Source organism: Ochotona curzoniae, unplaced genomic scaffold (assembly GCF_017591425.1).
Source record: "Ochotona curzoniae isolate NIBS_2020 unplaced genomic scaffold, NIBS_Ocur_1.0 patch71, whole genome shotgun sequence".
Lineage (NCBI taxonomy): Eukaryota > Metazoa > Chordata > Mammalia > Lagomorpha > Ochotonidae > Ochotona > Ochotona curzoniae.
In genome coordinates, this window is record NW_024467052.1 from 202,600 (window position 1) to 346,147 (window position 143,548).

Here is a 143,548-nt window from a genome sequence, read left to right on the forward strand (position 1 = left end):
AAAGGATGTTCCAGGGGGTCCAATATCATGACTCAATGGCTAAATCCTCACCTTGCAAACACCTGGAGCCCATGTGGGTACCAGTTTGTGTCCTGGCTGCTTCACTTGCCATCCAGCTCCTGCTTGTCGCCTGGGAAGGCGGTGGAGCATGGCCCAAAGCCTTTAGTCTGCACCTGCCTGGGAGACCCAGAAAAAGCTCCTAGATTTGTATCAGTTCAGCTCTGGCTGTTGTGGCCATTTGGGGAGTGAACCAGCAGATGGAAGATCTTTCTCTCTGTCTCTTTGTAAATCTGATTTGCCTTTTTAATAAAAAAAATTTTTTTTTATTTTTTTTTTTAAAGATTTATTTTTTATTATTTTTTCATTGGAAAGGCGGATATACAGAGAGGAGAGACAGAGAGGAAGATCTTCCGTCCGATGATTCACTCCCCAAGTGAGCGCAACGGGCCGATACTATGCCGATCCGAAGCCAGGAGCCTCTTCCGGGTCTCCCACGCGGGTGCAGGGTCCCAAAGCTTTGGGCCGTCCTCGACTGCTTTCCCAGGCCACAGGCAGGGAGCTGGAAGGGAAGCGGGGCTGCCGGGATTAGAACAGGCGCCCATATGGGATCCAGGGCGTGCGAGGTGAGGACCCCCAACCACTTGCGCCACCGCGCCGGGCCCAATAAAAAAATTTTTAATCTTTTTTTTTTAAAGGATGTTCTAGAAAAGACTTCCACACTGAACTCTGAAGAGGCTAGACTACCACAGACAAGAAAAGCTTAAAGAGACTCACTGGGTTTAGACTTTCGCACATACAAGGACATCTATTATAAGTAGAAGTCCTCTGCTCTCCCACACTCAACATCTTAGACACTCCCTTAATTCTTGCTACAAAAGTTGTAGCAAATTATTTTTCAGAGACCAACATTTCTTTAGGAATTCACCCTGGGCCACTGTCTCCTTCATCCTGGATAAATAAAGCTTTCCTAGGAGGAATCCCCACTTGAGGCTGCCTATGTGGTGACACCAAAGTGAATAGACCCTCTGTTCTGTTCACATCATCTCTTCGCGGCCTTTGCCCACTTTGAGCTGGGTGGTTTCAGATTACTACTGAATCATAGAACTCTTTTTATTTCCTAGATACAAGTTCCTTACAATATAAGGGTCTTTCAAGTATCTTTTCTCATTTTATGGGTGTATTTTTGGATACTTTTCTTTAAAATTTAATAGCTTCAAATTTTGCTAAAATTCAGTTTAACTCTTTTTCCTTTTGCTGTCTGTGCTTGGATGTCTTAGAAGCCATTGCCTAATCCAAGGTTACATGAACTCGAGATCTAACACTTAATGATCTATTTTCAGTTAATTTGTGTATATACTGTGTAGTCTCTAAATTCATTCTTTGATATGTGGATATCCTTTCTGATTTTTTTCCCTTTACACATTCAAAATATATTTATTTTATTCATTTGGAAGAGATGTTCCATTTACTGATTTCACTCCCCAAATGAGCAAAACAGCCAGGGTGGACCAGGATCCTGGAATTCAACCGAGGTCTTCCAAGCAGGTAACAGGATTCCAGCACTTGAGCCATCATGTGCTGCTGCCCAAGGTGTGCACTGGAACAAGGAATTGGGTCAGCAGAGCCCAGGACTTGAACCCAGGCACTCTAGTATGAGATATAAGCATCCAAGATGGGTCTCAGCCACTGCACCAGATGCCTGCCTCTGCTGTTTTCAGTACCAGCCGCCTGCCTTAGATGTTTCTGCAGAGGCTGTGACATGGTTTATACAACTCTGAGCCTCTGTTTGCCCTGCTTGCTACCGTACGTGTGTGAGTGTGTGTGAACATTCCACGTTTTCGTGAAAGTTCAGAACACTTCTCAAGTTTGTTCTGACGTGTGTACTTAAATCAGAAGTGAAAATGAGGAGATTCCAATGTGGCTTTCTATACCACGTTTCTGTAACTAAAGCCATAAATGCCCGGCGTGCCTGCCTTTCCCAGTTTGCAGTAGATCGCACTGTCAGAGTTCTTCCTTCAGGCTGTGTGAAAACAGCCCCATTCCCAGCAATTCTTTCAGTTCTCAGGTTGCTAGTCATTGCCAGTCATTGCCTTGCTACTTACAGTGACAGCTATTACTAGGGTTTAAAAAGGGGGGAAAGAAAGTGGCTGTGCAACCTTCCTTTCCTCACTTGAGCCGCAGCCCTCTGTATCTGCCAGCTCAGCAGGCAGGTGAAAGCGAGAATTCATTACATTTCCCTCGGCTGGCCTCATGTTGCATTTTGAAGCATCTCTACCCCACATCCACACTCAAACAAACCTTCTCCTCTTTTCTCCTACTGCCAACTTTTCTCCTCTCAAACTCTGTGCTTCCGCTTTCTAAGAAGCCCTCAGAAATCCCCTTTTAAAGCACAAAGAGAAACGGCTGAAGTGGACCTGGGGATTAGCGAGTCCAAGCACTGCGTCTGACGGAGGATCTGTGAGGCATCACTGGGTCTGAGTCGAAGTTCAGCGCTTGGAACCTTATTTGGCTATTGCTGCTTTCAAAGCTCCAGCCGTTCTTCCAAACACTGGAGTTCTCGGCTACTTTTCAACATGATGTAAGTACCACAAGTACTTACATTGTCTTAGAGGTTGCGGGGGGGAGGGGGGCCTTGTAGATAAAAGTAAACGTTAGAATATACTAGAACTCTTGGGTGGAAGGAAACATTTAAGAAATGCACTCGAAGGTCTCACTTGATGAACTAGGGGGAAAAAATGCCAGTTTCATAGATTTGAGTCCGACTCCCCTTTCATCTTCAAAGCCAGCAAAAGTTTGAAACTACCTCCTAATCTCAATCTCCCCCCAGTAATATACGAGCGAGGGGCTGCCTTCCCCGACTTTGGACATTGCTCCAACAGAAACTGCTGCCATTTGAAAGCCAGGGAGATCTGTGCTGGAGCCGTATTCCAAGCATTTCCCATGTCAAGAAATGGGGCAGCTATTCACAGTGTTAGAGTTCTGCCCCCTCTCCGTCACAGAAGCGGGTTAAGGCTGTCACGGGGGTCAGAGCGGCAGGTGCCGTGGCTGCAGGTGCCGTGGCTGCAGGTGCCGTGGCTGCAGGTTGTTCGCAAAGTGATCCTCGCTGATGAGGAAAGAACTAGAAAGTAGACACGGAATGTTCCAGAGGGTGCCTGAGCCCAGACCGCTTCAACCACGGTGTCTGGAGGAAAGGGGACCTTCAGAAAGCACCCATGTATTTTGAGTCCTATAAGGCGTGCCGGAGCTCAGGTATTCATATGCCGTTCACAGCACCTTTGCTACGTCGGCCCCACCCCTCCACATGCCCCGGAATGTCCTTTGGTGAGTGTTGTGCCACTGCTCGTTTTTGCTGTCTCACAGTGATGCTTCCTTATCCATGTCCTGAAGTCTTTTGAGCAGAAGGTGGGAGAAATGAAAATGTGACTCTTAAAAGTGAGGCTTTCCTTCTGAAGATGTTCTTGTGGGATGGGCAGACCGCGGACAGTACTGTTGACCTGACAGATAGCGGTACAATTTCCATTTCCTCGGTGCCAGGGTGTTTGTGAATTTCCACACTACTAAACACAGAAAGAACCCCCCTAACGGCCTGGCCAAGGGCACAGGTGTGGCTTTCGCCACGGACCCCTGTAAATGCACACAGCGATGAGGCGATGCTGAGTGCAGTTCTGGGTGGTGACCAGACTCCAGGTGGCAGATGCGATGGTGCAATTCACAGAAAACAGGGACTCCAAGAACCCCGAGGTCGCAGCTTCTGGACATCAGCTGTATTTCTCCCGCTGCCCCCTGCCGCCCCAGGTATAATTCACTCTAGATTTTTACTGTTGCACAGAGTGCTTTTTTTTTTTCTTTTAACCCCAGAAAGGCATTTTCCATTTTACTAAAAATATTTTCCTGTTTCTTTTTTTTTAAAGATTTATTTTAATTTTTATTGGCAAGGTGGATATACAGAGAGGAGAGACAGAGAGCAAGATCTTCCATCCGATGATTCACTCCCCAAGTGAGCGCAACGGCCGGTGCTATGCCGATCCGAAGCCAGGAGCCTCTTCTGGGTCTCCCATGCAGGTGCAGGGTCCCAAAGCTTTGGGCCGTCCTCGACTGCTTTCCCGGGTCACAGGCAGGGAGCTGGAAGGGAAGCGGGGCTGCCGGGATAGAACCGGTGCCCATATGGGATCCAGGGCGTGCAAGGTGAGGACCTTAACCACTTGTGCCACCGCACCGGGCCCACCTGTTTGTATTTTTCAACACGATGTACAGAAACAGTTTCTCCTCTCTGGGTATCTGAAGGCATCCATTTCTCCATGAGGACGAGCTGTAACTCGAGTGGTTTCCCTGTTTCTCTGGTGCCAAACCTCTGGTATCTGACTAAACATCGCTGCGTTGGCTCCTTTATGGGTTCCAGGCCTCTGTGGAGCCTTGACCGTCCTTGCCCAGATGTGTTGATGAGCAAAACGGTTTTTTTTTTTTTTTTTGACTTGGCTTTTGTTCTGCCTGGTGGGTTTCCCCCTTGGGACTTGGTAAACTGGGATCTGGCGTCTCTTCTGAGCTTTCCGACCGGTATATTCTGAGCAGGGCACTGGCCCGGGAGGCAGTCTGGCCGGGTTTGTTGGTGAGGAGTGCCCTTGGGAGCGGGGAGCGGGACGGTGGGAGTCCAGGCAGCAAGAGGAAGGCGCTCGCCCACCCCTCAACAGTGTGACCCCGGTTCCGCCTGGCCAGCCCGGCTCCTTGGGAGGTGCAGCGAGGCACGAGTGCACGCAGATCGGACAGGCCCGGGATGCGGTTTCGGGGAGCGTCCTGCCTCGCCCGCTGCTCGCTCCCGGGCTCGGGCTGCCGAAGGGGTGAAGGCCTCGGAAAAGCCCCCTGCGCCCCCTCGGATCCCGTCGGGACCGCGACGTGCGCGCCTCGCCCCCCGGCCCCGCGTCTTCGCTTATTGTCGCGGGACGTTCACGGAGCCGGCTTGGGTGCTCACTTTAAAAAGTTTTCAAAGTCTCCCGACTCCTCTGCGCCGGCTCTCGGGCCACGGCGCCCCCTCGCCACCCCAGGACTTCGGGGAGCTCTGAGGAGGCAGCGGGAGGCCTTGGTTCCCCAAACCGGCCGCCCCGGGCATCCCTCGCGGCCGCTGCCCGGCGCCGAGCCCCCTTCCTCCCGCGGGCCGCCGGCGGCCGGAGGCGCGCCCCGCACTCCCCCTCCTCAGGACCCGCCGCCGAGAGCCCGGATGTTGGATTCCATCCCTGCGCCGGGTCCTTCTCTTCCATAAAAGGGCAGCGCTCGGCGGGGCTGAGATTGCCGCCGCCGCCACCGCAGGCGCCCCTCGCCGCTCCGCCTCCAGCCGGGACCCGGCGGCCCCCGCCTCGGGGAGGGCGCAGGAGAGGCCGGCCCGCCGGCTGTGCCCCCCTCCGGGCCGCTGCGCGGGGCGGGAGGAGCCGGAGGCGGCCGGGCCCAGCCCAAAGCGCAGGGGCGGAGCGCGCAGAGCGAGGCGGGGGGCCGCGGATCCGGGACTCCATTAGTGGGTCCGGCCGGGAGGCTGAGCTGAGTGGGCTGAGGGAGCGGGCCGCGGCCGCCGACGCCCCGCCAGACGCCGCCCCCCGCGCCTGTGGCCGGCGAACCCCGGGGCCGGGGAGCGCGAGGAGCGCGCGGTGAGGCGGGGGGCCGGGGCTGCCTTCCGAAGGGGAGCGCGGGTCGGGGCCGGGGAAGGTGCGGAGCCCGCGGGCGGCGTCTTCCCCGGGCGGCCGGGCGGCGGGCAGGTGACGCCCGCCGAGGTCCGCTAGGCGAGGGCGCTGCGGGCCGGGGCGGCTGAGCGTGCTTCGCAGCCCTCCCGAGTGGCCACGGAGAGGCTCCCCGCGCCCCCGACCTTCCCTCCTCCCCCGGGGACCAGCACGGTGGGCTCTGCCTTTCCTTTGGGGTGTAGGGGGCGGGGGGCGAGTGACGCCTAACGAGAGCCATTTCCTCCGCGCGCGCAGGAAGGAGCTATGGCTCTGGACGGGATAAGGATGCCAGATGGCTGCTACGCGGACGGGACGTGGGAGCTGAGCGTCCACGTGACGGACCTGAACCGGGATGTCACCCTCAGAGTGACCGGAGAGGTGCATATCGGAGGGGTGATGCTCAAGTTGGTGGAAAAGCTGGGTGAGTAGCTTCCCGCGGGGGCGTCGGGGGAGCGACTGGCGGGGTGGGGGAGGGGTGCGGCGGAGGAGGGAGGGAGAGAGGGGGAGGGGAGGGGCCGGTGTGGAAATGTTGGCGCCCCGTGGATGCTTAAAAACACGCACACGCGCACAGACGCGCACACAGCGTGGCGTCGGTCAGTATTGAAGCGACGCCGCTCCCTGGGCGTTTTGTTCCGCTGACTCTGAATTTTCGGGACGTGGTGCTTCAGCCCCCCTAAGTTAAGAGACTTCATTGCGTAGTTAGGAGTGGGGGCGGGGAGCTCCTTAATTTGCTTTCACCGACTTCACGTGCTAAGAGAAGTGGGCCGGGTCTGCAGGGCCGGGGTCCCGCGCGTGGGGCCTCGCCGCCCGCGGCTGTGCGCGTCGAATAGGCGGCCAGACAAAATCCACTTGAGAAAGCTGTCCCCCGGGCCGGCGTCGCTGGGAGGTGGCCCCTCCGCCTGGGCTGGGGCGGCGGCCTGCAAACTTGGAATCCCTACCCGGTGCTCCAGACCGAACTATTCCGAGCATTTGGTTTTACATTAACAAGCCAATGAAAGAACTGTTAAAAAGCCGCTAGGACACTGATGCGGAATTGACGGCCTTCCACCCTGGGTTGCGTGTTGGGCCGCGGTTTTAAGTAACGGGGCTTGTGACAGCATGCAGCTGCAGACAACCTTAGCCGCACGTTTTGTCGTGAATGAAACCGTTTTCAGCTGGAAGCCCCAACGCTCTCGACGGGGTTGTCATCAGAGGTTGGGGAAAGCTGTCTTCGTGCGCGCGAAATCCGTACCTTGGGCGTATAATGCACTTGGGCTAAGGCGGCGCGTTGCCTTGTCTTGAGTTGGTTTTTCGGTTTGAGTTTTGTTGTTGTCGGCTTGTTTTCTGGCCTTTTTTTTTTTTTTTTTAAAGTCACGCTGCGAAAGTATAGAGAAGCGTGTATTGATGAGGGAATGTGTTTCTTAGCTGCGGAATCTTGGATCCTTACCGTATAAACGTACAGAATTAGCGCCGTGGTGCAGTTGGCAAAATCAGGCAGGCTTCGCTGGGAGGGCCTGCCCTGTACCTTCTCAGAAATGTCCTTTCTGCCGTACAAAGTAGCCTCTGTTAGGGCTGCAGGCCTGGGGAGCTCGCCAGCCCCGCCCCCTTCCCAGGTACCCTTTCACTAGCAGACTTTTGCTGTGCTGTTTGTTTAACCAGTTTGCTATCTGTGAGTTAACCATTTTTTTTTTTATATAAGATCTCAGTAAATGAATTACTCTTTGCAAAATATTTAACTGTTTTTGCTTGGCCCTGGTATGGGATTATATAAGAACGAAAATATCAAATACAATGAATTGTTGCTACATTCTTTGAGAAGTGTTTGTCAGAGATTGCCTTCCGGGTGGTAAGTGGCCCTTAGTAATACATAGGGTTCAGTGAGGAGATATTTTTTTATGTTGTACAAATGCTGTTGAGCCCAGTGTGAAAGCCTAGTGGCTAAATCCTCACCTTCCATGTGCGAGGATCCCATAGGGGTGGCAGAACCAGCCACCCCACTTCCCATCGAGCTCACTGCTTGTGGCCTGGGAAAGCAGTTGAGGATGGTCCAAAGCCTTGGGACCCTGCACCTGCGTGGGAGACCCGGAAGAAACTCCTGGCTTTGAATTGGCTCAGCTCTAGCCATTTTGGCCAGTTGGAGAGTGAACTAATAGACGGAAGATCTTTCTCTGTCTCTCCTTCTTTCTGTAAATCTGACTTTCCAATGAAAATAAATAAAAACAAAACAAAAAATAAAAAGCTGCTGAAGGTGACTGAGACAGCTTATAGTTCTCGAAAGCCAGGCTTGAGCTAATGAATAAATAATGGTCTCTACTGTATTTTTGTTGCATTGATTGGAACCATTTATTACAGAATTGCAGTCATAAATAGAACTGTGGAGAATAAACTATTTGCCATCCGAATTGATGTCCATTTGGAGTGCTGCTTGTCTCACTGTCTCCGTGCTGGTGTCCCTTGCAGTTCTGCAGAGAGCGGTTGCAGGGTGGGAGTGCATTGCTCGAGGAAGCCTCGCCTCGCCTCGCGTGGGCTTCGTCCCTCCTCAGTCTCCACTTCCAGTGGGGCCTCCTGGCTTTGCTATTCGGTTACCCTAGAGTTAAATCATTTCTTGTTCCTGATTTTCACAGTGAGGTATTTTGAATGATAAGCTGTTGTGTTACTGTTACTGTTGTGTTACTATTTACTGGCAAGTAAATAGAGGAGAAATTCAAGAAGGCGGCATTTAAAACTCCACGAATCGGGAAATTCGGACTAGAAAAGAACTCCTGATTTTTTTTTTTTTAAAGTTGCCTAGAAATCAGAGACTCAAGCTGTGTCGGCGAAGGTGGTTAGGGTGACTGGATGGCTGTATGTCTGTGGTGGCTGACAGCTTGCAGGGTTCAGATAAGTGGAGATCTCCTCGGGACTGGGATGGTGCAGGCGCGTCTCAGGGTTGCCGTGATGCCGACTTGGCAGTCCCGCTGCTGCGGTAGGGCTGCGGGCACCCTCCCCTGTGTGCTGCCACCTGCCCGCCCCAGTGCTCCTCGGCCTTGCCCGAGGCTGGCGGAATGCTGAAGGCGTGGAGTTTGGAGGCTGTCTGCCCATTGCGGGAAAGTGGCAGTAGTTACTTCCCTGGAGTTGCTGGGTCCCAGCCTGAGCCCTCCCCTTGACACTGGTTCAGCTTTGTGTGCAGGTGTGCAAGTTTCTGGAAGGATGCTTCCGGGCCTCCGTTAGTCCTGGGAAAGCCTGGATCAGGTGTATGGCACGGTGGTGCAGTCTGGCTGCCAAGTGTCAGCCGTGCTGTCAGGCTGTAGTGTTCACCCCTGATGGGGACGTTTTAATTAAGCAAGGTGAAATGTCAGTGCTTCCTTGGTTTGTCAGCAGTATCTTAATTGGAGTTTATAAAGAATATATTTTACTAAGGTCCTGAACACATGCCTGAAGTTTATGATTTTAATTCAGAAATCTTAGACTAATTTAAATCACTGCGTAAAAAGCATTTTATAATATATATACATTTTTCTGAAGAGAAAGAGTAAGATTTATTTTTAAAGGCACAGTTATGGAGAGAAGGGGAGAAATGAATGATCTTCCATTTGCTGGTTCACTCCACAAATGGCCACAAAGGCCCAGACTGAAGCCAGAAGCTTCTTCCAGGTCTCCCATGTGGGAACAAGTGCCCAAGTGTGTAAGCCATCTGCTGCTTTCCCAGGTGTGTCAGAAGGGAGCTGGAAGTGGAACAGCTAGGACGTGAACTGCCCCGTATGGGATGCCGATGCTACAGGCAGTGCTTAATGCACTATGCTACAGGCTGGTCATGATGTATTAGTTAATCTTCTTAAAGAAAGGAGAGTATGCCTTGAAGTGAGCTTGTGGGAATTACGTCCTAATGTGCCTGTCTTCTCTGCATCTGTGACTCGGAGTAGGCTGGTAGCAGTCTCCCCATTGACCCCCTCGTGCTTATAGCTCAACCCTTAGTTCAGTCCTCAAGTAGCCACAGTGGCTGGGGCTAGGCCAGACTCAACCAGGAGTCTGGAACTCCCTGTGGAGGCCCTCCTGTGAATGTCCTGTGGATATGGGAGCCCATTCTGCTGTTTTTCCAGGTATAAAAGCTGGGAGCTGGTTTGGAGCTGGGACAGGTGTGGCTTTGAACCATGGGCGTTGTAGCGGGCAGCAGTGCCGGCCCCAGGGTCCAGTTTTGTGATGGGGAATTGTACTCCTCAGGCGTGTGGGTGTGGTTCAGTAGGTTAGACTGCTACTTTGGATCCGCACGTCCTGTCCAGTCTGAGAGACAGCTGGTGTTGCCTGGTGGTGGCTCAGTTCCTGCCACCCATGGTAACGGCCTGGATGACCAGGCCAGCCCTGGCAGTCACAGGCATCCCCTCCCTGCTGTGGTCTACCTTTCAAAACATTTGAGCAAGGAGGAGCTTAGTGAGAACTACCTTGTGTTCCCATCCCCCATGCAAGAAGGAAAATAGCAGTCATCCCGCCCTTCCCTTGCACGCACGCGCGCACACACACACACACACACACACACACACACACACTCTCTGCTGCACTGCAATAGAGAGCTGTTGAAGTATTGTTTCCATGAGATTTCTGAAACGCAGCGTACCAATGAGTGGATGATACTATTCCAGGGATTTGAAAAATGTTTCAACTCTGAGGATCTCGGCATTGAGACCTCTGCTTCGTGCGTTTTATAAGAGCATGTTTTTAACTCATTTATAAACGACACAGGAATGATATCTAATAGTTTCTTGGTACATGAATGTGGCTTTAGAAAAAACCATTTGTTTGCAGCATTTTAATTTAAATTATCTTACTAAAATAAAAACACTAATGCCATGGTATGCTTCTAAATGGCCTCCTTGAGGTAAATAGTCTGTTAGAAGGGTATGTTTATTTGGAAGACAAGGGAGACAAATCTGGTAGCTGGTACCTCCTGCAAGTGGCTGCAGCAGCTGGGGCTGCGTCAGGCTGGAGCCGGGAGCTCCGTCTGAATCGCCCACGTGGCTGAGCGGCTCGGTTACCTGGACACCATTTGCCGCTTGCTCTTGCTCATCAGTAGGAAGCGCGGTCAGAGCCAGAAGAGCCGAGACTCAAATTGGGATGCTTATGTCTGGTGTGGCAGTTTAACCAGTTGCTGTGCAATGCCAGTTCCAATAGTCTTTTATAAAAATGTCTGCTTTCTTGTACCGAAAAGGCAAAGTGACAGATCTGAGACCCCCTGGTTCTTGGATGCCCACAGCTGCCAGGGGCAGGCTGGGCTGAAGCCAGAAGCCTCGGACTGCCGCTGGGTGTCCCACATGGTCGGCTGCTGCCCTAGCAGTTGAGCCATCATTGGCTTCCTCCCTTCCTTTCTTCCCTTCGCTTCCATTGGCAGGAAGATGGATCCAAAGGGGAGGAATCAAACTGTCATTCTGATTTGGGATGTGGGCACCGCAAGCAGCTGTGTTAAGTACCGTGCCTTCACAGTTTTCCTTCCTGGCTGAGAAGCAGGCGTGCTGTTGAGTGTGGTTTGATCCATAAGGAGCATTTCCAGGTTTTGGAGGTAAGTTTAAGACCACCGTGAATATTTAAGTGCACATTTTGCTTTCTCTTGGGTACTTGGCGTAGGGAGAGGCAAGGCTGTCTGCATTCCTTTGTTGTTGGCTGTTCTATGAAGTGTTGGAATCCTGTAACTTTGATTTGAACTTCTCTAACGTTGAATGATATTGGGGAGCTTTTCATGTGTTTATCTGCTATCTTTCTGAGTCATGGTTTGATCCGTTCCATAAGAGCATTCCCAAGTTTTGGAGATAAGCTTAAGACCACCATGAATATTTAAGTGCACATTTTGCTTTCTCTTGGGTACTTGCGTAGGGAGCGAGCTTGCTGGACCGTGTCCTCAGGGTTGAAGCTACAGAGGAGACCAGTGCGCCAGGCACACGGCACTTGGCATTGCTCTCAGCGTTGGGTGGCAGTCCTTGTTGCCCCAGTCCTCCCTCCCTCCTGACACTGCATTCCTTTGTTGTTGGCTGTTTAACGTTGGCTGTTCTGTGGAGTGTTGGAATCCTGTGACTTTGATTTGAACTTCTCTAACGATGAATGATATTGGGTAGCTTTTCATGTGTTTATCTGCTATCTTACTGAGTCATACTTTAACTTAAAAATATGTAAAGTTTTTGATAAGATTAATTGTAATTTCATATCTGTGTAATAATGTTTTCAGTATGCTTAATAGAACATTCTGGGTAATGAATACAGCGCCTATAAAGTTCCCATGTTATTGATTGTAGATGAAGTTGTCTATTGGATAAGTGTTTTTCTGCTTATGTTTCTTAATGCAGTTCCTGGGTTCAGATTTAAGGATTTCACTAAATAAGGATTTGCTATTAAAACATTACTTGACTAAAGGAAATTAATGCTGTTGCCAGCGTTAAATTTCATGCAGAGTAATGACAAGTAGGAAGCACAAACTAAGGGCAGGACACCATGGCAGCCGTGGCTTCCCCATGGGCTGGCCGTGTCACTGATGCTGTGTGCAGGGATCTCCATGGTCCTTGGTTGTGGGGTTATGCTTCAGATCTAGTTGACACACACAATGCTCAGAATAGCCCTTCTAAATGGTGTGAGGAGGAGCAGCAGCAGCAGTGCAGTCTAGACAGGTTTAATGGTTTGTGAATTTTCCACTAGTACTGAGCTACAGGAGTAATAGTATTTATGAAAAACAGAATGTCCTTTATAAAGTGAAGCCCAATAGTGCTGTTTTATTCTGTACCAAATTAGGAATGTGTTTTAACTCCCTGTGCTTACCTTATTGTTAGTAATACTACAAATTTTATTCAGTGGGTTCACCCGTTCAGTGTGCTGGTTTAAGTCCTGCTTGGTCCACTTCCAGTCCAGCTCCTTATTTGCCTGGAAAAGCAATGGACAGTAATACTGCTGGCTGACCGCTCGGGCCTCTGTCAGCCATGTGGAAGGCAGGCTGGAGTTCCTGCTCTGGCCTTTGGCCTGGCCCAGGGCTGGCTGTCGGGAGCATGCAGGGAGTGAACCAGCACATGGAAGATCTGTCCGGTTTCCATCAGTCTTTTTTACTCTGCTTATTAAGTAAGTATATTTTTGTGTGAGTGTGAAGATGCTTTAGAAGCAGTGGATTTAATGCTTAAGTATATATGGTGGGGTGTTCAAAAAATTCAGGTAAATTATTTTGTAAGATGACATAACATTCATAGGTAGTTTTTCTGGCACCATTTTTTTTTGTTTGTTTTCGTTTTTTTATTTTAGGATTTACATATTTGTATTGGAAAGGTAGATTTACAGAGAGAAGGAGAGACGGAGAGAAAGATCTTCCATTTGCCAGTTCACTCCCCAAATGACCACAACGGCTGAGGCTGAGCTGATCCGAAGCCAGGAGCCAGGAGCTTCTTCTGGGTCTCCCACATGGGAGCAGGGTCCCAAGGCTTTGGACCATCCTCCACTGCTTTCCCAGGACATGAGCTGGATGGGAAGTGGGGCAGCCAAGACACGAACTAGTTAGTACCCATATGGGATGGTGGCACTTGCAGGCAGAGGATTAGCTAATTGAGCCTTTGCACTGGCCCACCAAAATTATTTAAAAATTTTGTTTTTTGTTAACTTTTTTTTTTAAAGATTTATTTTATTTTTATTGGAAAGGCAGATATACAGAAAGGAGAGACAGAGAGGAAGATCTTCCGTCCGATGATCCGATGATTCACTCCCCAAGTGACCGCGACGGCCGATGCTATACCAATCAGAAGCCAGGAGCCTCTTCTGGGTCTCCCACGTGGGTGCAGGGTCCCAAAGCTTTGGGCCGTCCTTGACTGCCTTCCCAGGCCACAGGCAGGGAGCTGGAAGGGAAGCGGGGCTGCTGGGATTAGAACCGGTGCCCATATGGGATCCCGGGCGTGCAAGGTGAGGACTTGTTAACTTTTTAAAAAAGGATTTATTTGATTTATTTGAAAGACTGCATTTTAGAGAAACAGGGAAAGAGAATGCTTATCTGCTGGGTCACTGACCACTCCAGCCACAGCTGGGTCAGATTGAAGCCAGGAGCTTCATTGGATCTCCCAAATGGTTTTAGGGACATAACACTAGGGCCGTTTTCCACTGCTTTCCGGGTTCATTAGCTGGGAGCTGGATCTGAAGTGGAGCAGTCAGGATTTGAGCCAGTGCCCCTGTAGGATGCCGGCCTCACAGATAGTGGCTTGCATCGCTAAGCTGCAATGCTGGCCTCTCCACAAATTTTTAATGTGCTTTCATATTAAGTTACTAACTGATAAAACAATATTTCTATATTATGTTTCAGTTAGATAATGCCGTTAGTAGGTAAGTTAGTCTAAGATGTAGCCCCTTATACATGACCTTGGAGAAGTTTTCACCTCCCCTGATGGTTTAGTCTTAACCTTTTTTGCAGTTAGGATATTAACTAAGTATAATATTAAAAAGCTCAACAGAGTCTCTGGTAATTAGTACAGTGAGTACACCAACAGGTCAATTAAATGGTATCTACACTTATCCTTCAGACACTTTGTAAGCCTAAGACAAAAATTTGGATTGGAACTTTAAGTATTCTAATTGTAACGTTTAACTGGCAACCCTATATTTCTTAATCTCTTGTTGAAAGTCTTTTGGAGACTTTTCCTGCCATTGAATTCTGTTGAATGGTTTTGAAGTCTCTGAATTATATCTAAGACCAGATTGAATGGGTTTGGATAGTAGATTAGCTGTATAAAAATTTGATAAGTTTTCTAACATCTCTGCAACTTTTGTTTCTTTGCATGGGGATAATAATGTGTATAGAGGTTGGTGGTGGTTTGAGAATTAAATAATGGGTCTGTGAAGAACGCACTAAGAATGCTTGTCAGCGTGGAGCGATTCCAGCAGCTGTTTATCGCGGATCCTATGGGATTTGAGACATCTCACTCTTAAATATCTCACCTTAGGAGTTTGGGGAATGCAAAGAGGAAGCTTAGAGTGAAACAGCATTCATATGTGCGCATGCCTGCAAAAGGATGATCCTGTGTCCTCAGGCTCTCTTTTTGATAGATTATAGAAGTAGTGAGGCCTGTGGAAATGAGAGGCACATGAACTTGACCTCAGGAGCAGTGGCAGCAGTGAACACTCCAGAGCCCAGTGTTAGAGGTCTAGTCTGTCACTGTGAACAGTTTGGTAGCAACAAAATGAGAACAGGGGATTGCTGGGTTGATAGTCTGCTTGAGAATGTGATGTAATTGGCACTTGAATATGGAAGATGATAAAAATTTAGAAGCATGAGCAATAGATGGCTGTATTTGAAGAAGACCAAGTTGAAAAGTTGGGAAGAAAGATTTCTAGGTTGGAGAGTGCAGTGTTCATGGTATATTATAGATAAGTTTGAAGCTGTAGGGGATAAACTTAGAAAAAATTCTTAAATATACTTTAAAAAAAGATTTATTTATGTTTAATTAATTCATTTTTAATGGAAAGGGGGATATACAGGGAGCAGGAGAGACAGAGAGGAAGATCTTCCATCCAATGATTCACTCCCCAAGTGGCCGCAACAGCTGGAGCTGCAGGGTTCCAAGGCTTTGAGCTGTCTTTGACTGTTTTTCTGGTCCTGAGCAGGGAGCTTGATGGGAAGTGGAGCTGCCAGGATTAGAACCGGCACCCATATTGGATGCCAGCACATGCAAGGAGAGGACTTTAGCCACTATGTTATCACGCAAGGCCCAACTTACTTACTTTTATTGGAAAGTCATATACACAGAGAGGAGGAGAGGCAGAGAGGAAGATCAGTTGGCTGGTTCACTCCCCTAGTAGCCAAAATGGCCAGAGCTGAGCCTCTTTGGAGCAAGGAGCTTCCTCCAGGTCTGCCATGCGAGTGCAGGGTCCCAAGGCTTTTGTTGTCCTCCATTGCTTTCCTAAGCCAAAAGCAGAGAGCTGGATGGGAAGTGGGGCTCCTGGGATTGGAAGCAGCACCCACAAGGGATCCTGGCATGTTTAAGGCAAGGACTTTAGCCACTAGGCTACAGTGCTGAGCCCTCTTAATGATTCATTATTCTTTCATTCAGTCATCTGCATAAAAGGCAGGGTGTCCAGTGCGGGAGAGAGACAAAGAGAAGTCGTTTCCTTAAATTGATTCTGTTAGATGATGACCACCGCCCGCCCGCCCGCCCGCTGGTGGAATAATATCAGCAAGTTGTTCAGAGTTGTGATGGAAGCTTTATTGGAAAATCCGCTCCTGGGCCCTCTTCGCGCAGAGGGGAAGGAAGAGGGAAGCAAAAAGGGCACATAAGATACGTGTGGAGGAGTTTTATACCCCTCTAGACACGTGGGCGGGCAAAGGGGCTGTCTGTGTCCCAACTATGTAAGGAATGTCCATTCAGGTGTGCCATTGGCCAACTGGAATCCCGCCAGGTCGGTGATGTAACTGGCTCCTGTGGCCCCTCCTGTTCCAGGCTGAAGCCTGGGAGACATGCCGGGCTTGTCTGGGAGACATGCCTGGGAGACATCTCCTGTGCCCTAGGTAGCCGTCAGTCTCATGCCCCAAATGCCGGTAAAGCCAGGGATAGGGCAGGCTGAAGGTAGGAAACTGACTCTCTTTGTCTTCCTTGTAGGAGGCAGGGGCCCAAGGACTTGAGCCATCATCTGTTCCTTTAGGGTGCCTTAGCAGGGAGCTGGATTGGAAGTGGAGGTGCCAAAATTCAAGTGTGTTATCAGAAATGCCTGGTGGGTTCTTTCCTCAGTTTAGTATAGAAGTAAAAAGCCAGGCATCTGTTGCAAAAGGAAAAGTTTATTTGCAAAAGGACCAGGTGAGCAGTGAAGGGAATAGCAAGGGGAAGCACCTCTGGAGAGAAAGCTGGGAGGTGGGGTGCCTCTCGAAAGGGGAGGGAGAGAGAGACACCAAAGGTTTGAGGAAGGGTCTTGGGATTTTAAGCATTCCCTGACCCCTCCTTGTTGGGCGGGGAACCTACAGGTAAGATGTTCCCCATTGGTGGTCTCTTAATCAGTTAGGAAATGGGTGGGCAATGCTGGTGCTGCCCACCTGAAGGTGTGGCCAAGACCTCAGCAGGCCTGGATGGTCTCAACGTGGGACTCAAACTGTCATACTGCCTGGGAATGCAGGTGTCTCCTGCCACTAAGGCTGCCTCTTGGTGTTTTCAGTGAGAATGTGCTGAATGGCAGGGACTGGACATGACGTATCCCCGAGGTGAACAAAATGGACTCATTTTTGACTGAATTTACCAGCTCTTCATTACTGTAAGAAAATGCCTAAAACAGGCCACCAGTGAAGGAAAGGGACATTTTCCTTACACTTTTTGAGGTGTAAGTCCAAATGGTATGGCACAGGCTTTGACAATAGCCCTCCTTGGCTGCCGTGAACACGTCGAGGTGAGAGCTTGTATGTGTTTGTGGTCCTTCTCCTTTGCCCCATAGAGCCATCAGGATCCAGCCATGGGGCATCATTCTGCAAATCTGATCTAATTACCCAAAGCCCCATCCTTAAACACCAAATGGCTACGTCCTTCTCTCTTTAGGGCCATGAACGAAAGACTTTGGGACTAAACTCCACCAGGACCATAGCGTTCACTCACATTCAACTTGCAGTCCTAGCAAAGGGTAATCTTTTAAAGTAGCAATTACTTGTGATGTTTTACAAAAATGAAGAATTAAAACCAAGGACAAGTGAAATTGTAGCAAAAAAAAAAATGAAATACTGTAAATGAAATTTGAATTAATCGTAAGTGGAATTTTCAAACAAAAGCCCATCATGGGAATATGGCTTTCCTTGCCTTTAGAGGGACACTGTAAATGCAGCCAAGGAATTTAGTGAAGGTGAACTTGACCTAAATGAGGAAAATTGTGTGGCAAAAAGGATGAAGATGTTCCAGAGGAAGTGGTGTTTCTAAATTGGATATTAAAGTAGCTCTCAGAGGCGTATTATAACATTCAGAGTGCACTGGGTAACATCTTGAAAGTTGATCTACACTTAGAAAGAATGACTTCGCCAGGGCGTAAACAGACCTTGCTTCCCATAGATTATATTATATAGGACAGAGGCATACATTATTTAAGATACTCTCAATAAGTTTTTACAGACACTTCTCACTGTTTTTAATTTTTAAATTATGGTCAGTTTACCGACAGTTTGAGTGTGTCCCCATTTCTATCAGTGCGCTTATAATCTATGGAGAGTGCTGACATTTTGTGCATACCTGTGGGACAGTTAGTTTTCAGTGAATTGTGAGGAGGCTTTACATGTTCCCTTGCACTGTAGCTTTTTTTCTTTTTTTCTTGATTCCATGTGCCAGACTCTGGCTCTGCCTTTTAGATACAGAATGAATACAATAATTCAAGACCCGTCATCTGATAGGAAAGGTGGTTGCATAGAACTGAATAATGTGTGGCTTTTTCTTTTAGCGTGCTAGGGGTGTGCTTAGCTGCTTCAGGAAGAGGGCCAGTGGATTCAGAGGTGATCATGCTTGAGCTGGGTCTTCTGTTGGGTTTTGTCGAAGTGATAAAGGGAGAAAGGAAAGGTGCCCGAGCACAGAGACCAGAGACACCAATTTGCATCATCAGCAGTTTGCATTCTGGGCCTTGAATCAGTGGGTAGAAGGTTTCTCTCTGTGTCTTTTTAAAATATGTCAAAATAAGTCAACGTTTAAAAAATTTTTGGCTTTACACATTAATATATGTGCTCCTCAGCTATGTAGATAGTTAAACCATATCTTTTCAGATTTTATGGTCTGTGGTTACCATTACAAATCAGAGACATACTTAATATAAATATTCCTCTTTATTTTTTCTCTGAATGAATGTTAAGTGGTGTTTGTGTGGTGTTGGCCAGCTCGTGGGCAGGGCCCTTCCTCCTGGGAGCAGCGCTTCCCAGGGTCAGGTCCTGCAGCGTCAGGTGACACAGACAGCTCATGTTCTGAGTGAGTGTTGAATGGGTGGGCTTCTTGCTAATGGGTGCCAGGGCATTCTAAGATGTGAACAGAATGGATCCTCTGGGACAGTGGCCAGGGCTATCCACCTGTGCCTTGGTGTGTGGGAGGGCTTTTGTCTGATGCTAGTATTTAGAGATGGGCGAGGATCAGGCTTTAAGGATGGAGCCGCCATGGCTCTCGGAGGCTCCGCCAGAAGAGGCACGCAGTCCGGAGACGCACACCCTGTCAGGAGGTGCTGTGGCCCCAAGAACCCCTCACCAGGACCTTGTGCTTCCAGAACCGAGCCAGAGTAACTCGGGTCACCTACCTTGGGTATATCCTTATGGTAATAAAAAGTTGCCCAATAGAATACATGGAGGGTAAATTCTGTTATATGTTAATAAATTGATATTCTCATACAGAGGATAGTATCAGAATAGAAATGGTAGTGTTCTTTTCACTTGAAAGGCAGAGTTACAGAGGAACTTTCCCTCCTCTGGTTTGCTCCCCACATGGCCTCTTTGACTGTAATTGGGATCATCTGAGGTCAGGCACTGGAGCCTTCTCTGGATCTGCTACGTGGATGCAGGGGCACGAGGACCTGAGCCATCCTCCGCTGCCTTCGCGGCCGCTAGCAGGGAGCTGCAAGGGAAGTGGAGCAGCTGGAACATGAACCAGCACCCACATGGGATGCCAGTGCTGCAGGCGGAGGCTGGACCTAGGGCACCAAGGCGCCAGCCTGAGAAACGATAGCTGGATGGATTATTTCAGTCTAGCCCTGGAGACCCAAAGGAAGTGGCTGTGTCTCACAGTAGCAATCTGTGCCTGAGGGCAGAGCCTCGACACCCAAAACCGGTTTCTACACCAGGCTTGTCATGCTGCCCGGCTGCTTAGCGGACGGACCAGTTAGATATGTGTGAGAGCTGGCTTCTGTGGTGTCACCTCTGCCTCTGACAAGACTGAACATCCTGGTTCCTTTATCCTTAGGAACAATTCCAACTTGATTGGTTTTTAATGTGAATATTCACTTTTTAAAAAAAGATTTATTTGCTTTTAATTGGAAAGTTAGATTTACAGGGGAAAGACAAACTAAGTATAGTAAAATGGGTGATTTTGAAATTATAATTTGTTAGATTTCTTTCTAGAATTTTTCCGTTGGCTGTATTTCTTTTCCTTGAGGAATGCCTGCGATCTGTGTCACTGTAGTCTTCTGTGTCAGGTCATTTGGCTCAGGGCTTTTTTTGTTTTCTTTTAAAATTTATCTTATTTATTTTTATTGCCAAGCCAGATAAACAGTGGGAAAGAGACAGTGAGGAAGATCTTCCGTCCATTGATTTGCTCTCCAAGTGACTACAACAGCCAGAGCTGAGCTGAACCAAAGCCAGGAGCCAGGAGTCTCTTCCGGGTCTCCCACGCAGGTGCAGGGTTGCACGGCTTTGGGCCGTCCTCCATTGTTTCCCCCGGCCACAAGCAGGGAGCTGGGTGGGAAGTGGGGCTGCCAGGATTAGAGTCAGAGTCTGTATGGGATCCCGGCACAGCAAGGTGAGGACTTCAATGCTAGGCTACCACACTGGGCCATTTTTCTTAAGATATACTCATTAATTTGAAAGATAATATAATAGAAGGGGGAGCTTACTCCTCCGGCTTACTCCTTAAATGACCATTAGAGCTGGAGCTAGGCCGATCAGGAGTCAGGAGCTTTTTCTGGGTTTCCCATGTGGGTGCAGAGGCCCAAGCACTTGGCCCATCCTCTGCTGCTTTCCCAGACGCATTAGCAGGGAGCTGGGGGGAGTGGGGCAACCGAGACCTAAACCAGCAACTGTAAAGATGCAGGTGCAGTTGCTTTACAGTGTGCTCCCTCCCCAAGAGCCCCGGGCTTATTTAGCCCACAGTACTGAAGGTTGCAGGACTGAGCACCAGTCTCACAGGGCTCCGGTGAGGACCCCATGCTGCCCTTGACAGGAGTCTGTGCAGCTGGAACTGAAACCAGGACCATCTGGGATGCTGGTGCTGTTGCACAGCCCGGCAGGTACTAATCAAACAAAGGGAAGGAGCACTGTAGTCTTGACATTGTGGTGTCTCTCAACTCTCTCTTATGGCTGGGTGACCCTGCAAGACTTGATATTTCTAGTGTTTTAGCCCTTTTTGTATGTCCAGCTCATCTTTAGCAAATTCATGCAAAATGGAATTAAAAGTTAAAATTTTTTTTTTGATTAGTAAGGTTTTAGGAATACTTGTATGGTTTGTTTCATAATGCTTTTTCTTTCTTTTTGTTAAAGACTTATTTGTTGTTATTGAAAAGGTAGATTTACAGGGAGAAGGAGAGAGAGAAAGATCTTCAATCTGCTAGTTCACTCCCCATGTGGCCACAAAGGCCAGAACTGAGCAGATCAGAAGCCAAGAACATGTTCTGGCTCTCCCATATGGGTTCAAGTTTCCAAGGCTTTGTGCCATTCTTTGTTGCTTTCCCAGGCCATAAGCAAGGAGCCAGATGGGAAGTGGAGCAGCTGGGACACGAACTGGTGCCCATATGGGGTGCCAGCACATGAAGGTGAAGAATTAGTCAATTGAGCCATTGCATCAGCCCTGTTTTAATATTCATTTTCCACGAACTTCCTGAAAACCTGTGGTATTGCTCATAAATACCTCTGTTGTTCCCTATTAGAGCTGTGAAGGATAATCAGTAGAGTTTTATTGTGAATGTGAAATCTATAAAATCTAAACTTTCTTCTGAATAACTTTTATCTTGGTTGGTTATGGAATGTTACTGAAGAATGCCACCTCTGAAGTCATGCTAATCTGGATTTAAATCCTGACTCTTCTGGATTAGCTTTGTGATCCTTGTCCAAGTTGTAGAACTTCTCTCTCCTTTTTTTTTTTTTTTTGGTATAAATACAGAATGCAATAACATTTACCTTTAAAAAGTTTTTATGAGACTATATGAAATGTCTGGGACATACTAAGTGTCCATTAACAAATCTTAGTTGCATTCATTCCATGATCAAGCTAGGAGCTGCAGCTTTGCTGTGTCTCCCAGCTGTCTTCGCTTTTCGCAGTGTCGTCAAGACCCGTGATTCCAGCTTCCACATGCCCTTCAGTTTTTCTCTTCACTTTCTGTCTTGTCAGACCACACTTTTCAGAATAGTGCAGTAAATTTCCTGCTCCCAGACTCCGCCCCCAACCTGTTTTAAATTCATTTGAGAGTTACAGGGACATACAAACACAGAGAGAGAGAGAGACTGACTGACCGACTGACCGACCGATCGATCAACCTACTTTCAGTGTACTGGTTGATTCTCCAAATAGCCACAATGAGTGGGGCTGAGCCGGGCCGCGCCAGGGCCCCAGTACTGGGGCTGTCTTCTGATGCTTTTCCTTGTGCATTAGCAAGGAGCTGAATCACAGTGGGGAGCTGGGTCTCCAACCTGTCCTCATCCCAGATGGTGGTTCGACCTGCTGTGTCATAATCCCAATCCCAGACTTTCCCTTTATAATTCTTGGGGAAGGAGGGAGAAACAGATTTTCTGTCTATTCATTTACTAACCCAAATGTTGGCAATCCCAAATGTCCATGTCTGAGTCAGCCCGAAACCAGGAGCCAGGAAGTGCATCCTGGTCTCCCAGATGAATAATTGTCCAAGTGTTTGGTTCTTCTGCCTGCCACCTTTCTAGCTGAGCACATGAGTAGGGAGCTGGGTTGGAAGTGGAGCAGCTGGACTTGAATGAGCACTTCAGTGCAGATCAATCCACTGCTCCACAACACTGGCTCCCATCGTCATTGTTGGTAAAACAGCCTGAGACCCTCCATGTGCACAGGAGAGCTTGACCGCTTTCAGCTTTCAGCTTTAAAGACCTAGAAGCGCTGCTGCTTCAGAACCTGAGCTTTCATGTCTTAAATTGATTGGTGCATCTGTAGTGTTGTTGATCTTTCATTTTCTCAGCTCGTTTTCATTCTCATTTGGAGTATAAATGTCTCCCAAGTGGAAAGTCTTATTGTTTTATTTCATTTTGTCACTTTGTGCCTGAAAGTTTATTATATTGACTATATTCTTGAAGAGTAGTATTCCTTATCCATTTGCTTCCACTTTTTGAGAGGCTAACTCAAGAGGAACGAATAGAAGGCACATCCTGAAAGAAAAGTTAGGGTACTGGGGCAGCCCTGCAATCTGTAGCTCGACTTGAAAGAGGAGTTGAGAGTAAGTCATTCATGAGAAAAAAGATGATGTGGTTGAGTGCTGAGATCATTGTCCTTTACGTTCCAAGACTTGTCACAGTGGTATAGCAGTCCTGCTGCTGAGAGTTTACCTAGAAAATCTTGAATATGATGAGTCAGTTAGCTGCTCCACCACACTTCTAGCAGCACTGTTTATAGTTGCCTAAAATGTGGAGTCAGCCAAAGTACCCGTCATCAGATGAATAGATAAGTAAAATGTGGTATGTATATAATGGAATATTAGCTATAAAGAATGAAATTATGTTGGAGGCAAAATGAATGCAACTAGAAAAAATCATGTTGAGTGATAAAAGTTAGACCCAGAATGACAAATATGGCCTGTTCACCCCTGTATGTGGAAGCTATTTTTTTTAAAGGCGGTAGAAATGTCTGTGTAAGTATTGCTGCAAATACAGTTTTATAAAACTTGGTTTTAGGGCCCGGCATGGTGGCGCAAGTGGTTAAGGTCCTCCCCTTGCATGCCCGGGATCCCATATGGGTGCCGGTTCTATCCCGGCAGCCCCACTTCCCTTCCAGCTCCCTGCCTGTGGCCCGGGAAAGCAGTCGAGGATGGCCCAAAGCTTTGGGACCCTGCACCCGCGTGGGAGACTCAGAAGAGGCTCCTGGCTTCTGATTGGCTTAGTATTGGCCTTTGCGCTCACTTGGGGAGTGAATCATCGAACGGAAGATTTTCCTCTCTGTCTCTCCTCTCTGTATATCTGCCTTTCCAATAAAAAAATAATAAAAATAAATCTTTAAAAAAAAAACTTGGTTTTATATTTTTGTCAAACCAGCAGTTAAGAATGTTATATTTGGGCCAGTGCAATGGCCTAGCCACTAAATCCTCACCTTGTGTGCACCGGAATCCCATATGGATACTGGTTTGTGTCCTTGCTGCTCCACTTCCCATCTAGCTTCCTGCTGTGGCCTGGGAAAGCAGTGGAGAACAGCCCAAAGCCTTGGTACTCTATACTCAAGTAGGAGACCCATAAAAAGCTCCTGGCTTCAAATTGGCTTGGCTCTGGCTGTTGTGCCATTTGAGAAGTGACCCAGCAAATGGAAGATTTTTGTTTCTCCTTCTCTCTCTATATCTGCCTTTCAATAAAAATAAATATATCTTAAAAAATAATAATGTTACATTAGGAAAGGACCAGTACGGTGATACAGGAAGCTGATCCTCCACCCTGTGACACCAGCATCTCCCATGGGCACTGGTTCCTGGACTGACTGCTCCCCACCCACTAACCAGCTTTCTGCTTATAGCCTGGGAAAGCAGCAGGGGGTGTCCCAAGTTCTTGGGTTCCTGTGCCCACATGAGAGATCAGGAAAAAGCTCCAGCTTTCGTTCAGCTCATCTCTGGCCACTGTGCCTATCTGGGGAGTAAACCAGCAGATGTTGTTTTTCTGTCTCTTTGCTGCTCCACAATTCTTTCAGGTAGAAATGAATAAATCTTCGTAAAAGTTACATTATAATCTGTAATTACTTTAAATGTCACTGTATATGGATGCAATTGGCATTTTCCTATTTGCCTTTTTATAGTCATTGTTTGTATTCCCACTACAGTGAGATTTTTTTTACTTTTTACTTGTTGAACTTTTTTTTGGTAAAAAAGTATTGCCTTTTTACTGTAATGTAAAATTATGCTATCTCAAAATAAAAAAAAGTGGGGGCACAAGGAGAAAGGACAACATGTTCTTAGAATTGTATTTACAAGTCAACATGGAATCTGTTAAGTGAGTTGAAAAATTCAGCAATCATTAGAAGATAGTATTAAGGGGTCATTTAAAATTGATTTTAACATTAACTTTTTTTAAAAAAATTTTTATTGGAAAGGCAAGATTTATGGAGAGAAGGAGAGGCAGAAAAATCTTCCATTACTAGTTCACTCCCCAAATGGCCATTTACGGTAAGAGTGGAACCAATCCGGAACTGGGAGCTTCTTCACGGTCTCTCGAATGGGTGCATGGTCCCAAGGTTTTTGGGCCATCCTCCACTGCATTGCAGGCCACAAGCAGGAAGCTGGATGATAAATAACGCAGCTGAGACATGAACCAATGCCCATACGGTATTGGATCCTGGTGCTTGCAGGGGCAAGATTGGCTACTTGAGCCATTGCACCAGCTGCTAAACGCTAATTTTATTTTGTCTTAATACATTATAGACAGTCTCATTATAAACGTTAGAAAATTTGCCTATTAAGTGGTTATTTGTCATTAGCTTAAAAGGGAAAGAAATGCTTACTAAGGCAACAAGTTGAGCTGGGAAAGAGGAAGTAGTTCATTCCTAGATTTTATGCAAAGGTTCCATATTTAATAGGCAGCCTTTGTCTTTCTCAGCGGCTTAGCTCCAGCATTCTCTTTCTTACTTTGCATTGCAGACTCTGCTGGGACTTTGCCAGCAGTCATTCTGTATCAGGTTGAAGCATTTGACATAAATTGAATAAAAAGCCTTCTGATGATAAGAATAGTGTATTATGACCAGTAATATACTTTGATTATATTTGATTGGTTGCCTTATAGTCTGATTTTGGACCTAATTATTATTTACAGCGTTTCTTTGTGGTGAACCTGAATTCTAAAGTTAAAAATCAACTTTTGAAATGTAACTATTTTGTACAGTTGATATTGAGCTAAAGAATTCATTGTTTTATTGTGATTTTTGAAGTTGTTAAGGGGAAAGAGAGAAACAGAGATCGCGCATTGGCTGGCTCAGTCTCCCGATGAATGTCCAGCACTGGGCCAGGAGCCAGCAGCTTCATCCCGGTCCCCCCAGGCACTGGAGCCACCTTAGCCTTGTCCCTGACTGCGCCTTTAGATGAGTGCTGTCTCAATTCACTGAAAGTGACTAGTGGGTGCTACGACACACCAGAGACAAAATGGTGAGGGATGTCAGCTTATTAGGGGAAATCACAGTCTTAAGTAGTATTAGAAAAGGGGGAGGGTAGAACATTGACATTGTAAGTAGCTGTCACAGGTCACTTTGCTTAGGCGGGCTGGAAGCTGAACATCTGGCCACAGGCAGGTAGGCCTTGACTCAGAGAATACAGAAGCTAGCACCTAGGCCAACAGCTAAGCCTTGGGTCATACTCACCAAGCAGGAGATGGGTTACATATCGGGAAGTCCTAGCCCAGCTAGTCCAAGGACAAAGACGACAGACTGGGGTGCGGCCCACTGCTCTCATTGCATGCCCAGTGAATAGGCCTGGTTAGAATCTCAGCCAAGACTATTACCAGGGGCTCCCCAGGGACACAATGTGCCATGTGCCTAGGCCTCCCACACGGGCTAAGAGAGATCCAGGGGCGATCATCGGAGTGGTCATTTTAGATAGGGAGTTAAGAAAAGCTTCTCTTGGAATATGGAATTTAAGCTGAAATTGGAAGGATGGGAGGGAATTAGACGTTTCAAGAGGGGAACAGTATGAACAGGGGCACTGTAAGAGCTCACGGACTAGGCAGTTCTTAGAACTAAGACAAAAGCCACTGAGGAAGAGTCAGCACAGGGAGAATTTACAGGGTAGACAGGCTGTGTTGTATCAGGCTTTATAGACAGTAATAAAGCATTTGGATTTTAGTTGGATCCATCTGGAAGCTGTTGAAAAGAATTTTCAGCAGAGGAGTGACAAGAAGTGCTGAATAGACCGCTCTGGCCGCTCTGCGGAAAGTGCTGCACGGAGCTGAGGAGGACCGTTTGGGAGGCTGCCGTAACTGCCAGTGGAGGAAAGGGTGGTGGGCTGAAACATGGCAGTGATACGGGGAAATGAAAGGGAGGTTTGTGGAAGTGGAATTGACAGGGCTTGCTTCTACGTATCAGGAAAGAGAAACAGTAGTTATACACCTGTCATTGTAAGCAGAAAGTTAGGCTAGAAATTAGAGACGTAAGTATGTGGATGTGAAAGCTGTAGCAGTGGATGAGTTGCCTGCAGAGTTTTCGCACTGGATTGCTACAAGATGGGAAGAACCAAGAGAATGTCAGTGCTGGGATGGTTTTAGATGGGAAGAAACGTTCCTCTCTTCGTAGTACAAAGAAGCCTGTCTAAGTCTAAATTCAAGAAGGTTGTATATCAGGTTGGAGTGAAAGTGGAACTTGTGTGTCTGATGGCTGCTGTGGTTTTTGTTGTTTTCTGCAGTGAAGCACATTGTTGTCTGTTGAGGCCAGAGGATTCTCAGAAAATGAAGAGAGTTTATAAGATTAACATTATAGTGATAGATAGAAGGCACAGTAATTGGTCAGGAGTGTCTGGAACCTGTTCATGGTGAATTTAGGGTAACTGTCTTACTGTCTGGCTGTGAAATGAAATGAGTGCCTAGGTCAGTGGAAGCCATGGCCTGTGGAGGGTCCTCTGCGGGCTGCTTCCGGCTTCGCAGCATTGTTCCCGGTACAGCAGGGCTGGCTGTTAGTGTTCCTTAGAATTGGTAAAGACAGTGTAACCTCTGAATATGGCAGTGGTTATATTAACTTACTGGAATACAAAAGGATCCTAAAACAAAAGGAAGCAGCAAAAAGTAACAGTATTCCTATTAGCATAATATATGTAAATATGCGTGCCTCCACCCCACCCCACATCTCGTGGGGGTCAGCATTTGGCACAGCAGGTGCTTGGGACACCTGCCTTGCCTGTCAGGTATTGGTTCAAGTGGGAACTGCTCTGCTCCCCATCCAGCTTCCTGCTGCTCTGCAGCCCGGGAGGCAGCAGGTGTTTCCAGTGGTTGAGTCCTCTATCCACGTGGGAAACCTAGGCTGAATTCTGGGCTCCTGGCTTAGGCCTGGTCCAGACCTGGCTGCAAAAAATGACAAGCACCCAAAGTTTCCATGTATTTACATGTCAAAATGAAGTGTGTTTTCAAAGATGATATAATGTGAACTTTGTTTCCAGTTATGGAAGTTTGAGAATGCTGAACAAACTTTGCATTTCTCTTATGATGAATGGATGCTTTAAAAATGAGTACCTGAGACGTTGGGAAATAGTAAGTCATGTCACCTAACAAAAGTAACATCTAATCATATCTCCCTTCCATCGTAGTAATAAAAGATTTTTTTAAAGATTTTATTTTATTTTATTGCAAAGTCAGAGATATACAGAGAAGAGAGACAGAAAGTAAGATCTTCCATCCACTGATTCACTCCCGAAGCGGCTGCAACAGCTGGAGCTGAGCCGAACCGAAGCCGGGAACCTGGAGCCTCTTCCTGGTTTCCCACGCGGGTGCAGGGTCCCAAGGCTTTGGGCTGTCCTAAACTACTTTCCCAGGCTGGAAGCTGGAAGCAGGGCTGGTGGGATTAGAACCAGCGCTCATGTGGAATCCCAGCATGCAGCAAGGTGAGGACTTTAGCTGCTAGGCTATAGTCCTGGGTCCAAAAGGTTTTTTTTAAGAGAAACTTCTAAAGTTTGATTTACTTGAAAGACAGAGGGAGAGACTTTTTTTTTTCCATCAGCTGGTTCACTTGTTGAATGCTCACACTAGCAAGGACTGGTCTTGGTCAGACCCAAGAGCGAGGAGCTGCGTCTGGTCTCCCATGTTGGTTGGTGGAGGATGGCCGCTAATCACTGGGGTAATCCTTTACTGCCTTCCAGGAGTGTTAAAGAGTTACGCCAGAGATGGGTGCAGGACCGGGTGCCCAGCTAGTAAGGGGGTGCGAACATCCCTGTGCGCTTTGTCATCACGGCCACCTCGGAAATACCTGATTTTGATTTCTTTTAAAAATTTATTTAGTTGAAAGGCAAAGTTATGGAGGCAAATAGAGGCAGCGTAATGTCCCATCCTCTGGTTCATTCTCCCTGTGACTGTGTGGTGGGGACTGGGCCAGGCCAAAGCCAGAAGCTGGACTCCACTCCATCTTGTGGGTCATGGGACTGAAGCACTTGGGCCATTCTCCACTGCTTTGCCAGGCCCTTAGCAGAGACAAAAAGTGATGTCAACTTTCTGTGTTGTGTTTTCCTGATACGCTGAACTTTGACAAAGCAAGTAGCTGTATTGTAAAAACCTGTTTGAAAATAGTCAAGTAGGCAGTAAGAGCAGTAAATGGGGGTTTTCAGTGGTAGATTCCTTTCCCTGAGCTGATATTTCTAGGGTGTGAGTTAGCTGTAACTTCACAGAGAAACAGTAATTTCTGCATCAAATACTTTATTTCTTTTCGTTCCTTTTTTAATTCATGGAGTGTGTGAACCCTGTTATACTAAAGCGTTTGCTAGAGTAAGCGATGTTGGTATATTCAGCCTCCAATTAGGAAACCTCAAACTTTCTGTACCTTCATATATAGATACTATCTTTGTAAAATACACAGCCGTCTCCTGAGTTTGAGGAGCATTCTGTCGCTCTCACGGAAGGGGATCTTAATCCAGGTGATGCTTGAGCAATTTGTACTTTGCATGATTTGAGTTTGAGTGCATGTTAAATAAACTGCACTGTGTGATGTGACTTAGAGCTCTTCAATTGGAGACAAAAATAATTCCTAGCAGGACCCTGGTAAAATGTTTTGGAGAATTAACATACTTTACTAACATTTATTATAAAAATAACTTAGTATAGTTTAAGAGGTTCTTGATTGCTGAAGAATTAGGAAAGAAGTCAATGTTTTACATAAATTATGAAATTCCTGTTTACCTTCTAAGAAGGAAAGTAAACAATAACTTTCTAATAAAACAGATTTCTTAGTCTTTTAAGAAAGCTTGTATTTGTGGTAGGTTGCTCCTAAAACTCTAACGTCAAACAAATTAAAGCCAATTATACCAAGTCAAGGAGTGGTGCACCTGTGGGACACTGGCAGCCGTGACCTTGGGAAGATGGATGGTCAGAATAAGATTTTGACTTACTTACCTGGTGCCCCTCACTAACTCCTCTGACCAGTGTCCGGTGGTGTGCGTCTGTACATGTGTAGTTTCCTAATGATTTTTTCTTTAAGATTTATTTATTTGGAAGAGTTACAGAGTAGGCAGGGAGAAAGAGAAAGATTTCCAAGCTGCTGGTTCATTCCCCAAGTGGCAGCAATGGCTAGAACTGAGCTAAGTTGAAACCAGGAGGCGGAAACTTCATCCAGATCTTCCGACCAGCGTAGCAGGGACCCAGGCACTTGGACTGTCTTCCACTGTTTTCCGGGCCGTAAGCAGGGAGCTGGACCGGAAGTGAAGCCGCGGGAACAGGGACCAGTGCGCATAGGGGATGGTGGTGCTGCCGGGCAGAGAATGAACCTTCTGAGCCACTGTGTTGGCCCGTTTGTAATAAAAAATATTATTTTACTGATCACTTAGCAAGGTTAAGTTATTCATACTTCTGATTATATAACTTCCTTTAAAATCATGTTTTTATGCTTTACTCAATCTTTAAAAGAATACTTAAATGTTGATAATCTGAAATATTTCTATACTTAATAAATTATATACAAATTACAGTTCTGTAATCTGGATACTGTAGAGACAAGTTATGCTGTGATATAGTAGATAATTGCTTTCAAGAGCTATTGCATTGTGGCACACTGATTTATAACCATATTTCCACCCTACACACAGTTTTCATACTTTTGAACATGCAGTTCGCTCAAGTGCATATGCTAAGCAAATACTTGATTGGTGTTTCATCGCTTTTCTTGGGATTTTGATCAGCTTGCAAAATTTTTTTTGCACTAATGAATATGTGCATTGTGTTTTGAGTAGAGTTCATTGTGAGACTGGAAGTGGAGACTTTTGAGTTCAAAAGAGACAATGAATCTATAAACCAAAGCCAAGGAATGATCTGTTTTCCTGGAAGCCTGGAAAACATTGTACAGATGGTGAAGTGCAGTCAGATTGTTGAAAAGTTTTGAGGTGACAATATGGAGAAACAATCAGAGGCAGATAATTAGAAATGTATTTTCAGGCCCAGTGCAATAGCCTGGTGGCTAAATGCTTGCCTTTGCAACTGCCGGGATCCAATAGGGTGCTGGTTTGTGTCCTGGCTGCTCTACTTCCATTCCAGTTCCCTGCTTGTGGCCTGGGAAAACAGTGGAAGATGGCCCAAAGCCTTGGGACCCTGCACCCACATGGGAGACCCAGAAGAAGTTCCTGGCTCCCGATCAGGTCAGCTCTGGCCGTTTGGGCCACTGGGGGAGTGAACCAGGAGATGGAAGATCTGTCAGTCTCCTGTAAATCTGACTTTCCAAGAAAAGGTTACTATTAAAAAAGAAAAAAGCGTATTTTCAACTTCATGGGACCGTTTGGATCACTGTTTCAATAACGATACGATAACCTGGATGGAGTTTTTCTGTCCGCTTCAGCCTGCGCTGAGTGAGCCGCTGTAGCTGGTTAGAACTCTCTGGCTCTCAAGTTAACAGTGCTTTTCAAAGTAGGAAAGACATAAATAATTGAAATAAGTCCAAGTGTTTAGACCTGGCATCTCCTTCCTATCCATTCTACTATCCATTATTCTCCCCATTAGAGCAAAATATCCTGGAAAAGTTGTCTGAACAAATATTCCATCATTTCTATTCTCATTAACTTCTTGTATATTCTCTGTTTCAATATTGCATATCTTGTCACGGTAATTAAGAAACAGTTTTCAGGGCCGGGTGTGGCAGCCTAGTAGCCAAAGTCTTCAGCTTGCTCGTGCCCAGGATCCCTTATAGGTGATGGTTCTAATCCCAGCAGCCACACTTCCCTTCCAGCTCCCTGCTTGTGGCCTGGGAGAGCAGTTGAGGACGGCCCAAAGCCTTGGGACCCTGCGCCCCTGTGGGAGACCCAGAAGCTCCTGGCTCCTGGTTTTGAATTGGCTCAACTGCGGACACTGCAGTCACTTGGGAAGTGAACCAGTGTCGGAAGATTTTCCTCTCTGTCTCTCTTCCTTTCTGTAAATCTGCCTTTCCAATAAAAATAAATCTTTCAAAGAAAAACAATTTTCAGTAATGATTTCGGAAAATAGGTCACTGTGCTTAAAATTGGCCACCAGAAGCCCCCTCAGATTCTGATGTATTTTGAGAGAAATCACCAAGATGGTTGAGTAGGGGAAATGACCTCTCATCCCTCCACAAGAAACACGTTTAGACACCTCTCCACAAGGCAAGGTGGCCCTAGCATAGTAGGTGCTCAGCAGGTGTTTGAGTGTTTCTATGAACCCTGAGCAGGTTCTCATTCCGTGTAGCAGTGCTTGCCCTAATTACAGCTGATTAGGTTAGTGGTCTGTTACATGTACTACAAATAATTTGTTCAAAGATTTTTTTCAAAACTCCACAAAAAATAGAATTTGGAAGTTTAGTTTGGTGTGACACATACTCTAATCCCTTCATGGTTTATCATATTACATGTTGTCCCTGGACTTCTTGAAGATTCTTTCAATGCGTAGATTTCACGTATTTCTTGCATAAAGTGAACTTCATTTTTGTTTTCAGTTTCTTCACATTTTTTGAAATGCCTTCATGTAACAAGTCCTGGCAGTCTAATCTACCCATTTTCTATTGAAATACTTTCTTAAAGATTATTTACTTTGAAGAATTACAACAAGAGTCACACCCACCTACCCCCATACGCTGATTCACTCTCCAGGTGGCTGAACTCAGGAGCTTCATCTGCGTCTCCCACCTACACACAGGGACCCAAACACTTGGGCCATCTTGCCCTGCTTTTCCCGGGCCATTGGCAGGAAGCTGCCCATATGGTATGCCCACTACACCACAGGCTGGCTCCCAGTGTGAGCTTTCACTTTGTCATCACCATGTTTGCTTGTCTGTTGGTGGCCCTTGGCATGAGTGTTATTTGATTCCTGAAATTTTTTTTTCTGGTGTCTATTCCTGCTTTTGTCTCTGTTGTTTTTCCCCTCCGTTGTTACTTAGCTGCTGTTTTCTGTGACTAAAAAGACCAGTCTTCCTTGCGTTGCTAGTCAGCAGGAGAGCTGCTTTTCTTCCTTGGATACACACACCACTTGTAGGATGTCTAGCGTGGAGTCTTTGAACCATATGTCCTTGCTGCCTGTTTGTTCAAGCTTAGATGTAGGCTGATCCTTCAGGGAAAGAGCAGTGTGGAACTGAGGGGAGTGTCAGCCTTTAAAGGGAAGATGGGCATCAACAGCCATGAATTCTTTTTTATTCATTTTTTATTTTCGACAATATTTACATAGTTAATTAGGGTAAAAAGGTTCAAGGGCTATAGGAAAGTGGGTGAGACTATTATTTCCATATTGTTTCCTTCATGTATCTGAGGTAAAGGGGTATATTAAGGGAGAAGCCCCACCCAGTTTCCAACCCACCCCAAGTCTTGGATGTGGGCCATGCTCTGAGATACTTGCTCAAGTGATTCTGATAGTTCACAAGTTATGAATTGCTGCCAATCTCGCCACTCCAAGCACTATAAGGTCTGGTGTCCTGGAGGACCAGGGTAGATGTGTGATGGACTAGGCTAGGTCTCAACCCCTACTGAGCCATATGTGAGCTGTATGTGGGTATGGACAAGCCGTGGCTGGGCTGAAACATCCAACAGCAAGAACCAGATTGGGTTGAAGGCCAGTCAGGAAAAGCCACTGTTCCTGCTAGGACAGGAGGTGAACTGAGTAGGGCTGGCTCATGGACCCCCTGGTATGCGCAAAATCTGGCACTGGGAGAGGTTCTGATGGAGGAGCCTGGGCAACTCCTCTGGCAGGACACAGACCCTGCAGGTAAGTGCAAGAAGCATGAATGGAAACAGCCCAGAATAGGCCATGGAAAGTTTCCCACTGGCATACATTTGGCATGGGTCGGGGGCAGACCAGGCTGAACCAGTTCACGTCATCCACTGGTAAATCCGAGCACCAGAACAGAGTGTGGGTCAGGCCAGGTTCGGTCATGACAAAAAACCAGTGCACAATAAGGAATGCCAGGGTGAGGTTGCCTGTACCAGATGTGACTGCAGTGCCCATCCAGCATACGTGAGAACCAGGAAGGGAGGGGGCAGAGCCGGCAGGGGAAATATGGGGGGGGGGGGGTCCCCTTGCTGGACAGCTACTCCCACTGGAGAGCATGAGCTGGGATGGGGGCAGACCAGACTAAGCAGGGCTACAATACCTGTGTGCCTCATGTGGACTAGATCAGGGAAAAGCCAGGCTGGGCTGATTATTCCTACTGGTGCAAACAAAATTAGAGTGGGTAAGGGTTGTTTGGGCTTAGCCACAGCATCAGCTGGCAGAAGCTGGCACTGGGGGCTAATTCTGTCAAGTAAAACCACAGAACCACCTGGAGAGTGCATAATCCTGGAGTGAGAGAGACCTGGGAGGGAAATAGTGGGCTCCTCCCTCTTGGGTTACCACTCCCACGGGAGGGCACGAAAACTAGGACAGGGGCTGGGGTGGCTAGACAGAGAGGCACTCAACAACATCCGTGAGGGCTGGATAGTTGAGCTGGTTAGATGGAACTAAGCTTCAATACCCACTGACATGTATGAGAGCTGAATGGGATGTGGGACAGACTGGACTAGTCTGCTACACATACTGGCACACCAGGCTATGGGGCGTGGGACAGGTGGGGGTTATTGTGGGTCGCTCCAACTAGGCTGCTGCTCCCACTGGATTATGTGAGGGCCGAGTATGTGCTGGGCAGAACCAGGCTGGACTGCAACACCCCTTGGTTCCAGTGGAAGATGGGATGGAAACAGAACCAACCCAGCAATTGCAACCACCAGCTGATGGGGCGATGGACTGTGCTGGGCCCTGTACTTGCTAGTACATACAAGAATCTGGACTGGGAACACCTCAGACAAAGTTTCTTTGGGGATCTCCCCAGTCGAACTGCCGGACTCAGAACCCTAACCAAGAAAAGACAGAGGACAGAATAAGTCAATCAGGCATGTATTCTTGAATCAGCATTTGAAATGTAGTGGGTGGGCCTGGCGCAGTGGCGCAAGTGGTTAAGGTCCCGCCCAGGATCCCATATGGGCACTGGTTCTATCCCTGGCAGCCCCGCTTCCCTTCCAGCTCCCTGCCTGTGGCCCGGGAAAGCAGTCGAGGATGGCCCAAAGCTTTGGGACCCTGCACCCGCGTGGGAGACCCGGAAGAGGCTCCTGGCTTCAGATTGGCATAGCATCGGCCGTTGCACTCACTTGGGGAGTGAATCATCGAACGGAAGATCTTCCTGTCTGTCTCTCCTCTCTGTATATCTGCCTTTCCAACAAAAATAAAATAAATCTTTCAAAAAAAAAAAAGAAATGTAGTGGGTGAAAAGTTGAGATTTTATTGCATGATCACCTGAGTAAGTCCAGATAACATTGCTTTCAGCAGGGACCCTTAGAGTTGTGATGCTTTTATGAAAATCCGAAGAGGTATTTGGGCCTTTGTGGATCCTGAGGTTATGACAAGGATGCACTGCTCTGGTGGTAGTAGAAAAGCAGTGACCAATGCAGGTGTACTCAGGTGAGTGTGGCCACAGCTCACAACATTTTTGTATGCCAATTTGAATTTTATATAGAAATTATTAGAATCCTACTGTTTTTCTTCCCATTATTTCTAACCATTAAAAACCAAAAACAAAGCAATAGCCATACACACACACACACACACACACCCCACCAAAACCCAGTTCCTGCCTAGTGGGTCATGAAGGAAACAGACAGCATTGGTCCTTGAGCCATTCTTTGTCTGCTAACTCCTTTCTTACAGTAACAAACATCCATGTATAATTTTGAGTCAAAGTTCAGTTTTGGCCAGTAGTCCTTTACACTGCTGTGGTAGAAATTACAGATGTGTTTGTGGGAAATTGGCTGTTATTTAAAGCTTATCTGTCACTTGCACTCCCAAGAGCTGTGATAGGTTAATCTTTGTCCTTGGTGTCTTAGCACCTGCTGCTGGACCAGGTTCATTGTGTCGTTTATGGAATCTTTAGAGCAGTGGTTCTGCGCTGCTGCAACTGTGAAGGCTTTCAGGCTTGTAACAGGTGCTGTTCACCTGCAGCTGTGGAGTACAGAGCGTCCACAGTTGGTGACAGCTTCTCAAGCAGGGGCATCCCTAAGCTCTTTGTGCCGTAGTAGCATCCCAGACCCATCCCTGACACCTCAGAAATGCTAGAAACTTAATGGCGCTGGTGCAACCCTTAATCAAATAAGTGGAAAGATAACCTGGCTTTCTCTTTAGAAATCTCTTTAAGTTTACACGTTAATTTTCATTGTCTTTGAAGGGCAGAGAGAAATGGAAGACTGATGGAGACATCTTCCATCTGCAGGTGCAGTGCCCAAATGACCACGTCATTAGTGCTGAACCAGTCTGGAGCACAGATCCTGGAGCTTGATAGTGGTCTCCCACATGGATGCCACAAAGTCAAGTTCTCGAGCTATCACTGCCTTCCAGGGCATCAGCAGGAAGCTGGATCCAAAGCAGTTAGCTGGGTTCAGAGCAGACACTGTGAGCTGGATGCCTCCCGAACAGCTGCTCAGTTGCCTGCATCAGCTTTCTCTTCCTAAGGCTCTCCTCACCGGATGTGTCTGAAGGGCTGAACTGCAGGTGCTTACAGCAGCAGTTAAGGACCTTAGGTTGGCCTCACCCTCCTGGTCTCATTTAGTAGTATTCTCAAGTGAGATTCTTGGGGTTCGATTCCTGCCACACAAGCTACTGCACCCAAGTACTTAGGAGTGTGACTGGGGAATAGAGGAGGGGAGTCCAAATGATAGAAGTCAGTGCTGTGGACTGAGGACTGCAGATTCCTCCCCCTCCCCTGAACAAGAATATATGCTTGACGAGGACAGAAGTGTAGCAGAAGGGACAGGCTGGATATGACGGAAGGAGGAGAGATGTGTGGAAGGTCGTGAGGAAGTTCAGTGCTGTGAAAAAACTGTGTGTGGATTTTGTAATTGTGATACATCAGAATGACACCTTTTATATAGTTTTTAAAGTTTTATTTGTTTTTATTGGAAAGGCAAGTTTACAGGAAGGAGAAAGAGATCTTTTTCACTGGTTTACTCCCCAAATGGATGCAACAGCTGGAGTTGAACCTGTCCAAAGCCAGGAGCTTCTTCTGGATCTCCCAAGTGGGTCCAAGAACTTGAACTGTTCTCCAGCGCTTTCCCAGCCTTAAACAGGGAGCTGGGCCGGAAGTGGAGCAACCAGGACATGATCCCCTATGCCTGGATCCCCATGCTACAGTGAGAGGCTTAGCCCGCTACGCCGTGGCGCCGGCCTCTGAAATTGGGCTTTCGTGTTGCTTGTGTATTGTTACGGCCTGCCTTATTTAGGAGTAAGCAGATCTTGAGCAATTCACATTATTTTCTTTATTTGATTTAATCTACTTGCATTTTTTTCCTTTATTTTTGACTATCTTTACATAGTTAGGGCACAAAGCTTCAAGGGCTACAGGAAAGTGGGTAAGACTATTATTTCCACATTTTCCCCCTGTATTGGGGTAAAGGGGGAGATAAGGGGAGTAGCTCCACCCAGTCTCCCACACATTTTTTTTTTAAAAAGATCTCTTTCTTTCCTTTTTTTTTTTTTAAGATTTATTCATTTTTATTACAAAGCCAGATAGACAGAGAGGAAGATCTTCCGTCTGATGACTCACTTCCCAAGTAAGCACAATAGCTGGTGCTGCGCCGATGCAAAGCCAGGAACCAGGAACCTCTTTTGGGTCTCCCACGTGGGTTCAGAGTCGCATGGCTTTGGACCGTCCTCGACTGCTTTCTCAGGCCACAAGCAGGGAGCTGGATGGGAAGTGGAGCTGCCGGGATTAAAACTTGGCACCCATATGGGATCCCAGTGTGTTCAAGGCAAGGACTTTAGCCGCTAGGCCACGACGCTGGGCCCAAAGGTTTATTTCGGTGCCCAGAACTTAGTGGCCAAATTCCTTACCTTGCATGCGCCAGGATCCCATATGGGCGCTGGTTTGTATCCCTGCTGCTCCACTTCCATCCAGCTCCTTGCCTGTGGCCAGTGAAAGCAGTAGAGATGGCCAAAGCCTTGGGACCCTGCATCTGTGTGGGAGACCTGGAAGAAGTTTCTGGCTCCTGGCTTTGGATTGGCTCGCTCTGGCCATTGCAACCACTCAGGGAGTGAATCAGCGATTGGAGGCTCTTTCTCTCTTTCATTCTCTCTGTAAATCTGACTTTCCAATTTAAAAAAAAACCACAAAAACTTTCTTTTTAAGGAATAAATCTAACCGGGCAACTTTCTTAAAAACAAACAAACAAACAAACAAAAAACCCCAGAAACTTCTTCCAGGTCTACCATGACTTAGGGTCGTCCTTTACTGCTTTCCCAGCCACAAGCATGGAGGGAGCTGGGTGGGAAATTGAACAGGCAGACACGAACTGGTGCCCATTAGAGATCCTGGCACATTCAAGGCGAGGATTTAGTCACTAGGTTATCAAGCCAGGCCCATCTACTTGTACCAAAGTATGTCGAAGAAGGGGAGGTCGGAATGTGTGATTTTAAAAAAAATTATTTTTATTGGAAAGTCAGATATACAGAGAGGAGGAGAGACAGAGAGGAAAATCTTCCGTCCGATGATTCACTCCCCAAATGAGTGCAGTGGCCGGTGCTGCGCTGATCAGAACCCGGGGGCTGTTCTGGTCTCCCATGCCGGTGCAGGGTCCCAAGACTCTGGGCTGTCCTCAACTGCTTTCCCAGGCTACAAGCAGGGAGCTGGATGGGAAGTGGAGCTGCCAGGAATAGAATTGACGCCCATATGGGATCCAGTGCATTCAAAGCAAGGATTTTAGCCACTAGGCCACTGCACTGGGCCCGGAATATCGGAAGTTATTGTTAGAGAGAGGGAGAGACACACAAAGGGAGATTCCATCCACCAATTTACTCTTCAGTTGACCACAGTGGTCATGGCTGGGCCAGGCTGAAACTAAGAACAGGGAGCCAGATTAGACTGGAGCAGCCAGGACACAATCCAGCACCCGTAGGGAATGTTGGCAACAAGTGGGATGGCTTTACTGGCTGTGCTGTAGTGCCGCTCCAGCAGTGTCTTTTAGTTACTCTTGGAATATATTTTGGAAAGCACTTGTGCTTGGCATGTAGGGGCTTTTGTTTGGTTTTAGAGCTTTCTTCAGGTTATGGAAGGCTCCTCCTCTTCAACTAGGATAGTCTTTTTTGTTCATTTCGGTTTCCTATGTGTGGCCTTCCCCCTTACAGACCTTAAAACACAGATTCGCAGATGACAAGCCTTTCCACCTGCTTTACCCAGAACATTGTTCCTTTTTCAAGGCTGGGCCCAGCTCCTACCGGCTGCAGCTTCTGTTGATCCTGCTGAGTGTGGCTGCCAGCATCCCTCTGTCTGCTGGTACCGCGGCGCTCTGTTATCTGTCTGTCCCAGTTTGTACTGAAGGATTATGTGCTTTCTCGGCTTTTAGTGTTTCTTTTGTCCCTGACACGAATAGACACATAATGTTTAGTTAGCTATAATCAACAATCATTAAATGCTAATTCTGCTTTTATATTCTGCCAAGGTGGTTTTGGTAATTTCTAATGATTCTTCTTGTTTATTGGATTTCAGATGTAAAAAAGGATTGGTCTGACCATGCTCTCTGGTGGGAAAAGAAGAGAACTTGGCTGCTTAAGACACATTGGACCCTGGATAAGTATGGAATTCAGGCAGACGCCAAGCTTCAGTTCACCCCCCAGCACAAGCTGCTGCGCCTGCAGCTGCCCAACATGAAGTGTGTGAAGGTGAAGGTGAATTTCTCTGATCGGGTCTTCAAAGCTGTTTCTGACATCTGTAAGACTTTTAGTAAGTATTCAATAATTTCTTGATTAAAGTATGAATTATTCATGCAGATATAACTGGTGCCTAGCATTTAGCTTTTTCCAAGGCTTGGAGATTAGAGTAAGCTATGTAAGTACATGTGTCATTATGAATTTTGTACTTTATTACACTTTTTCTCTTAAATTTTTATAAAAAGATTATTTGGTTAAGATAGAACAGTAATCTAGTGGTGATTGTTTTTAGTTATATAGTTTGTTTATTTTGCTTGTGTTATGTAATCCTTCATTCTGATGACTTCATTTTGTGGGGGTGGAGCAGCGAGCATTGTGAGGAATTTCAGAGGGTCATGGCATTTGCAGGACTTCCTCCATGCAAGTTGCTGTTTGATTATAGTGATTTGGGCAGATTGTGTCACTTCCCTTCATTGAAGCCCTGACAGAGCTCCGAAGGAAATGACTGGGGGTGTTGTCTCCCTACTCAGCCTCCAGTCTGAGCACTCTGACAGTAATTCTGCTTATGCTTTCTGAAATGAGATGCGGATTGCTTTTGGCTGACCCAGTTATGGCATGTGACAGGAAGTAGTCAGCCATCAGAGAAAACCTGAACCGTTGTCATTACAAACAGTACTGGGCTTTCATATTCCTCATTTAAAAAAAAAAATCTTTCTTGAAGATACTCTTAATGACTTTCCTAAGCAGATGAAATTAGTTTCTTATGCTATGGTTTTATTTTGGGATTTTTTAAAAATTTGGTTTATTTTTATTGGAAAGTCAGATATGCAAAGAGAAGGAAAGACAGAGACAAAGATCTTGCATCTGCTTGTTCACTCCCCAAATGGCTGCAACAGCTGGAGCGGAGCTGATCCAAAGTCAGAAGCCAGGAGTTTCTTGCGGGTCTCCCATACAGGTGTAGGGTCCCTAGGCTTTGGACCGTCCTCTGCTGATTTCTTTCACTGGCCATGAGTAGAGAGCTGGATGGAAAGTGGAGCAGCAGGGACATGAACTGGTGCCTATGGGATCCTGGTGCATGCAAGGCGAGGATTCAGCCACTAGGCTACCACCTCTATTATACCGCCCCATAGTATGTTTTTTATATTACACATTCATGACTGTGTTGTGTTGTGAGAGCATCAGTCAGTGTACGTTGTAAATTCTCCCTCCATAGGTCGGCACTGTTGACAATTTGATGTTTTTCTATGCATTAAGTCAAACCATTAATGTATTCATATATATCTATATATACACACATGCATATATATATGAGGTTTTTAAATAAATAGGATCATTTCATTCATATGTTTCTTTACACAATGAGACCTTAGAAATTTTTCCATGTGCTTTACACACATACACACTTTTCTTTAAAAAATTTTTTTTTGTGCATTTAATAAGAGGGGAAGAGCTGTTCAGTTTGCTGGTTCTCTCCCCTAACTGGCTACAAAGGCCAGGACTGGACCAAACTGAAGTTATGAACCCCAAACTCCATTCGTGTCTCCCGCGTGGGTCGGAGGGTCTAAATATTTGGACCAACTTCTGTTCCTCCCCAGGCACATTAGCAGGCTGCTGGATTGGAAGTGGCTCAGCTGGAACTGGAGCCAGTATGAGATGCTGTTGATATAAAGGGCAGCTTAATCCCCTGCCCCACAGTGCTACACACATGTATTCTTGGAAACTTTTCTGTTTTTAGTTTGAAAGGCAGAATTTGAGGTGGTAGAGCAGGATAAGGAGAGATCTTCCGACTTTGATTGACTCCCCAGGGGCTGGGCTGGGCCAAAGCCTGGCGCCAGCAGTTTCTCCTGGGTCTTTCATTGCGTGGCAGAGGCCTGAGGATTTGCGCCATCCTCCACTGCTTTCTTAAATGTGCTGAAATGGAGCTAGATCTGAAGTGTAGTAGTCCAGACTTAAATCAGCACCCATGTGGGATTCCATTGGCCTAACTTGATGTGTCATGATGCTTTCTCCTCTTGTGAACTTCTAACAACAGTGTTTTAGAGTATAGATGTGCATTAATTAATACTGATTTTCCCTGTTAGTGGAAGCCTTCTTTAAAAAGTGATTTATGTATGTATTTGAAAGAGAGACAGTGGAAAGAGGACAGTGGACAGAGGACAGAAGGAGGGGAGAGGAGAGAGAGCCTCCAGCCCTGGGTTCATTCCCAGTGGCTGCAGTGTGCCAGGCTGAAGCCTGGAGGCTGGAACTCCATCCGACCTCCCACCTGGGTGGCAGGGCCCCAAGGACTTAGACCTTCGGTCATCTCTCATTGCTTTCCTAGATGCATTAACAGGGAGCTGGATTGGAAGTTGGGTAACTGGAACACGATCCACAGACTGGTGATTATGCGGGATACTGGTATTGCACACTTAGCCGCTGCACCAGCCCTGTCTGTGTATTTGGAGTAGCTGTTCCGACAAGCGTCCTCACCCCTCACAATGTTGAAAGTGTCCAAGTTTTTTTAGTTAGGATAGCTATGAGCCTTGGGTCTTCTTGCTGCCATTAGCACCTAGGCTCCTGGTTGGAGCCCACTGGCAAATGATCTTCCTGGGCTGTGCTTCAGGTACTCATGGGGGAAGGCAGGGGATGTTGCCTCCTAATTCAGGAGCCCTCCTGCTGCTCAGGCCTGTAGCCATAGAGCTGCAGGGGTCTGGATTCTTTTCCTCTTGTGTGTGGTTGTAGCTGTGCTTCACTCTGATCAGTCCACTATGACTTCTCTCTGCCTTTCAGAGTCATTCGTGTCATTCTTGTATCTTGTTATCAATGCTTGTCTTGCATTTAAGTATCATTTCCTATCATTTCAGAAGATTTGGGGCATTAGAAGATACTTGTAGATTCAGGCTACCGTTTTGATCTGCTGCTCTTGATGAGGTCTTTAACAAAAAATCAAAATAGAGAAGTATAGAACTACAAAATCATACGCTACTTAATTGCTGTTGTCTAGAATAGCTGTGGGTATATTTCTGCCAAGCTTTTTTTAAAGCCTTGTTTGTTTTAGAGAGTTACAGAGAGAGAGCAAGACAGGATCTTGCATCTACCAGCAGAGTTCTCAGATGGCTGCACCAGGCCAGTGGGGGAAGCTGTGTCTAGGACTCCTGCACCGCTGACAGCAGCCATTCTCCACTGCTTTTCCTAGGCCATTAGCAAGGAGCTGGGTTGGAAGTGGAGCAGTGAAGCGGGAAGGAGCCCATTTGGGACACCAATATTGCAGGCGGCCTTCATATCTGCTATACCACCATTTTGCTAAACTTTTTGAAGCTGGAGTGGCTTCGTGAGTCTTACCTGCGCAGCTTTCCTTCACAGAACATCTCCCGCCATAGGTTTAATATGTATGCCTCCAGTAGTTTAAAAAACATAGACACATTTGACTCTGAAATATCCATAAATAATATGTTATTGCCATTGCTTTGTGGTTGTTAAACAGTTCAGGGCATTGTGCACAAGAATTTCTCTTCAGTATTTACCTGGAAGTTGAAAGAATTACTATGCTTTAAGTATACACATAATTCATTTCAGGTTACTGTCGAATTGTTCCCCAAGTGGTTTTATCAGTTTACATTCCACCTGGCGGTATATTGAGACTCACCACTTCAAACCCTCCCTAACACTTTGAATAGCTTGCCTCCCTGAATGCGAAAATAAAAAGTATCTTATTCACAAAGTTAAATATGCTTTTATTTTTATTGGACATGTAAGCTTTTTTGAATTTTGTGTGTCAGTTGTCTCTTTTTTTTCCCTAAGATTTATTGCTTTTTATTGGAAAGACAAATCCACAGAGAGAAGGAAAGACAGAAAGATCCTGTGTCTGATGGTCCACTCCCCAAGTGCTGCAACCGCCAGAGCTGAGCTGATCCAAAGCCAAGGCTCAGGTCTGCCAAGCTTTTTTAAAGCCTCCGGCTCAGGTCTCCTATATCGGTGCAATGCCCCAAGGCTTTGGGCCATCCCCCACAGCTTTCCCAGGCCACAAGTAGGGAGGTGGATGGGAAGTGGAGCAGCCGGGACACAAACCAGCACCCACGCGGGATTCTGGTGCATGCAAGGCAAGGATTTAGCCACTAGGCCATCGTGCTGGGCCCACTTGTATCATTTTTACTTAATGAACTTTAGTTTTTAAAATGGGCTTAGATTCCTGCCAAAGTTAAGCAGAATCAGAGTTCCTACATATGCACACACATCTGTTGTAACAAATGAGCAGGCTTCCTCACAATCAGAATCGTAATAGTGCATGTGTTACAATGGAGGGATTTGCTGTGAAGCATTGTTATCACTGAGCAGCATGTGTTTGCATTAGCGCTCACTTTTGGTGGATCTTCAAAACATTTGTAGAAAGATGAAAGTAAAAGTTAAGAGTATTTTGATGCAAAAAGGTTGTTCTCAACTTTCTTGGTTCGAGATCTCTTTGTGGTTTATCCTTTCTACGTTTAGTTTCTTATGGTATGTATTTTTCATGAACATTTTGAAAAGACTGTCAATGAGATTAGAACACGTAGAGGGAATACATGTATTCCCTGTAGTATCATTGTCCAAGATGATTTATCCTGGGCCTGGCACGATGGCTGAGTAGCTAGAGTCTTGCCTTGCACAAGCCAGGATCCCATACGGACGCTGGTTCATGTCCCAGCCTCTCCATAAGCTATCTGGTTATGGCCTGGGAAAGCAGTAGAGGACAGCCGAAGGCCTTGGAACTCTGCACCTGCCTGGGAGATTCAGAAGCTCCTGGTTCCTGGCTTCGGATCAGCTCCGTTCCGGCTCAGTTCACTCACTTGGGGAGTGACTCAAATGATGGTAGATCTTTTTCTGTCTTCTCTGTGTAAATCTGCCTTTCCAATAAAAATCAATAAATTTTTTTTTAAAGATTTTTTTTTTTTAATTGGAAAGGCAGATATACAGAGAGGAGAGCCAGAGAGGAAGATCTTCCGTCCCATGACCCACTCCCCAAGTGAGCGCAATGGCCGATGCTATGCCAGTCCGAAGCCAGGAGCCTCTTCCGGGTCTCCCACATGGGTGCAGGGTCCCAAAGCTTTGGGCCGTCCTCGACTGCTTTCCCGGGCCACAGGCAGGGAGCTGGAAGGGAAACAGGGCTGCCGGGATTAGAACCAGCGCCCATATGGGATCCCGGGCGTGCAAGGTGAGGACCCTAACCACTTGCGCCACTGCGCCGGGCCCAAAATTTTTAAAAAAAGGAATAATTTGTTCTAAAAAAATCTTTACTTAACCTAATTATCCCTCCTTTTTCATAATCGTTGGCAACAACGAGTCATTTTTTCTATTTCCAAAGTTGTGCCCTTTCCAGAATTTCAGAGTTGCAGTTATACAATATATTGCCCTTTCAGATGTATTACCTTGACATGGTAATATGCATTTAAATTTCATCAAAGTCTTCACAGCTTGAGAACACACCTCTTAGTGCTGCATAATCTTTTGTCTGGCTATGCCACAGTTTATTCTAAAGATTATTTATTTTAAAGGCAGAGCAACAGTAAGAGAGAAAGACAGAAGTATCTTCTATCTGTTGGTTTGCTTCCCAAGTGGCTGCAGTAGCCAGATTTGGACAAGACTGCCGTTGGGATATAGGGTTTCCATTCTGTTGCCCCACAGGAGTGGCATGACCATTCCCAGGGAGGGAGTATTCCCAGCATGTTCCCAGGCAGCTAGACTTGATCTGGAGATATGCGATGGGCTGTTGGTGTGGCAGATGGGAGCTGATCTGTTACACTACCATGCTTCCCACACCTGGATATGTACGCAGGTGCCAAGGACATCTTGGTTGCTTCTGAGTCTTTGATAATTAGGTAGTTATTTGTGTGGTAACAGTTTCTCCCAGTGTGGTTATAGTTTTTAACATTTGCTCATGATAAGTCTTGATGTTTGTTCTGGTTTGGTTTTTTTGGATAAGCAGAAGTAAAAGTTGGTTTGTATTTTAGTTTTTTTGGGGGGTGGGGGGAGGAAGTCAAATATATAGAGAGGGGGAAAGACAGAGAGGAAGATCTTCCATCCAATGATTCACTCCCCAAGTGGCCACAATGACCAGAGCTGAGCCGATCCAAAGCCAGGAGCCCAGAGCCTCTTCTGGGTCTCCCACACAGGTGCAGGGTCCCAAGGCTTTGGGCCATCCTCCACTGCTTTCCCAGGCCACAGGCAGGGAGCTGGATGGAAAGTGGAGCAGCTCATCGATTTGTACTTTTTGAAAGTTACTTGTTTCATACCCAGCAATAGAAGCCTGCTAAATCATGACTGTATAATTAATAGTCTGAAATGTATAAGAACTGGGGGGCTTGGGCTCTCGCTCTCCTTACTCACGCTTCTTTTTTGTCCTCCCTGTGGATCCTGGCAGCCTCAGCTGTGGCTGCCCCTCCCCCGCCCAGCCATGCTGGGCTGGGGGAGGTGGCTGGGATACCTAGGTTAACCTGAATAAACCACCTTTATGCCTTAAAAAAAAAAAAAAAAGAAAGTGGAGCAGCTAGGATTAGAACCGGCGCCCATATGGAATCCTAGCACTTGCGAGGTGAGGACTTTAGCCGCTAGGGCCCCTGTATTCTTTTAGTATTGTTTAAGAAAGTTTTTTCTACCATGAGTTATAGCCATTGCTTGTATTTTCTTTTACAGTCTGTTTCAGTTCATTTTCCACTTCTATTACAAATATTTGAAACTGGGTCTTTAAAGAAAAGGAGTATTTGGTTCATAGTTATGGAGTGCAAGGCCGTTCCTTGGCTCTGGTGAGAACCATATGTCAGGAGGCAGCCCAGTAGCAGGAGCAATGTGAGAAGAACAGAGAGCCAGAGAAGCATAGGGCATGGTCTGGGCTTGTTCCTGCACAGCCAGTTCAGAGGACCATCCCAGGTCCCTGGGTTTCCTTCCCAAGGCAGTGTCCCAGTGCCTAGGCACCAGGCTGGCAACATTTAACCTTGGGAGGGTTCAACTATATTACACACTCTTCTATATATACTGAGGTTAAATGTTTGAAAGATTTTCAAGTTGTTATTCTCATATTACATATCCTAGGTTCCTATTGTACCCTGTAGTGAGGTTTTGACTCTTTATTTAAAAGGCAGAGCGACAGAGAGGACAAAGAAAAAGAGAGGTGAAGCTTCCGTTTGTTATAGTTCACTCTCCACAGGCCACAAGCCATGGCTCCCAGCCAGGAGTCAAGAACTCCATGGTGGTCTTCTTCATGGATAGCATCTGCTGTAGTTTCCCGGATACATCATCAAGAAGATCAAGAAGTAGCTGCAACTTGAGCCTCCACTCTGATGTGGGGTGTTAGTTTCATAGGGTGACTTAGTGCCCAGCACTGTAAGGCAAGCAGTCCCTGTTGGGTATTGTTAATATTTTTGGCAGCTTAGCACCTGAAATTCTGACCATATATTTTAAAATTTCATACCTCACAAATTGTGCTGTGAGAAAAAGCCCATGGAGCTCTACAAAAAAACAAGTCCAAACAGAGGTTGCACCATGTTGGGATGGAGGCCAGGCCTGTAGCGCATGAATATCAGAAAATTCTCTTAGATGTTTGAAACAGCCAACAGCCCACCTAGTGGCATAAATGGCAGCCACATCCATCTTGGAAGGACCAAGCAGCTGTAGCTCCTGTGAGAGCACTTTCTATGCAAGTGTATTGACTTGTGGTTAATAGATTATTTTTTAAGTGGTTTTTCAAAATCTGTTTTTATTTGAAAGGCAGAGTTACAGAGAGAAGGAAAGACAGAGAGAGAGAGATCTTCTGTTCACTGGTTCACTGCCCATATGGCTGTAATTGGGCCAGTCTGAGGCCAGGAGCTTCTTTCATGCCTCCCATGTGGGTGCAGGGGCCCAGTGATTTGAGCCATCCTCTCCTGCTTTCCCAGGTCACAGGCGGAGAGCGGGATGGGAAGTGGAGCAGCCAGGATGTGAAGCAGTTACCGTATGGGGGACGCCCATGCCACACTGAGAATCTTAGCTTACTACGTCACGGGCACTGGTTCCTGTAGTTTAATTCTTAGAAAATGCTCTGTGTGATGACTAAATGAGGTTATAGTTGCATTTTTCCTTTCCTTTCGAAGGAAATGCTTGGCAAAGCATGCTGAGTTCTTTTATGTAATGTGTTTTCTGGCACTCAGACTTAAAAGGGAACCTTATGGAAAGGAAATGGAAATTTTGCCTCCCAAAGTTTGACAGCTAAAATGGAGCTAAGTTCAAGAATGTATTCTCTGTTTAAGGCTTGTTACATTCTGAATTACTAATAGGACGTGTAATTTGGGCCTTTGTGCTAATAGAACTAAGCGTACACTAATTCACATTTTTTCTCTTTTGATCTGTCTTTTTTGAAGAATGTGTTATTGGCAGGGATAGACGTACACACAGTGCTAGGTCAATGAAATTGAATGAACTGAAGCGCAGTTGGGAAAATTTTTTAAATTATAAAAGTAGTTTAAAAATTAATGATATACAAAAGGACTCTCTTGCAAAATGCTTCTTTTGGTGGTAAAAATAAAGAGCAATTTTTCCATAAAGAGGAAGGGAAGAATGATGTCAGCCGCAGCTGTGTGCTCAGGAGCTGTCGCTTCTGCTTTCTTCAAATGCCACAAGTTGGTTAGAGCTTCTGTTATTTATTCTCAACTGTTTTGGTTCAAGATCTCTCTTGTGCTTTATCAGTTCTCTGTTTTGGCCACAAGTAACAGAAACCTAGAATTCACACTGCCTTGAACAAATAAGGTCCTGTTCTCTGCCACAAGAATCTACGTGAGAAACTCCATGTGGTGGCTAGGACTGGGTCCATGACTCAGCGGTGTGTCTGTAGGCTGTTTACTTCCCAGTGTGTGCTCGCTCATTCTCTCACACACTGTCATGCTGTTTCTAGATGCTGTCAGAGCTCCAGGCTTTTAGCACCTTTGGCAGATGGAGGATCTGAGCTGTGTTCTAACTTCTGTCAGCAAAGACTTCTGGGGTGGATGTTGTGGCACTGCAGGTCAAGGTGCTGCTTGCAAGACCAACGTTCCATATCAGAGTGCCAGATGGAACCCTAGCTGCTCCACTTCCTATCCAGTTCACTGCTGATTTGTTGGGAAAGTAGTGGAGGTTAGCTTGAGTATTCCCATGTGGGAGACATGAATGTAATTCCATGCTCTTGGCTTCAGCGTGGCCCAGACCTGGCTCTGGCAGACAATTGGGGAATGAACTAGAAGATGGAATGCCCTGGTCCATCTGTCTGTCTCATCCCGTCTCCACCCCAGTGTGTGTGTGTCTCCCTGTCATTTTGCCTTTGTAAAACAAATAAATCTTTTAAAAACTGCCCAGAAGTTCCCTTCATGTTGTATTGATCCATCTTCCAGCAAGGGAGGGAGACTAAGGAAACATGAATATTTAAAATGTTCAGTTTCCTTATATTGGAGACAGAGCCCAACAGCTCATCTGCCACATGCCATCTGCCTGTAATTTTTAAATTTGATTTAGAAGGCAGAGACAGACTAACCTGTCTGTTGATTTACTTCCCAAATACCCACCACATCCTGGGCCAGGCCACGTCAGGCCAGGCCAAAGCCAAGGGGAAGGGAACTCGGCCCTCCAGAGTGGCAGGCGCCCAGCTGCCTGAGCACATTAACAAGGGAAGATGCCAGGGACTCCGATAGGACCATAGGACCTGTGGGTGCCCCAGCTGGCATCCTAACCACTACCAAACACCCACCTCCACATACCCCATTTAAGCATCTAGTCAAGCTGAGCAAGATGCTCAAAAGTTTAGAAAACTGATTAACATATCTGAGGGGCTTATCTAAACTATTTTGATTTTACTCTTGCTTTTGACCAGTTTTTACTAAGCTATGACTTTAAGATAAAGTAACCTGAAGGGTAAAACTTAGCACTTTGACAAAAGTGCCACCAGAATGAAACACTCTGTTTGATCACCCTGCAAAGTTGCCTTGAGTGTCTTCCTGAGCCCCATTAGCCTTCAGCCTTTGACAGCGTCGGTCTGCCTTTGTCACCGTGGTTTGCTGTTGGCAGGTGCGTGCAGTCAAAGCAGTGCTCACACGATCCTCTCCTAGCGCATCGTCATTCATGCCCGCGTGCACACCAGTTCTTGCCGTCTTGTTACTGAGCGATACCCGGGTAACAGGTGGTATAGTTAGAGAATCCGTTTCCCAGGGGCCTTTGTGTTCTTTGCAGTGTGGAGTTATTAAAAGTCTAGCCTCTGTGCACTTGTGGGTCACAGAGGGGATATGGTTCCATTGCTCCTGTGTAAGTGCCCATGAGTAAGACTCTAACTTGTATGGGAAGTTGGGTTGAATTTTATGCAGCCGAGCTCTTCCCAAAGTAGTTGTACTATTTCGTGGTCTGTCGGTCCTTAAGAGTTACAGTTATCCCGTGTCACTTTGCGTGGATGTAAGAGGGCTTCAGTTTGCAATGCCCTAATGACTAATAATGTAGAACATCTTTTCCTCTGCTTAATTGCCATCCATATACTGTCGGTGAGATGTCTCGGGCACGCTCCAGTCCCCTTCAGGTTAAACTGATTTTGTCATCCCATTGAGTTAAAAGTACTTTTTCGTATATGTTGTTATAGACATTTTATTGGGATATATCTTCTGGTCTTTTTTTTTTTTTTAGGTATAAATTTATTTATTTTTTGATCTTACATGAACTCTTTTTTTTTAATTACATTTTGGACAATCTTTAAATAGTTAATTAGGATAAAAAGGTTCAATGGCTACAGGGAAGTGGGTAAGACTGTTATTTCCATATTGTTTCATGCTTCTTGCATGTACCTGCAGGGTCTGTGTCCTGCCAGAGGAGTTACCCAGGCTCCTCCATCAGAACCTCTCCCAGTGCCAGATTTTGCGCATACCAGGGGGTCCATGAGCCAGCCCTACTCAGTTCACCTCCTGTCCTAGCAGGAACAGTGGCTTTTTCTGACTGGCCTTCAACCCAATCTGGTTCTTGCTGTTGGATGTTTCAGCCCAGCCACAGCTTGTCCATACCCACATACGGCTCACATGTGGCTCAGTAGTGGTTGAGACCTAGCCTAGTCCATCCCACATCTACCCTGGTCTTCTAGGACACCAAAAGGTGTCGGAGTTGGGCCCAGCTAGGTGTGTCCAGTCCCAGTCCACACTTGTGCCAAGGGAGACTACAACCACATCCTGATCAGAACGCAGCCCCCATTCCAGCACATGCGCCCCTTGGTGGGAACCTCAACCCAGTTAGTGTGTCCGCTTAGCTCCCCAGCCGGGCCTGTTCCCAGCCATAGTCACGTGCATGCCAGTGGTTCCTCTGACTTAGCTTAGCTCATCCCCTCACCTGTCCTGGCCTCTGCCTTGGACACTGTGGACACTGTGCAAGAGCCTAGCTCGGGGCCTGGCGCTGTGGCACAGTGGTTAAGGTCCTCGCCTTGCACGCCCGGGATCCCATATGGGCGCTGGTTCTATCCCAGCAGCCCTGCTTCCCTTCCAGCTACCTGCTTGTGGCCCGGGAAAGCAGCCGGGGATGGCCCAAGGCTTTGGGACCCTGCACCCATGTGGGAGACCCTGAAGAGGCTCCTGGCTTCGGATCGGCATAGCATCGGCCATTGAGCTCACTTGGGGAGTGAGTCATGGGACAGAAGATCTTCCTCTCTGTCTCTCCTCTCTGTATATCCGCCTTTCCAACAAAAATAAAATAAATCTTTAAAAAAAAAAAGCCTAGCTCGGCATGACTTGTGCTCCATGCTGGTTTCTAGTTTAGCTTGTAGGCTAAGGTTTGCTCAGTCCTGCCCAGTACATCCCGTTCCATTACCAATTTACACATTAGCCAACTGTTGGAGCTACTTTGCCCAGCTTGTCCGACCCCCAGGTCTGGACCACATGTTCACCAGCGGGAGCTATGACTTGCCAGGGGAGTTTCCCAAGTTCCTCCACTTGATCCACTCCCAGACCCAGTTCTCATACATGCCAATGGGTTTTAGGCCAGTACCCAGTGAAGTCTGGCCTTCCATTTGGCCATGTATGAGCTGGTGAACGTTGCAGCCCAGCCCACCCCACACCCTAATCAGGATGTACATTTGGGTGCTGCTGCCTTGACCTGTCCAGACTGCTGGGGGTTCCTTTACTTGTGATTGATGGCAGGCTCCTTGGTGACACCTAGCTTAGTCCATCACCACCCCATCTCTTGAGCTAACCAGTGGGGCTAGAATTCCACACGGTGTGGCCCACACATTGAATCTACCCCCAGATATGGTTCTCAAGTGCTAGTTAATGTCATGGCCCTGCCTAATGTGACTCATCTGCTGATCCATCATCATGTCAGGTAACAGGGTATGATTCTGCTGGACAAGCCTTGAGCCATAGCTTTTGCATGAACTGGTGTTCGGTGCTCAGCATTGTTAAGCGATTACAAGTTTTTCAAAGGAAGAGTTTCTGTCATTGGGAATCTTTAGGATTGACTCACATCCCAGAAGCACAGTGGGATCAACCTGGAGCTACCTAAGCAACGATTCAAAGAACCTAAACCCCAGGTCTCCCTGGCCTGGCGGTCAGCTGGCGGAACCTGGTGCCAAATGGCGCACTGTTCACCCAGGGACAGCTCACCACGTGCATGTGGTGGCTGGAGTCGGGATCTGAGCAAGACGCCTTGTCCTGAGCCCACCAGCAGCCAGAAGGCTGCTGGAAGTTTAAAACCCCAGGCCCAAGGTCGCGCCCCTCCCCAATCCCATTCACCGCCCATTGAGGGTGGTGGGTGGGCCCCGGATCTGCCCAGTCACAGAGGCCTGCCCGTTCGGTGTACTCACCCTGAAGGGAGCAGCCCCCGAGCCCAGGCATGCCAGGGGACAGCTCACCATGTGCACGTGGTGGCTGTCGTCTGGGATCCGAGCAAGACGTCCCCGTCCTGAGGCCCAGCAGCAGCCGGGAGGCTGCTGGAAGTTTCATCCTCTGGGTTTTTTTCCTGCACTCTATAGCTTACTTTTTTGCTAACAGCCATTTTTTTTAAAAGATTTATTTTTATTATTTTTTTATTGGAAAGGCGGATATACAGAGAGGAGAGACAGAGAGGAAGATCTTCCGTCCCATGATTCACTCCCCAAGTGAGCGCAATGGCCGATGCTATGCCGATCCGAAGCCAGGAGCCTCTTCAGGGTCTCCCACGCGGGTGCAGGGTCCCAAAGCTTTGGGCCGTCCTCTGCTGCTTTCCCAGGCCACAGGCAGGGAGCTGGAAGGGAAGCAGGGCTGCCAGGGATAGAACCCCGGCGCCCACATGGGATCCCGGGCGTGAAAGGCAAGGACCTTAACCACTTGTGCCACAGCGCCGGGCCCTACAGCCATTTTTGAAGTGCAAGTTTTAATTTTGTTGAAGACCAACCTATGATCTCTGTTGTTCCATTGTTTTGATCTATTTTCTGTTAGGTTCATATTTTTGTTGTCATTGTCGTGATGACATTTGTCTCCTCTTGTGGCTGACAGCTTCCACAGCGTTTTTTAGCAGTTCTAGGATTCATAATGTCTTTCTTAATATTCACAGTGTATTTGTTGCAATGAACCCTCCAACAGTTTTCCTCCATTTTACCCTTCCTCTAATTTGTGCTGTTGCCTTTTTTTTTTCATCTGCATATGCTACAACTCACTATTTTCCCCCTAAATTGAAAAGATTTTTTTTGCAGATTTATATGGTTTTCTTGAAAAGACAAATTTAAAGAGAGATAAGGAAAGAGAGAGAGATGAGATGAGAGAGAATAATCTTCCATCTACTGATTAGCTCCTGAAATGGCTGCCATGGTTGGAGCCTGAGCTAATCTGAAGCCGGGTCTCCTGCTTGGGGGCAGGAGCCCAAGGACTTGCACCTTCCTTTCTTGCTTTCCAATGCCAATACCAGGGATCTGGATTGAAGTGTAGCAGTTGGGTCTAGAACTGGTACCCCTATAGGATGCCTGCGTACTGCAAGTGAGGGATTAGGATTTGCTGTCCCCAAGCAAAAAGAGTTTTATAAAGAGGAAAACAGTCTTTTGTAATCGCCTACATGTTGATAGTTTTTCAGTATTTTTTTTTAAGATTTATTTTTTTTAATTGGAAAGTCAGATATACAGAGAGGAGAGACAGAGGAACATCTTTCTTTCTACTGATTCTTTTTAAGGTTGCTTTCCCATGTGGTAGCTTTTTCTTCTACCAAAAGAAATTCATGGCTTGGGCTGAGCTGATTGTTCCTACTGGTGCAGACAAAAATTAGAGTGGGTAAGGGTTGTTTGGGCTTAGCCACAGCATCAGCTGGCAGAAGCTGACACTGGGGGCTAATTCTGTGTAGTTAAATCGCAGAATCACCTGGAGAGTGCATAATCCAGGAGTGGGAGATGCCTGGGAGGGAAATAGTGGGCTCTTCCCTCTGGGGTTACCACTCCCACGGGAGGGCATGAAAACTAGGACAGGGGCTGGGGTGAATGGAGAGAAAGGCACCCAGCTGCATGTGTGTGGGCTCGATAGTTGAGCTGGTTAGATCGAACTAGGCTTTAATACCCACTGACATGTATGAGAGCTGAATGGGATGTGGGACAGACTGAACTAGTCTGCTACACATACTGGCATACCAGGCTATGGGGCGTGGGACAGGTGGGGGTTATTGTGGGTCGCTCCAACTAGGCTGCAGCTCCCACTGGTTTATGCGAGGGCTGAGTATGTGCTGGGCAGAACCAGGCTGGATTGCAAACACCCATTGGTTCCAGTGGAAGTCAGGGCTGGAAACAGAACCAACCCAGCAATTGCAACCACCAGCTGATGGGGCGATGGACTGTGCTGGGCCCTGTACTTGCTAGTACATACAAGAATCTGGACTGGGAACACCTCAGACAAAGTTTCTTTGGGGATCTCCCCAATCGAACTGCCGGACTTAGAACCCTAACCAAGAAAAGACAGGACAGAACAAGTCAATCAACCACCTCTGCCATATATGTTGGCAGCGAAATACTGGGCAAATGGAGACTCTATGATGGACTGTCAATCAGTGGATTCTTCAATGACCTCATCATGCTTGGAGTGGCAAGACTGGTAGCAATTCATAACTGGTGAACTATCAAAACTACTTGAGCAAGTATCTCAGAGCATGCCCCACATCCAGGACTTGGGGTGGGGCTTCTCCCTTAATATCCCCCTTTACTTCAGATACATGAAGGAAACAATATGGAAATAATAGTCTCACCCACTTCCCTATAGCTGTTGAACCTTTTTAACTATGTAACGATTATCAAAACTATAATAAAAAAATGGAAAAAAAGAGAATCATGGCTGTTTTTATTATGTATGTCTGTTGGTGATTAAGTTCTTTACCTGTTCTTGTATAAAAGTCTGTTAACCTACTTTTTGTTTGTTTCTCTGGATGTTTCTGTTTGTCCTGGCTTTCAGCCACTTAATTATTATGTGTTGTGGAATTGTTTTCTCAAGCTTTACACTGTTTAAATTCATTGAGTTGGTTAAAGCTGCAGGCAGTTAAACCATTAGCTCTTCAGCAGGTTTTTGCTAGTTCCTTCCTTGTGTGTCCCCCGAGTGAGTGAGTGAGTGAGAGAGAGAGAGAGAGAGAGAGAGAGTGTGTGTGTGTAAAGGAGAGCAGAGTGAGTGAGATGTTATCTCAGGCCACCCACTGAGGTCGTTTTGGATAATATCTCTTCAAATTCATTCATCTTTCTTTAGTGTACTGTTAACCTGTCATGTGAATTTTTCATTTCAAATCTATTTTTCATCGCTAGAGACTTTATTTTGCATTTAAAAATACATTCATTGTTCATGTTTCCCTTTATTTATAGGTCCCTCTACTTTCTAAACATGGAGCACATTTTTAATACCTGTTTTAATATGTTTAATTACTGATTCCATCACCTGGATTATTCCTGATTTTACTCCTGTTTTCTTGATTTATTTTATGCTTGGTAATATTTGTGAAACTTTATCAATTTTACATGGTTGGTGATTGGTTTTTAAAAATAAGGATTGGCTTGTTTTGCTAGTAACTAGTCAAATTACTTAGAAATAATTAATGTCTTTGGGGGCTAGTGCCATGGCTCAGTTCATTCATTTTCTGCATGCAAGCGCCTTATGGGCTCTGGTTCTTGTCCCAGCTGTTCTGCTTCCCCTGTGGCTCTCTCCTTGTGGTTGGGAAAGCAGTGGAAGATGGCTCAAAGCCTTGGGATCTTTCTCACACATGCAATACCTGGGAGAAGCTTCTGGCTCCGGGCTTTGAACTGGTTTGGCTCTGGCTGTTACGGCCGTTTGGGGGAGTGAAATATTGGATGGAAGATTATGCTCTGTCTCTGTAAATCTGCCTTTCCAATAAAAAGAAATAAATCTTTTAAAAAATTTTTTGATCCTTTTGCTGTTGAAGCTTTTACTAATTCAGCCTCACTGCTGGGTTACTCTTCCCAAGGCCCTCTGTGGGGGCAGCTGCCTGTCCCCCATGCATTCAGCCACACTCCAGGGACAGCTCCTGTGTGGCCCCCCGTAATGTCCTGCCTACACTCTCCTCGCAGTGCAGCAAGGTGTGGACCTGTTGCCTCCGGGTTTCTCCTCCTCGTGTCTGCAAGCCGTTTTCGAGAGCAAATCGAGTCCCTGTCACTCCATCTTGGTTACAATCTTCTGTTCTTACTGTTTCCTAGATTGTCTTCCATTATGGACATTGAAACATTATGTATAATTACCAAACCATTTATTTCAAATTGAGCATGCGCAAGCCTGACCCCGGAGTAGTTCCCCTCTGAACCTCTGTGTGCTCCTTCCGGCCCCTGTTGTCTCCAAGGCCGTAGCTCTCCATCATCCAGGCATACAGGAGAGCAGCGTGCGAGTCGGCGTCCACAGCACTGCTGCTCACCTGTGCGTGATGCACAGTGGGGTGGTCCATCTGGATGCTGGGGGCTTGGATGGCTGCGGTAGCAGCACTGTGCTCCTTCCTGGGAGCTCTGAGGGGTCACCCTGCGCTGTGGGCGTGTACGGGGAAGGTTTCCCCTTGGCTTCTCAGAGCTGCTGCTCTCCCTGTGGCCGCTGTCCTCCGTCTTCCAAGTGAGTGCCGTCAGGCAGTTTCCTCACTGCTGAGGTCTGCCTGACCTCTCCTGTCTCGGTTCTCTGATTCTGTCTTCTCCCTCTCCTGCTGGTGAAACGTGATGTTATTAAACTGGGTCCATCCAAATAATCCAGGCGAATCTTCCTACCATCAGGTGGCTAGTAATCTTAATTCAGATTATAATCTCTTGACAGCATTGACTAGGTTAGTGTCTGATTGCATAACTGGCAGTTGAAACCTTCTAGGGATGTTACTAGAATTTCACCTACCCCGAGACCTTCTCAACTGTCTAGTAGTCGTTGGATGCCCACCTGATGGTGTACCCTGTGTTTGTTGGTGTTAGCTAATCACCTCTGTAAAGCATTTAGACACTGGACAGCTTTTTTGAACACCAGTATTTTTTTTTTAAAGATTTACTTATTTTTACTGGAAAGGCAGATATACAGAGAGGAGGAGAGACAGAAAGGAAGATCTTCTGTCTGATGGGTCACTCCCCAAGCGACAGCAACAGCTGGAGCTGAGCCAATCTGAAGCCAGGATCCAGGAACCTCTTCCAGGTCTCTCACTTGGGTGCAGGGTCCCAAACCTTTGTGCCATCCTTGACTACCTTCCCAGGCCAAAAGAGGGAGCTGGATGGGAAGCAGAGCCGCTGGGATTAGAACCGGCATCCATATGGGATCCTGGCATGTTCAAGGCAAGGACTTGAAACGCTACGCTTTCGCACCTGGCCCAAACATCAGTATTTTTAGAAAAAGATTTGTTTTTATTGGAAAGTTAGGTAAACTGGGAGGATGAGAGACAGAGGAAGATCTCTCATCCGGTAACTCCCCAGACAGACGCAGTAGCCAATCTTTTCCCTGGGGCTCCTCGGGTTCTCCTTTAAGAATTCTGAAGAATTTATGTCCACAGGATAGGCTGGATGGATGAGGCAGTTGTGGAGCAGATGATGGTTGTTCATGGACTGTGATCTACTTTCAGTACCTGACCCTGCGTGGTGCTGGGAGCCCCGCTGGGGAGGCTCCCTTTGATGTGGAAATAAACACCTTGGTTTTTGTCTCTGCACACACTATACAACTATTACTGTTTCTTCCACCTGATTTTTGTCTGATAATTCTTCTGACATTTCTTACCCAGGGTGCCTCCCCCTTCTTTTGTGCTTATGTGGATTTATGTTTTAATACTTTCTGGTGTGATTTTGAAAGGGAATGAAAGAAAATGAATAAGCCTGATAGACTTGTGTAAGTGGAGACTCAGGGATGTTAAAACAAAAAACCAGGGTTCTCTTCTCTGAGAATCTTTAGCACTTCAGCTTTTCACTTGAGTCCCCCGACTTTAGTTGTGGGGTGTTGATGCAGTGTGTCTCCCTGGACTTACGCTCTGCTGTTGATGGCATCAGATGTGTAGTGATGAACACGCTTCCGTTGCTGTATGCCTGGTGTATCTTTCTGATGCAGAGAGGCTCCGCAACACTGCCTTGTGTCGCGCCTCGAACTCTAGCTCGTCTTTAGTAATGACTGCGTTCCAGCCTGAAGAGCACTCCATAGTGATGTGTCCACTTAAGGCTTTCATGTCTCACTGACCTCTGCGTGTTTTGTGTTCATGTAAATTTTGTATGTTTGGGTCGTTTCCCCACCCCCACCCATCCCCTTTTTTGTGGGGGGGAAGACAGATGGTGTATAAAGTCCTTATTTTGTATTGAGGGCATAACCAATATGAAAAAAAATACATGTATGTATGTTTTGTGGTATGAAAAGCCAAATTCTTATAACTTTAAATGATAATAAGTGCTTGAATCTCTTGAGGCCTGGCCTTTGTGGCATACTATTGTTCATTTTTTATATTTAATCACTGTTCTTTAAACCAGTTACCAATTATGCCTTTGGGAAAATGCAGTGTTTTTATGGTTTAACAATGCTTGCGGCGGGAGCTGGTGTGGGAACTTTGCTTCAGACCCCAGATTTATTAAATCCATGATTCATTTGTAGACTCATTTGTTGAGGGTTTATTAGGTGCCAGATGTGTTCGACAGTGGGAAAATAGTGATGAAAAAAACCATGAAACCTGTCTTCATTTTGCTTAAACTACAGTAAGAGATAAAGTTGTTTGTTCATTCACTTTTATTTGTTCATTATATCAGCAAATATTTATTGCATCACTCCTTTGTCCATGACACTATAATAGACTTTGAAAGTGGTAACAATAAAACAGATTAACTCCCTGCTGTCTTAGTTTGAAAATTCTTTTTGGAAATATGACTCGGATTCTTAAACTCACTGTCTTAATTCCTTCTTGATACAAGACGCTGGGTCAATTAGTAAGTAGCAATTGGTGTGTACGTGGAACAAGTAGTAACTTCTGTCCAGGGTGGGGTTTACAGTTTTCTTGTTAAGCGAAATAAAAACCACTTAGATGTCATGTGCAGTCACTAGCTACCTACTTGGGTTCAGGAATATCTACCATTTCAGAGTTAGATACCCTTCTTCCCACTGCCGCTTGCCTGAGGTACCAGTCTTGAGAAGCAGGAATCGGAACGTTTATGAAACAAGAGCCCCGAGCTGCTGAGAGCATCGAAGGGTGTGTCCCGAGCATGTAGTCCTAATGGTGCTATTACCATTGACTTCATAAGCAATTCTCCTGGGTCCAACTGTGTCAGCCGCTTAGAATGCAGAGCTGGTTTTCGATATTCATTCTTCTAGTTACATGAATAACTGGCTTCTGAGCTGGCCAGGAAATGACCTAGGAACGAAAATGTCGAGGTGTGAGTCATGTAGTACAGACTCTCAGCCCGGAGCTGTGCCGGAAATGTTTGGGAAGATGCTCGTTCACACCACACGTGCTCGCTTCTCCTGCTCCCACTCGCCAGTGACTGGCTGTGGTAATGTCTCCGTTGTGATCTTTCTCTGCCTCGGTGCTGCCTTAGATTGCCAGTGTGTACCGTCACTAGGCTGATGAGAGCAGATAAGGCTGAGCGATGATGCCGCACTGCCTGGTGCAATGCTGGCTTGGGTTTCCTAATGCCCCTTTGAGAAAGTTACCATGTATTTATTTTTTTAAGTTTTTTTTTTAATTGGAAAGTCAGATATACAGAGAGGAAGATCTTCCATCTATTGATTCACTCACCAAATGGCAGCAAAGGCCAGAGCTGAGCTGATCCGAAACCAGGAGCCAGGAGCTTCTTTTGGGTCTCCCACACAGGTGCAGGGTCCCAAGGCTTTGGGCCATCCTTGATTCCTTTCCCAAGCCACTGCCAGGGAGCTGGGCCATTACCATGCATTTTTAAAGGAGAGGAGGAAATAGATAAAGATCTTATATCTCGTGCTTCACTCCTCAAATGGCTGTAATGACCAGATCTCCGGCCAGGTTAAAAGAGAACAGGTTTGGGTCCGGTGCCGTGGCCTAGCAGTTAAAGTCCTACCTTGCATGTGCTGGGATCCCATATGGGCACCGATTCTAATCCTGTTGGCCCTGCTTCCCATCCAGTTCCTTGCTGGTGGCCTGGGAAAGCAGTCGAGGACACATTTTGAAGACCTGGAAGAAGCTCCTGGCTTTTGGCTTCTGGCTTCGGATCAACTCAGCTCTGTCCATTGCTGACGCTTGGGGAGTGCATCAGCAGCTGGAAGATCTTCCTCTCTGTCTCTCCTCCTCCTCTCTGTATATCCTTTTTTTTTTGAAAGGTAGAGCTACAGAGAGCGTGCTTTGTCTGTTGGTTTACTCCCCAGTGGCTGCAGCAGTTAGGCTGTGCCAGGCTGAAGCAAGGAGCTTCAGATCTCTCCTGGGTTTGCAGGGACCCAAGCATTTGGGCTGTCTTCCACTGCTTTCCCAGGCAGTTAGCAGGGAGCTGGGTTGGAAGTGGAGCAGCCAGGGCACAGGCCAGTGCCAGCACCTTAGGCAGTGGTCCAGCCACTGTGCCGTAGCACTGGCCCCACAATTCTTGAAAGGTCCGTGTCCATGATACAAACCTAGTGTTGTGACATTGGGCACTGGTTCATACCCTGCTGCTCCACTTCCTGTCTAGCTCTCTCAGTTCACCTGGGAAAGCGGGGAAGATGGCCTGAGTGACTGGGTCTCCGTTAGCCTCTTAGGAGACCTGGAGTAAGCTCCTGGCTCCTGGTTTCATCCTGGTCCTGCCCTGGCTACCGCAGCCATCGGGGAGTGAATGAGTGGATAAAAGATCTTTTTCTCCCTCTATTTCTGCAATTCTGACTTTCAAATAAGTAAAAAAGTCCAGTGTAGTTTACCATTACCCCCTTATTAATTTCATATGCAAATTTACTTTGCTTTGAAAAGATCTTATTTCAGAATATGAGCAGAGGGAAATATGTCAAAAGATGTATATCACTACTAATAAATGTAAACTAAACAAGGTAAAATTTTTTTAGATTTATTTACTTTTATTGGAAAGGCAAATATACAAAGAGGAGGAGAAACAGAGAAGAATATCTTCCGTCGATGGTTCACTCCCCAAGTGACCGCAACACCTGGAGCTGAGCTGACCCAAAGCCAGGAGCCAGGAGCTCTTCCGAGTCTCCCACGCGGGTGCAGGGTCCCAAAGCTTTGGGCCGTCCTCGACTGCTTTCCCAGGCCACAGGCAGGGAGCTGTGGGGCCACTGGGATTAGAACTGGTGACCATATGGGATCCCGGGCTCGTTCAAGGCAAGGACTTTAACCACTACACTATTAGGCCTGGCCTGTAAAAATTTTTTTGAAAGGAAAGTTCTAGAAAGATGACACAGAACAGGCATTTGGATCGGTATATAAAACGCTGCGTAAGATTCTCTTGTTCCAGTTTCTTATTCCAGCTTCCTGCTAATGGCAGTTGGGAGGCACCAGATACTGGCTTTGGCACTTGGGTTCTTACTGGCCATGTGGGACAGCCAGATGCAGTGCCTGGCGCCAGCCTCGCCCAGCCCCAACTGTGGTAGGCATCTAGGGAGTCTTTCTCTACTTTTCAGATGTTTAAAAGATAAATGAAAACTAAGTTTAAAATGGCACACATGCCCATCCCTTTTCACTTTTTCCTTAAAAATCTTTAACATTTGGTGCAGTAATTTGACTGCAGTAAATTGTAAAAGAAGCACATTATGGAAAAAGTTGCAGTACATGTGTGTAGAACTATCCTAACGATCTCGGTGTTGAAGCCTGGAAGGTTTCTGTGGAAACTCCACATGGAGGTTAGAGTAGGTGTGTTCGGGACGGGAGGGGCTTAGGTGGGCCGTTGGCTGTGCTGTATTGACATGCAGAGTGGAGTTAGGTTACAGGGCTGGGGACAGACGCTGGACCCCTGAGCACCCGCCTTTGTTCCCTGACTCCTGTACCCCCTGCTTTGTCCATATCATGCTCCTTTGTTTGTTTTCTTTAAAGTACTCATTTAAAAGGTGCTGTGACAGAGGAAGAGACAGAAAGAGAGATCTTGCATTCACTGTTTCACTGCCTAAATGGTGGTAACAGGCAGACTGAAGCTACATTCCACCGAGGTCTGCGCTCTGGTGTCTGGGCTAACGTGCTGGAGCCTTCATGGCTCCTTGGTGGAATTGTGGATTGGAAGGGTAGAGCAGCTGGGATTTGAACCAGCGTATCTGACACGGGATGTGAGTGTCCTAAGAGGACCACAGTGTCCACTCGGCTCTCCATTCTAAAATAGATGTTTAGGGCCCGGCGCGGTGGTGCAGGTGGTTAAGTCCTCGCCTTGCACGCCCGAGATCCCGTATGGGCGCTGGTTCTATCCCAGCAGCCCCGCTTCCCTTCCAGCTCCCTGCCTGTGGCCCGGGAAAGCAGTCGAGGACGGCCCAAAGCTTTGGGACCCTGCACCCGTGCAGGAGACCCGGAAGAAGCTCCTGGCTTCGGATCGGCATAGTATCGGCCATTGCGCTCACTTGGGGAGTGAATCATCGGACGGAAGATCTTCCTCTCTGTCTCTCCTCTCTGTATATCTGCCTTTCCAATAAAATAATAATAATAATAATAAAAATAAATTTTTAAAATAGATGTTTAAGGAGTTCTTTCTAAAATGTCTAGGTTTCTATCATAATTATAGGTTTTATGTAATTAGCAAAAAACCTTATAGAAGTTTCAGGCTTTCTGTAGTCTTGCTCTTAATTGACCTTAACCTGAAAATGTGACATGGAAAATTATGGAAGTAACTGACACATTTTCAATTACATGTGGTTTGAGAAGGGAGATAAAGCTGTGGGCCGTTTGCTAGGGGAGGGGAGTCACGCCGTCATCCAGCACGTCTGTACTTCCTGCCCCTGGTCACAGCGGCCATCTCGGTTATCAGGCTGACTGTCACAGCGCTTGTGTTCACGTAGCCCCTTATTACTAGTCAGCCCCAAAGCACGGGGTAATGGTCGTGGCGGCTCAGTGTGGATGTACCAGAGAGAAGCAGCAGAGTTCTTCCTCTCAGTGTCAGCTGCAAGAAGGAGGTGAGTACAGTCAAGTCACCATTGAGAAAGCACAGTGACGTAGTCTTCCGTACAGTATATGACCTTGGTGCTCTCTGTGCCTCATTGATAAGTTTTGTCTTAGCTATATCTGTATACGAAAAAACACAGTATACGGAATACCACGTAGTTGTGTGTGTGTGCGCATGTGCGCTGTCAGACATCCACAGGGATCTAACTCCCGTGGATAAACAGGACGACTGCTATCGTCCCAGCACTTACGCAGCACTTGTTATGTGTCATTTCATGTTTGCAGCAGCCGTCTCAGGTACTGTCATTGTCATTTACAGATGAGGAAACTTGGACACTGACAGACTGAGTAACTTCCTAGTCACACAGCTAATAAATAGTAGAGGTGGGATATGAACCCAGCTTCTTTCTGCCTTAGATAGTACCTCAGCTGCTCTGTCTGCGGCAGTGTCCGACAAATAGCAAGTTTCCTGGACTACAGTGTCTGCATGCACGTGGAGGTTTGCTGGGCTCCTGAAGATGCAAGCTGCCACGTGGAAACGTTGGTCCTGGACCGCAGTCATTTGTAGCATTTTCAGTTGTACAGTGGTGTGTTGTCTGTCTGCACAGTGTGACATACAGTGTAACACCGCCGAGCGTTCTCACCAGAGTGGCCCCTGGCACACAGCGGTGGTGTCTCAAGTAGATGGCACGGTGGGGGACAGAGTTCAGCTCTCGGAGCCATCACTGCTGTCCCCGCTGTCCCCAGGTTCCATGTTAGTAGGTCGTTGGAGCCAAGAAGTGAACCCAACTATCCCAGAATGTGATGTGGGCATCCTAAGCAGCTGTAGCTCAAACATTCACACCTCCTGCAGATTGCTTCATGGTAACTATTTTCACACTGTCCTGATTTCCGTATAAATCTTAACATCTTACCAACTTTTTAAAGGCGGAGGGGAGGATGTTGGCACATTGGGAACTGATTGAAGAGTTGACTGGCAGTTCGTGAATGTGGATTCTAATGTGTAATATAATATGCATCTTTGAGTCATATGTCATTTCCCTTATTTTAGCCATTTTACCTCCTACCAGATTCCTCTGAAATTCATTGAAAAAACAGCAACTTGTAACCATCTGTTACAAAGTGAAAAAAGTGTAAGCCAGTTAAAATTTGAGATTTGGAAATCAGTGTCATTAAATTTACCATATGTATCTCGTAAATCTTATGACACTCAAAATAAATGAGAGCTACTGTATAATACAAAGCTTAATTTCTTCCAGTTTTAGTTAAACAACAATAAAAAATTAAAGTTGTGGTGTTGTATTTTTGAACTCTAGTGGATCATTTGAAATAATTTTGCTTATTATGTCGTTGGAATTAACAGCGGTCTAGTAGGTTTTGCTGTTAGGATTTTTTTCTGTTTTTGAAAGGCAAAGCTGCAGAGACAGAAATCATCCATCTGCTGGTTCATTCTCCGATGACTGCAGAGGCTGCAGCTGACCCAGAGCCAGGCGCTTCTTCCAGGTGTCCCATGTGGGTGCCGGGACTAGGCCAGTGCCCAGATGAGATGCCGGTGCCGCGGACTGAAGCTTTATCCACTACACTACAGTGGTGGCCTCTACTTTAAGTGTCATGCGGCAGGCATTTGTCCTACAGGTTAATATACCTGTCCATAGACTGGTGCCCTGTATCAGAGTACTTGGATTTAACACCTGCCTCTGATTCCTGACCTCCACTTCCTCCTCGTATAGACCCTGAGAGGCTGTTGTGGATGGCTCAAGTAATTGGGAGGCACTGAGAGCATTTGGAGCATGAAGCAGCAGGTGGGAACTCGCCTTGCTTCCGAGTCTCGCTCATCCGTGTACTTTCTCTCTGCTTGTGAAGTAAATGGATTAAGAGAATAAATGTCAAACCATAATACTTGGCATGGAGAAATTCACAACCACACAGTCACAGAAAGAAAAAAAATTACAAATTCTTATCATGAAGTATACCAGCCAATAAGTTGAAGTGTAAAGTGTTTACATTTTCCTTGATTCTAATAAAATAATGTATTTTCTTGTCTTAACAGATATTAGACACCCTGAAGAACTTTCTCTGTTAAAAAAACCCAGAGATCCAACGAAGAAGAAAAAGAAAAAACTAGATGAACAGTCTGAAGATGAGGCGCTTGAGTTAGAGGGGCCACTTATCACTCCCGGGTCAGGTGAGAGGCGAGGGGGTCGAAGTGGGCTGTAGGTTGGGTGTGGCGTTTAGAGGAAGGTGTGCGGAACGAGCAGGTCAGTGTGCAGGTCAGGTTATAAAACATGAAGAAACAGCGCCTTCCACGTCTTTCCCCTGCTAATGAACTCGCCATCATGGTCATTCAGTTTCTGACATATGTAAATATCAAGTGTTCAATTAGTAAGCGGTAGTATGGTTCTTTTGTTGTTCAGATTGTCAGAAGTATTGGACTCAGTTCTTTGTGAAAATAAAGTTAGAAATTCTTCAGCTATTTAAGTAGTAAAAACCAACTATGACTTACTTAATGTATTACTGTAAAACCCCTTATTCAAATTAATGTTTTGCAAGTACTGGTCTCTTTGTCCCTTTTACTTTTTTCCTGTGCTCTTTTGAGAAATTTTATGTTTCCTATTATTTTTCCAACCTGAATACTTCATTCTGTTGAATTAGGTGTTCTATCATAAGTCATCAGACTTAGGAGAAAAATTATGCCACAGTAAAATTCAGAGTCTGGGGGCATAAACCTCGTAACTTTTCTGTAGCTGTCATGCACTTTATTTTCAGATGCAGAAATAATGTGTTCCTTACTGTTCAGTAGTGTTTGCAGGTTAATTGAAAAATATGTTCACTGCACTCATATGTAAGAGGTATAATATATAAACAAATGTTGACGGTGTCTTAGAAATTAAAAATAAAATTATTCTAAATAGAGTATGTATATTCAGTTTTACGGGTTAGAAAACTGGGTTTATAAATTAAGCTGTTAATTTCCAGTGACTTGAATTTGAATGGCATACAAAAGTAGTCTAGGCAGAAAAATGATGCAGCAAACATCCTGGCCAAAGTACCAGACGTGTGAGCTGGTGGCTTAGGCCACTTCCTGAGGGAGAGACCACAGGTAATCCAGGAGGGCACTGTGGAGAGTTACTGGCAGGTTAAGGAATTTCTTCCTTTTCTGTTTTATAAAGATCCATTTATTTATTTCAAAGGCAGAATTACAGAGGTTGGGAGTGGGAGGAGAAGGAGAGATCTTCCATGTGCTGGTTCACTCCCCAGATGGCAACAGCTGCTGGGACTGGGCCAGGCTGAAGCCAGGAGCTTCGTCTGGGTCTCTCGTGTGGGAAGCAGCAGCCCCAGCACTGGTGCTCCCTCCTTTTGCTTTCCCAGGTACATTAGCAGGGAGCTGGATTGATGCTTAACTGGGTGCTTATATGGGCTGCCATTATCACAGGCGCAGTTTATCCCAGGGTACCACAACCCCGAGCCCGGGTTAAGGAGTTTTCTCTAGTGCATTATAGAGCCATTGGTTTCTAACTGTGTTACAAAATGAATGAATCTATATTTAGAGAGAACATCCAGTTTCCTTCCAGTCAGTAAGTATGGAGGAAGGAGTGTGGGAAGGTATTGTAAGGTAGTAGAGGCCCACAGAGAGAGGGGGCGCTAACAGAATGAAGGATGGTGTCTGTGTGATACTGTGACGTAAGAAACATATTTTGGTCTTCCTCTAGTGTTCCTGGCAGAGCTCCTAAAATCCTTGTAATTTCCTAAGTGGGAGAGCCATGAAGAACATCTTTTGTAACACAGCACAAGCCTCTTTCAGCCACAGCTGAATAGACATTGATGAGGTAACTCTTGGGAAGTCCGTCAGGTGGGAGCTGGCTGCCGGAGGCCAGCTTGTGCTTAGAGGATAGGAAGGGGAAGCCTTCATCTCCCCCTCTACCCACTTCCCAAGCGCCACGGTGGAGAGGACAGGGGCTGCAAGATGGACAGTTGTTCAGTCAGGCCTGGGTAATGGAGCCTCCTTAGAAACCCAGAAGCTCTGGGTTCAGAGAACTTCAAGTTGGTGAACATGAGAGGTGCTTTGAGGAGACCATCCCTGGTGGGGCCTGGAAGTGCCATGCCCTCCCACACAGCCTGCCCCATGCACTGCCGCTGCCATGAACTGTGTCCTTTACAATAAATCCAGAATCTGATCAGTAAACTTCTGGCTTCTGTGAGGCATGGTAACCAGCTCTTCTTCAAGGGAATGTTTCACAGGTGATCCCTTCTGATCTGGAGGCTCGTTTGACTGACCTATGAGAGGACCCCAGTCCTCGGGTTTGCACTGACTTCGGGTAGGTAGGGCAGCTTTGAGGAACATGACGTACGACGTTCTGGTTGGTCTCAGTGGGAGAATTGGTTGGTGCAGAAAAACCCCCCTCGCTTGGTGTCAAACATGAAATACTGACTGCAAAGTAGTAATGGAGAAGGAACAAGTTTTCATACAGATTATCATTAAAACGAGATTTTGTGTGTTTTGTTTCCTATTTAAGAGGCAGAAAGACAGATACTCAGAGAGCTCCTATTTGCTGGGTCATTCCACAAATGCTTCCTGCAGTCACAGGGCAAGGCCAGCAGCTGGAAAGTCAGTCTAGGTCCCACTCAGGTGGTAGGGGCCTAGCTCCTAGAACCATCGCTGCCCCCCACCCCCATGGCGTGCATCAGCAGGATGCCGAGTCTGTCCTCGGCTGCTGCTAGTCCGCATGGAAGTCCATGCGTTCTTATGGGACGGACGGTTTCAGTGTTGCTGAAATCAGTCGGGGTTGATCTTGGAATTGCAAAGAGATTGTCCAGTGCTGTTAGGAAAGGGGGTTTGGAGATACAGGAGGATGAAATAAGATGAGGTGAAGTCATAAAACTTTGAGCTTAAGTCACAACATAAAGCGTTGCTCATTTATGTGTTTGTTCATTTATTTAAAAGCCAAAAAGAGAGAGATCTTGAAGCTCCTGTTTTCTTCCCAAACACCCAGTACAGCCAGGGCTGGGCCAGGTGAAAGTCTGCAACTAGGGATACCTTGTTGGTGGCAGGAGCCCCAGTACTGGGATCCTCATCTCCTGCCTGCCAGGTAGACTGGTAGGAAGCAGATTGGAAGTGGAAGAGGTGGGACTTGACTCCAGTGGCTGAATTGTAATGGGGTATCCTAAGCAGCAACTTAACCTGCTCTGCACAACTCCTGCCCTTGGGGGTTATGTTGTTTTCATTAAGATGTGACCATTTACTTAGATACGCACCTGTATGGCCACTCAGAGCATTAGCGTGAGATCAGCATCCCAGAACACTCAGAGAGGTTTTTATCCAGTGCATAACTCCTTTTTTGATAGCACCACAGATGTTTTTAAAGATTTATTTTTATTATTATTTTTTTTTTTATTGGAAAGGCAGATATACAGAGAGGAGAGACAGAGAGGAAGATCTTCCATCCAATGATTCACTCCCCAAGTGAGCGCAACGGCTGGAGCTATGCTGATCTGAAGCCAGGAGCCTCTTCTGGGTCTCCCACGTGGGTGCAGGGCCCCAAGACTCTGGGCCATCCTCGACTGCTTTCCCGGGCCACAGGCAGGGAGCTGGAAGGGAAGCGGGGCTGCCGGGATAGAATCGGCACCCATATGGGATCCAGGGCGTGTAAGGCGAGGACTTTAACCACTTGCGCCACTGCGCCCGGCCCCACAGATGTTTTTAAAGATTATTTATTTGAGAGGTAGAGATACAAAAAGAGAGAAATCTTCAGCTGCTTCATTCCCTAGATGGTTGCAGCAGCTAGAGCTGGGCTGATCCGAAAGCAGGAGCTTCCTCCGGGTCTCCTCGCAGCTGCAGGCACCCAAGGACTTGGGCCGTCATTCACTGCTTTCCCAGAGCCGCTGCTGGGGAGTTAGAAGGGATGGCAGGTGGTTTCCGGAGGGCAGGTCTAACCCCTGGCCCACAGCCCTGGCCAAGGCACCGTCTGGTGGATGCTGTTCTTAGTTACTTAAACCATGTCACATACTTGTTAATTTCTACTTGTGTTTTCAAAGTTGAGTGGAAATTTAAAGTCTAAACAATCTGAAAGCAGTCTAAAATGGAGACTTTGTCTTCAACCACTTAAACAAGGTGTTGTAGCTGGTCATCTGTCAAGTTCCTAGGACATTTACCTTTAGTTATCATAAGATTTATATCTTTGTGTTTTCATGAATACCTCCCAGCTTTGCAGGTCAAACTGACATGAATAGTTGGGTTTCCAGTCATTTGCAAGCAGCAAATTTCAACGTGATATGGCAGATTTTACAATGGAATTGCTGAAGGGATCAGATAACACAGGTCCGTCTGCTGAATGGTTGAGCGAAGCCTTGCGCTCCCTTTGGTGCGCACGGATGGTGGGTACATTAGGACTGAGATTTCAAAGACAGCTTGGCCTGTACCCTGTTTGACTTTATCCATTATTGTCAGAAGCTAACCAGCCCTTACTGTAGGCCCTAGCTTGCACAGTCTACCAAGCAGCAGTGTCACCACTTGGTTGTCCTCCAGGCACCCTCAGGCTTGCCTCCCCAGGGCCTGTGGCCCCTGCAGTTGTACCTTCTCACTGTCCACTTCCTCAGCTGTCCCCCTGAGGCTTCACCCTGGGACATCCTTGAAGCCCTAAGGGAAACTTCCAGGCCTTTTCAGAGTAAAAGGTTGCTTTTACAAACAACCGTGTACATCAAGGCTCTTCTGGTCAAAAACATGTATAATACTGTATCTAATCTTCACAACAATTCTGAAAAATAGGTAGGAAGAGAAGAGAACCCACAGCAGCTGGGAGCAGAGCCCGGCTAAGCGGCAGAGCTGACCTCTGAGCCACATCAGTCCTGCTCAAAGCTGGAGGTCTGACCACTGCACCAGGCGGCCTTTCTCCTTCACCCCTACTGTTGGAATACCTCACAGACCATTGATTTCAAGAAAGAAGTTTTCTTTAAAAAAAAAAAAAAGATTATTGTAATTTTATTTATTTGAAAGAGTTACAGAGGAAGAGAGGCAGAGAGAGATTCTATCTACTAGTTCGCTCCCCGGATGGCCACAATAGCCAGGACTGAGCCAGGCCAAAGCCCAAAGCCTGGAGCTGCTTTGGATCTCCTAGGAGAGTGCAGAGCCCAAGCACTGCTTTGCTGGACAAGGCCATTAGACCTGCAGAAATCCCCAGCATTAGCACTCTGTGCCCAGGTCCTTGTTTCTATCATTGCATGGGGGCAGTGTTAGGAAAGGAGAGGGATTCCTAAGAAAAGCCATTTTGTTTCATTGTCCTTACCATTTAACAGCTTCATACCATTACACAAATTCTTTTTTAAGACCATGAGACAAACTATAATTTAACAGAACTTATGGCTATGCTCTTAATGACATTGTTCTTTTTTTTAGATGTCCTTAAAATTCTTTTTAGTTTCTGTAGCTTAGATGAAGGAAGTGTATTCATTGGTTGATTGGGCAAACCTTTATGTATTGTCTGCTATCTGCCTGGCCGTAAAATAATGAGGGAGGCAGAAGGTAAAGTCTGTTTCAGGATTGCAATTGTTGCATGTATTTTGTTAGCCAGTTTATAAGGCAAAATGTTACTTACCCTTTTATATTAATGCTTCGTAAGAACGTTGAAACCAAGCTCAGCGTTCATTGGAAAGCATTAACATAAAAAAGTGTTCTTTCATTTTATGTTGGATTTACTCATTACTTTGAGCCAGGTTAGGACGTGGATTCCAGAGGGTGACATTTGTCACTGTGTGCTAGATTAGAGCACAACTTCATTCTTATAAATTGGACAGAAAACTTGTTTTATTTTAGATTATACCTCTTAAGCATACCTAACATTTGTTTCTCCTAATTTTTCTAATTTACAATTAGGAAAAATCTTTGCCATTGTTCCTTTTTTCTTTTCATTTCCATTCTTTTGTTTCTGTCCTCTTGTTGTCTCTCCTTTACCTTCTGATCCTTTCTCTCCTTTCCTGTAGGCACCGATGTTCTTTACATTGGCCCGCTGAAAGGTGAGCCTTCCCACAGTCAACAAGTAGAGTGTTAGTCTGTCTGCCTAAGCTGTATCCTTTCTAATTCCTTTGAACTGATTTTTCCCCTAAGATTTCTGCCAACTTAATTACATTCCCTTTGTAATTATATGTCCTAATAATAGTATACAAAGTAAAGTTCACCTCACGTTTGTTGAAGACAGGTAAAATAATCTATTCAGCTTATGTTTCAAAATGAAGCATTGCTTTATATCATAGTATGTGTTACTGAGAACTAAGATTCTATACTTCACACTTAACGTGTTTTTCCTGTTACTCACTAGGAAGTATATATTCGAGCCCAGGACTGTATAGTAAAACAATGACCCCCACATACGATGCCCACGATGGAAGCCCCTTATCGCCAACTTCAGCGTGGTTTGGTGACAGTGCCCTGTCAGAAGGCAACCCTGGCATCCTCGCTGTCAGCCAGCCAATCACTTCTCCAGAAATCTTGGCAAAAATGTTCAAGCCTCAAGCTCTTCTTGATAAAGCCAAAATCAACCAGGGGTATGTGTGACATGGAGATGCAGTTGAAGAACTTTACCCACGTGGAGGCAGAACACTTGAGTAACTGTCTTGCTTTTCCCTTGCTCTTACCGATTTGCCCAGGTGGCTTGATTCTTCTAGATCTCTCATGGAGCAGGATGTGAAGGAAAATGAGGCTTTGCTGCTCCGATTCAAGTATTACAGCTTTTTTGATTTGAATCCAAAGGTACCAAGGACTCATACGGAGTCACTTTTCTTTGTGGTTTTGCTTTCTGTTCATTTTGTAGATTGGCTGTTTGGTAGTTTGAGTAGGGTAAGGAATTGTTTGTGTTAAATCCTAAATCTTTAGGCAAAGGTTGTACTTCCAGTAAGTATTATTTTATTAGGTTGGAAACATAACTAAACCTTTTTCCACTTTGCTAAATAAGATAATTATGTTGTTATTTGATTTATATTTTAAAGGTGCTAGTTTGTTAGCTAGCTGTTTAATATAAGCCCTGTATTCAGGTGTACTTTGAAAAAGTTTTCTGGAAAATCACCTTTTCACTTGATTTGATATAACAGAAGATCGTGTATCCAAAGGGGGGAAAATTTTCTTACATGCTTTTAAAATTTTGCTTTGTATTTCTTGCCCATTTTGTAATCAGACATAATTACCTACTTATACTTAGCACCATCTGTGCCACTGTAGTACTTTGCCTTTTTGGTAAGATTTTAACTGTGTTATAAAGACAGTATTTTCTCACTTGGAAATGGCACAGCAATCTGGATCTTTCAGTTCTGTCACCCTGAGGGGGAGGGGTCTCGTACCTGCCTTCTTACCGTTTTTGTGTCTAGATTGTAGTCTAGACTTTACGTATTTATTATCGTTTGTACGTTTCCTTTATGATAATAAGCTTTAATAATAGATAGTCAGGTCACATCAAAGCTACTTACTGGAAGACTAAATCTGCTTTGGGAGTAGTTTTGTTTATGAGGGATGGAGGTTTTTTTTTTTTTTATAACCATTCTAAGATAGTATTAAGATGTTACTATAGATTTTTATCAATATAATTATATGGATAATCCAATGACATAAGTAAATCTGCTTTCCACAAGTTTTATATGTGCCTTCTGTTTTAAATACTGAAAATATTTGCCAAGGACAGCAAAGAAGATTGTTTTCCAAAAATAATTAATTTACCCACTGATTGTTTCTTAATGTGGTCAGTTACATTGATGATACAGAAAAGCAGCCCTTACTTTAGTATCTTCAAGTTATATTTATTAAAGCAATTCTGTTTAGTAGTTATTTTTCTGGGAAAATGATATGCCGAATCTTTCTGTTACTCTTTATTTTTAAGATATCCTTTATTTGAGTGACAGGGAGGGCGGGAGGAACAGAGTTTTCATCTGCTGGTTCGCTTCCCAGAGCACAAGATGGCACAGGAGCTTGGGCCCCAGGCAGCCTGCAGCCGTTCTGGGTGAACCAGCATCCCTGCCTTTCAAATAGATACATCTGCAGGAAAAGAAGAAAGTACCTCCGGCACATTTTAATGTCATTTTTAAATGGAAAATTAGATATGGACCTGTGCAGGAATATCCAACCAGATAGGCAAACTTCTCATAGTTAAATGTTTGATAATGATTTAGAAATCCCAGAAAAAATGTTTAAATTTTCCTGTTGATATTCTAAAATGATGACTAATACTTGTGAGACTTCTTAACATGTAGTTGATGTATTATAAAAGGTTTGATTTGTGTGTGTGTCACTGTTTGTTTTGGGACACAGTACGATGCCATTCGAATCAATCAGCTTTATGAACAGGCCAAATGGGCTATTCTGCTGGAAGAAATTGAATGCACAGAAGAAGAAATGATGATGTTTGCAGCCTTGCAGGTACTTGAAAGGGGAATGGGCTGTTGGGAGAAAGGCTAAGGGGATAGTGTTATTATAATGTGGCATAGTGGAGACCAGGTTGTGGCATAGCAGGTAAAGCTGGCAATACAGTGTGCTGCCTTCTCTAATCCCCATTTCACCCCCCTGCTAATGACCTGGGAAAAGCAGTGGAAGGTGGCCCAAGTACTTGGGCCCTTGCTACCCATGTGGAAAACTTCAAAGCAGCTTCTGGCTTTGGCCTGGCCCAGCCCAGGCTATTGCAGCCACATGGGGAGTGAGCCAGTAGACGGAAGATCTCTGTCTGTCTGTCTGTCTCTCTCTCTCTCCCTCTCCCTGTCTTTCTGTAACTCTGACAAAGAAATAAATAAAAATTTTAAGTGATACACTAATTCCAGTAACTTTTTGTAGATGTTGATTTTTTTTTTTTTTGCTATGTAGAAAACAGGTAAGAAAACAAAGGAATTTAATTTTGTTTTTTGTCCTGTAGTTAGTGAAATACTTTTGCTTTTCATTATTTTGTAAGAAAAAGTTTTCCTCTGTTCCTAAATGTATTTAAAGCTCAAATTTTCCCTTAAAAATATGTATTAAAAATCATGCTTCTGTAATGAATCTTCCTTATACAATATCCTGAATATTTGGCGAGAACTACTCTGAAGAAATGTGTATTGATAAATAACACCTTTTAAATATAAAGTTTGGGGCCCAGCATGATAGTGTAGTAGTTAACGTCCTCGCCTTGCACGCGCCAAGATCCCATGTGGGCGCCAGTTCTAATCCCAGCCCTGCTTGCCATCCAGCTCCCTGCTTGTGGCCTGGGAAAGCAGTCGAGGATGGCCCAAAGCCTTGGGACCCTGCACCCGCGTGGGAGACCTGGAGGAGCTCCTGGCTCCTGGCTTCGGATTGGCGCAGCACCGGTCGTTGCAATCACTTAGGGAGTGAACCATTGGACGGAAGATCTTCCTCTCTGTCTCTCCTCTGTATATCTGCCTTTCTAATAAAAATAAATATTTAAAAAATAAATAAAGTTTGAAGCAATCAATCAAATTAAGTGCCCAGTGTTTTTAGAATAATTAAGCACAGAGCTAACATTTCCCTTAGATTAAACCAATTTTTAAAAAAAATATATTTATTTTATTGGAAAGGAAGATCAAATTTATAGAGAGGAGGAGCCAGAGAGAAAGAAACGCTGGTTCACTCCCCAAGTGGCCACAACAGCCAGAGCTGAGCCAGTCCGAAGCCAGGCGTTTCTTTTGGCTCTCCTGGAGGGACGCAGGGTCCCAAGGCTTTGGGACATCCTCGACTGCTTTCCCAGGCCACAAGGAGAGTTGGGTAAGAAGTGGAGTAGCTGGGACACAAACTGGAAGCCATATGGGATCCTGGAGCATACAATGGGAAAATTAGGCAATTACACCATTACATCGGGTCCTATAAAAATATTTACTATATGGCTTATGTGGGTCACTTGCTTCAGCATGATAGTGAGGCTTATTTAAAAATTGTGCTCTCGTAGCCAGGAGTCAGGAATTCCATCCTGGTCTCCTCTGTGGATGATAGGGGCCCAAATACTTGGTCCATCAGGTCCCTTCCCAGGGGGAGGTGAATCAAAAGCAGAATAGTGAGGCTGCAGCTGACACTGTGGTGCAGATGCTGATGGCACGGGTGGCAGCTTCACTCACCATGTCACAACACTGGCCCCTCATTCAGCAGAGGGACACCAATTGTTGGCCTTCGGAGGTTTTCATTAAGTTTCCTGTGAGTAGACCACTATGTGAGGGCATGCTTTGTTGCGCTTCTTACTGCTCTGACGGGTAGCTAATTTAAGATTACAGGGTCTGCTGATCTTTACACAACACAACTTCAAAACTTAGCATCAAGATTGACGTGTAGGGGTAGTTATCACTGCTAACAGATATTTTTGTGTACACACACATATGTATGATTATATGAATGTTCGTGTGTTTTCAAAGAACATCCTTTACCCATGTAGCTGGATGAGGATGGGGTGAAGTGGCACTTTCCTCTTGGTTAGTAGCAGTAAAGTAAGGTAATCCACGTTAATCGATTGCTACAAAAGATGTCTTGCATATTCTGTTCCGTAGTTTTGGTACCAGGTCTTGTTTAGATATAGGGGAGTGCGTGGAAGACATAAAGGAACTGTCTGCTTATTAGAGCTTCGTGTGGCGCCTGTTCACTTCCTTGGGTCCAAAGTCCCTGATGCTTTTGGGTGAAGATTGACGAGTAGGTTTAGGATGCCGAGTTCAGGTGCCATGCCTGTTCTTTTCCTGTCTTTAACAGTTGCTGGATACCCATCTTCTCAAATTGGGCAATGAAAAGTAATCAGTATAGTGTTAAATATAATGTTATAACAGCCACTTCAATAAAATGTCATTTCTGATTTCAGTATCATATCAATAAGCTGTCAATCATGACATCGGAGAATCATCTGAACAACAGTGACAAAGAAGTTGATGAAGTGGACGCTGCCCTTTCTGACCTGGAGATCACTTTGGAAGGGGGCAAAACATCAGCAATTTTGGTAGGGTGAATCCTTTCAGCCCGAGTTTGTTTGAGTTGATGTTGATCTCGCGGGTTTAGGTCTTCGCAACATCCTTGGCAAGGAAGAGAGACCGTCAGGTGTCGCGTCTCCTCCCCCGACTCCAAGGAGCTTTCAAGGAAGTGTTTTAAAAGCACCGTGTGCTTAGTCTTGGTGCTTCCAACATCACATTGACATAGACCTTCTGATCTCTGTGCGTTATTTTACACCGGGTGGGAAAACTTAATCTCAAGTTATGGCAAAAATCATGTGATCTGCATATCTGAAATAAAATAAGAAGGAAAACTAGATCTCAGGAAAGTTGGTTTATGCTTCATAGCTGTAAAGCTTAGAAGTTACTTATTACTGAAGAAACACTTTTTTCAGTATTACGATTTATAAAATGTGTACATATAGCATATTAAAAGTAATAATTATTCTTGTGGGTTATATAAATACCACTTGGGTCAAAATAAAGTTTTATGCTATTTGAAAATGCCATTGTACCAAGAAGGATGTATAATCCATATGGCTGTGTGATTCTTTTAAGTATTTGAATATGGATTTTATGTAGTTTTATAAGTTAATTTGTAAGCTGGTTCTTGATATCAGACACCACGTACTAGAAAAAAATTTTAAATTTCAGTTAAGAAAACTAATAACATGATTTCACTCTTTCCCTAGGGTGACATTACTTCCATTCCAGAACTTGCTGACTACATTAAGGTTTTCAAGTAAGTGCACATGTTGGGAGGGAGCCCCCATTTTAGTGGCCAGTCTGTAAAAGGATTTTCCACATAAACACGAAATCACCATGGCAGAAAATAACCATCTTTACCAAACTGAAGTCACAGGGCTCGGGCAGGTGTTTGGCCCAGTAGGTTCAAGTTGCTCCTTGGGCAGCTCCCGTCCCGTGTGAGAATGCCTGCCTCCCAGCCCTAGTCCTGTGCTGTCACAGCATCTCACTGTTGTACATCCTCGGAGGCAGCAGGTGCTGGCTCGGGGACTGGAGTCCTTGACCCATGACGGGGACCCAGAGTGCGTTTCTGGTTCCTGGCTTCGGTGTGGCGCAGCCTTGCCTGTTGAGGGAAGCTAGGGAGGAAACAAGCAGACAAAAGACCTCTGTCTTTCAAGTAAGATGGATATTTACAAACACCGTTGTACTCACTGTTATCTTAGAAACACTTTTCATTAAAAAAAGCGGAAAAGGTTGAAGTGTAGATTGTAGCTGCCGCAGCCTCACAGCGCAGAGCCGGCCAGGCCGGGCAGTCTGTGAACAGCACACCGCGATGTGTCCTTGTTTACAGCTCCAGTCTGTCGGCTTCTGTTAAGTTTTTCATGAAACATTTTATTTATGGTTCATTTTTATCTTTTTTTAACTACTAGTCCTTCTATATTCCACAAAATGAATCAATAAAATTGGGCATCATGGTAGAGAGGGGGACAAGGAAAGATAATGTGAAATAGGCTTTTTTCCTTCGTGTAAGGTAGCAGCTATTATGAAGTGACCATTTAGCTAACGCCCTTGGACTAGCACAGAGGTTACGTTTCTGAGGTAAGGACAAGTCTGCAGATGCCACATCTACCCTCCTGTCCGCTTCTGCCTTCACATGCCCTCCGCTCCCTGTCACTCCTGGGCTGCTGTGACACACGGAGCAGCAGGCGGATGTCCTCGTCGGAAACCCCTCACCTGCAGTCAGGGCAACAGCACAGGTGTTCCAGACGTAATCCACAGACACATCTGGAAAGGACTCTGAGGAATTCTGGGACTTAGAATCTTGCATTTACTGGTGTGTTACCTTTGTCTGCGTATCCCTCCCGTGTGGTAAGATTAAGGAGAGATGAACTAGCTACCACTTAGAAAGACTGAAATGGAATGGAGGCTCTCCTGTGCGGCTCATGACATGGGGCTTCCCTGAGTACATGGAGAAGGGGCAGGCATGTGCAGTGCCAGCAACATTGACACAGACTGGCAGGATCTGACTTAATCGCATGCCAGGCTTGCGTCAGAGTTGCAACATTGTGAAATTTGACATTGAGAAAAATATTTCACAGTGGTTTTTCTCTTAATTCTGATTTATACATAGGCCAAAAAAACTGACTTTGAAAGGTTACAAGCAATACTGGTGCACCTTCAAAGATACGTCTATTTCTTGCTATAAGAGCAGAGAAGAGTCCAGCGGCACACCTGCTCATCAGATGAACCTCCGAGGTAAGGACAGCTTTGAGGGACCCGTGGACTGTCTGCTGGCCTAACAGTAACGTCCCTTGCTGCGGGATGGTGCCAGTGTGTCAAGCATCCTGCTGAGGTGCTTTTTGAATGTTGTGTTCCTTGGTCTTTTCATAGTTTGAAGTATTCAGATCCACATGGTTATTTTGTTGCGATCTTTGTGTGTAGGGCTGGCTTGAAGTGTGAGAATCTGCTTCCCTTGGTTGTCCAGGAAATTGATGGGATTCTTTTTCTGCTGTTGAAACTCGGGACACTGGCTGCTGTCGCTCCCGTTTGTCCAATCCTGTCTCCCTGTCAGGGACTGTTAGAAGCATCTTGAGACTTTGTCGGTTCTTCCCTCTGTTGCTGGGATCCTGCTGCCTTTCCTCACCTTCACTGAAGCAGGCTGGTCCCTCCCAGGGCCTAGAGCCTCTGGCTCTCCTCGTGGCATCCGCTGGCGAGGCTGACGCCCTTGGGGTTTAGACACACTCTGTCCCATCCACAGTGTCTGTTCCTATGTGCGTTCTTTGCTCTGCCCGCAGCATGGCTTGGGACGGCCTCACTCCTGTGGGTCTCCTCTTCCCAGGGCTGCTGTTGGAGGGCACAGGCCTGTGGGGCTAGAGCGTTAGCTCCTGTGGGGGTGGCTTCTGTGGGTTCTTTCCAGTGCGTTTCCCTCTGTCCTCTGGCAGCTCCCGCTTCCCGCGGCAGGGCAGTTGCTGTCAGGTCTGGTTCTGCTCCCCTCGGCGCTGTTATCACTGCAGTCACCAGGATTGCAGTTAGGAAGTGGTGACTCCTAAGGACCACTCTGCTGTGGCGCCCACAGCGCTCCTGTGTGCCCGTCGCTTGGTACACTTGCACAGGTTGTAGCAGATTGGCTGCTCTGGTCCATCCCGCACACTTCAGTTCTGTCTTCCTTACAGTAAAGGCTAACAGTAAAGTCCATTTTCCAGGTTTCCTTCTGATGAGATTCCAATAGCAGTCAGATGCACTTGTATGAAACCTGAACTATGAGCCGAGTTGGGGAGTTGGAGGGAGAATGTAGAGGAATGAGGTGGGTTCGTTCCTGTGATTATTCCTGGCGTCCTAGTTCCTTTGTCCCCTCTGTGGATTTTGTAGGTAGCTAGCTACTAGGGCACTTGGAAAGTTTGTGTAAAATGGAGTGAAGAGATAAGTTTACTTTGGTGTAAAGCAGGTTGGGAAGTCCATGTGTGTAATACGCAGAACAATCATTAGTAACATTCACACTAGTACAAAAGCATCAAAGAAAATGTTCTGCAAGTCATTCTGTGAGAATGACTCCTCCAAGACAACACTGGTACTTTGGCTGGTCTGAGGTTTGAATTTTGTTGAGTCCATTGTCCACTAGACACTTCAACCAAGTGCCCAAATGTGTGCCATACTACATGAATTCGGCCTCGGGGTCGTGTGAGCCGCTGCTTTGTACTTGGACACCTCTTCAAAACCACAAAACCTCATTCTGGGTAGAGCGGGTTCCCGTTTCCTTATGCCGGAGTTCTGTAATTTGCCCGACACTCTCAATTAGGCTCACTGTCTTCCTTTGCCTGGCCACGAGTTTCACTTCTGGGTCTTGACCATTATTTGTTACTCTGAGAGTCTGCTGGAGCTTCCTTCTTGTGTCCCTTTTGAGCTGCCCACGAGCTCCTCAGAGGACCCACTCTTGACTGAGACCCTGTCCAAGGTCTCCCAGCCCTGTGCTGGCTCTGCCTGTTACGTTGTTGGTTTCTCCACTGTAACTAAAAAGCCAAGTCCTGGGGAGGGAGCAATGGTGTAGTAAGCTGTCTGCTTTCTCATCATCTCCCAGGCCTCTCGCAGTGCACCAGTGCCACGGTGCTAAGAATCCCGTGTGGATTCCACTCTGCTGCTGAGCAAACCCTGTGATTCTGGAAAGCTGGCCTTCCCCTAGAAGTGAATGGTAAACTCTAAGGCCCCATGCAGACTGAAAATGCAAAGTGCTCAAAATCCATTTAGCTAACTATAATAAATTATGAATCCTGCGTCGCAAACCATGCTAGGTCCCAGTTGACAGTGCTCTCCCTCCCCTGTGAAACTGAGAGCATGCAGGGGTGAAGTTCTGAGGGGGGAGGGTTTTTTTCACCTGCACTGAGGCGAGCGAAACTGCTTAGAGCACCGTGATGTGCAAGTTCAGATCCAAGGGAAATTGAGATATGCAGAAGGAAGGAAGGAGACAGTGAGAGGGCTTGCCCTCCGCTGGGGCCCGGGCTGTGTGGACAGACCCTGGGAGGGGGCATGGAGACCCCGGGAGGGCCAGTGAAGGCGACTCCCACTAACACAATGGGAAGGTAAGTTAGTGAGCCGGGAACAGTGAAAACCACTGAGAGATTGTGAACACAAGAGTGATGGGGTCCACGATTGTCCTGCTGTGATATACAGAGGAGTTATTCTGGAGATAACGGTGATCGTGACAATGGCAGTGAAATGGAGAAGTGTAAAGAGGGGAAATTCAGTCAGTAGGGCTTTCAGTCCACGGGCTCGGTGCTGGAGTTGGGAGGAGCCCCGGGAGGGAGACATGCTGCCGCCTGGTGCAGTTGGCTCGAGAATGCCAAACTGAGATCGGAATGCTGAAGAGCCAGACGATGAGCTGAAGTTTGAGCCATGTTTGGTTTGAGGCACCTGAGGGAGAACTGTCTGGAGAAGATCTGGGCTGTTGGAGCAGGAGAGACCCATGCTGCAGGTACTGGTCAGTCGGCAGTTCGCACGAGTGGTGAGGCAGCCGCTGGAAGGCCTGTGTCAGGAGCAGGACGTGCACAGCGCTCAGGGCCGACGGGCTGGGAGAGGAATCCAGAGCGCACAGCCCTGGGTAGGTGATGGAGTGAGGGTGCATGGGTGCTCAGGGAAGGCTGTGTCAGGGGGCTGGCATGCACAGTAGGCTAACATACCACTGGTGATGCTGGCATTGTGCATCGCAGTGCAGGTCCTGGCTGCTCTGCTTCCTGTCCAGCTTCCTGCTCATCTGTCTGGTAAGGCAGCAAAAGCTGACCTAAGAACTAGGACCTGGGCTTCACGGTGGAGACGCACATGGAGTCCCTGGCATCTGGCTTTGGGCTGGCCTGGACCATTTGGAGGGTGAACCAGCAGAGGGAGAACCCCCCACCCCACCTCATACACACGCTCTTAGGCTGTCCTTCGAATAATCTTTTTTAGAATTGTTGTTTCAAAAAGAGCAGAGTGGCCTCTGTCCGTGCCATCTGAAAGGACAGTTGCGCCTCTGTGGTTTGTGGCACGTGAGGGGAGGCTGTGACCGTGCTCAGAGCAGGTCCGGTGGGCTGGCTGCGTTGACATCATGCTGCTCGCAGGCTCTGAGGTCCGTGGGCGCTGGCGAGTCAGGCCCAGCCTGTAGAGCTAGCGGTGCCCAGCTCCTCTCAACGGGTGGAGGAGGGAGGTGGTACAGATGGTGCCCAGGCAGGACCAGAGCCTGAACTTCAGGAAGGCGAGCGAGCATTATGCTTTCCTGGGCCTCTTGAGTGAAGCAGAGCCTGTAAAGGCTGCTCTGAAGGACAAGGAAATGTCTGACAGATTACAGTGGTTGTGATAAAATCTGGGGTGACTGATGTGCGGATAGCAGTCTACAGTGGGAGCTTCACGAAGCAGCACGCAGAGGGAGGAGGGGGAGGGGCTGCTCCAGGAGAGAAGACAGCCATGCTGCAAGAGGAGCGGGCACAGCGGACAATGAGAAAGGACGGACACGGCCCTGGGAGTGGTGACGTGGGACCAGTGAGGCACTGCGGCCTCGGTGAGGGCAAAGGGCCCAAGTAGACCCAGCCATTGAAATGAACACACTCGGGAGCAGAGGCACGTTCGGCTGACTATTCCTAAAGCGCTAAAACCATGGCTTATTGATTGGGGACTTGACTACAACGAGCAGATGACAAGAAACACACATTAATGGCGACACCGAGGGGGAGGGGTGGCACGTGTGATGCTGGGCCCTCAGTTGCTCTATAGACTCGAGGACCACATTGCTGCCAGCCTCCGTCACCTTGGCACAGGCCTGTGGAGTACCACGATTTCTTCAAGAACCTGGCACGTGTGTTCAGTGCCAGCACTGAGGCAGCACCCCTGAGTGCCCCAGGAGAGCCATGTGCCAAGCCTGCTGCCCAGGCCTGCCTGCTCGCTCCCGCGGGATCAGTTGGTCTCTGTAAGCACATTTTTGTTCTTAGTGCTTCTCTTGTATAAATGATGCACTTTGAAGATGCTAATGTGTGACAGAATTGATGTTTGTTTTCTGGTTGATTTTAAACAGAAAATGAAAGAGGTTGCAGCCTCTGGCTTTTCTGTTTTGTTTTGTTTTTTTCATTTCGCAGTTAACTCCCAGCGGGCTCTGCAATGGACAGCCAGGCCCGTGACTGCTCCTGGCTCTGGGGTCCCTTTGGCACGATGCACCTTCATACTTGGTGCGTTTGTTGGTGCTCGGAGCCGACGCCATCCTTGCCGGCTTCTCTGGTCCCGGACGGGCGGTCTTTGCTCCAGCTGAGAATGGCCCTGGTTTTGGTTGTTGGGTTTGTGTCTGGTGCACGTTGTAACAAGAGGCACAGTGTGTTACGTAGCTGCAGTTTTCTGGAAAAGATATTTTAGGAATTTTCTCACATGAATTTTTCCTTCAAGATCATTCAAAAAACAAACAAAAATACCACCTCCAGTAGCTTGCAGTTGCTTTCTGAGTATGGAAGCCAAAGTTTAATATTTAGAAGCAAACGGAAACAGGTTTTGAGATGAACTGTTACAAGGGAGAAGAGGGCTCTGCAGTAGGCAGCGGTGTAAAGTTGGAGATTGAGAATGCGGTGCTGCTGAGAAGCCTCTCGGGTAGGCGGCTCCTGCCCACATCCTCCCTGTCCAAGGCCTTCAGTGGAGAGGGCTTTCATCTCCTGATGGACCCGAGCTGAAGCTGACTTCTGCCAGGGGACAGTATTCTAGGCAGTCTGAGAAAAAACTGAAATAGACAGTGGTTGAAAATGTGTGAGGAAGGATTGGATTGCCTTCGTGAGGGGCCAGCTCAGGGTCAGTTTGAGTTTCTGCTGACACCTGTCTGCTCAGGGCTTGTTTTTGTTTATATTTAAGTTAGTTTCTTGCCGCCCACCGGCCCTCTGAGCAGCCTTGAATATTAGGAAGTAGAAGCTGTGGGTGGTTGCGCCAGTTAAGGTCTGGCAGAGTGGCTGTGATGCAGAGAAGGCGAGCTGGAGGCGCTGTGTGGTCAGTGGATCCGTGCTGCCTTGCAAAGCGGGGAGGTGAAGACCTGCTGTGCCGGGGAGTTGGCGGGTGGAGGTGCTGCAGAAGAGCTTGCCAAGGATGGGCATTTGACAGAGCCCTACCAGACAGCACATCCCGTGTCGGGGTGCCTGGCTACCAGTCCTGATTTCAGCTTCCTGTTCATGGGTGCCCCAAGAGACAGTGCAGGGAAGAGGACTCAGGCCGTGGGCTCCCTGTCCTCTGGGCGGGCGGGATGGGTTTGCCCCGCCCCGCTGTTGGGAGGCAGTTGGGAAGTGGGCCAGCAGATGGAGGATCTTGCTCTCTGCCTTTCATGTGTATGAGGTTTGACTGTTTAAGAGAGGAGGAGAGACAGATCTTCCATCCGATGATTCACTCCCCAAATGGCCGCAACGCCTGAAGCTGAGCCAATCCGAAGTCAGGATCCAGGACCTTCTTCTGGGTCTCCCATGCAGTTGCAGCATCCCAAGGCACTGGACCGACCTTCATTGCTTTCCCAGGCCACCTGCAGGGAGCTGGATGGGAAGCAGTGCTGCCAGGATTAGAACCAGCACATGTATGGGATCCCGGTGTGTGTAGGGGGAGGACTTTAGGTGCTAGGCTACTGTGCCGGGCCCAGTGTTTGACTTTTTTAATTCAAAAAGCTTTAGGATGGTCAGGATTAGGGTCAGGATTAGGGTTAGGATTAGGGTTAGGAGGGTCTGTTAGCAGTCGGTAGATGGAAATTACAGAACTGAGTAACTGGGTTGCCATGGCGGCAGGTAGCTGGGCTGGCACAGGATGAGTGTTAGCTCAGGTGGCGCCCGGCCAGTGCCTTTGTACCCACACTGGCTCCTGCGTCACCACTCACTGATTTCTCAGGAGTTTGCAGAGGCCTGGTTGGTGCAGAATTACTCTGGACCGTCTTGAAGCATTAATGATACATTTGCCGAGAATTTGCTTGTTCTGGCACCTCTGTTTTTAACTTCTGCAGGTTAAATGGCCTCACAACTTCCTTAACATTCCTGAAACTTACAGAAGTGGGACTATTTATATGTAAAAAGACTGCCGAGGGGGCAGCAGCCCTCAAAAGTCAAGATGGGAGTAGCTTCTGGGGGGCAGACTGCCTGCCAGAGTGGGAGAAATGACCACGCGGGGTTTTTCCTGCACCCCGGGGTGCTTTAGCTGGTCACTCAGAACTGGGCCACTTGCTTGAGGCTGCAGCAGCCACACCTGGGGGTGGTGAGGTGTGCACACAGCGCTGGTGAAGACCCGCACACGGGGAGGCCAGAGCTCAGCGCAGCTGTCTGAAGAACCTTGGGCAGCTCTGGCAGCGCCTGCCTGTCCCCGAAGGCGCAGTGGCAGTGCTGTGGCCCTGTGCCACAGGTCCTGGGGGCTGGCCTGAGGTGGTGAGCTCTGTGGTCCCTCCCTGACCTGAGTGTGGGGCCTGCAGCAGGGGTCCGCTTGCGTGACCCGTACAGGACTGGACAGGCTGACCCTCACGCAGCCAACGAGGGGCCTTGTGTTAGCCGGGGATGGCTGAAATCTAAGCGCCTGAATTTGTTTTCTGATGTTTATTTTCATTACAGGATGTGAAGTTACCCCAGATGTAAACATTTCAGGCCAAAAATTTAACATTAAACTCCTGATTCCCGTAGCAGAAGGCATGAATGAAATCTGGCTTCGCTGTGACAATGTAAGTTTCCCAACTAAAATCAGTCTTGATGTTCTCTGCTGGAAAGAGCCCCGCGTGGTGCACACAGCAGACGTGCAGCGCGGGCTCTCCTCCTGCAGGAAAAGCAGTACGCACACTGGATGGCGGCGTGCAGGCTGGCCTCCAAGGGCAAGACCATGGCCGACAGCTCCTACAACCTGGAAGTGCAGAACATCCTCTCCTTCCTGAAGATGCAGCATTTAAACCCCGACCCTCAGCTGATCCCAGAGCAGATCACGACGGACATCAACCCCGAGTGCCTCGTGTCCCCTCGCTACCTGAAGAAGTACAAGAACAAGCAGGTAACCTGTGTCACGTGATGGCATGATGGTGACCTGATTAGGACAGATAATGAGTGGAGTCTATTTTCAAATGTTTATCACTTTAAAAGGACAGATAAGTGTGCTTATGGTACAACATAAGGAAATTAACTCCTTTACCCACCCTGTTCAGAATTGCTTTCCTGGAAATTAACGCCCTGGAAGGACTGCTGCTCAGGAAAGTGGTTTGGTAGCACAGCGGACCAGTTCCTCACGGAAGGTTCTCAGGGCAGGCTGGCATGCCGTCGGCCCAGCTGCATGCCAGAAAAACAGCCTTCGGCTCGGGGTGGGGCGGGTGCAAAGATGACCTTCTAATGCTTGTTTTTCCTCTAGTTATGTTTTTAATTGGGGAATCCATTAGTCATTCAAACATTACTCCGGAATACTAATTTTGAAATGAGTGTTTACCTGTTGGTCTGAGGTTACGCAGCTAGATGTCCTGGGACATTCTGCCCGCGGGGCTGTCACCGCAGCCTGGGTCCCTGCGGAGACGCTCGGGCCGCGGAGGGCAGGAAGGAATGGAGGAAGTGCTGCCCAGGACGTGTGGAATGTGGACTCCAAGTTAAAAAGGGAAAGTGAAGCAAGCACTGTTTCCTTTGCACTATTTCATTTAGCAAGTACTTATAAAGAAACTTGTTTTTCAAGTGAATTCATTGGCCTTCAAAGGCAGGGAATAATTTCATATCCTAATGACAAAGCATTTCACTGTGAGATGTCAGGAAAGAAGGAGGTCAGAGTGGAATTGGGAGGCCTGCCAGGTGCTGGTTTTGTTGCCAGTAATCTGTATTGCACGTTAGTCGTCCCAGCCCTGAGTTCAGTGCATTGTCCACTGGAAATTCCCTTCAAGTTAAGCAGGTGGTTTCACTGGCCTATGGCTGGCTGGCGGGCAGGCGGTACGTGTGTGGTCCATGGTTAAGGGGCCTTATGCAGGTTGGCATCTTACCAACTGCACATTCTTCTTCAATTTTGGGCTTACCAACTGTTCCCAGAAGGCTGGACTGTGTGACTGCACTGGCCCGAGCCAGGGCTGCGCTGCGGGCACAGGAGCCCGCTTTCCCTCTTGGAGAAAGTCACCAAGGTGGCTCTGGCACACCAATGTGTTCATGAATTTGCCATGTTGTTGTTAAATTAATAGGAGTCTGATTATTTGACTTGAAAAGGGTCGTTTATTGGCATTAATCCTGACAACTAGACTACCACGTTTGCAGCCACTGCTCCTGTGTAGTATACGGCATCTCTGTATTTTCCTTTCCAGGAAAAAGGATGCAAAAAGCAGATGGTAACGGAGGGCTTTGTGTTGGTGTGAACAGAGGGCACTGCGCTGACGTATGCCTGTGACTTGTTTCTCGGAGGCAGTGCATGGATCATGGTTTCGGACTAAATCTGAAAAGATTTTCAAGTCTTTTGAAAATTTTTATTTGCTACTACAATAATTAGCTTTATCCTAACCAGTAAGAACTTGGTACCCTGGGGGAGGAAGAAAGCATTTGCTTTTCGTATTTTTCTCCCTATCAATTTCTGCCATTAATTTTAGTAACACTTAACATTCTGAAAACCATGGAGTGTCCTTCAGGATTCTACAGGGAAAGTACTAGCTGCTTCCTCCTTTTCATTCTTGCATTTACTTTGCTTGGTTTCCATCTAAAAGTAATTTTTTGCATGATGTTTGGCTGAAATTTTGATTTGCAGGTTACCGCAACTTTTTCTTTGCTTCATTGCCATTTTTTTCTGATTGCCTTTTTTTTTTCTTTCCGCTTCCTTTTTCTTTCCTCGCATTGCCATCTACAGCCAGGCTATGTAAGACACTTGGTAAGTTTTCTATATTTGCCAAAAGAGAAAGAAAGGAAGAAAAAATGTTAAAAATCATAGCGTCTACATAAAGTAAATAATTGATCACTTTTGAAGTCTGCAGAGTATTGTGCTTTTACATACATTCCAGCTGTAACAGCCGTAGACGCTGACTGACTGTGCTGTTGCTTAGTTTAAGCTCCTGCGTAGGCACTTTAGAACACCTAGCCCTGGGGTACACTCCAGTGGGGCAGTTGTGTGACTAACAGTGCTGTAGTTTCTGACATTTTGTATTCCTTTAGTAAAATGTCCAAGCACAGCTTAAGAAATCTGACACATACTACCAAGAGGCTACCTGAGTGTGAAAAAATAGAAATCTGTGTGTAACTTGCACAGAACACACGGTGTGTATACTTTGTGAAGACCTCCCTCAGCTGTGGTCAAGATACAATCCTAATTCCATTTCTTACCAATCATGATTTCTGTTGATAGTAAATAGTTTATCAGTGTTTTCATAATCAAATTCTTTTGTGGTAAAATCAAGATTAAAACCATTATTTAATTACCCTTCAGATAACAGCAAGAATCTTGGAGGCCCACCAGAACGTGGCTCAGATGAGTCTCATTGAAGCCAAGATGAGATTCATCCAGGCCTGGCAGTCACTGCCTGAGTTTGGCATCACACATTTCATTGCAAGGTCAGTGGGCACATGTTTACTGTCACTTAAAAGTATGTGTTTTATAGTATTCAAGTTCATGAATTTTAGGCTAGTCCAAACAGGCTTATAACTCAAACATGCCATGTATTAACAACTGAGGAGCAGAACAGTTTTAGGAGGGGTGTGCAGAGAAATCTTCAATACCTTAGTGAGGAGTAACTAATCTTTGTGTCCTACCTAGTAAGGTATGTGGGAGTCCAAGCTGACTGTTTCCTGTCTGTTCTAAGCTTTCCTTATTGGTCTATCTGATCTAATTTTGGGGGGGGGGGTGCTCTGGAGCGACCCTGATGGTCATTGCAAGAGAGGATGGGGAGCCAAAGTTGGAACTAAGTAAGGACCAGAGAAAGCAGAATAGTATCCTATAACTATGTTAAGATGTATAGCAGCCGGTTGTGTATAAACTAAAAGTCAAGTAGTCACAGGATGTGGTTAAGAACTTGCATTTTCTAACATATTGGTCACCCAGTACCTTGTCAGTTAACTCCATGATGTAAATTGTTGAAGTTGTGTAGTGGCTTTTCATTGGAGGGGATGATATTCTGCCAGCTCTACTTTCAGACCAGGGATGGTCTCCCAATGAAACTGTTGAATTTATCTGGACAATAAGATGCTGGACTCTCTGCATGGTCCATGCCCGCAATGAAGGAATCATGACTGGATATGAACTGTACTACTGTAACAATATGGAGGAATTAATAGGGGGAATCCCAGAGCCTATGAAATAAAAAAAATTAAGGGAAACAGGAAAGCATGATCAAATACAAAATATCAATAATATGAAAGTGGGGAAAAAACTATCTAGAAACCACACCCCATGTTTTTAAGCGTTTGTTATAATCCATCCTCCAGGTTCCAAGGGGGCAAAAAGGAAGAACTTATTGGCATTGCGTACAACAGACTCATTAGGATGGATGCCAGCACAGGGGACGCCATTAAAACATGGCGGTTCAGCAACATGAAACAGTGGAATGTAAACTGGGAAATCAAAATGGTAAGGTCTCTGCTTAGTTTCCTCTTAACTACTGGGGTTTCTCAATTTCTAAGAACATCGTGACTTGCTTGGCATATTTACCTTGGTGTGCGTCCCTCCTGTGACGGATGAATAGCTTCCACTTAGATAGTAGTGACCAGTGTCAGATGTCCCCTGCGTGCTTGCCACGTTCGTGGATGTTTCCATGTGCCGTGCTCCTCTTAAGGTGCGTGGATCACAGCGAAACGTCCAGTCCATGCCCCGGCACGGCTGAGGTCCAGTCTGCTCAGACTCACGGCCCAGCCCTGTGATGCCTGGCGCATCTTACCAATATAAAGCCTGTTGCCTGTAGGCTGTGTAAGTCATGTGGTTTAGCCCTGTCATTTACTGGAATCCTGATTCTAACAGTGAGGCATCTGACATGATACGGAACAGTTAAAGCCCATACACAGCAGTAGACTGCGTCCCAGGAGACATTTCAGTCATTCACTCACCAGAGCCCATGTGGGGAAACGCCATGCGTTCTGAAAAGGAAGACTAGGACTTGGACAAGGGCTTGAAGGCCTGCTTGCTGCAGTGCGTGGCGAGCGCGGTGCCGTGCGCACCCGGCCGTGCGCAGCGTCCAGGGCCTCGGGCCTCACTTTGTCCTCGTTCCAGGTCACCGTCGAGTTCGCAGATGAAGTGCGATTGTCCTTCATTTGCACCGAGGTCGACTGTAAAGTTGTTCACGAATTCATCGGTGGCTACATCTTCCTGTCAACACGTGCGAAAGACCAAAATGAGAGTTTAGATGAAGAAATGTTCTACAAACTCACCAGTGGTTGGGTGTGAAAGAAGTGTGATCAAACACTGCAGCCATTACAATATTTAACTTTAAAAAGCTGTTGTCTGTTATATGCTGCTTAATAAAGTAAGCTTGAAATTTATCATTTTATCATGAACTTTTTGCCTTACTAGACTGGTTCATATGTGCACTAACGAGCACGACTATTAATCTGTTACATTGATACCGCATGTGGACTGAGGCGTGTGGCACGCGTCCCCAGGGGCCACACATGGGAAACTGAATTAGTGGGCAAGTCAGGAACAAATGGTCACTGATTTACACTAGCTGAACTAAGATAAAGCCATTACTTTAAAGTTCTCCAGGGCATAACCTATATGAAGTCTATTTATCATGTTTAATGCATGTGTTTTAATGTATGTTTAATTTGATGTCATGTTTTAATATATCCTACTTCCTGATAGCCATGGACCCCTCACCCCACCCCCTAAAGTAGAAATCAAGCCGGCAAAAGATGCCTGATACTTTATAGTATCATTGTTTGACCTTGAAGGAAAATGCTGTTTTGTCTTTTATGCTTGGTTTGTTTCGTCCTTGAGTAAGCATGTGTGTATATTGTCTTGTTTTTATTTTACACCATACTGTATTATGACACTTTTAGTATTCACCAGCATATCACTGTCTGCATAAAATATGCAACTTTTGCATTATAATATGAAGGTCTATGAAGTATGCATTTTTTGTGTAACTAATGTACAAACACAAATTTTATAAAATTGTACAGTTTTTTTAAAACTACTCAAAATTAGCAAGTGGCTTAAACGTAGCATCTTTGCATTAATTAAATGCCTTTCAAAGATATGGTTAATATGCAGTTTTAGTATCTGCTAAGTTAAGAATGACTTCCTGATGGTCATGATTTGCCATAGTGTCCTTAACTCTACGCCTGGCCTGGCTCTGCTCTGGTCTGCTGCGCTGTTACAACCTGCATTGGTGCTAGTCAGGAAACTGAGCTCACACAGCCCAGGGGGGCCGGGAGGGGAGGAGTACCAGTATTGTCCAATAATCCATGGTTGAAAGACTGTATAAATGCATTTTATTTTAAATAAAAGCAAAATTGTTTATTTAAAACTCCGTTTGTACTTCTTTTTACAAACCAGGTGTGAGCGCAGCAGAGCCGCCTCACCTCCGGGCGCGTTAGCATCGGGAGGCCCTGGTTCCCGGGTCACTCACCCTTGAGACTCACCCTTCAGCCTGAAACTCAGAACCAGGCTGACTGGCATTGACTTTGCTTACCAGACCCTCGTCTTCCTGTTGTCACTGCTGTCTGCATCACCCACATGCAGCTTTAAAAGCAAGGCTCTGACTACAATCTCTTTTGCTTTTCTTTATACTCAACAAGCCACATACAGCAAGCCTGGCTCAAGAAGGGGTGTCTTCCCATCAGTCACCTGCTAGAAGCCTGCATTACACTTGCAGCTCTGGAATCCCCAGTGTATGGCTTCTGGCACGCCACCCAGCAGAGCTCTGGCTGCATCTCAACTGTGGTGCCCCTTCATTGCCTGCGCAAGAAGCTGCCCAACCCTGGGCAGCTCACATTGCCAACTGGCTGCCCCCCTGCCTCCCTGCCCTCAGTCACTCCCACGTGTTTCGGAGACTTGGAAGAGCTCTATTATTCTCTATTAAACTTACGTTTCCAGGCAGCCCAAAATGCTGCCTCATCTGAAGCCACCAAGTTGGGGCGCTCTAGGGCACTCTATCTTACTGCCCTCAGTGCCCACTGCAGCACACACACAGACCTGTCAACCAGCCGAGGATCAAAAAATCCTTACGTACTTGCAAACACAGGCTTCTTCTGTGCTGGACAGGTACAGACTTCTTACTCCCCACGCAGTAACCACGTACACATCCTTGCCATGAACTAGTTAGGTATCCTAAGTAACAGGTGACAAAGTATGTGAGGGGACAGGTGCAGGTGACAGGACAGCACAACACTTTCATCCCAGGTACCCGGGACCCTCAGCAGCTCTGGAGCCAATCCCTGCCTTGAGTATTACAGTTGGGAAGTTGTGGAATTCTTTGAATGTCCTACCTTTACAGCCTCAGTTTAACACCGAGTGGGCGAGCTGCAGACCGGCGCACATTAGGACGCAAGCCAAGAGTGAATGATGTCAACTCAGTGTCTCCGACTGGCTCGGGACAGACACTGCCAGGTGCCTGAGCCTTGGCCGCACAAGGTGCCCAGAGGCTCACGCCTGAGCATGAGGGAATGAGGTGGACAGGTGCCGCTGAAGGGCTCCCAGCAGTGGGTGGGGACACGGGCCCGTCCCCTTTGGACTTGTGCTCTGTAGCCCACAACATACTAAAAATGGCAGCGTTGGTCATAATGGGTTATTCCGGGCAGGTTTTGGGAAAATCCCTGTCGGGTCGGCAGGCTCTTCTGTGGTTAGGGTTTAGACACTCCCTGCTCCCCGCTGCTTGGAATGAGGCAGCACAGCCCAGGAGACAGGGATGTGGGTCAGGCAGGGGGGACGTGCCGAGGCGTGCTTTCTGCTTTGGTGCTCTTACTGAGTCTTAAATCCAGCTTCCCCATGTTACGATGGGGCCCAATAGGCCAAGTGATGGGTGCACCTGCCCTGCTGCAGTCCGCACCAGGGCAGAGCTCCAGGCAGGACTCAGGTTTCCAACTCCCTACATAGTCATGTTACAGCCAGGCCTGCATGGAGCCCCGGGGCCCTACTGCGGGGGACTTCACAAAGCACACACAGGCCTGGGGGGAGCCCCAGGGAGCTCTGGCCACGGTGGGTGCTCTTGGCGACACTGCCCCAAATCCCTTCTCACTGCTTCTCTTGGGTCAGCAGGTTTGAGACCTGCTGGAAGAGTCTGGTGTAGTTAATGAGTAATCTTAACTAGGTACAAATAGTTTCTGCACAACCTTGAACTTCAAAGTAAAGGAGCTGGAACCGTGAACTTTGCAGAAGAAAAGCCAGTCACAGTTCTCAAATCTCCAACCCTCTTAGCCCCAACCAAACATGTATTCTATTCTCTGCACCACAGTTCCTACTCTTTCATATGAAATAGCCTTACGGGGACACTTGTAATTATTAATTATTGATGTAGGATTAAGTCAAACCAAGTTCTTGGTCACTAATTTTTCTAAAAAACACACCGCATAGTGAAATGCTGAAGTCCACGTTGTAGCTGCGATGCGCCTGACTTGGCCCAGCGGGAGGCCTGGCCGGCCCTTCCGTCTGCCCTGGTCGCTGCATCACATCTCAGTCCCACACTGTCGCCCTTCTCTCCACCCAAACTTCTACCTGAAGTTGGAGAAGCAGTGGGCCTGTTTTGAGACTAGAAGTGTGACAATTCCAACATGGCAAAGGAAACATCAGAGTGAAGAGGCAGCCCACAGAACAGGAGGGAGAAGTACAAATCAGCCAGCTACACCTGACAAGGGTTATAATCAGATTGTGTGAGCAACTCGACAGCCAAAATACTCCAACACTGTGACTTTAAAACGAGTACAGCCAAGTGGGTGAAGATGCCCACGTCCCACGCAGCCTGGGTTCAGCCCCCAGCTCCAATTCCAGCTTGAGCAGACCCTGGGAGCAGCCAGGCTCTTGGGAGACGTGCACTTGGGAGTTGCTTGCCCCAGCCCCAGCCCGTGTGGGCATGTAGGCAGGGAGCCAGCGAGCAGACTGGCGCTCTCTGTCTCTGTTTCATGTTGTACAGCAATCACTTCAGACAGTGCTCCGATAGCACGCGATGGCCAGCGGCCGCACGAGAAACCCGGGGGACACAGCCAGAACCGCACTGGAGCGTCCCCTCATTCCAGGTAGACTGTTAGCCAAATCAGCGGCCAGATGCCAGGCAAGCAGGTGCAGAAGGCGCCCTTGCACATGCTGGGAGGAGGGTCAATTGGGACACCCAGACTGGGAAACAGTATGGAGATTTCTCAGGAAACTGAAAATAGCACTACCCTGTGACCTGGCAGTCCCGGTCGTGGGGAGGAGCCAAGGCAAAGGAAACAGAAACATCTGGACTTCCACATCTGTTGCCACACCATTCACAGCAGACAGAGGATGGAGGCAACCTATGTGTCCATCACAGGGTGAATGAGCAAAGCCCACGTGGTGGGTGTACAGAAGATGTAAAGAGGTGAAGTGTTGGACCAGTGCTGTGGCGCTGCTCATGGCCGCCACTCAGTGCTGGCGCTCCGCGTAGCTCTGCGCCACAGTCCAGTCTCGGCTTTCCATCTGGCTCCTCGCTGACACACCCGGGACAGCAGCAGAGGCCGGCCCGAGGCCCTGAGCCGCCGCGTGGGCCTGGCAGCCCTGGCCGTTGCAGTCATTTGAGGAGGGAGTGAGAACAGGAGAGATTCTCCTCTAACTCTTTCAAATAAAGAAAAACATTTTAAAGAATGGTAATTTTTTGGAAAGAGTTATTTTTACTGGAAAGTGAGATTTTACAGAGTGAAGGCCAGACAGAAACACCTTCATCTGCTGGTTCACTCCCCAAGTAGCCGCAATGGCCAGAGCTGAGCCGATTCGAAGCCAGGAACCTGGAGCTTCCTCTGGGTCCTTTATGCAGGTGCAGGATCCCAAGGCTTGGGCCTGTCCTCTCCTGCCTTTACAAGCTACAAGCAGGGAGCTGGATGGGAAGAGCAGTAGCCATGATTATAACCAGCATCCATATGGGATTTCGGGCATGCGAGGTGAGGACTTCAGCCACTAGGCTACCACACCAGTCTCCAAATAAAGAAATCTTCAAATAAGCAAATAGGGAGAAACGATTTTGAATTTCACTCTAAAAAAAAACCAAAAGATAAATGGTGTGGGGGAGGGGTGTGCGGTGGCACTGTGACTTAACGGGCTAATGGTTCCAGCTGTGGCACCAGCATCCCATATGGGCGATGGTTCAGGTATCAGCTACTCTATTTCCAGTCCATTGTCTGCTTATGGAATGGGAAGCAGCGAGGCTAGTCTAGGTTCGTGGGCTCCTGTACTCTCACAGGAGACCCAGAAGAAGCTCCTGGCTCCAGCTTTGGGTCAGCTCAGCCAACTTTCTGGTAACCATTTGCATAGTGAACCAGTGAAGACCCCTCTGTCTCCTTCTCTGCATATCTGCCTTTCAAATAAAAATAACTTTTTTTCCTTAAGATTTATTTTTATTGCAAAGTCAGATACACAGAGAAGAGGAGAGACAGAGAGGAAGATCTTATGTCTGATGATTCACTTCCCAAGTGACTGCAAAGGCTGGTGCTGTGCTGACCCGAAGCCAGGGCCAGGAACCTCCCCCAGGTCTCCCACGTGGGTGCAGAGTCCCAAGGCCCCGGGCTGTCCTCGACTGCTTCCCCAGGCCACAAGCAGGGAGCCAGATGGGAAGTGGAGCTGCCGGAATTAGAACCACTGCCGATATGGGATCTCGGCGTGGTCAAGCAGAGGACTTAAGCTGCTAGGCCACGCCACCAGGCCCAAAAATAACTTTTAAAAAGAAAAACAAAACAAAAAAACGATAATTGGGGGCCAACACAATGGCTCAGTTGACTAATCCTTTGCCTGTTAGCACCAGCATCCCATATGGGGATGGTTTGTGTGCCAGCAGTTCCACTTCCCATCTAGCTCTCTGCTTGTGGCCTGGGAAAGCAGTCAAGGACGGCCCAAAGCCTTGGGATCCTGCACCTGCGTGGGAGATCTGGAAGAAGCGCTGGCTCCTAGCTCCGGATCAGCTCAGCTCCGGCTATTGTAGCCATTTGAAAAGTGAACCAGCAGATGGAAGATTTTTCTGTCTTCTCTCCCTGTGAATTTGTCTTTCCAATAAAAAAAAAAAATGTAGGGCCCGGCGCAATGGCGCAGTGGTTAAGATCCTTGCCTTGCACGCCCGGGATCCCATATGGGCGCTGGTTCTAATCCCGGCAGCCCCGCTTCCCATCCAGCTCCCTGCCTGCAGCCCGGGAAAGCAGTCCAAAGCTTTGGGACCCTGCACCTGTGTGGGAGACCCGGAAGAGGCTCTTGGCTTCGGAACGGCATAGCATCGGCGGTTGTGCTCACCTGGGGAGTGAATCATCGGACAGAAGATCTTCCTCTCCGTCTCTCCTCTCTGTATATCCGCCTTTCCAATAAAAATAAAATAAATATTAAAAAAAATAATAAAAATTTTAAAATTAAAAAAAAATGTAAAGTCTTGTAAAGAATGATAAATGAAGACAGATGCTTACTCTGATCGGACACACCCAACCACAGCTGCATGTCTGTTGAGGCGACACATGGTACCCTGTGAACAAGTATGTCAGTTCAGAAGAAAGACAAGCAGTGGCCTCTCCTGCACTCTTGAAGCCAGGCACTTTGCGAGCAGGGCTGTGCGAGCCACACCTCCGCTGAGGGCTCACTCCGGAAAGCGGCCGTCTACCCTGAGCTTCTCCCTAAAAGCACACACGCGGAGTCAAAACCACCCTGTTGATCACACACGTACCTGCAGCTACAGCTGTCACGCCCTCTGCAGGTGTAACCCAGGAGTCTCCCCAAAGCTCACAAAGAATACACACTCTGGAAAGCTGACAACCTACTGTCGTCTTCCCAAATCAAACTTCCCTGTTGACCACTGTAACATTCTTTGTTTGGCGAAGGCATGAGACGGACACGCAGCCCAGGTCTGCCACGTGGGGTGGCAGGTGCCCAGTCACTGGGGCCATCACTGCAGCTTCGCAGGGTGCAGAGTCAGGAGCCAGGGCTGGCACTCAGAGCCTGGCAGTGGGGTGTGCCACCCAGGTATCCTAACCCCGCCCACAGTTCATTTCTGCTTAGGGTGCAGAACTCATAGGCAGAGGACAGCAGCGAACCAAAGCAAGCCTTGCTCCCACTGATGCTGTCCCAGGCGGCCACACAGCAAGCCCAGGACACGGCTGCTGGCTGGAGAGCAGGGCGCTCCTCAGCAGGTTCCCGGAGCAGTGTGGCCCTGGCCTGGCAGCTCCGGCATGGGGGGCGGGGAGGGGGAGGTGGCCGAGACGAGTGACAGGAAATGGGAAATCTGCAATCTGGGGGAGGGAAATGAAATTCTCCGAGTGGAAGGGGAGGGTGTCACCCAGAACAGGAAGCCGAGGAGCCAACAGGCCTTATCTGGTGACCTCCTTTCCCACTGCGCTGATTCCGCTCCTGTTTGCTCTGCTGTGTTTAATAAACAATGCAGTTTCCCAGGCTGAATGTGGACATGAAAGCTCCCTGTTGCCGTGGCCGGCGGCGACACACACACACACACACGCTCCATCTGAGCTTCCCTTTTCATATTAGCTTGTGGGCCTGTGTATTACTAAAAATGACAAGCACTTAAAATAATTTGGGAGCATTATTTCCTGAGATCTAATTATAGTCCCCTGTGGCTTCGCTGGCCGGGCATTATCTGCACTGCTGCTCAGGGAAGTGATCCAAGTTCAGTGCTAATTAGATCTGTGATTAAGAACAGCAAAACCAACCAAACAGGTTTCAGGTCCGTATTGATTTGGTTTGTAGATCCTGCTTGATCAAGAAGAGTACACTTTCAGGGACAAGAAAACAAAAGCAAGAAATATCCTCATCTCTCAAGTTTGTAAACTTGACTTTCATGACCAAACTGCACGTAAGCATGTTGACTCATACTTGTGCTAATCCAAATGTCTCAACAACTTCGTCCTTCTTGCCTAATTATAGAATCTGTGAGCCAAGCGCCAGGCATGGCGGGAACGCCGAGCACAAGGGCCCTGCAGGGTAGGGCGTGCCGTGTGCCAGAGACCAGGTCAGGGACAGGCCCGATGAGGACGCAGTTTTCAGAGTGGCACCGTAGGCAGGCAGACAAGGGACAGGGCAGCCCCTGGCATCGGAAAGGTCAAGCAGATGGCATGAGCTTGCCCATCTGCTGGTTCACTCCCCGCAGGGCCTCCCTGGCCCGGGTGGGCCACAGCCAGGCCAGGAGCTGGAGCCCCTTTCCTGTCATTCACTCTGCCTTTCAAACAAACCTTTAAAAAAAAAAAAGAAAAAAGAATTCGGACACTGTCAAAATCACAAAGCTATACTAGGATCCCACGCTGGCCCTGAGTGGGGTGCACACCCAGAGGCCTGCACAGCTGCTCGTGGCCAGAGACAGGAAACAGCCCAAGGGCACTGACGGCAGGACAGATAAGTCACTCTCCAGGCCCAGATGGAGCCAAAGTCACAAAGGTGCAGTACGCACAACGACACAGATGTCAGCCTCCTGCCAGACCGGAAGACCCAGTGCAGCAGACACGCTATGAGGAGAGTTACCACACGCATGCCTGATCTTCAAACATCGAACAAATGAAACGATTCCGCTGCCATCAGGATGCACGCGACCCACGTCACAGTGCCTAGCGCCAGTCCTGTGTACTCGGGTCCTGGTGGCAGCTCCCTGCTAATGCTCACCAGGGAGGTGGCAGGTGACAGCGCAAGTACTTGAGTCCCCGCCACGCACATGCGAGACCGACCCTGGTTCTTGGCTTTGCCCTGGCCCTCCCTGGCTTTGCAGGTATTTCAGAAGGGAACTCAATATGGATAAAAGGTTTTTCTGTGTGTGTGCACGCACGCGCGTGCGTGCACACACGCACACACCCATCCCTGCCTTGCCTAGTGGCTAAAGTCCTCACCTTGCATGTGCCAGTGCGTGTTCTGGCAGCCCCACTTCCCATCCAGCTCCCTGCTTTTGCCCTGGGAAGCACAAGGATGGCCCAAAGCCTTGGGACCCTGCACCTGTGTGGGAGACCCAGAAGAGGCTCCTGGCTCCTAGCTTTGTAACGGTGCAGCTTCAGACGTTGCAGCCACTTGGGAAGTAAAATAAAGGAGGGAAGATCTTTATCTCTGTGTCTCCTTCTCTCTGTAAATGTGACTTTCCAATAAAAATAAAACTCTTTAAAAAAAAAAAAGCTGGGCCCGGCACAGTGGCGCAAGTGGTTAAGGTCCTCGCTTTGCACACCCGGGATCCCATATGGGCGCCGGTTCTAATCCCAGCAGCCCTGCTTCCCTTCCAGCTCCCTGCCTGTGGCCCGGGGAAAGCAGTGGAGGACGGCCCAAAGCCTTGGGAGCCTGCACCCGTGTGGGAGACCCGGAAGAGGCTCCTGGCTTCGGATTGGCATAGTATAAGCCGTTGTGCTCACTTGGGGTGTGAATCATCGGACGGAAGATCTTCCTCTCTGTCTCTCTTCTCTGTATATCCGCCTTTCCAATAAAAAAAATAATAAAAATAAATCTTTAAACAAAAAAAAAGCGCACTTCAAAGACAGACCACAGCACTGTCACATGAGACCATGTCATGTCCAGAAGCAGGACACCAAGTGTCAGCTGAGGAGCCGAGGACCAAGCCTGCCTCCTGGGTGAGAACTAAAGGTGCCCCCGTACGCTGAAGCAGCCCTCTGTACATGCAAACTTAACAAGGCAGGGATTCTCAAAGTGATGCTGATTCTCAGGAAACTACTGGGACAGGCCCCGTGTCAGAGTGGGCTAAGCCCCCACCTGCAGCATCATCATCTCCGATGGGCACCAGTTCAAGTCCTGGATGTTCCGCTTCTGATCCAGCTCCCTATTAATGTGCCTGAGAAAGCAGCGGTAGCAGGGCCCTTGCACCTGCTGTGGGAGACCCGGCTGAAGTTCCTGGCTTCAGCCTGATCCAGCCCTGCCTCTCTCAGTAGTTTATGGAGTAAACCAGTGGATGGGAGGTCTGTCTCCCCCTCTGCCTTTGCCTCTCCTTCTCTGTAACACAGCCTTTCAAGGACATGAATAAAAATTTTTTTAAAAAAACCACCCTGGTGGCGCAAGTGGTTAAGTCCTCGCCTTGCACGCCCGGGATCTGTTCTAATCCCGCAGCTTCTTCCAGCTCCCTGCTTGTGGCCTGGGAAAGCAGTTTTGGGACCCTGCACCCGTGTTCCTGGCTTCGGATCGGCATAGGACAGTGAATCATCGGACGGAAGATCTTCATATCCGCCTTTCCAATGAAAAAATAATAATAAAAATAAATCTTTAAAAAAAAACCACCCTGCATTTTCAATGCTTTTGGAATTTATTCATGTATAGACCTCAAGTAAACAGGATGGATTTTAAGACAGTAAACAGCGTGACACACTTGAAACTGCTCGCAGTGTTTCATCCGTAGGTTCTGAAGATAACCTGGATCAAAAATCACCATTTTCCATCAGATGGATGTGTCTTCATCTGAAGGGCCGAGGTAGAGAGAAGGAGACGAACACAGCACGAATGGGCTCCTCCATCCATATGGCTCACACCCCAGGTGACCGCAGCGGCTGCAGCAGAGCACTGCAGCAGGAGCCAGGAGCTTCCTCCAGGTCTCCATGCAGGTGCGGGGGGCCCAAGGGAAAGTCACCATTTTTACCAGAGGGTGGTGCACTGGTTGTCAGGGGGTCCTCTGCACCCAAGGTGACAAGCTGGCTCTTCCAGAACAGCCTCCCCGGCGAAGGAGCTTACTACCGCCTCCTTGCAAGTGTAAGGGGACAGGGTGGGAGGTCACCTATGTCACTCGGGCTTCACTTCTGTTTATTTCCTGTTTTACATTGCAAATTTAAAAATACATATTTATTTGAAAGACACAAAGAGATGACTCTTCCATTCTCCGATTTACCCCCACAGTGCCCACAACAGCCAAGGCTGTGCCAAGCCAAAGCCAGGAACTTGGAAATCAATCCATGTCTCTCCCACATGGGCAACAGGGACCCAAGTCTACAGACCATCGTCTCCTGCCGCCCCGGGCACATAAGAAGCTGGAATTGGGTATGGATGTAGGACTCGAACCCTGGCTATCAGTGTGGAATATGGATGTCCTGGCCCGTGCCCCAAGCACTGACCCATGAGTTTTAGTTCCAGTCTTCACGTCCTAGAATTGAATTTGCAAGATGGGCTTAAATGAGTTCAAGGAAAGCTGACGGTGCGTTGGGAGTGGAGGGGCTCTCCAAAGGGGTGACTTTCTGGTCCTCTTTGCCCACACTGCTCTCAGATGGGGTGGTCTGCGCTCACCTCGGTGCTCCCAGCACCAGTCATGTGGCTGTCACTCAGAAACTTCCTTTTCCTTTCTCACAGAGCCTGCTAAAGCAACCGCGCAATGAGCAGCGACCGCCTTCTGCCTGCCCCTCCCAGGACGCGCAGTGCCCCGTCCCAGCCCTTGCTGTGCTCGGCACCCAGGCCTCCGCGAGGATCTTGACCTCTCACACGTGCCCAAGATTCCTGCTCCTCGGCTCTTGAAAGAGCGGACTGAGCAGATGTCTTCTTGCATCCTCACTGGGTCCGGCACATCTGGGGAGCGCAGATCCTCTGCCCTGCTGCCTTGTTCTTTGTTTAGGTGGACAGCAGCTAAGAACACAGCCTCTTCTAGCCCCAAGAGCTCCCTGAGGTCAGACGATGCTGTTCTCCAAGCCAAAGTGATTTCTAAGCCTGGAAGATCTGACGGCAAACCTGGATCTTGCTTTGTAGTCTGAGAAACCGGACCAAGAATCTGTGACCGATGCAAGCATCCACCCCAGTCCTTCACAGTCTGATGGGAGATGGAGCCTAGCTAACCACTTGTCGGGGCTTATTGGGTCATAGGTCAATGGAACTCAGTTCATTTTGTTTCGAGAGAGCCACAAGGGGGGAGGGGCGCAGAAGTGGTGGAAAAATGGAATGAAAAGATAACATTTACTTTGGTGCCAAGGATTTTCAAAATCTATGCTCAAAGATACACGCCATCTCATGCAGACCCTACGTGCGGATTTCAAAACGATTTTTGCACCAAAATCAACCTAAGCTTCCAAGTCTGTTTTCCGTCCCACTTTCGGCCGTGCCCTCAGCTGCACTCTGGAGCCCACACTGGCCCCGCGTCGGGCAGCAGGAAGGAACCTCTTGTGGGCAATCAAAGCCGGCAGGCAGCTCCACGGCCACTGCCCTTGAAACCAAGTCTGACTGTGTGGTCTCCTAAGCGACAGGAAGCCACGTTCCTAGTGACGAAGGGGCACGAGAAGGCTGCCCACATCACAGTGCCACAATAGAAGCTGCTGGCTACTGTGGGCCCATGAGACAGCCACACGGCTGTGGGGCACAGCTTCCCAGGAAACTAGCATGCTCAGGGGCCACGCCCAGCCTGGCAGGAGCAGAGCAAAGCCCAAAGCCAGGCATAACACATGAGGGTGGAGAGCAAGGATTCCACATCTGCGCACGCGGAAGTGGGGGACCCCCCCCACAAATAGGCGCAGACTCATCCAAATGAGGACATATTTTTTTTAATAGATGTGAGTTAAAATACTCAGGGAAAAAAATTCTGTGGAGTATGTGTTACATGCCTGAGTTACTCAAAGGAGGCTAAATTTAGCCAACTATTTCTGAAGTGTAGATGAGAAGCCCAGGATGAGAGAGAAAGCAGGAAATACACCCTGGGAAAACATGGAAAATGATGCATAGCACAGGACGCCCCTGCGAGAACCTCGGTTCTAAATGCTGCCATTTCCTAAAGGCCGTGGGAGGACAAAGAGGAGACGGCCACAAAAAAAGAAAGGATAAGAGGATTACCCACAGAAGCTTCCAGAAACAGGTATCAATGCCCCTCTGTGGGGGGAAAGTGTTCCTTAAACATGAATGAAGTGGGAGATGGACCAGAAGCGGGCATGACCCTGTGTGTACATCCGGGGGGTGGGAGGGGGCACAGGCAGAAAGACAAGAATCACGACTCTCCAGCAAGACCGGAGCGTGGGAACTGCTCTGCCACAGGGGGAAGGAGACCTTTGGCCCCCGGCAGATGTGCCTGACTCTGCTTTGCTTTTTATGTATTTATGATTTTTTTTTAATCCAGAAATCTCAAAAACACTCAGGGAAAATGCATCCGAGCCCTGACAAGAGGTGCAGCAGCACAAACAACTGTGGCAGAGCCCCCTGCGGTAGCCGGGGCTGGGAACACCCCTGCTCTCCCAGGCAGACTTGCTGGGGGCTGCGAGGACCTTCAGCACCTGTGACTATGGAGAAACAAAGTACAGGCAGCTCAGGGAACTCTCAATAAGCATCATCAGAAAGGGCCCTCACCATGACGCACTAGAGCCGAACTTTCAACAGTAACACCTAAAGATCCTAACATGAAACAGAGATTCTAAAATGTGCAGGAGAGATGCCAGGCAGCTTCAGATTTCTCACCAGAAGCCCTGCACGCAGTCTCACCAGCTCAGGGCTCCAAGGCAGGTGGCCAACACATCAGCATCTCTAATCTTAAGGATGAGTGTATGTGTCCCGGGACCTGAGGTGGTATCATGTAAACTCTCCCCTAGCCAAGCTTAGAGGAACCTGGCAACGAGGAGGGGTACGTTCTCTCTTACGGAGGATAAGGATGAAGGTAAAAACCTCTTCCTCCCGCCTTAACTCTCCCTGCCCACACTATCACTGACATGGTCCATGTGTGTTTCTCATTTCCTCGGTCCTGAAAAAATTTACAAAACCACCACCACCACCACCACCACCACAAGCTAGGAAAGGATGAAGAGACACAGTCTGGTTTCTAAAAGAACAAGCTGCCAACCCAGAACACTATACCCAGGAAAGCTCTCATTTGTACATGAAGGTTAAATAAAGACCTTCTCAAGCAAACAAATTGAAAGAATCTGCCACCACCCGCCCAGCCCTACAGCTGGTACTTAAGGATGTGCTGCATACAGAAATGCAAAATGATAATCATCATAATGAAAGGATACGGAGGTAGAAAATCTTAGTACAGGTACAAAGGAAATCCAAAACAATGAGGATACTTATGGGACAATGATACGCCCAAGTTGTCATCTTTTAATGACAAACCTGAATGCAAATGGCCTAAACTCTCCAATGAAAAGACTGAATGAGGAAAAAATAAGACCTACTTGTTGCCTACAAGAAACATATTCCACCAACAACAATACATACAGACTGAAAGTGAAAGGACGGAAAAAGATATTCCCTGGCGATGGAAAGGAAAAGCAGATGTAGCCATTCTAACATCATACAAAACAGACTAACACAGAAACTATTAACAGAGTTAAGAAGTACATTTACATAATAATGAAGGAGTCAATTCATCAAGAAACGACTATAGGAGTATGTACAAACACCCGATACCAGCACACCTCGTTACTTAAAACAATCGTTAATGGATCTAAAAAGAGACACAGACTCTAATACATTAACAATGGGGGACTCCAACACCCTGACTTCATCAATGGATGCATCAACTAGACAGATCATCAACAAGGAGACAACAGAGTTAATCCACACCATGGACCAAATGGACCCAATGTCAAAAGAACACTTTATCATACAGTAGCAGCACACATATTATTTTCATCAATTCTTAGAATCTGCTCTTAGCACAGACCTCATACCAGGCCATAAAGCAAGCCTCAGCAACTGAAAATAAACTAACTGACCTCATGCCCTGACCAGGAAATGAAGCTAGAAGTCAACTCAACATTCTAAAAAACATGCAAACACATGCAGACTACAAGCCACACTACTGAAGAGATTTCCTCATAAAAAAGGATAATCAAAAATTCCTAGAAGTTCAGGAAGATGACACACAGTTAATCAAAACATGGCATTCTGGGCCCAGCACGATAACGTAGTGGTTAAAGTCCTCATCTTGAACTCACTGGGATCCCATATGGGTGCCAGTTCTAATCCCAGTGGCCCCGCTTCCCATCCAGCTCCCTGCCTGTGGCCTGGGAAAGCAGTCAAGGACAGCCCAAAGCTTTGGGACCCTGCACCCGCATGGGAGACCCGGAAGAGCTCCTGGCTCCTGGCTTCGGATTGGCTCAGCTCTGGCTGTTGCAGTCACTTGGGGAGTGAACCATCAGACAGAAGATCTTCCTCTCTGTCTCTCCTCTGTATATCTGCCTTTCCAATGAAAATAAATAAATCTTTTTAAAAAAACTTATGGGATTCAGAAAAAGCAGTGTTAACAGAGAAGTTCATCAGAGTTAATACCTATATTAAGAAATCAGAAAGGCATCAAATGAAGTATCTAGCAACGCATCTCAGGGACCTAGAAAAACAAACTAAACCTAAAGTTAATAGAAATAATTGAAATTTGGGAATAAGCATATTCAAAGAAAGAGATGACACATGTTAGATCAGTGAATTAAGAAGTTGATTTGGGGGCTGGCACGGTAGCCTAATAGGTAAAGTCCTCGCCTTATATGTGCCAGCATCCCACTCACGTGGGAGACCTAGAGGAAGCTCCTGGCTTCAGATTGGCTCAGCTCCAACCACTGCAGCCACTTGGGGAATGAATCATCCGACAGAAAATCTTCCTCTCTGTCTCTGTCTTCTTCTCTCTGTGTATCTGACTTTCCAAAAAAAGTAAATAAATCTTTTAAAAAATCAGCATTTTTTTAAAAAAATTAATTTTTTGAAGAAAATATAAAAAGCCTTGGAAGTTTTAGCCAGAGCCATTAGGCAAGAAAAAGAAATCAAAGGGATACAAATTGAAAAGGACAAAGTCAAGAGAGCCCTATTCTCAGGCTGTGCAGACTCTGCTAAGGGAGCGTTACAACGCATTCGAGCTGGGTAAATTGTGGGATATAAAAATCAAGACACAAAAAATCAATAGTCTTTGTAAAACAATCCCATGACTGAGAAAGAACTTATAGGATCAGTTTCATTTATAATAGCTCTAAAAAAATTAAATACCTTGGCATAAGTTTAACCAAGGATATGAGGAATCTCTATGATTAAAATTATAAAACAATAAAAAATAAGTCACTAAAACATGGGAAAATCTGCCATGTTCATGGATTACAATAAATGTAATCACAAAAAGCAACTTACAGACTCAATGTGATTCCTGAGCAAAATACAACATTCTCCCCACACCTAGGGAGAAATGCTAAAATTCAGATGGCAAAGCAAGGACCACCCTCCCCCCAGATAGTTATAAAATGTTCTAAAACAGCGAAAACAAAGCTGGTGGCATCACATTGCCAGACTTCAAGAAATATCCCAGGCATTTCTACTGGAAACAGCCTGGTCCTGGCACAAAGCCAGACATGAAGATCAATGTGTGACCGGAAATCCCAGAAACGAACTCACGCATCTACAGCCAACTCATTTCTGACAAACTAAAACTAATCCGGGAGAAATGACAGTCTCTCTTACAAATGGTGCCAGCAAAGTGACAGCTCCGTATGCAGAAGTGGGAAACAAAGCCCCTACCTTGCACCCGACACAAAAATCAACTCTGAATGGATTCAGGATCTAAATCTGTGACCTGGTATCATGAAATTACCAGGGAAAACATTAACACATCAGGGACACTGAGACAGGCACAGGCCAAAAAAATGAAAAATACAGAATTCTTGGAAAAGACCCCAGGAGCACTGGCAACAAAGGCAAAGACAGACACATGGGATTACACAAGGAGGAAACTGACAAAGTGAAGAGGCAGCCAAAAATGGGAGAAAATAATCATTTTGCAACTGCTGGAGGATTGATACCCAGTATCTATAAAGAGCTCAAGAAACTCAACAACAAAACAAACAATCCAGTTAAGAAACTGGCAAAGTTGCTTCAGGAGTAGCCCTGGCCACCACACACACAGCATGCGGGGCTCCGGACGGCTGCGGTCAGCACTGGGCAGTTCCGGGTGGACTGCTGCTCCATGCTGGCCGGATCCAGGGCTGGCGGAAGGAGCGGGCTCTTCCCAGGGGACTAGCACTGTGTCCTCAGAGCAGTGTCGGCTCTGGCCAGAGCAGAGTCCTCAGCGGAAAGGCAAACCTAAGTCCTTTCTTGGGTCTCCGTTATCTTGATTTGTCTGTGTCCTGCTGGTTCAATGAATCCATCTTACTCTAGGGGCCTCCGGGCCTTTTCATATTTGTAGAGCCAAAGGTATGGAGGGGAGATGGAGAGAGAGTACGTTTGTGTCTGCTTCTCTGCGGCACGGCCATGCACGCAGAAGGCTTCTGCGGCTCACTCCTCTGAATACAGAGCGTGACCAGATGAGCAGCTAGGAAATGACTCCAAACCTGGGGTTCACAGCGAGTCTCCAGTTTTACACTACCGATGTCAAGGACTGAGATTCTTAGGAATTTCGAATACCTGTTTGAGAAGCCTACAGCCTAACAATGGAATTCTATGACCCTTTCTCCTAAAATGAGCATTTTCTGAGTTTGAGTTTTTTTGTATATATATATTTTTTTTAATTGAAAAGTCAGATACACAGAGAGAAAGGAGACAAAGAGAAGCTCTCCCATCCAATGATTCACTCCCCATGTGGTTACAACTGCCAGAACTGAGCTGATCCAAAGCCAGGAGCCAGGAGCTCTTCCAGGTCTTCCAAATGGGTGCAGGGTCCCAAGGCTTTGGGCCATCCTCGACTGCTTTCCCAGGCCACAGGCAGGGAGCTGGATGGGAAGGGGAGCAGCCGGTATTAGAACCAGTGCCCATATGGGATCTCAGCGTGTGTAAGGCAAGGACTTTAGCCACTAGGCTACCATGTTGGGCCCTGAAATTGTTCTTTATTAATGTTTTTAATCACCATCTTGTTAAATAAAATGTACCCCTCCCTTTCTAGATTAAAAAAATAATAATACTAAGAAGAAAACAAAAAAAAATTGGCAAAGGACACAAACAGGTATTTTTCAAAGGATGAAATTCAAACTGCCAACAAACATGTTTTTAAAAAATATGCTGGGCCCGGCAGCATGGCCTAGCAGCTAAAGTCCTCGCCTTGAATGCACTGGGATCCCATATGGGCACGGGTTCTAATCCCAGCAGCTCCACTTCCCATCCAGCTCCCTGCTTGTGGCCTGGGAAAGCAGTCGAGGATGGCCCAAAGCCTTGGGAGCCTGCACCCGTGTGGGATACCCGGAGGAAGTTCCTGGATCCTGGCTTCGGATTGGCATAGCATCGGCCATTGCGCTCATTTGGGGAGTGAATCATCGGACGGAAGATCTTCCTCTCTGTCTCTCCCTCCTCTCTGTATATCCGCCTTTCCAATAAAAATAAATAAATCTTTAAAAAAAATGCTGAGGTGTACCAGCCATCAAGGAGATGAAGAAAAAGCCACAGTGACGTTTCACTTCATCCCAGTTAGGGTGGCGACCATACAGAAATCAGGGAATAATTAGCGCTGGTCAGGATGTGGGGGGAAGTGCCCTAATCCACTGCTGGTGGGAACGGAAATTAGTGCAACGAAACGAAGACAGTGGGGAGAGTCCTCGGATAGCTGAGAATAAATTATGTGGCCCAGCCATCCTACCCCTGGGAATTTACCCAAACGAAATGAAATCAGTATAAGAGGGATTTATGGGCAGCCCCACATTTATAGCAGTGCAATTCCCAATAGTTAAGATACAAAATCTGCAGATATGCATCAACAGATGACCAGAAATATTATTAATATATATATATATAGTGTGTGTATATATATAAACACACACTCTGGAATACTGCTCAGCCACAAAAAAAAAAAAAAAAATCTTGTCGTTTTCAACTAAATGGATGCAACTAGAAGCCGTCAGCTCACTGAAATAAGCCCGTCCCAAGAAGACACCTATCATGCTTAACCCGATCTGTAATGATACATGCACTGCAAAAAATATATCCTCTATGTAAGTGAGATTGATAACCTGGGGTTTGAGAAGTGTTTGCAGCTTTTGCCTGTACTCCTGAAAAATGGTAGGTTCTTTTTTTTTTTTTTTTGAATTCTATTTTCTACTTGCTATATTTTCATGTCTTTATCTAATGGAATGCTATGCCTGGGACTGCAATGCAGTCGGGTCCAGACACCCACTTGGGAGACTGGGCGGAGTTCGGGGCTCCTGGCTCCTGCCAGGCTCAGCCTTGGCACTTATAAGCATTTGGGGAGTCAACCAGTGCAGAAGGTCTCTCTCTGCTCCATGTGTACATGTCAGTCTCTCCTTGACTCTTCACCTCTCAAATAACAAAAATAATCCAGGGCCAGCACCATGACACAGCTGAGCTTGTGCCTGTGACACAGGCATTCCAACACGGGCACAGGTTCGAGTCCTGGCTGCTTCGCTTGTGATCCGGTTCCCTGCTGAAGGCCTGAGAAAGCCCTGGAAGATGGATCAAGTGCTTGAGCACCTGCACCCATGTGGAAGACCCAGGAGAAGCACAGGCTCTTGGTTTCCTCCTGGCATAACCACAGCCCACTGCAGCCATGTGGGAAGGGAGCCAGCAGATGGAAGCTCGCTCCCTCTCTCCTTTCATTCTCCGTGCCGCCCTCCTTCCATTCCTCCCTCTTTCCACCTTTCAAGTAAATTAATAAATCTTTACAAAAACAGATCAGATGGGACCTGGGGACGAGTTGTTCTGCAGGCCAGTACATCCAGGCTGCAGATCTGTGGATGACAACACAGAACATGTGGAAGAGGACTGTTCTGAGTTGGTGCCTATGGAAAGAATCACAGACAGGAGGCAGCAACATATGGCCCTGGACCCAGCACGCTGAGGTGCCAGCCAGGTCATAGATTTCAACTGTATTTTGAGTGAACAACCTAGTCCAAGCAGAGCCATTGTTTAAACGGCTCTGGGGAAGGAAGCACAGTCCTTCCAGGCACGAAGTTCCATGAAGAGTGGCTGGACTTGGAGTCTGCTGTCACTGCTGCTTGGTAAGAGTGGCATAAGAGCTACTGTGAATTTAATCAAGAGCAAGGCAGATTTGATTACCTGCTGTGGGAGGCCCCTGGGAGGGCAGATCCTACCGCGGCGGTGTCTATGTTTTGGTTCATAGAATTGGGGGATGATATTCATGTTGATGCTATCCTCCCTGTAGAGGATTCAAAATTCAGATCTAAACACTGAGCAGAGGAAAAGCATGATGACCTCACACCAGTGAAGCAATACCAATCCTCTGCATGAAGCAGACTTGGTTCCAGAAGGGGATTTAAACAAACTAAGAACAACCGTTAGACCCAAAAAGCCACGGGAACAGCAAGGGCCAGAGCTCTGTGATGCTTCAGAGCTTCATGCCTTGGGGAGTCTCTCTGCAGTCGGTCTGCAGGGCAAACGTCACCACGCGCCAAGGACACAGCATCATCCTGATCAGTTACTGCAGTCCCACACGAGGTATCAGGAGCTGTAAATGTAGTCGGTCTAACTGAATTTATTCAGACTCTCCAGTGGGCAAAGGACGTGAGAAGCAAGAAAAACATCTACAGTAAGCAGGTCATGTGTAGGAAGGAGTGCTGTCAATCAAAGACAAAAGCTGTCAGGGTCTCTGTGAGCTGTAAAGGTGACCCTGAGAGCACAAACTGCCTGGTCCTTATCAGCAAGAATTTAGGGAAGCCTGTCTAAACATCTGTGATTGCCGTAACACCACCCAAAAAGCAGCAGATAACATTGCCAAGATCAAGCTGGTAACACTAAAAGCATTACTTCTCAAAAAGTCTGATAAACAATTAGAAGGTTCCTACTCGGTGCACTTTAAGCAGCTATTTCTTTTCATTACTTCCTGTTATGACTTCCAGCTATTTCTTTTCATTACTTCCTGTTATGACTTCCAGTGTGCTTTAAAAAGAGTGCTTATCTATAATTTATAGATCTATAGTTATATAATATCTATAAAACATTGGATATTTATAAAACATCCTGATGTTTTAAAGAGAGCTGTTTCACAAAGTATCTCGGACTGATGTGAGAGCTTACATATCCTGACATTCTGATCCATGGAAGCGACTTGCAATCATAACACTTTCTTTAATATTGTTTTTTCCCTTAGCATGTCATCTGATTGCAGAGATATAAAGATTGTGTTGTTACTAAGAAGTTTTGGCCTTCTGTACCCACGCGGGGGGTGGCAGGCCCATGGAGGCCAGGGGGTGCAAACTTGCAGGTGGCCTGGGGGATGCAGCCAGCGGGCGTGTGCAGGAATATGGGGACTCAAACCCAGGCAGACAGAGCAAGCCTAGAGATGTCCACATGTCCTTGGTCCCGAGTGAGTGTGAGGAGGGGAAGGGAGAGACCTGGGTTAGAATGCTGGCCTGGTGTGCTGTGGACCAGACTTGGGGAACTTTGAAAGGCTTTGGATCTTGGGTGTATAAGGGGTCAGGTCCCAGGTCAGCATGTGGGCCAGGAGCCTGGGACCCTAGTGGGCAGGCAGAACTCCAGGCCAGCACATCTCCCCACCAGAAGATGAGGCTCTGGAAAGCTGGCCTGGAGAATTTACACGCTCCTGGGCACAAGGACTGTGGATCAATCAGGGGAAAGGGGCAGCATACATGTTGGTCAGGTCTGGGGGCACACCAGGCTGGGCCAATTTGTAACACCACTGGCAGATCTGAGAACCAGGATAGGGTGCTAGACAAGCTAGGTCAGGCCACAACACCAGTCAGTTCACAGGATGGCTGGGACTGGGGGCTGGTTGAGCTGGGCTAGGCTGTAGCACCAACCAGCAAGAGCTAGAACTGGGGAAAACCAGGTCAGCACACTCTGGCAAATGCCAAGGTGAGGAGGGTCACGAAGACTGGGCCACAACATCCACCAGCACACTGGAGACATGGGTGGGGGTGGTGCAAGCCCGTAGGGGGACCCACTGCAGAGGGCTCCCTTGCTGGGCCACTGCTCCCACTGGTGAGCCTGAGAGCTGGGATTGGGGACAGACCAGGCCGGGCAAGGCCACAACATGTATTGGCCTTCATGCTAACACGGTTAAGGGGAGAGCCAGGCTGGGCTATCCGACTGTACCCACAGGTATATGCATAAGCCAGAGTGGGTGCAGGTTGGGTGGGTTTTGCCCCAGCATCATCTGGCAAGCACTGAGACTGGAGGCAAATCCTGTCAAGCTAGACTACAGAACCACCTGGAGAATATGAGTTCCAGGACCGGGAGTAGGTTCAGTAAGGAAACAGTAGGCACCTCTCTGATGGGATATAACTTTCCACTGGTGAGCATGAGAACTAGGGCCGGGGGTGGGCCTTGCTAGACAGGTGGTAGCAACCATCAGCATGAGTATGGACTGTATAGTGGGGTCAGGTGTCTGAGCTAGGCTTCAATGCCCATTGGCATATACGAGAGCTGAATGAGATGGCAAAGACTAGATCAACCTGCTGTATATACTGGCAAGCATAGGAACCTTGGCTAAGGGCAGACCTAATAGCAATTATTGGGGGTTGCTCTGAGTAAGCTACAGCTTCCGCTGGGTGTACATGAGGGCTGACCGTATGGCGGGCAAGGTTGGGCTGTGCTGCGGCACCCACTGGCTTTTGTAAGAGATGGGGCTGGAGATAGAACTGACCCAGCAATTGCCATTACCAGTGTGTGTGCTGATGTGGAAGACAGACTGAGCCAGACCCTGTACTGGTAAGCATACACAGGAGTCAGGTCTGGGATCACTTCAGATGAGGTTTCTTTGGGGATCCCCCCAACTGAACCACTGGACTCAGAACTCCAACCATGGGGAGAATCACAGGATCTGTGGTCTGACCATGGAGTGCATGTGTCAGAACTGGGGCTTCTCAATGGCTTAGATGGAGCAGCAGACAGAGTATCCAGATGCACATGCAGGATATGGCAGTCCATTGTGGCCTGCAGACGACATTTGGTACCAGTGCGGAGGAAGGAGGACAGAACAAACTACCCCAGCCAAACATGGCAGCAAATATCTGGGCGAATGGAAACTCTAAGGTGGACTATGTCAGCCAATGGGCCTTGGAAGGATTTTCTTATCCCTAAAGCAGTGAGAGTGACAGCATCTCACAATTATTGAAACCAGTTGAGCAGAACCCTCAGCACATGCTCCGCACTGGAGATCCTGGGATGACATCAGGTGGCTGTTCCCCATCCCCAGGTACTGAGGCAGTTGGAAGGCTGGGTGCAATTTCCCCCATATTTCCCCCTTCCCCCAGACACAGGAAGAAGAAAATTTGAAAACAATGGTCTCAGCCACTTTCCCTTAATCCTCAACCTTTCCCACCCTAATAACTATATAAACATCAAAAATTTTAAAAATTACAAAAACTGAAATTAAAAAAGTTTTTACTGGAGCCAGTGTGTTGGCTCAACTGGCTAATCCTCCACCTCTAAGCACAGCATCCCATATGGGCACTGATTCGCATCCCAGATACTCCACTTCCCGTCCAACTCACTGCTTGCAGTCTGCAAGAGCATTGAGGATGGCCGAAAGCCTTGGGATCAGGAACCCAAATGGAAAACCCAGAAGAAGCTCCTGCCTCTAACTCCTGGCTTTGGCTCAGCTCAACTACGGCTTTTGTGGCCATTTGGAGAGAGAGCCAGCGAATGCAAGATCATTCTCTTTGTAAACATGCCTTTCCAATAAAAATAAAATTTAAAAATTGCTTATCACTGGAGAAAAAGATGAGAAATAATAAAAATCCATGGAAATATGAATTATGAAAGCACTATATGAATTTAACATTTTTGTGCAAAATTAAAGCTATCTTTTAAAAAATTATATTTGAAGAGCAGAGCAATAGAGAGAGAGGAAATAGAGAAAGAAAACTGTTTCACTTATTGGCTCAGTCCCTACAAGATCCCAGGGTCCATAGCTGGGCCAGGCCCAAGCCAGAAGCTCAGTTCTGGTCTCCCACGTAGGTGGCAGGGACCCCAATATTTAAGCCATGGTCTGTTGCCTTCCCACGCACATCAGCAGGAAGCTGGATGGGAAACAGCACGTGAGACATGAACCAGCACTCAAGGACATGGGATGCCAGCTTAGCACGGAAGGCACTCTACTTTGCTGCGCCAAGACCCCACCCAGTCCCTGAAGCTCTCTTTTAATTCTAATTTTCTAGAAACTTGAAGTACCCTGTAGATGTCTTTGTTTCTTTTTTTTTTTTTTTTAACTAACCAGTTTGGGTTTTTTTTTTTTCCCCCTTTTCTCTGCTATTTTTAGATTTAAAATTCATAGCCTGCTTTCTGTACTACTGCTGTTTCCAAGTCAGGAAGTAGAGCCAATTTAAATACTGCCCCAATCAAAGCAAGTAAAGAAAAAGTAGTTCCAACTCATCAAATAAGCCAACAACAAAGCAGACCAGACCAGCAGCAGGCAGGTGGGCATGGCCTTTCCATGTGTTTTAGTCAGGAATGCAAAGATAACCCAGCACGATGAGGAATGCATGGTCAAGGTAAGCAGATCCACTGTGGTCCCCTCTTGGCCAAACCTTCGGCAGTGTGACCCGTTATAGCCTGTTCCCTCAGGGCACACACAGTCCAAGTGAAACAGCCAAGAACTGTTCCCAAGCCAGGAAGCTCACTTTTTGACTTGCTGACCCAAGAAGGACCCACGGGAGACACCCCAGCACATCTCCCCAGGGCCAGCGCTGTGGTCCAGTACCAGGGCGTGCTGTGCTGAACGCAGTCCTGGACAGGCCCCCGCAGCCTCAACCACTGGGCCAGCACCTGCACTCTGAGTCTTTGGATCCTCTACAGGTGGCCAAGGGCACACCTCCCTCCTTTCCTCCCTCAACCTGTGGAAGCCAGCCGAGCATCACTCCAGGAGCAAAGGAACTAGGCCGAGAAAGGAAAGCTTAGCACTTGGCTTTGAAGCTGAGGTGGGTCTGCTGCAGTGCCACCCAGCAAGGCACAGCCAAAGCCCGAAGTGCTCCATCCCCAAGTAGGGCTCACAGAGACACCAGACCTGTGTCAGAATCTGGCAGGGACCCCGTGCAGCCCGTAACACAGCCAGCCTTGTGGGGACATGATGGGCACGTCTGAGACCAGGGCATGCCCTGGTCACTGGGTCCCTAGTGCCACCACATGGCTTAGGATCAGTCCAGATGCCCAAGGGACTGCTTTCTCCTTTGCCCTCTACCTTGGGCAGGTGGCCAGGATGAAGATTTCATCCACAGGAAAGGAGAGCAGAGAATGAACACAGAATTGCACCAAGGACAATCCAACCCTGGGCCCAAGAACCAACTCCCTTGGACCCCGCTCCCCTACAAGGTGGAAACTCAAGTCACAGGCTAGCTGTTCTTACCTCCTGGCCAGTGTCACCTGCGGCTGATGACAGCAGTCTCAGATCATAAGTCCATCCCCAGCAGCATGCAATCCACAACAACATAGGCCTTGGCCTGCCCTGTGCTGCTCTGGACTCAGCAGGTTGTGGGTTCTGGGTATGAGCCAGGGTGTTGTCGGACATAGGACTGCTCACGCCCATCTTCCCCCAACCACTGAGAGAATCATGATCTACCTGAAGTAAATCAGCAAGTGGGTGGTGTGGAGGCAGCGCGTTGGCTTAACAAGCTAGTCCTCAGCCTTGCAGCACTGGATCCCATATGGGTGCTGTTTTGTGTCCCAGCTGCTCCACTTCCCATCCAGCTCCCTGCTTGTGGCCTGGGAGAGCAGTCAAGGACGGCCCAAAGCCTTGGGACCCTGCACCCATGTGGGAGACCTGGAAGAAGCTCCTGGCTCCCAGCTTTGAATCAGCTCAGCTCTAGTTTGTTGCATCTGTTTTGGGAGTGAACCACCTAATGGAATATTCTCTCTTTCTCTCTGTATACCCACCTTTCGAATAAAAAATAAATTTAGAAAAAGGAAATAAAAGGAAGTGGATGTTGAGACATCACACACACACACTCACTCACTCACCACCTGTGACTGGAGCCATGGAGACCTGTGCAGCCCAGTTAGATCTCTGGGCTGGCATGCATGCGATGCCAGCAACCACAGGCAACCCCAGCCCTATCCTGTGGGCCCCACCCAAGACCACATATCCCTGTTGATACTGACAGCAGTGTCCGTGCCCCACTGCCATGGCCATAGATGACAGAAGTGGAAGATCTAGGGAGACTAAAATTCAGCATCCAAAATACTCAACCAAAATGAGCCAAAATCACCCCCAAACTAAGCCAGCATGTAAAGCCTTATCCTCAGAACCAAGAACTACATTGCAGAAACACTTCAAAAGTAGGGACTGGAGTTGGTGTTGGCACAGCCTGTTAAGCCACCACCTTCAACACCAGCATCCCATATGGGCACTGGTTTGAGTACTAGCTGCTCCATTTCTAATCCATCTCCCTGCTAACACGCCTGGAAAAGCAGCAGAGGATGGTCCAAGTGCTTGGGCACCTGCACCCAGAAGGAAAATCTGAAAGAAGCTCCTGGCTCCTGCTTTGGCCCGGCGCAGCCTGATCCAGCTCCCTAACATGCTGGGAAAGCAGTGGAGGACTGTCCAAGTACTAGGTTCACTGCCACTGTCATGGGAAGCCCAGCTGAAGCCCTTGGCTCCTGGCTTTGGCCCTGGCCATGCGGCCATTTCGGAAATGGAATCAGCCACCCAGCTCTCTTCCCTTTCTCACCCCACCCTGCCCCCAGTACTCTGCCTTTCACATAAACTAAGTAAATCAAAAATAAAGTAAGTGCGGTAAATACAAATGATCTGCCAGACACAGAGTGAGGACACAGGAGGCATGAAAAGCAGGGCATGTGACGCCCCACTGGAAGACATGAGCACCACAGTAATTCCACGGGAAAGGAAATGGAATGTCTGATAAAGAGCTCGAAATGATTCAGAAGATGCTCAAAGAGATACAGGAGAGCGCTGGCAGGTTTATTAGGAACTCAGAGTAAAACAAGAATGAGACATTCACCAAAGAGATCGAGATCTTGGGGAAAAAAAAAAACCAGAATTCCTGGAAGCGAGGAACTAAGTCAAATAAAAAACAAAGCTGAAAGTATCAACAAAAGACTAGAACAGGCAAAAGAAAAAACTCTAAACTTAAGGATTTAAAAAATATATATGTATTTATTTTTTGCTGGAAAGGGAGTTTACAAAGAAAAGGAGAGTCAAAGAGAAAGATCTTCCCTCCATTGGGTCATTTCCCAAATGGCTGCAATGTCCAGAGATGAGCCAATCTGAGGCCAGGAGCCAGAAGCCTCCTCTGGTTTGCCCATGTGACTCCCAAGAACTTGGGCCATCCTCCACTGCTTTCCCAGGCCATCAGCAGAGAGCTGGATCAAAAGTGGAACAACTGGGACACAAACTGGTGTCCATATGGAATACCAGCCCCACAGGGTGGAGGATTAGCTTCTTGAGCCACTGTGCCAGCCCTCTAAGATCTTTTAGGATTTATTTATTTGAAAGCTGCAAGGAGAAAGAGAAAGAGAGGGAGAGGGGCATGCCTTCTGACTGCTGGTTTACACCCCAGTGCTGTCTGAGACCAGAGCCAGGATCCCAGAACTCTAACCAGGTGTCCCACAGGGCTGGCAGGGACCCAAGCACTCCAGCCTTCACAAGCTGCTTTCCTACATGCGGTAGCAGGGAGCTAGGTGGGAAATAAACATAAGCTGAGATCCAAACTGATTCCACCACTAATGGTGGCTTACATGTTGGCCTCAAGACAGAATCTTTGAAACAGCGGAGACAGGAAAAAAAGACATAAAAAAGAATGAAGATATTCCTGGAGACATCTGAGATGTCATTAAACAAAATCTGGGGGATTTCTAAAGGGAAAGAGAGAGAATACATAAACAGTTTATTAAAGTCACAAAACCTGACCGTTTCCCAGAAGGACATCCACATGTGGAAGGTCCACAGGACTCCCAGACAGACACGGAGTTGAAAATATCCTCCATGGAACACGGAGCAGTCGGAGTCTCAAAGGGACAATACAAAGAGAATCCTCACCGCTGAAGGAAGAAAAGGCCATGTCACAATAACGGAGCTCCCTTAGACTAAGAGCAGATTTTTCCAACAGAAGTCTGACAGGCCAGGAAGGAGTAATGTGTTCTGAGTCGCACAAGGAAAACACCGGCCAAGAACGCAGTGAACAGCAGAGCTGTTCTTCATAAGTGAAGGAGAAATGAAGGCTTCCAAGATAAACCTCAGGGAAGGCATCACTGCCGCACAGCCCTCACCGAGATGCTTCGGGGACTCCTACACACAGAAGCAAAAGAAACAACCACAGCATGAAAACACGCAAAAGGCAAAAGCCGTCAGAAGAGCAGATACACAAAGAGCCACAAAAGAGCAACCATTATCAGCACAGCAAGCGGTCACACCACGAAAACGAACAACCTTTAAAAAGGAAGAACGGAATGTTCAAAAGAAATCAAAGAAACAATTAAATAGCAGGACTAAGCCATTTATCAACGATCACTCAAACGTAAATGACTAAATTCCCCAGTTCTAAGACAGAGTAGATCTGGAGTTTTTGGTGTGGCAGTTAACATGCCTGCATCCCACCTCAGATTAAGTGGGTTTGACCCCAATTCCAGCTTCCACCTGATATAGACCCTGGGGGAAGAGATGGCCCGCGGGAGAGAGCAGCAATGCCTTCCCAGCTCCTGCCTTGGCCCCAGTCATGGACAGGAGCACGCTCACAAGCATGCCTCAAAACCAAAAGCCAAAAACATGCAAAGATTTATTGGAGTATTTGAGGATCGGGTTGGGGCGAGATCAAACTTCCTTTTATTGGTCCACTCTCCATGACAGCCAGATCTGGGCCAGAACAAGGAATTCCATCCTGGTCCCTTCCCTATAGAGATAATAGGGGCTGAGGCTTAGGGTGCTAGTCACTGCCTTCCCAGGAACAGTAGCAGCAAGCCAGATCATAAGCAGAGTAGCTGGGGCCAGCACTGCAGTACAGCAGGTTGAGTGTCATTTCAAATCCCAGTAGCTCCATTTCCCATCCAGCCACCTGCTAAGGCACCTGGGAAAAGCAACAGACAACAGCCCTAGGACTTGGGCCCCTGCGGTCCACACCTGACACCTTAAAAGAGCTCCTGGCTTGGCTCTGACCACACTTCAGCTGTTGCCTCACTTTGGGCCTGCTTTCTCTCTCTCTCTCTCTCCTTTTCAAATAAATCTTTGATTTAAAAAAAAAAAAAAAAGGCAGCATCACAGTAGCCTCAACTCAAACCTGCACTCCAAGATGGGCTGTGATGTCCCAGGTGAGGAGAAGGCTGAGTGCAAGCAAGTGACCCACCACCGCTGATTCACTCGCCATCCAGGCTCCTGTGTGGGAATCAGGGCCCCAGGTGTTTGGATCGTCTGTTGCTATTTCTCAGGTGTATAAGTGGGAAGCTGGAGAGGAAGTGCAAAATTCTAAGTGGAGGTTAGACCCACTGCACCACAATGCCTTGCATTCTTGAAACTTTTTTTTTTTAAGATTTTTTTCTTAATGGAAAGTCAGATATACAGAGAGGAGGAGAAACAGAAAGGAAGATCTTCCGTCCACTGATTCACTCCCCAAGCGGCCACAATGGCTGGAGCTGGTTGTTCTGAAGTCATGAGCCAGGAGTTTTTCTGGGTTTCCCATGTATGTACAGAGCCCAAAGGTCTTGGGCCATCCTCCATTGCTTTTCTAGGCCACAAGCAAGGAGTTGGATGGGAAGCAGGGCTACCAGGATTAGAACTAGCACCCATATGGGATCCCAGCACGGCAAGGCAAGGAGCCACTAGACTACTGCACCAGGCCCTCTTTTATTTTTAAAAGATAAAAATTAGTTGACCGTCCCCAGCTGTGGGCCATTGCCTAGGCTGCATTGCACCAAGGCAAATGTTACACTGCTGGGAAAAAAGCAGCTAATAGCTGGCAGGCATCCTGGGTCTGCTTAATGTTAACCATACCAGTGTGTCAGCACAGTCACCTAGCCTAGTCTTTTTTTCTAAAGATATGGGGAGAGGCGGGTGTTGAGTCCATCAGCCTCAGAGGCAGAGGAGTCTGACAGAGTCCGGGTCACCTGGCCTGGGTACTTAGGCACACTTGTGTAGTGGGTGCCAGGTCCGTGAGCCCCAGGGATGGGGAATCAAGCAGGGTCAAGGTTGGGCTTGGAGTATCCTCCTCAGTGGAAAAGTCAGAGCAGTGGATGGCACGTCCAGATGCACATGGAGGATATGGCAGCCCATTGGGTCCTGCAGAGAACATCTGGTATCATAGAACAGGAAGGAGGGCAGAACAAATCAGACAATTACCCCAGCCAAATATTGACAGCAAATATCTGGGAGAATGGAGACTCTAAGGTAGACTATGTCAGCCAATGGACCTTGGAAGGATTTCCTCATCCTGGGACCAGCAAGCTCGATAGCTCAGAATTATTGAAACCACTTAAGCAGAACCCTGGAATATGAGTTGATACTGGGTGGTCGTTGCCCATCCCTGGGTACTGGGGCAGTTGCAAGGCTGGGTGTGGCTTCTCTCCTCACCGCAGATACAGAAGGAAGAAAAAGAAAATTTGTAAACAATGGTCTTGCCCACTTTCCCCTAAATATTGTTCCTAATCAATGATGTAATCATCAAAAAATTTAAAAAGTTTTGGTTGTTTGGATTTTAAAAAGGGAAATGCTGACAATAAGGCACATGCTGGGGCTGGTACCATGGTATAGGAGGTAAAGCCATCGTCTGTAGCATCAGCATCGCATATGGACCCTGGGCTCCAGTTCGAGTCCAGGTTGTTCCACTTACATTCAGCTCACTGTCAATGACCTGGGGAAGCAGCAGCACATGATCCAAGTGCATCCATGTGGGAGACCTGGTTTTACACTGGCCTAGGTCTGGCCATTGCAGCCATTGGGAAGTGAATCAGCAAATAAAAAATCAGTCAGTCGGTTGGTCGGTTGGTCTCTCTCCCCCACTTCTCTCTTTCCCTGCCCTTCTGTACGTTTGTCTCTATTTCTGCCTTCCAAATAAGTAAACCCTCACACACACACACACACACACACACACACACACACACACACACACACGCACACACACACACACACACACTGCAAGTAAAAGGATGAACAACCTATTCCGTGAGAACAGAATCCAAAATTGAGCAGGAGTAACTAGATCAGACAAAGCTGACTTTGGCACAATCTATAAAAAGAGACAAAGAATATCTTTATGCAATGGCTAAGGAACAAACTCAACAAGCTACAATGATAATAAATGTATATACACCTAATGCCAGTGCATCCATTTTCATAGAACAAGTCTAAGGAGATAGATAGGATCCAATACAGTAACTTTGGGGAACTTCAGCATCCCACTTCCACCAACAGACAGGTCCTCTGGCCAGAAAAGGCAACAAGGAAACATGAGAGGCAAGATGCATTACAGACCAAGTAGGCCTGCGCCAGCACACGGAGCCTTTCATCCACAGCTGCAGAACACACATGCTCTTCATCATCACAGGGGCAGGCTCTGCATTAGACCACACATCCACCGCACGGGCCTTACCAAACTGTAAAACACCCTATAAGGAATATTTTCTGAGCACAATGGACTAAAAACTAGAAATGAACAACAAAGGAAACTTCAAAGAATTATACAAATGCACAGATTCAATCACACATTTCTGAATGGACAGCGGGTCACTGTAAAAAGCAAGAGACATTTGTTAATTCCTTGAAGCAAATGAGAACAAAAGTGTAGTAAGAAAGCTTACCAAAAAAAAAGCACTCTTAGGTTTACTTCAACAAGCTCATACATCAAGACAGTGGAACAGCAAATGAGTACCCTAAGGGTGTGTGTTAAGGCTTTAGAAGCAAAAACAAACCAAACCCAAAATTAGCCAAAGGAAACAAACAGCAAAGACCAGAACAGAATAAAGGAAATAGATTATAAAATGATAAAAACAAAATCAATGAAATGAAGCAATAGGGTAAGCAACATTTAAACAGATGGGGAAACATTAGCCAGGGTGAAGCAGGGAGGGCACATTCCAGGCAATAGGAGTGTGGACAGACCAACAGCAGAGGGGCACCTGCACACGGCAAAGCTGCCAAGACAACAGGGTGGTGCTGCAGTGACCCGATACATCAGTGGCATTCAGCAATCGGCGATCTCAACTCCACCAGCAGCTGGAACTCCACCAGCAAACAGGTGGGAAGGGAAGTTCATGGGAACTCAGGAGGTGAACCCAAAGAACGGCCCATCCTGCTGGTTTGTTCTATTTGACCAGGAACAGGTGGTGGGAGCCCAGGGTGGAGTTCACAGCCCAAATCTCCACTAGAGCCAAATCAGGTGCCATCTTGTGTAGGGATGCAATGGCTATGGGACAAGATTACACACGCACTAAGCTGAGAGTGAACCCATTTCGGGCTCGGTGAAATGCAACCACAGGACATCCTTCAATTTTCACCCAAAATAGATCAAAGTAGCCCCCAGATGTAGTGGCCAGCAGATCAAGAATTCCACAAGTTTCACATCAAGCACCATTATTATACAGTGTGGCAAAGGTTTTGAACTGCAGGAAAACAGTGAGCTGCGCATGTGCTATCATCTTGGAAACTGTATGAACCAGAACTGGGAGAAACATCGTACAGACAACAATGTAACATAGCAAGGGATCACAGGAAGTGGAGTGCTGATCCAGGAGACGGGGCTACAGAGACCATGGTGGAAATCTAACATAAGAACCCAGATCTGGGCCCAGCAGCATGGCCTAGCTGCTAAAGTCCTCATCTTGGACCCACAAGGATCCCATATGGGCACCGGTTCTAATCCCAGCAGCTCCACTTCCCATCCAGCTCCCTGCTTGTGGCCTGGGAAAGCAGTCGAGGATGACCCAAAGCCTTGGGACCATGAACCTGCATGGGAGACCTGGGGGAGGTTCCTGGCTTCAGAGCAGTGCAGTGCCAGTCACTGCTGTCACTTGGGGAGTGAATCATCGGGTGGAAGATCTTCCTCTCTGTATATCTGACTTTGCAATAATAAATAAATAAATTTTTAAAAAATAAAACAAACAAAAATGAACCCAGATCTGAAACTCGCTGGAGGAGTGGCACAAGTGACTGCAAACAAGGAAATGTGTACCAAGCACAATTAGTAAAATTAAACTGTGGACCTGTGGGTGACACAGCTTAGAGACCTGCCCCAAGGAGAAGAATCTGATAACCAGAAGTACAATGACCAAGAGCAAAAGAAGAGAACAAGGCACAATGACTACTATTGAAGACTTTCCTCCAAAGGAGCAAAAGCCTTTGCCAACCTCAGAGTTCACCGAGGAAGACATCAAGAAAATGGGAGATACGGACCTTAAAACACTTGTTATAAAGCTTCTTAACAACAAGAAGCACGTAAAGCAATAGTTCAGAAAATGAAACAAATGAAAGCTGATTTTTAAAATTAAGAATAGGGCCCGGCAGCGTGGCCTAGTGGCAAAAGTCCTCGCCTTGAACACCCCAGGATCCCATATGGGCGCCGGTTCTAATCCCAGCAGCTCCACTTCCCATCCAGTTCCCTGCTTGTGGCCTGGGAAGGCAGTCGAGGACGGCCCAAAGCCTTGGGACCCTGCACCCGTGTGGGAGACCTGGAAGAAATTCCTGGCTCCTGGCTTCGGATCAGCATAGCATTGGCCGTTGCGCTCACTTGGGGAGTGAATCATTGGATGGAAGATCTTCCTCTCTGTCTCTCCTCTCTGTATATCTGACTTTCCAATAAATAAATAAAAATCTTTAAAATAAAATTTAAAAAATAAATAAAATTAAGAATAGAGTGGAGCAAATGAAAAGAACAGTGGAGAATCTCAAAAAAAAAAAAAAAAGAATGAAGCAGAAGAAAGAATCTCAGAATTAGAAGATATTTCCTCTCACCTGGGGGAAACAAACAAAAACCTGGAAGCAAAACTGGGTCAAGCTAAAAAAAAAAGTATTCAAGAATTGAAAGACCGCTATTAAAAGGCCAAATATAAGAGTTATGGGAGTTTCAGGAGGTGCAGATAGAGAAGTTGGGACTTTTTAAAGTTTTATTTATTTCTATTGGAAAGGCAGATATACAGAGAGGAGGAGAGACAGAGAGGAAGATCTGCCATCTGATGGTTCACTCCCCAAGCGGCCCCAACGGCTGGAGATGAGCTAATCCAAAGCCAGGAGCTTCTTCCAGGTCCCACACAGATTCAGGGTCCCAAGGCTTTGGGCCGTCCTCTAGTGCTATCCCAGGCCACAAGCAGGGAGGTGGATGGGAAGGCGGGTTACCGGGATTAGAACTGGTGCCCATATGGGATCCTGGACGTGCAAAGCAAGGACTTTAACCACTACACTATTGTGCCAGGCCTGAAGTTGGTCTTAAAATGTATTTAATGAAGTCATAAAGGAAAACTTCCCTAATATGTAGAAAGAATTGAGAAGCAACCTCCAGGAGGGTCACAGAACTGCCAACAGTGTTGACTAGAAGCAACCCTCACCACCATACAGGATAATCAAGCTCTCTTCAGACAAAGAAAAGAGCCTTAAATGTGCACATGAAAAAAATCAATTGACACATAAAGGAATGCCAATTAAACTCACAAGAGATCTCTCACAGGAAACTGTACAGGCCAGAAGAGAATGGAGCGACATATTCCAGATTCTAAAAGGAAAAAATTGTTGGCCCAGGATAACATACCTAGCAAAGTTTTCCTTTGTCTTTGAAAATGAAAAAAAAATTCTTCCACAGTAAAGAAAAGTTGAAAGAATACACCTCTTCCAGACCTGCCCTACAAAGGATACTTTAAGATGTTCTCTCGACAGAGAAGAGGAATGGCACCCAACAAAACCAAAGGCAAATGTGAAGAACAACCCAGTAAAATATAAACAGATGACTAAATCAATGAACAACCCATTCCTACAATGACAGGACCAAAGTACCACCCATACATATTAACCCTGAATGTAAATGGCTTAAGCTCAATCAAATGTCATAGATTAGCAGACTGGATTAAAAACATAAAACCCACCTATTTGTTGCCTACAGGAGACACATCTCATCAACAAAGATCAGCAGAAACTATATCTCATGGATTTTGATTTTTTTAGCTTCATTTCTTCAAAACACGTTTTTTCTCATTAAATTCTTTAATGACTCAGATCATACAGTAGCATCATTCTCTTCAAGAAGGTTCTTGATTTCCTTTTTCATTTCTTTAGTGACACATCAGTCATTCAGTAGCATGTTATTTAACTCACTGGCATTGTAAGTTTCTATATTTTTCTTCCCTTTGATTTGTAGCATTTCATTTAAGGCAATGTGTGATCGAGACCATCATATCCAGTGGCATGTTGTTTAATTTCATGGCATTGTAAATTTCTGTTTTTCTTCCTGTTGTTGGTTTTGTTTTGTGGCTTTTCACTTGGGGAGATTTATAGTGACTGTGTAGTGGAGACTGTCATGTCCAGATGTGAGGATACGGTGCAGTGTGCATCTCTACTTCCAGTGTGAACCTGTTGGATGCGTCCTGACAATAGGATGCTGGACTCTGCCATTGTCCCTCCCCACAGCGATAAACTTATGACTGTCTATGGGAAACCATGCTGTTGTAATGATACAGGAGAACTCAGTGGGTGGGGAGGGAAAATTAGGGGAAGGTGTAGGGAAAATGCGAGGGACTATAAAACTGGATCATAAGATGATAATAATAACAATAAAGAAAAAAGTTCCCTTTTTGAAGAAACAAAGTTGATAAATCTTTTTTTTAATTGTACAAATTTTTTGATGATTTTTGTATACATGTTTAGGGGGCAGAGGGTCAAGGGCTAAAGGAAAGTGGGTGAGACTATTGTTTCCTGTCTCTTCTTTCCTTTCTGTATCTGGGGGAAGGAGAGAGATTAAGAAAAGCCGCACCCGGCCTCCCAAGCATCCCAGGGTCCCTGGTGTGGGGCCCGCTCCGAAGGTTCTGCTCAAGTGGTTTTGATAGTTTGACAGTTTTGTTTTGCAGCCTATCTTTCCACTCCAATCACGATGAAATCTCTCCAGACTCCAGTGACTGACATAGTTCACCTTAGAGTCTCCATTTGCCCAGGTATTCACTACCAATGACTGATTTATTCTGTCTTCCATCATGGTGCCAGGTGTCCTCTGCAGGCCCCAGTGTACTGCCATGTCCTCCACGTGTTTCTGGATATGCTGTCCATTCCTGTGTCTACACCACGGAGGAGGCCCAGCTCTGAAACATATATTCCATGATTTGAATATGGAACCTGCAATTTTCTCCATGGTTGGAGTTCTGAGTCCAGTGGTTCAGTTGGGGGGATTCCCAAAGAAACTTTGTCTGAGGTAATCCCAGACCTGATTCTTGTGTGTGCATGCCAGTACAGGGTCTGGCACAGTCCGTTGCCCAAATTGGCCTTCATGCACACTGTTAGTTGCAATTGCTGGGTCAGTTGTCTCCAGCTCTGTCTTCTATGCAAACTAATGAGTGTTGCAGTCCAACCTGATTCTTCCCACTACACACCCGGCTCTCACGCAAACTAGTGGGAGTTGTAGCCTAGTCAGAATGATCTGCAATAACCCCCACCAGGCCCACCCCATGCCTTGCTAGTATGTATAGCAGACTGGTCTAGTCTGTCCCACATCCCATTCAGCTCTCATACATGTCAATGAATATTGAGGCCTAGTTCAACCCAACCAGCCCCACTATCCAGCCCACACACCTGCTGGCAGGTGTCACTCTCTGTCTAGCCATGCCTGCACCCAGCCCTGGTTCTCATGCTCACCAGTTGGAGTGACAACCCAAGAGAGAGGTGCCCACTGTTTCCCTACTGGACTCACTTCTTCTGTCAGATCTTGCACTCTCTAGGTGGTTCTGCAGTGTGTCTTGACAGAATTAGCTTCCCCCCACCCCCGTTCCCAGCATCTTCCAGCTGATGCTGCAGCAAAGCCCAGCCAATCCACTCCCAGTCTGACTTATGTATGTACCAGAAGGTACAGTCTGCTCAGACTGGCTTTTCTACAATCCAGCTTACATGCAGGCCAACAGGTGTTGTAGCCCTGCCCAGCCTGGTCTGCCCCCATCCCAGCTCTCACGCTCACCAGTGGGAATAGTGGCCCAGCAGGGGAGCTCCCTGCAGCCCCTTACCAGGTTTGCCTGCTCTCCCCTGAGTCTCACATGTGCTAGTGGGGCATGTAGCCCAGTCTGGCATGGCCTGCCTCACTTTGGCATTTGCCAGTGGGTACTGTAGCCTGGCCTTCTCCCAGGTTCAGTTTACACTGGTCTGGACTATGGCCTAGCCAGCCCAGCCATCCCCCAGTCCCAGGCCTAATGTGAACTGGCTGATATTGTAGCCCAACCTGGCAATGACCCACACACCATTCTGGCACTCGGATTTACTAGCAAGTAATATGAACTGGTCTAACCTGGCTTGCCCCAGACCTGAACCAAATGTATGCTGCTAAATAATGTTTCCCTGGCTTGGTCTGGGCTGCTCCCTTTCTTGGCTTTTGTGTCCACCTTCAGGGACTGTTTCTTGACGAGTTCCCCAAGCTCTTCCACAAGAACCTCCCCCAATGCCAGATCTCGTGCACACCCGTGGGTCAATGGGCCAAACCTACTTATTCCACCTCCTGTCCTAGCCAGAACAGTGGCCTTTCCTGACCGGCCTGCACTCATTCCGGTTCTTACTGGTGGGTGCTACTTATCTGCAAGTACAGTGGCCCTGTCTTTGGGTGTCCCTCAGGATTCATTCCTCACCTACACATAGAGTGGCCTTATCCACGGAGGGCCCTAGGTAGTAATTCCATGCCCTCAAGTCCCCAGAGCTTGCCACCAGGTGGCCAGTGGGCAGAGCCTGGTGGCACTTGGTGTGTTGGGTGCCCACAGCCACGTGGCTGGGGGGATCCAGATACCCAAAGTTGGCAAATCTTTAGCTAGACTAATAAGGAAAAAATATATATATATGCATATATATAGATAGAGAGAGTCAAATAAAACCAGAGAAGACAAAGGAGATGTCACAAAAGATATTTAAAAACTATGAGGGATTAAAAATTACAATGAACATTTTGAAATCCACAAACTGAAAAACAGGAGAAATGCATTAAATTCTACATACATCTAAATACTAAAATTTGAACCATGAAGATAAACAACAACAAAGAGACCAAAAATGAACTGTGAGACTGAATCAGGAATCAAAGGTTTTTCAACAAAGAAAAGCACAGAAATGGATCACTTCACTGCTTGGATTCTAACTAATTTTGAGAGAATTGTCACCAAGTGGTCACCATCATAGCATAGCAGATCCATGCCAGCATCTGATACAGGCACCAGTTCAAGTCCCAGCTGCTCTGCTTCCAATCCAGTTCCCTGTAATGTGCCTAGGAAAGCAGCCCAAGTACTTGGGCTCATGTACCCACTTAGGAACTTGGGAGACCCAGAAGAAGCTCCTGGCTCTGGATTCCACCTGCCCCAACCCCAGCTGTCACAGTCATTTGGTTAGTAAACCAGCTTTTAGAATATATATATCCCTCTTCCTCTTAAGTAATAAATCTTTTTCAAAGAACCAACACCAGCCCTTGTCAAACTAGTTACTACAAAAAAAAAAATCAAGTGGTTAAGTCCTCGCCTTGCAACCCGGCAAGCTCCCTGCCTGTGGCCCAGGGCAGTCGAGGACGGCCAAGGCTTTGGGACCCGCGTGGGAGACCCAGAACTCCTGGCTTCAGATCGGCATAGTATCGGCCCGTTGCGCTCACTTGGGAGTGAATCATCGGACGGAAGATCTGTCTCTCCTCTCTGTATATCCGCCTTTCCAATAAAAAATAATAAAAATAAATCTTAAAAAAAAAAAATTGAAAGGGAGAAAAACCTTCCACACTACTCTAGAAGGTTGGCGTTACCTTGATTTCAAATCCAGATAAGACACAACAAAACTACAGACTAATATCCTTGATGCACACAGATACCAGATACAATTATACCCCAGGAAATACTAGCAAACCAAATTCAAATATCCATCAACAGGATCATTCACCACTAATCAGGTGAGATTTATCTCAGGTATACAGGACGATTCAACACACACAAGTCAATAAATGTGATTCAGGAGCTGATACTGTGACATAATGGATTAAGCTTCTGCTTGTGGCATCAGCATCCCATACGGGCACCAGTTCAGGTCCTGGCTGCCTTACTTCCCACCTGGCTCCCTGCTAAAGGACCTGGGAAAGCAGCAGAGGATGGCCCAACTCCTTGGGCTACTGCACTTCAGTGGGAGACCTGAAAGAAGCTCCTGATTTTAGCGTTCCTCAGCCATGGCTTTCACAGTTATTTGGTAAGTGAACTAGCAGATGAAAAATCTCTGTCTCTCCTTCTCTCTCTATAATTCTGCCTAATACATATACATATACATACACACACATACACATATATATGGTAATTCAAAATGTGTAGCATCAAGAAAACAAAGGATAAAAATTCTGATCTGTGCAGGCATTTGCTCTAGCAACTAAGCCACCATTTTGGATACTCATACGGAAGTGCCGGGGATCAAGTCCTGACTTTGCTTCTGATACAGACTTCCTGCTTGTGTAGACCCGGGCAGGTGCCCGGCTCTCTGTCAAGCAGCTTGGAGAACTGGACTGAGAACTCCTGAGAGAGTTCTCAGAACTCTGAGAACTCCTGGAGAGACCTTGCCTAGACTTGGCTATTGTGGACATTTCTGGAATTAATCAGTAGATGGGCAATCTCTCTCTCTGCCTTTCAACTAAAATACATTTTCATAAATCCTCATCATCATCTCAATAGACAGGGAGACAACCATTAATATTCAACATGTGTTCATGATAAACCCACAGTTGGCATTATAGTGGATGGTGGAAGCTGAAAGCACTTCCTGCAAGAGCCAGAACCAGAAGAAAATGTCCACTCATTTTCAATGAATTGTTGTAAGTTTAGCCAGAGCAATTGGCAAAGAAACATGTAACAGGTATACAAACATGAAAAAAGGAAGCCAAGTTCTCCTGTTTGAAGACAAGTCTCTATATAGAGAGAAGCTGAAAGACGCTACCAAAACAAAGTATTGTAAACTGATAAATGGATTCAGTAAAGCTGCAGGGTATAAAATCAATATACAAATCAGTAGCATTTTTATACATCAGTAAGAAATTTACCAAGAAATAAATAAGAAGATTCATATTTACAACAGCTACAAAATACTGAATACCTTGGAATAAATTTATACAAAAATATGAAGTAGCTCTACAAAGAACTTAACAAAACTCTAATGAAAAACTGAACACAAACTAAAAATATACAAATACCTTTCATGTTCGTGGATTTGAAGAATATTACTAAAACATCCACATGACCCAAAATGACCTAGAGATTAAATGCAATCTTCACAAAGCTATCAATGACATTATTCACAGGACAAGAAAAAAAAATCTCCTAAAATTCATATGGTGCACAAAGACTCTGAATAGCCAGGCCATGTTGAATGAAAGGAGCCAAACTAAACAGGTCACAAAATCCGGTTTCAAGACACACTGCATAGGTATTGTAAACCAAAACAGAATGTTACATATTGGCATAAATGATATGGTATATACAGGCATAAAAGCAGACATGGTAACCAATAGAACAGAGATTCCAGAAACAAATTCACGGACCCACAGGCAGATGATCCTCAACAAAAGAGCCAAAAACCCCACTAAAGAAAGGGGAGCCTTGTCAACAAACGGTTCTAGAAAAATCCGATTTCTATCATCAGACACTGAACCTCAATACCACCCCCCGCCTCTCAGTGAATATCAAAGCCAACTCAAATGGACCGAAGACCCTAGTGTAAGACGCGGAATCACTAGAAAAACACGGGTGTGGACAATGATCTTCTTGAAGATAACCCCAAAGAACACAAAAACAAAACTATAAAAATGGGATTATAAACTTCTCAGAAGCTTCTACACAACAAAGGCAACCAAGAGATAACAGAATGGGGGAAATTGTTGCCAATGAATTCATTTGACAGGGTTACCATGTCCGGAACAAACAAGGAAATCAGAAACTTCAACAAGAAGAAGAATCCAACTAAGAAATGGACAAAAGATCAAAATATTCATTTCTCTGAAGGAGAAACAGAAATGGCCAACAATTACACATCAAAGTATTTGGCATCACCAGCCATTGGGGGAAAGCAAGTGAAACTTTCAGTAAGTGGCATGTCACTCCAAGAATTACTATTGTCAAAAATTACATTACACACGGGCCTGTGTTGTAGCATAGCACATTAAAATGCTGATTAAAATTCTGGCATCCCATACTACAGCATCACTTTGAGTCCCAGTTTGCTGTGCTTGATCCAACTTCCCACTCATGTGCCAGAGAAGGTAATGGAAGATAACCCAAGGACTTGAGTCACTACCATTCTTGTGGGAGACCAAGACGGAGTTCCTGGCTCCTGGCTTCAGCCTTGTTCAGAACTGATGTTGTGGCCATTTGGGGAGTGAACAGGGGATAAAAGATTCTATGTGTGTGTGTGTGTGTGTCTACTTTGAGTAAATTAATATTTAAAACATTAAATAAATGAGTTAAATCTTTAACCAGCAGCAGCAGCCACAGTGCTTATCAATGCTCCAAAGCCTGTGGACACTCACTGCTGTCTTCCAGCCCCCTGTGGGTAACTGCACAGGGATGACGACCTTCTAGAGACTCCACCAGCATGCTTTTTATACCTGGAAATCTGTGCTTCCTCATCGAAAATCAGATATATGCAAAATCAACACAATTTTAATTCCACAGTTCTAATGCCCTCCGTAACCTGCCTTTCTTAGGCCATCTTTGTCCACCTCTACTTTTTTATTTGTTTGGTTTTTTTTTTAGGTATAACATTCATACAGAAACAAATGGATGCATACGTTACAATATGTCAGACTCCAGACATGCTCAGAACTCCAAGGAAGTACCCCATGTTCCTCCCCCAACATTCTTCTCCACCCCCATAGGCAACAGCTGTCGGGTTTTGATCCCCTGCCCCCCAGCATCGATCTGTCCCTGCAGTATTTATGTAGAAGCGGACTATGCACTCTTAGGGCTGGCTTCAGTCACTTGGCTGGCTTTGAGACGTATCCAAGGTTGCTGCGTGCCCCAGTGGTTAACATTCCTTTTAGGAGCATAATTTGTTTATCCATACTCCTACTGATACACATTTGGGAGGTTTCCAGGCCAGGGATGTTATAAACAGAGCTACCATGAACATTCTTCTACAAGTCTTTTTCACGTACGTGTTTTCATTTCGCTTAGCAGTGGAATTTAGGAGTCAAGGGGCAAGAGCCTGCTTGACCCTTCTTTGTAAAATTGCTCCACTATTTTCCAAAGCAGACATGCTGTCTTTCTCTTAAAACCATTTCAATAGCAATCTAAGAATTCCAGGGCCTGGTATAATGACTCAGTTGACTAGTCTTCCCCCTGCAGGTTCATGTCCCATTGCTGTTCCACTTCCCATCCAGCTCCCTGTGTGTGGCATGAGGATGGCCCAAAGCCTTGGGACCGTTAATCCACATGGGAGACCCGAAAGAAGCTCCAGGCTTCAGATCACCTCAGCTCTGGCTATTGTGGCCGTTTGGGGATTGAACTAATGGAAGGTTTATTTCTCTGTAATTCATTTATTTTTCTCACAAAAAATAAATAAATCTTTTTTAAAAGATTCCAGTCCCCCATGTACATAGTTTTGCCAGTAGTTGAGATGGTCAGTCTTCGAATTTTCTAAGAAGTGCGATGTGTTGCTTCGTTGTGGTTTTAATTTGCATCTGTCTCATGGCGAACTTTTCATTGACCTGATCTTAAGCAAGGGAACTTCAAAAAGTTCATGGGATAAATGAATTAAACCTGTATTTTGACAGCAGGTAGTTAAGACACGTGCATCCCATCTCAGTGGACCACAGTCCAAGTCCTGGCTCTAACCCCCTGGCCTCAGCTCCATGTCACCATCCCTGGGAGGCAGCAGGTGGCACAGTTAGGGCCAGGGTACTCACATGGGAGATACCGAGTTGTCCGCTCCAACCTAATCATTGCTCCAGGATATGGGAGTTCAGTCACACACTAACAAATAAACATTTTTTTTAATGTTATCTATAACAAAACTTTAAAGAAAAATTTTATCTGGTGCAAAAAAAATAATAAGCCCCATGTATAGTTTTATGATAGCAGGAATTCATCATGAAAACATCTGAAAAGTCCTCTGGAAATGCAATTCAAAAACATTTTTGCACCAGACTAAACTTTTTCAGATCTGAATGAACCCTTTGAAATCTCCTTTTAGCTTTTTTTGTGAAGTATCTACCGAAGATCTTGGTCTCTTTTGTTTCTTCTGAGAGGCATACAGTCACACATGCGCGTGCGCATGCACACACACCCCTCCTACACTCAACTCCCAAATGCTTGCAATGCCTGAGGCTGGGCCAGGGCCAAGAGCACAACCAGAAACTCAAGCCAAGACTCCCACATAGGTGGCAGGGACCCAGCTGCTTGAGCCACTAACTGCTGCCTGCTGGGGTCTGCGCTGCTGGGAAGCAGGAATCAGGAGGCAGAGCCAGTAACCAGGATGTCTCAGCTGCTAGGTCAAAGGTCAAACTCCTCTTCCTTGTCCATGTTTTTTTTTAGCAATCCATTCTCTTATGTATTTATTTATTTACATTTTATTATTATTATCATTTTAATATACAGTTCCATATTCCCTTATCCCCAATTTCCTCCCTCCCCCAGCTAGTTCCTCCATATCATTACTAACATATAGTTCTTCACATCCAGTCATATGTCCATCATTGCGGGCATGGACAATGGCAGAGAGTCCAGCATCCTATGGTCAAGATACAGTAAACAGTTTCATTGTAAGTCCATCTTTGTCTGGAAGCAGAAATGCATACCACACTGCATCCTCACATCTGGATGTTAGTCTCCATTTCACAGCTACTCTACATCCCCCTATTCCGCCATCTTGATTCTCTCTGACCAAGTTTTTTTTTTAAAAAAGGCATCTTCTCATTCAATTGTTTAGTTTTTTATGTACATTTCGTTACTATCTTCTTTCAAGCTAGGTGTTGCCTTTTTTTCTCTTCTTTTAGGCTCACTTGTTTGACCAGAGAGAGGGACACACAGAAAAGCAGGCTCTTTTCCACCTTCCCACTCCTCCCTCGGTGCCCACAGCAGCCGGGACTGGAACCAGGAGCTGATGTTCCATGTGGATCTCACAGGTGGGGTGCAAGGACCCAAACCCGCAGGGCCTCACCCACTGACCTCCGAGGGACCTCCTGCGGGACAGCCGGGACTGGAACCCAACGTGGCTACAGGACGCAGGTGTCTCAAGGGTGGCACCACTGCCACTTGTTTTCCTGAGGGCATTCCTGTTAGAGTAATTGTAAAGACATCTACTTGCTTTCTTTGTATTTCTTCCTTTGCAGTTACTGCTTTGAGTCTCCTGGAAAAACAAACAGAGCAGCGGGCTGCCCTCATTCCTCAGTGTTTCCTCTCTTTCCAGAGCAGCAGAGCATCAGCTCTCATGAGTAGGTGTCGAATCCACTGCATGTTCTGAACGTGATGTGAGGAATGGGTTGACATGTATACATTTTTCAGGTTTATTTAATTTGATTGGAAAAGCAAATTTGCAGAGAAAGAAGAGACAAAGATCTTCCAGCCACCAGTTCACGCCCTAAGTGACCACAACAGCCAGAGCTGAGCCAGTCTGAAGCCAAGAGCCAGGAGCCTCTTCCAGGTCTCCCACACGAGTGCAGGGTCCCAAGGCGTTGGGCCGTCCTTGACTGCTCTCCCAGGCCACAAGCAGGGAGCTGGATGGGAAGTGGAGCAGCTGGTACATGAATAAACACCCATATGGGATCCTGGCATTTGAGAGGCATGGATTTTACCACTGAGCCATCATGCCAGCCCAAGATGTATAATGATTTTTTTTAAGATTTATTTTTATTATTTTTTTGTTGGAAAGGCAGATATACAGAGAGGAGAGACAGAGAGGAAGATCTTCCGTCCGATGATTCACTCCCCAAGTGAGCGCAACGGCCGATACTATGCCGATCCGAAGCCAGGAGCCTCTTCCGGGTCTCCCACGGGTGCAGGGTCCCAAAGCTTTGGGCCGTCCTCAACTGCTTTCCCAGGCCACGGGCAGGGAGCTGGAAGGGAAGCGGGACTGCCGGGATTAGAACCGGCGCCCATATGGGATCCCGGGCATGCAAGGCGAGGACCTTAACCACTTGCGCTACCACGCCGGGCCCAATGATTTTTTTTAACATCTTACTATCCCTGTACCATTTGGCAGAAACACTGCTATTTTCCACTGACTTAATTTGTCATTTGACCAAAACCAAACAATGGAGTAAGTGAAGGTCTGCTTCCGCAGACTGTCCTGGCTTGGACCACATCATCCGCTAATCTGTCAATGCCACGCCTCCTGATAATCCAGCTTTACACAGCAACCTGGAGTCAGACGACAGACTTCCAGCTTTCTTCTTTTTAAACACTGTTTTAAAGATTTACTTTATTGCAAAATCAGACATACAGAGAGAGGAGGAGAGACAGAGAGGAAGAGCTTCTGTACCTTGATTTACTCCCCAAGTGACCACCATGGCTGGAGCTGAGCCAATCTGAAGCCAGGAGCCCAGAGCTTCTTCTAGGTCTCCCATACGGGTACAGGGTCCTAAGGCTTTGGGCCATCCTCAACTGCTTTCCCAGGCCACAAGCAGGGAGCGGGATGGGAAGTGTGGCTGCTGGGTTAGAACTGGTGCCCATAAGGGATCCTGGGGCATTGAAGGAAAGAACTTTGGCTGCTAGGCTACTACACCGGGCCCTAAACATTGTTTTAAACATATTTTAAATACTATTTTGTCAGATAGAGATAATTTGTATTTTTAAGATTTTTTAATATACTTATTTATCTAAAAGAGTACCAAGAGAGGAGTGGGGAGACCAAATGGGAGAAAAGAAGGGAGAGGAATGGGGAAACTGAAGGAAGGAGACCGAGAGGAAGAGTGAGCAAGCGCTGACTCTATTGATTCACTGCCCAATGGCAGCAAATGTTGGGGCTGCGCCAGGCTGGAGCTGGGGCCCAGGAATTCTGTTCTGGTGCCCAACAGGGGTGGCAGGGGCCCGGGGACATTAGTAGGGACTGGAAGCAGAACAGCTGGGACTTGAACTCAGATACGGGTTGCCAGCATTACAAGTGGCAGTTTATCCCCACTGTGCTACAACACTGAATAGATTTTAAAGCATCTTGTCAATTTCTACACTAGAAGCACTACAGGGATGACGACAGAGTGTGCTCAAGCTCTCGTTGACTTTGAGCAATACCAAATCATCCAATTTCTAGCTGTGGTTATCTCTTTCCATTTACTGGAGTTTTTAAGACAAAGTTATTAGGGATGTTATTAGCTTTCTTTTCAAGCAGCACGTGAGGGGATGGCCATGAACTCTACCTGAGGCTAGGGGAATCTCTCCTAGTTTGCAACCCAGCAACACCAAACAGCAGATTTTCAAAGGAAATAATAAGTAGATGCTGGGTCAGATAACAAAGTGACAGCCACAGCCTCCACAAGACAACTTGGAATAACCCCTCACCCCGTGGGATTCTCTAGACATTGACTTGTTCAAGAGATAAACCGTTGGCTGGGTCGTCTGTGGTCCCTCCTATTCTAGTTCAGAAGTGACTGCTTGCCAATAATACAAAGACTAAACAAGAGATGTAATTCACTCCAATAAATAAATAAATAAATAAATAAAGGGGGGTTGGGAAGCCACAGCAGGTGACAACAGGAATACGGTTTGACCTTCAGAAGAATTGTGTAAAAATTACTTAAGAGGAAGAGAAAGAGGGACCACATGCACGTTGTTCACGCTCCAAACAATCGCAACAGCCAGCGCAGGGCCATGCTGAAGCCAAGAACTCAACCCAGGTCTCCCCCGTGGGCGGCCCTGAGCCATCACGTGCTACCTCCCAGGACTGCTCATGAGCAAGAAGCAGGACTCAAACCCAAGTACCCGGATACAGAAGGCGGAGTCTCCCAGCAGAATTCTGTATGAGATAGAAATCAAAAAATGCTTAAGTTCTACACAGCCAAATTAATAATATTTGAGAGACATTAGTAAGGTATTTTTTTAAATTTAAAACATTTTTAAAACTTTTATTTGAAAGGCAGAGACAGATCATCTGTACCCACAACAGCCAGGGCTGGGCCAGGTCAAAACTAGAAGCCAGGAGCTCCATCTGGGTCTCCCACGTGGATGACAAGAGCCCAAGTACTTGGATCGTCATCTGTTGCCTTCCCAGACGCACTCTCAGGGAGCTGGATCGGCAGAGAAGCAGCCAGTGCTCAGACCAGCACTCCAACATAGGATGCTGGCACTGCAAGCAGGGGCTTAATACACGATGCCACAACACTGGCCCTAGTACTGGATATTTTAACAATCATCCACACATTTCAAACATTAGAGCTCTTATTTTTAAAGATTTTTTTTTTTTTATTTGAGAGAGTGAGCGAGCTACTTGAAGAAATCCTCGATTTGCCAGTTCACTTCCCCAAGTGGCCACAACATCCGGGTTGAGTCCGGCCAAGGTCAGAAACTTCACCAGTGTCTCCCACACGGATGGCAGGGGCCCAAGGACCTGGACCCATCCTTTGTTGCTTTCCCAGGCTGTCCCCAGGGAGTTAGAACAAAAGTGGAACATCTTGGTTCATTCAAAGGAATTAACCAGAGGATACAAGCACATTCTCATTCTCCTATCTCTCTCAATGCCCCTCCCTCTCCGGTTCTCTGCCTTTGAAACAAATGAATCTGTAAAAATAAATAAATAATGACCTATCACGATGGCCTAGTGGTTAAACTCCTTGCCTTCAACGCGCCCGGGATCCCATATGGGCACTAGCTCTAATTCCAGCAGCCCTGCTTCCCATCCAGCTCCCTGCCTGTGGCCTGAGAAAGCAGTGAAGGATGGCCAAAGCCTTGGAACCCTGCACCTGCATGGGAGACCCAGAGGAAGCTCCTGGCTCCTGGCTTCAGATTGGCTCAATTCTGGCCATTGTGGTCACTTGGGGAGTGAATCAACAGACGGAGGATCTTCCATTCTGTCTCTCCTGTCTGTAAATCTGATTTTGCAATAAAAATAAGCAAATCTTTAAAATAAATAAATGAGAGAGAGAGATAAAATACCTGGCACTTCCCAGAGGTATTCCAGTGGCTACATGTTCAGTGTGTGCTATTTAGACATGCATAATCAACTCCAATGCGAACCACTGCAAAACTGGAACCAATCCCAAGCAGAGGTAATTGCGCATGAATGTGTCAGAGGTAAAAGTAAAAGGTCACAGCAGGAAAAGTCTCCAGCAAAAGGTTTTTTAGCCCAACAGTCTTCTTTTCCCCTACAAGACAGCTGGGAAACAATCCCCAAAAGGAACAATGCTGGCAGCTGGGCCCAGACAACCCAATGGTAGCTCCGCTATAGTGCCAAATGGATGCCACAATTGGAAAGACGGATATACAGAGAGGAGAGACAGAGAGGAAGATCTTCCGTCCGATGATTCACTCCCCAAGTGAGCGCAACGGCCGATGCTATGCCGTCCTCGACTGCTTTGCCACAGGCATGGAAGAGAATGCCGGGATTCCCATATGGGATCCCGGGCGTGCAAGGTGAGGACCTTAACCACTTGCGCCACCGCGCCGGGCCCGGATGCCACTTTTTAATGTGACCCTGGTACAGCCTTCCCTTTGGAAAGAAAAGGTACTTTGGAGGTAACGAAACCAAATGCTTAACACTACTGGAAAAAAAAAAAAAAGACTGGGGAAAGTGTCCTGCTGCCCGGGTGACACTAGCAAACAGGCGGGGTCTATATTACACACGCACACTTGCTGGGCGACTCCCTGGTGCCGCTGTGAAACGGCAACATTTTTCTTCAGAGTCCAACTTCCCCTTTTGAGTCTCAGCCCCTGGGTGCTCAAGGTCTCCCGCCGTCCTGGGAAGCACCGACCGCCCCAGCTCCCTTACTAGGCAACTTTGGCCCCAGTGCAACGCTGCTTTACTTCTGGCTCCCCTTCCCATACAGCTAGCTAACACTCCCTTCTCCTCAGCCAATCAATTGCAAGAAAAGTGATGGCTCATTTTATGAAAAAAAAAAAACTTGCAAGCATTTAAACTGCATCAATAAAAATTCACCTTTTAATCCCATTTTCCCAGGAACTTTTTGAAGTATCCCTTTGTCAAAGTGATTAGCATAACAACAATTACACTTCAACAATGGGAACGAAAGAACCCCAGCTGGTTCAGCCGGAAAGTTAGGCAAGGAAGCAGAGCAGAATCTCTCCAAAGAAAACATACAAGGGGTCAGCGCTGTGGCACTCTGGATAAAGCCGCCACTTGTGGTGTCAGTCTCCTATATTGAGTACCAGTTCCAGTCCTGGCTGCTCCACTTCCGATCTGGCGCCCTGCTAATGCCCCTGGAAAAAGCAGTGGAGGACAGCTCAAGTGTTTGGGCACCCGCCACCCATGTGGCAGACCTGGCCGAAGCTCCTGGCTTTGACCTTGTCCAGCCAAGGCCATTGCAGCCATCTGGGGACTCCCTCAGGGAATGGAATAGCTTTTTTTTTTTTTTGCCTGCCTGTCTCTAATCCTGCCTTTCAAATACATAAATTTTATACAAAGAGATAATACAAAAGTTGGCTAATAAGCATGTGGAAAAAAATGCCCAACCTTGCCAATCACTAGGAAAGTGCCAGTTAAAACTACAATGAGATTGCCCTTCACACCCATTAGGTTGGGTATCGCAAAACAAAGTGTTGGCAAGAATATGGAGGAGATGAAAAACATGTACAATGCCCATGGGCATGTACAACCACTGCAGCAGACAGTATGGTAGTCCCTCAAACAACAAATCTAGAAATTTCACTTCTGAGTATAAACCCAAATAAATAGAAAGCAGAAGCAAGAACAAAGATGTAGATAACTACATGCACCAAAAAGAATCACAACAGTGAATAGCAAAGGGTAGTATAAACATGCGATGGGATACCAGCCTTCAAAAAGGAGCTTCTTGGGGCCAATGTGGCACAGAAGTGAAAGATACCACCTGCAATGCCAGCCACACATACAGGAGCTGGTTCCTGGCTGTTTCACTTCCAATCTAATTCTCTGCTAATGGCCTGGGAAGAACAGCCAGACAGCCCAAATGTTCGGGTCCCTCAACCCATTGGAAAGACACAGACAAAGCTCCTGGCTCTTGGCTTCAGCCTGGCCCAGTTCTGGTCACTGTAGCTATTTGCGGAGTGAACCAACAGATAGAATTTCTAGCTCTGTCTCTCCCGTCTCTGTGGCTCTCACTTCCAAATAAACTAATAAAGCTTTTACAAGAAAAAAAAACAAAGGAAATTCTAACATGCACACTGTAACATGGATGGATTTTGAAGACATTGTGCTGAGCCAAACCAGCCAGGAGCAAAGGGGGAAATATCCAAGGGTTCCTCTGCTATGAGTCATGGGAGCCGTGAAAATCACAGAGATAGAAAGCGGAAGGAAGACACTTGGGGGAGGGGCTGGGAGTGAAGAATTAATGAGCACAGAGTTTCCATTTGAGGGGGATGGAAAAGTTCTGGAAATGGATAGTGGACATGGACATACTTAATACCACTGGATTGTACACAAAGGGTGAAGATGGCAAGTTTTATGTCATTTTAAACACACACATCCCAGATGAGGTTTTGAGATGATGTACTACCACACAAGGTCAGGTTTATAATCATGCCCATCACTGCAACGGACAACCAGAGGCCGCACCTGTGTCAGCAACTTTCTGCTCCACCAGAGAATTCAGTGGGGTTCTTCTGAGTCCTCTTAACTTGGCCTTGGCTGAGCAAGAATCTAGCGGAATCACCCCATAAAAGTCCCCATTTTGCTATCTGATTGCCCTCAAAACTTGATTCAGCTCCTCATCTCCCATTTTTCATGTGCAAGGCAGGAGAGCCTGCCTTCAGCAAGAATCTGGTCAGCAGGTTTTACCTACATGAGCCCATAGGTTCGTAACCTTTTAAAAGTTACAACTTTCAACAACCACATCTAAGCCCTTCTGGGAGAACAGAGGAGAAATTACTCACAGTGACTTGAAAAGCAATGCCCGAGGCAGGCATCTGAGCTGATGGTTAAACCTGCTGGGTGGCAAAGCTTCCATTCTTTATCAGTCCGTGTCCCAGGTCCACTCCAGACTCCCGCTCCCTACTAACGCACACCTTGGCAGACAACTGTGACAGTTCAAGCAGCCACCTACATAGCAAGATTTGGATTCATTAAGCTCCCGGTCAAGGCCTTGGTGTGGCCCAGCTTGGGCATTTGTTGGCATTTTAGGAGCGAATCAGTAGATCAGAGCTCTTGAACTATCCCTGCCTCTCTGCCTTTCAAATAAAACAAAACACAGTATCTAAGGCTTGAAGTACTGATGCAGGCAATCCAAGCTCTAGGCTCATTTGCTTTCTCCACTAGCCAACTCCATCCCGAATCAGGACACATTTCTAGCAGCCCCCAAGCACGCATGCGCACATACACACACACCTGCCGCTCATGTAAAACAGACAAGATGCCATGCGTGCACCGCCCCCGTTTTCCTCCTGCTCTCTAGGATCCTTGGACACATGCCACGGCTCTTCGGGGCTGGGGCACCAGGCGGCTGCTGCAGCCCACTTGGAGAAACCCCAGGGTAGCTGCTGCCACCGCATGGGACGTGGGCAGCTGGGGCTTGTCTGTGTGTATGACTCACTGGAGGAGCCGTTCTGGGGAGGAAGTGGGGAGTTGCCTCTCCCAATCCTATTTAAGTAAATTAAGGGCTGGAAAACCACTTGAAGCAGCAGGAAGGAAAAGGCCAAAATTCATCCTCGGGCACAGGGCTGCTTTCCACATTGAGCCAGGACTGGGTCAGCGAGAAGGAAGCCACGTCGTCCCTCCCAACAAGGACAAAGCAGCACAGTGAGTGCCTTTGTCCCCAGAGAAGCAGGGGCGGTTCCCTGGGGGTGAAAATAACTCCCGCCCTTCCCTCGCCTCACATCCAAGCCCCTGCGTGGTCAGTGGGGACAGCTGTTTGGGAAATGTCAGCTCAGCCTGGAGGCCACCATCCCAGTCAATGCTTCCCAGCGCTCCCTGGGCGCAGGTCCTGGGGGGAGGGTCCCAGGGCTAGGAGGTGGGGACTGCACTAGGGAGCTGGGCCATATGCTCTCATCTAGTTTGTTTCTAAACTTCCTGATTCCTCTTACAGGCCCCGCAAGTAGTTTGCTTCCAAGAAAGAATGGTATTTTGTGTCTTTAAAAGCAGCAATTACTGTATTCACCAACTTTGCTAAGATATACACAAGAAACATTTTTTTTTCTCTGACAAAACTAGCACTGGCTGACCTAGAGTTTTGATCAGTGAGCTACGTATTGTTATGCACTTCAACATGCAGTCTCTCTCCACAGCCATCAAATCCTGATTTAACAGCTTTCCAGCTGGTTACAAGAAAATGTCTTTCGATAAACTCTCTATTTTAAAACAATGTCCAAGAATTCGCAAGTTTCCTTAATCAGCTTCTTTATGCTGTTATTCAAAGACATGCTAACTAAAGTACAACAAGAACCACCTTTAATAACCCATCCGCTAACACAATGAGTCAGCCCAGATGATGACATGATATGCTGTATGAATTCCATTTTTGGACCAAAAATGGGGGCGGGGGAAATCAGTGTTCCAAGAGAGTGATTTTAACCAGACTGTATGACAGGGCAGAGAGAGGTATTCAAATGAAGACTCTTCCCTAGTTTCTGCATGACATCATACAAGTCTTTGTTCCCAATTAACTATTCAATGTTATCTGTCTTCAGGCATCTAATGGGTTTTCCCCACCGAATACTATTTTCTGATGAATAGTAATTTAATCAACTGTTCCCCTCTGTCAAAAAAGCCAGAGCTTGATATGGGCTTTATCCGGCTTAATTGCATTAGTTTTTGTAATAAAAAAAAAATATTGAATAAAGCTTAAGGAACATATTTTGGAAAAACCTGCTCTCAGCAACTTCAGTGTCTTCTCATTAGAAGATTTTTTTTAATACACACTCTCAAATTTCTTTCATGTAATGAATTAATTAGCTCAAAGACAGATCTGGTTCTAATTCTGAAGTCCAGTTCTCATTTAGAGTAAACTCATGGTCACAGTATCTGACAGGAGAAGCTGGCTTTACCCACTTATAGTGACCAAGACCAGAACACGTGGGAGTAGGAAAGGTGATTACAGAACCCTGGGCGTTACAGGGTGTCGCCTCCCATCCAGGATTCAGAGGGAACTTGATGAAGCCCTGGCAGGACAATTACATCTTGCATTGCTTTATCTCTGCATTTCATGAAAACCCAGCTTTAGCTGAACCATCAAGTTCCCTGCAAAGGCTGCATCAAAATTGATGGCACCTGTGTCCTAAAAGGAACAGGCTATGAGGGGTCCAAGATTGGAAAGACACAAGGAGTTCAAGGTATGCTAAAGAAAAACAAGACCGACAGAGGCCATTGGAACGCAATTACAGTAGTGTTGTGTCAAGGTTAAGTTCACATTAGTTGTTGACTATCCTGGATTACTAAGAACACCTCTATTTGGAAAAAAAAAAATACACACGGAAGCATTTAGGACAGAGTTATAGTGTAGGCGACTGACCTCCAAATGGCACAAGTAATACAAACTGTGAGAGAAGGGACAGAGAGAGAGAGAGTGTGTGTGTGTGTGTGTGTGTGTGTGTACACCAAGATCAAGTACAAGGGCAAATTAGGTGTGTCAGGTCTGTATTAGCTTTCTTCACACGTTTGTTATTGCATGTTTTCTATAGGTTTGGAATTACTTTCCAATAAAAAGCTTTTTACAAACCCAACAACATCTGAAGTTGGTCTGGTTGGCAACAGGCACAAAGTACTAATGACAGCTTGCTTCCTTAGGAGTCACTACAAAAACGATGCAGACCAGGGCAGACTCCTGCCATCACATCTACCCTTCAATACAGAGCTTTCATTCTCTCATTCGCCTGAGTGTGCTGGAGACGCAGACCAACAAGGACACATACACACAGAATGACAGTAAGAAACTCACTCAGGACAGTGGGCGCTGGCCAGTTGAAATCCAAAGGGTAGCCCAGGAGGCTGGAGACGCAGGGCCGGGCTGCTGCTGCGATCTGGAGTTGGGATCCCCGGAGGGTTGCAGGCTGGCATGTCAGTCAGCGCTGCTGTGTGGCTGCTCCAAGCTAGAGTCCTTCTGCTTCCAGAACGTCAGTCTTGGCTCCTAAGGTCAGAGATCCACCTGTACTATGAGAGAAGAATCTACTTCACTCAGTGTCTACTGATAGCAACATTCACCCCCACAACACCTTGACTGGTGTTGGACCATGAACCAGGCAACCACAGACTAGGCAGGTTGACCCAGAAACACCATCATCACGGGACAGGAAATGGGCTGCTCAGGTATCATTAACGGTTGAAGGCAAAAATGGAGCACATCCCGTCTGCAAG

General features: G+C 46.9%; 1 protein-coding gene across 3 annotated transcripts; it reads left to right on the forward strand.

Moving 5' to 3' along the window:
- Positions 1-2,537: 2,537 nt before the first annotated feature.
- LOC121168166 (fermitin family homolog 2) lies at positions 2,538-90,557 on the forward strand. Of its 3 annotated transcripts, none has more exons than XM_040998002.1 (16): positions 2,538-2,578; positions 5,958-6,123; positions 39,188-39,421; positions 64,826-64,960; positions 70,750-70,782; positions 71,085-71,310; positions 71,413-71,515; positions 73,061-73,168; positions 75,570-75,704; positions 76,386-76,435; positions 77,789-77,913; positions 84,723-84,829; positions 84,928-85,149; positions 87,529-87,653; positions 88,524-88,665; positions 89,302-90,553. In XM_040998002.1, the coding sequence occupies exons 2-16, from the start codon at positions 5,967-5,969 to the stop codon at positions 89,473-89,475; spliced, it is 2,076 nt and encodes a 691-aa protein (XP_040853936.1). In that variant the 5' UTR covers positions 2,538-2,578; positions 5,958-5,966; the 3' UTR covers positions 89,476-90,553. The 3 variants fall into 3 exon arrangements, with proteins under 3 accessions (XP_040853936.1, XP_040853934.1, XP_040853935.1); XM_040998000.1 differs by lacking the exons at positions 2,538-2,578; positions 70,750-70,782 and adding exons at positions 5,541-5,633; positions 86,956-86,976 and having other exon boundaries at positions 89,302-90,557; XM_040998001.1 differs by lacking the exons at positions 2,538-2,578; positions 70,750-70,782 and adding an exon at positions 5,541-5,633 and having other exon boundaries at positions 89,302-90,557.
- The last annotated feature ends 52,991 nt before the right edge of the window (positions 90,558-143,548 follow it).

Excerpts from the sequence above, each read along its gene's own strand:
- LOC121168166 (XM_040998002.1), top strand. The coding sequence starts at position 5,967 with ATGGCTCTGGACGGGATAAGGATGCCAGATGGCTGCTACGCGGACGGG. Across the intron at positions 39,422-64,825 it reads TGACATCTGTAAGACTTTTA|ATATTAGACACCCTGAAGAA; the intron begins GTAAGTATTCAA and ends TTGTCTTAACAG. Across the intron at positions 84,830-84,927 it reads TCTGGCTTCGCTGTGACAAT|GAAAAGCAGTACGCACACTG; the intron begins GTAAGTTTCCCA and ends CTCCTCCTGCAG.